Consider the following 144,179-nt stretch of genomic DNA (forward strand, 5'->3'; position numbering starts at 1 on the left):
TTAATCACAGGTCGTTGAACTTACAGTAGATATACATACACATTAATTACCACAAATAAGAAAATGTGACCTTTTTCTCTTTAGGTCTGCCTTCTTTAAGTGGCATAGTGGTCTGCCACTGTGTCCATTTGCTTGCAAGGGTCAGGGTTCCATTCTTCATCATGGCTGAGCAACGCTGTGCCGTGTCAGCAGACCACACTTTCTTATCCAGTCAGGAGCTTGATTTGAACACACCTATCTGGGATCAGTCTTCCTTACTACTTGATGGAAAAGCCACTGTATCTTCTGAAGATCTGTATAAAAAATAAGCTACAAGTGATCATTGGAGCTTAAAATATTACCCTTATCATTATGAACTTATAAAATGTACAGAAAGCAGAAGAAATAGGATGGCAAGCCTGCATGTGCCATCTGTCAGTTTCGACAATATGTATTGTATGTTTTATAAAAAATTATCTTTCTTGTAATTTCTGTGATAAAGTACATATTGTTTTAGAGAAGCTCTTTCATAACCTCAAGGTCCTAGTCTGGACCACACCTTAAAGCAATATTTTATCATTATATGTAAGGCAATCATGATACACAGAGAAAAAGGAGACACGTAAAATGTCTCTTCACAGAGAAGCAGGAAATGATTTCCTCTTTATTAATGTGTGTGTGTGTGTGTGTGTGTGTGCTGTGTTTCACTGCAAAAGGCCTCTACTTAACTTTTGGGAAGTTGTGGTGCCAGAAATCTCTTTGATACACAATCTTATGTCCATCATATTTCAAATATATTCATGGAGTTTTCTCTTTTCTCCCTTGATATTTTCACCCCAGAGTGGATGCTTGCATGCAGTAGAGGGAGGGAGGGGTATTTCAAGCCACTTGTCCCTTTTTTTAAAAAATAAAATTTATTTATTTATTTAAAAGAGTTAGAGAGGGACACACAGACACGCATGCATGCACACGCGCGTGCGCACACACACACACACATGTCTGTCATCCACTGATTCTTCCCAAAGTGGCTGCAACAGTCAGGGCTGAGCCAACCCAAAGCCACGAGCCTGGAACTTCTTTGTCTCCCACCTCAGTTCAATGAGCCAGGCGGCACTTGGGCCACCTTCTCCTGCTTTTCCAGGCACATGAGCGGGGAGCTGGATCAGAAGTGGAGCGGCCAGGATTCTAACCAGCACCCATATGGGATGCCGATGTGGCTGGTAGTGGCGTAATCTACTTTGTCACAATGCCAGCCCCAGCTTCACTCTTTATGCTAAAATAATTCCAGATGAATCAGAGATGTGAATGACATAAAAACTGAAACTAAAAAAGCACTAGATGATAACTTGGGAAAATTTCTAAAAAGGAGTCTTATAATAGAGAAGGCACTTTTAACTATGACTCAAGTCCTGAATCTGTGAAACCTTCCAACTGGATCACATGTCCATGTTCAGTTGCAAAGGTAGCAGGGGAAAGCTGAGTTGGCAAGGGGAGAAGAGGGAGGATTGTGAGTAAGCAACTCATAGGACCTGCTATAATCTCGGTGTCCACTCCTTACAGAATTCCTCCCTCTTGTCATGCCATTGCTTCATTTCATCTTCTAATATTTCGTTATAATTAGGTAAGTAAAGATGAGTGTTAATATGTCAAAGAAAGTACTCAGAAATTATCACGTGTGTTACTATGGAATATGGCATACAAAGCTTTTAGAAATACATAACTTTCTTTTTCTGAAAATTTCTTTATTTGAAAAGCAGAGTTATAGATAGAGGTAAGAATACAAGACAGAGAGTTCTTCTATTCATTTGTTCATTCCCTAGATGGCTACAACAGCCAGGGCCAGGTCAGGCCAAAGGCAATAGCCATTAACCCCATCTAAGTTTCCCAGTTGGATGGCAGGGGCTCAAGCAATTAGGACATCATCTACTGCTTTTCCAGGGACACTTGCCAAGCGTGGGATCAGAACTGGACAGACTGGGACTGGAACCAGAGTCACAGGCAATGGCTTAACCCTCTGTGCTGTAACACCAGCCCCAGGTACTGTTGTTATAACATGGAAATGGACTAGTCCTATGCAATTATAGGAAACATATTTATGTAGCCTAAATAAAAATGAATAAAATTTAATATATCAACTTACAAAAAATAAATTTGAAAAGAAAACAATTGCTATGAGGGATAGCAAATTATTTTTCATTGAAATTAATCATGGAATTTTATTCCTTTAATATTCAGAACTTTTTTTTCACACTAAATGGATCATATAATGTGAAGATTTTCATACCTATAAAATCTAAAGCAAATAAATACAACAACATACTCTTTCAACAGTTATTTAATTAGGTGAGTCCATTCCTGTGGTCTAATGATTGGTTTGTTGAGCAAAAAAAAGCCAAATAGATTTATATAGTCTAAGAATGAAGATTATGTAAGCAGTGTATTATACATTACTTCAGTCAGAACGTTCAGGAAATCAGAACATCAATACGTAATGCATTGATGAAACTTGAAGCCAAAATCATCTTGCACTTTGGTTAATGCCAAGTCTTAAATGAGTGATTACTTCAATTGAGGGAAGCACAATTTTAAACAAGTCAGGCTGTGTGCATAAGTTGTATATTTTTAGCTGACTAGGAAAATGTCATGGCATTTTTCAAACTCATATTTATTTTGATTTTTCATCCAAAATACTTAATATAGTTCAAGCATTTCTTTTTTTTACTAATTTGATTTTTATTATATTTTTGACAATCTTTACATAGTAAATTAGGGAAAAGAGGTTCAAGGGCTATAGGGAAGGGGTAAGACTATTATGTCCACATTGTTTCCTTCATGTATCTGAGGTAAAGGGGGATATTGAGGGAGAAGCCCCACCCAGTTTCCAACCCACCCCAAGTCCCGGATGTGGGGCATGCTCTGAGATCCTTGCTCAAGTGGTTTTAATAGTTCATTAGTTATGAATTGCTGCCAGTCTCGCCACTCCAAGCACGATGAGGTCGTTGAAGAATCCACTGATTGACATAGTCCATCACAGAGTCTCCATTTGCCTAGTATTTCGCAGCCAACATATAGCTGAGGTGGTTGATTGACTTGTTCTGTCTTCTGTCTTCTTTTGGTTAGGGTTCTGAGTCTGGCAGTTCAAGCATTTCTAAAGTGCACAGAAACTTGATGAATATCCTTGTTACCAACTAAGACTTAGAAATTAAAAGGAAAGCTTGCCCTTTTCTTGCCTGGCTCTCTTCAGCTGGCACTGCCGGGGCGGGCAGCTAGCCTGCCAGTGTTCCTCAGAATGCCTGGGTCCTACAGGGAAGTGCTGGGCTTGACTCCTGCTTCCAGCTCTGGCTCTCAATTCCAGCCCCCTGTGAGTATAAGCCCTGGGAAGCAATGGTGAAGGTTAGATGTGTTCCTGCTGCCCACACGGGGAGAACGGGAGGAGTTTCCAGCCCCTGACTTTAGCCTCAACCCAGCCCCAGCCCTTGAGGGCGTTTGGGGAATAACACCAGTAAATGAGAGTTCTCTCTGTTTTTCTGTCTCTCTGCCTCTCAGATAAGTATTTTTTAATTAGTGAAGGGTACTACAATAATATATGAAACTTATCTTAGTGGTTACTGAATTTTACATGATAGTGTATTGAATGTTACCATTTCATAAAGTGGATGACATTCTCTCAACCAGACTTTTCTCCATACTAAGTATAATTTGTTGAGCTCCTATATTTTTCCACTATTTCCTTATTTCAAAGCCTCATAAACACCTTATAAAGGTACATATTACACCTGCCAGCTGCACCTCTTGTGACTCATATTTGGCTATAGTGTATGTCTTCTGCAACTTATCCTCTCGGAATTGTTCTCTGCTGTGATAGCAGGGAATTAATGAATCCAAAAGAAGCCTTTGCCAAAGATACAAGGGAGAGTAAGCATGTCTGGCCAGCTCCCTCCTCATATGGGACAACTGTTACAGGGTCTTCCAGAGTGTCACCCCACCCGCAGCCCAGTGTAATGACACACCCTCTTGGCTTCCTGCCCTTCCCTGTTCCACTTCCTCTTTCTAAAATCAGAGCTTAGTAGGATCACCTCCCAAGTAAACACCTTGCAAATCTTCCTCCAACAAAACCCAGCTGAGGCCAATAGTTAGTGCTACCCATGCGTATAACAGATAGGGAAACTGAGACTTAGGTTAAGTAACTTGGTTTCAGAATTAGAAAGGGCAGAGGTGGCCCCGGAGCAGTAGCCTAGTGGCTGAAGTCCTCACCTTGCACACGCCGGAATCCCATATGGTTGCTGGTTTGTGTCCCGGTGGCCCCACTTTCCATCCAACTCCCTGCCTTTTGCCTGGGAAAGCAGTCGAAGACAGCCCAAAGCCTTGGGACCCTGAACCTGCGTGAAGGACCTGGAAGAAGTTCCTGGCTTCTGGCTTCAGATCGGCGCAGCTCCGGCCATTGCGGTCACTTGGGGAGTGCATCAGTGGACAGAAGATCTTCCTCTGTGTCTGTTCTACTCTCTGTATATCTGACTTTCCAATAAAAATAAAATAAATATATTTTTTTAAAAGGGCAGAGGTGAGATTCAGTCTGTCTGGCAGAGTGTGCCAGATTTGGGGCTCATTTACTGGCACTACATTATTACACGTTACACTTGTGTACTCAGCAGACTGTTAGGTGCCTACAAAACCAAGGCACGTTGTTATTAGTTATTGTCTCCCAAATACACCTTAGTATTAAATGTTACATCCATTTATGCGGCTACTTAAATATCTGCCTCTTTTTGTATCACTGAGACCAAAGACCATGCCTATTTGGGCTCACCGTGTTTTCTCTGGCTTTTTATAAACAGGTATGGGAATGGAGTAGCGGAAACTAGGTAGAGAGAGGCACAGAGGGGAATGACCGGCATTGAAGCAGCGACGGGGTGCTTGAGTCATGGGAATGCTGCAATGCCGGAAGGAGATAATAGCATGGCCCCATACTTCAGCCGAGACCACAGGTGTGTGGGTTCCCAGGAGCTGCTTCTGGATCCCGAACAATGAAAGATGTTACAGTTCTCTGTGGCACTAGACATTTCTATTGTGAAGCAGTTCTCTTGCCTCACTTCCCCATGGAACCTGATATTAAAGCTTCATAACCTGAGGTGAATTGGCTTCATCGTTAGGACTCAAAAGGCTTACAGGTCTGTCAATAACAGATAATAGGCAGACTTCCTCAGCTACAAATACAAACAATACACACACACAAAAAAAACACTCCTAAAACAGACATGAGGGCTTTTTTTTAAAGTATTTGTTTATTGGAAAGGCAGAGTTACAGAGGAACAAAGAGAAGACAGATCCTCCGACTGCTGGTTTCCTCCTACAGGGCTGCAGTGACTGCTCTGGCCAGGCCAAGCTTGCAGCCTCGGCCTTGAATCTCCATCTGGATCTTCCTCAGGGTTGGCAGGGGCCAAGCACGTGGCCCATCTGCTGCTTTCTCAGACACGTTAGCAGGGAGCTGGATTAGAAGTGGAGCAGCCGGGCAATGACGGCAGCTCCTATGGGATGCCGCATCACATGCTAGTTTCTGATGTACCGCAAGTTCAGCCGCAGGCATGACTTTTGTGTCACTTTTTTTTTTAAAGTAACTGTATTTATTTTTAAATGCTCGTTATGTAGGTGAGAGGATTGTAAACCCATTCAGGTGTTTGGGCAGGATTGGAAGGGAAGGCCGGTAAGGCAGGTAAGGGAAAAGACTCTGCCTTCCTTGCTGTGACCATGAGGAACCAGGAGAAGCGGATAATATTGTGCTGTTCCTCGCTGCCAGATCACTTCAGTATCGGGACAGAGATGGTGCCCTGATCGTCCCGGGCACCCTGATTCGGGGAACAATGTCCTGAGGGGGTCCCTTGAGCAGTCTGGGATTGTTCTAAGCTGGTGTTGGCTTTGTTGCATCAGGTATGAGATACCGCTTCCCACACTGGCCAGCTGTCTATGTCTGTTCTGGTATGTCCATAGTCCTAGACACTCGCTGGAGAGTTTCGCCTGTTATTCTTTCCGTCTTTTGGTGAGGCACTCAAGGTCCTCTGTTGCATTAGAGAGGCCAGCTGCCCTGACTTTCATGTACATCCTGTTACGTTGTCCTTGCTTAGATGGAGTCAGCAATGAAGGTGGCCCAGTCTTAGAACATGTGTTTTGAGACCAGACTGGGCTTCCGTGTGGTGTTCCCTGAGATTGGGGGTTAGGTGGAATAGACTACCAGGCTGACTCCTAAGAACCCCAACGCTGGAGTGTGCCAGCCTGGCCTGCCCCTAGACCCAGCCTTGTATGTGCCATAGGTATTGCAACGTGGCCCAGCCCACCCCCAGACCCAGCCTCATGTGTGTGCCATAGGTACTGCAGCCTGGCCCTGCCCACCCCATACCCAACCCTAATTTGTACCGGCAGCTGCTATACCCTAGTTGGAAGACCTGTGAAGACCGTTTCAGACCCACCCCTAAAACAGACTCTCAAGTGTGCCATTGAAGTGCACCACTTTTAATGAGAACATTTTATCAAATCATTTCTTCAAAAATTCTGTTGTGGTGGTCATGATAATTTTTCCTGTATCTTTCCCATTGGGTTGCCAATTATTTTATGTCCAGTGCATGCTCACCTTGGCTTCACTGATATTTCTAGTTCAAAATACTTTTTCAATAAGGTGCAGACAAGGAAAATATTTAAAATCAAGCAAGAATCTAATGGTCTTGGAAAATGATTTGTTTTGGTCAGCTGTGGAACTGAGTAAAAATCTGTTACTGAGAAATGGTGAGCCACACCATGAACACTGGGGAAACTTCTTAACCATTGGTGCTAAGCAGCCTTAATCTGTCATAGAAAAGAGAAATTAAGTATAAAGTGGCTTAAGTATAATAACATTCCAAGTACTTATTTTTGATGGCAGTAAGGTCTTCATCACAGAGGTCCTCAAAGCCTGTCCCAGAAAGTGCAGCCGCTCTCCTGTCCCTCCCTTCTCCTGGGATGCCAGTGGCCTCATTGCAAGCACCAGTGGCACTCCAACCAAGGACTTTCTTCTGCCATGAAGATGACAGCAGCCTGGAGGATTCTGTGCTGCCTCCCAGCATTCCCTGGTGGGACTGAGCCCCAGTAGTTTATATCAATAATTCGCTTTTTAACACACCCAGCATTAGCTTCTTTCTCTTCTCTGCTCTCTTACTAAATGTTTCTGGCACTGCTGTCCAAAATAAACCACTGAAGAGTCATGTCCTCTTCTCAAATAAACTAAGACGAGGGGACTATGAGTGGACATTTGGTACAACAGGTAAAACTCCACTTGTGACACCCATACCCCACATCTGAGTACCTGGGTTCGAGTCTTGGCTCTGCCTCTAATTCTGGTTTCTTGATAAGTGCACCCTGGGAGGAAATAGATGTCTCTGTCACCCTTGTGGGAGACCTGGGTGGAGTTCCTGGTTTTGACTTCAGCTTGGTTCGGGTTCTGTTGTGGGTATTTTGGGGATGTACCAGCAAACGGAAGTTCTGTATCTCTCTGCCTTTCAAATAAAATAGTCAAATCAATTAAAAATTTCTTCAAGTCTCAAAAATAAAGAAAGATGTATGGGCTGTGCATTCATGTCCTTTAAAAATAAATCCATGGTAAATAAAAAATAAGGATGTGATAAATGGCAAACATTTCATAAAACTAAATTTACGTAATTCAAAGGATTTTCCTTTTTTTTTTTCTGAAATGATTTCTTGTCGCTTTTCTCTTCTTCCTCTCTGCCTGCTTGCCTTAAAATGCCCTTTCCTTTTATCAAATACAGTGGCAGGAAAAGATAGCTAACGGAAACAAAAAAACCTCCACACTTCACAAAATTGGAAAATTCACAACAATCCATAGTGTCTCAATTTTTCTTGAAGATTCAGAAAGTTCATAGAATTCATAAATCCGGAAACTCTTGCCACATATTTCCATAGGAGTACTACATGTTCTATTTTGTTTTTGAGAAATGAATGAATAGAAAGTTGAGAAAAAGTTTTGCTAATAGGCAAAGTTGAAAAATTTTCAAAGCAGCATGTGAATCAAGAAATAATTATAGTTGGAAATATCTTAGAAACTTATTTTTAGTTTAGTAAAGTTACATCACTCAGTGCTTTTGAAGTATATAAAGCTCATACCTTGCTTATCTATAATTAAGTCAAGACTCTTCTTAACTCTTTCATTGCATAGTCATTTTAAGGGTCATTAAAAAGCATCATGTATTCAATGTACTTCCTGAATGTGGAGGTGAAGAGGTTACAGGACACTCTCAGATAAAGCAAGGAACATCTGAGTTAGGAACTTTGCAGAACCCTTGAGGTGAAAAGGCCCCAATTCAGTAGGATTTTGGCCTGTGTTTTAAGTGGTATTTAAAATGTTGCTGACTTATGCAAAGAAGGGAGTGTAATAGTGAAGGAACTATGAACTAGGGTCCTACCCTCCCTGACTCACCACTTCCCCTGGCCTGAAACCATTCTACTTCCTTTTCTGCTTTATTTCTACCATGGGGCATATTATGTAATGGAACCAAGGCATATGAATGGAAATGGATGAATGATCCTGTGTAGAACAAAATAATTGGCCCCAGCATTATGGTACAGCTGGTGAAGCTGTCAGCTCTGACGACAGCATCCCATTTGGGTGCCAGTTCATGTTCTGGTTGCTCCATTTCGGATCAAGTTTCTTGCGAATGGCCTGGGAGAGCAGTGGGAGGGTCCAAAATGCTCGGGCCCCCTGTCATCCATACAGGTTATGCAGATGAAGCTGCCAGCTGAGAGTTTCGGCCTGGCCCAGTACTGGCCATTGAAGCCATCTGGGGAGTAAACCAGTCATGAGAAAATCTTGGTCTCTCCCTTCCTGCAATTTTTGACTTTCAAATCAGTCACTCTTTAAAAAGATGATAAAGCAAAGACAAAGTACAGAAATAATGAAAGAGAAGTTTTCCAATAAAGGATAAGGAACAATCTGCAAAATGAAGACAAAAAGATAAACTAAAGAAAAAGAAGACATTTTTCTTCTCCTTAATCGGTCAAGAGAAAGGGTATTAGATCTAACCCTTGAAAGCCTATTTAACCCTATGTAAGTTTAAATGTTCCAATGAGCTCCTGGTGATTTCCTTTGAAGTCTGTTTTACAACCACAGAGCGCATACTCCTCTTTAGTTTCTTCATGGTGTTTATAATTTTTATAAATCTTATTTAATTTTTATACCGCATACTGTAATCCCTACGGATCTGCTTACTTTTTAACCAAAATATTTCCTTGAACCTGCATCTCCTTGGTGTTATCTTCTCCAAAGATCTTCCAAATAAGGAGATTTGCACTCTGGAGGCTTTGAAGATGAGGTCAGCTAAATACAGTGGGGAGATGAGGTCTCCAAGGCGAGGCTTCCTTCCATGATGGCAGGGTCAACGAAGCCTTTTGACACGAATTAGACAAACTTGGATGCCAATTTGCAGAGCTGAGTAGTACATATTAGGACAGAATTGGAATTCTTGAAATATGGCTATCAACGCTTAACCACTTCATGTTTGGGCCTACCATCATGCCCTGTTCATCTATATGCTGGAAGCCCTTAGAAGCTCCTTAAAACTGTGTTCATAGTTATGTTACTGCATCAGAATTTCCATCCCACCCACATGAGGGAGCAACTTGCAGATGATTTTGGATGCACTACATTCAATTTGAGTAGCCAATGAAATCAGGATGAAAAAGTTCATTTTCTTAAATGTTCAGTTTCTTTTCACCCACACTTTTTGTTCCGCATTCCTTATGATTTAAGTCTTCATTAAATACTGCCTTTGAATATCTTAAGTTCTGGCTTAAAAATTATAGATATAAGTGATTGTTTTGTTGAAGTTATTTTGAATTTTCCTTTTTTTTCTGGTATTTTCTTACTTTTTGGCATCTCTCTGTTGAACATTATCTGTGAATTTAGTCAGAATTGTTTATTTCTTTTGGTTATGTATCAACACTAACTCCTGTAGATGCCTCTAAGTAGATATGTTATAGTTTGTTTCACTAAATTGTAATTCACTCTCTAATTCCTTAAGAATTAGAGACTTCAATAAATGTATTTAGAGCAGGAAATTCAGGAGCTTGAATTCATGGAAACATGGAAGTAAAAACTGATGAAAAAATAATAGCAAAAAAGACAGCACGGGACTATAAATGAAAGGATGGTAAATCAAGGTAGGTGGGAAAAAAGGGAAAACAGAAATAAAAGAAGTGGAAATAGCAATCCTTTTTGGAAGGGAAAGGTTATTAAAGGCTCATTTGAGAATATGGAAATACACAATAGCAAACAATCAAAGTCTGACTATAATGCTACAATGCGGACATACAAAATATCTGAAAATATCTCATAAAAATACACAATAGTATCTTTGGATGAAAAAGTGTCAGCTTTGAGCTGACTGTAAACGAGGTAAAAGATACTGGCATTATTCAGATTATACAGTAGGTGCTTACTAGCAGTTTGTGAAGGGTACAGATCTGCTTAAGGCAGTGTGCTGAGGCAGTGGGGGAGGCAGTGGGGGAGACTGCAGGCTGCATGAACGGTCTTCAAAAATGTTCATGGAAAAAAAAGGTATACATGGATTGCAAATATTTTTGCCCTAAATAACTTATCTTTAATCCTCTCTTCCTTGAACTTTTTCAAGAACTTTTCTCTGCAAGTTTTGCAGATCTATACTCCAAAGTCTAACTAGAAAATACCAATGTATAATTTATGTTAGGCTTCTTTAAATGCTGGGCTTTAAGTGCAGAAGAATTTCCACTAAGGGAGGCAATTCTGTAATTAGAGCGAGCCTGACCAGGGTGCTCAGGTAAAATGCTGGTGTGTGCGCTTTTGGAGTTGAGCAATGAACACAGAGCTGGTGGTGATCTATCTGCCTGCAGGGCTGACGATGGTGCCTGGGGCAGGAGTGCCGGAGGACTGGGATGCTAACCTACCATAGGTTTTCAAGTGCAGGCTATGTGAGGAGATGGGGAGGGGATGTTTCTGGAGTTTACACATTAGTGTGCAGACTAAGTACACTGATGGGCTAGTCTAACTCTGAGGGACTAAGTCTAAAAGCGAAAGGAGAGCTCTTATCAGGTGATGCAAGAAAGAGGTAGACCGCCATTGAGTACTGCTGACCTATCTCGTTCTTTCTCATTCCTGGCCTCCTTTCCAGAATGGAGCAGTTGAGAAATCCAGTACCTGCATCTCTTAAACAGCGATCTAAGGAATAACAATGACATGCAACCTCTCTTTCAGAAGCTTCTTAAGGTATTGTATATCTCCTTTATGATTAACATTCTGTGGTACATTGCTTTTTAAAAAAATAAGTGTTTTTTAAAAAGATTTTATTTTTATTGGAAAGCCATGTTTACAGAGAGGAGAGGCAGAAAGATCTTCTATCCGCTGGTTGACTTCTTAAATGGCCACAGCGGCCAAAGCTGAGCTGACCTAAGACAGGAGCCAGGGTCTCCCATGCGGGTGCAGGGTCCCAAGGCTTTGGGCCGTCCTCGACTGCTGTCCCAGGCCACAAGCAGGGAGCTGGATGGGGAGTGGAGCTGCCGGGATTAGAACCATCGCACTCATGGGATCCTGGCACTAGCAAGGCGAGGATGAGCTAATGCAGCCATCGTGCCAGGCCTAGTATATTGGTTCTTAAGTGAACAATCCCTGGAGGGCCTCTTAAAATGGATTGCTGCAGTTTCTGAATCAGAAGGTATGGGGAGGCTATTTCTAACCAGTCTCTAGGATCCTGCTGGCTCTGCCTGCACTCTGAGCTCTCCAGCCTGTGACTGCTCTACTCTGCCAGTGGTACGTTGTCTCTTTTCCTTGAGTTTCTGTCACACAGCTCCTTGTCTTCCCAAATGTGCTTCCTCAGTGTTTGGTCATCCTTAGAAAATACTGATATGGAAGAACAATATTCAATAATACTGGTGAGATCCACTGCTCTGCAGAGAATTTAAATTCTGAGAGCAGCTTTTGAATCTGAAAGGGAAAAGCTACCAATACATTAATTTCAGACAATGAGAGTAATTCCTCCATGCTTATGAATGTGTACAACTGACCTGTGACATTTGCAGGCTCCACATCTGAGAAACCAACCAATGCTGGGAGAAAAATACTTTAAAAATTACAAATAGTTTGCAAACCTTTGCTTTTATTTCCACAGCAATACTGCCCAGCATCTATTTACATAAACTTACAAGGAATTCACAGAGGAGTTGCCCTACACCGTTTTTTTTTTAAGATTTTTGAGTATTTCAGTATTGAAGGAGGTCCCAGAATCAGAGTGTGGTAGTTTATCTATTTTTTTTTTTAAACAACCACAAAAAACCCGTCTCTTCGGATGTTTCAAGGGTATGCTTCGTCTGACTTTTTTTGAAATACCCTCGGTTTTGGGCCTGCTGAGGGGGCTCGACAGCGGTGGATCGCGGCCAGGTGAGGACACAGGTGCAGCGGGCAGCGGCCTCCCCACACCTCTTCACCGAGTACACCTGTGATGGCACCGGTGCAGGTGGTGCAAACCAGCCGGCCCAATCGCGATCCTTCCCTTCCCTGCGTCTTCCTGAGCTCCAGAACCCGGCCTTTATAAATACTTTTTGCCCGCGTGGAAGCCACACACATCTCCGGGCCACCGCCGGGACGCTCGCAGCAGCAGCCTCCGGCCGACCCCCGCACCGTCGGGTCTCCGGCCTCAGGGAGTTAAGGACTGGGTGGACGCCTCCCTTCCCTGTCCGAGCCTCTCCGGGCTGCACGCGCGCCGGCAGGGAGCCCCACGAGGCCGCCGGCCGGCCGGCCGCGCTCGGGCCGTGCGGGCGGCTCCTTCCCTCCGCCGCTCTTCCCTTTCCTCCCGCTCCGCCCCGCCCCGCGCCGCCGCGCCTGCGCAGCCCCGCCGCCCTTCCTCTGCCGGCCGCTCCTCCCCGGCCCCGCCCGCCTTTCTCTCCCTCCCCCCGCCGACCCCCGCCCCCGGCCCCGCAGCTCCCCGCTCCCCTCTCTGGCTCGGGTTTCACCGAGGGCTGCAGGTAGTGAGCCGCCCCGTCGTGTCCCCGCCCCTGCTGCCCACCCCTCCCGGCTCCGGGCGCCGGGGAGGATGAAGCGGCAGCCGCGGCTCGGTCGCAGGCAGCGGCCCCGGCGGCGGTGGCTGCGGCGGGGGCGGCCGGAACTCGGGTGGTGAAGGAGCGGCGGCGGCTGAGGGAGCGGCAGCCGCCCCGGCCGCTTCCCCCTGGGCTTCCCTTCCTCTTGGGCGCAGCCAGGAAGTTTTCCGCTTGTGTGCCTGTGTGAGCGCGCGCGTGTGAGTGTGTGTGTGTGTGTGTGAGGTGAGGCCAGGGCCGGCGTTGGTGCCGGCGTCGGGCTCTTTTTGCCCACTCGGCGCTCCGTAACGCCAGGCGCCTCCCGAGCCGGGGCTGTGGCCCGAGGAGGGGGCGCGGCGGCGGGCTCCGTCCTTTTGTTGTTGTTTCCTCCGCCTGGGGAGCTCGAGGGGGGACGCGCCTGGGTGGGGCGGCTCGGAGCCCGGGCCTGCTGGCCCCCGGGGCTCCCGGGCGGGCTGGGAGGGCTGAGCGGAGCGGGCTTCAACATGATGGCCGCCGAGGCCGGCAGTGAGGAGGGCGGCCCCGCGGTGGCTGCGGGAGCCGGAGGCGGCGCGGCGGCGGGCTCCGCTGCCTTCCCGGTGGTGTGTCGGGTGAAGATCCCGGTGGCCGCCGCCGCCGCCCCCTATCCCGGGCCGGTGGAGGCCGGCGTGGCCGCTCTGGGGTCGGGCTTCTTAGGCGCCGGGGCTGTGGGGGGAGCGGGGCTGACAGGGGGAGGCGCCGCTGCGGGGCCGGCCGCCGCGGGAGAAATGGCCTTCGGCAAGGGGACCCCCGCACCCCCTGCCGCCGAGACCCTCGGGCCGGGCGGCGGCTTCCCTCCGCTGCCGCCGCCGCCGCCGCCGCCTCAGCTGCCCCCTCTGGGCGCGGGTCTGGGCACCGTGGACGAAGGTGACTCTCTGGATGGACCAGAATACGAGGAGGAAGAGGTGGCCATCCCGCTGACCGCTCCTCCGACGAACCAGTAAGTCAGCTGGCTGTGTGCGGTTTGCGGGGCCCGGGGAGGAACGCAGCTGTGATTTGTTGTGTAAAGTTGCGAGGTTTCGTTGGGGTGTTGCACGCCGACTGCTCTCGGTCCCCAAGGGCGTGCTCTCCCGGGCGTCTCCGTGGGTTTAGTGCCCCTTCTGGAAAGCTGTAAAGTTGTTCTGATGGGACCCCGGGGCTGAGGTGTGTCCAGTGAGAACCGGATATGGGTCTGTCCCCACTAGATTGCCCCGAGCTCGGAGCTGACCCCGGCAGGCGCGGTGGACGTGAACTTGTGTGTGTTCCCCGACGAGCTGGCAGTGTGTTGGTGTAACCCGTTGGTCGGGATGCCGTGTTTTTGTTGGCGCTGACTAACCCAGCTCTGGCCCTGCGAAAGCAGGTGATGGCGCTTGGTGTGTGGCTCGCCCAGGACAACGTGGGTCGGGGAGCCGGACCGGAGGCGCAGGGGTCCCACGTGTGCTGCAGGGCTGCCGTCCCTGCGGCCCTGGGGCTTGATTGCTGTAATTGGCACTGCTAATGCGCTTGGATCACTTAAAAATTTCAGCAGTATTTTGCCTCAGAGTTTCTGTTGGTGGCGAGTACAGTGTTCTGTTTGGAAATGTTAACATCCAGAATATACAGGAGAAATGACTTTTTAAATATAACCTAGTGTCTCTTTCCTAAATTTGTATTTATAATGGCTGGCTGGCCTTGAGTGGAAGAAATGTTGGAATGGGAAGGGAATGTAGTAGGCAGAACCCCCTCCCCCATTTCGCGCACCAGTCTTTAATGATTAGGATTTCAACAACCTTGGTGAATGTCAGGAAAAAAAGGTTTGGTGGTTACATGGGTAGTGTGGACGGCTCGAGGGTTTTTGTTTTATTGCTTTGCTTTTGGATATGCTTCTGTAGAAGATTTAGGAAAGACTGGAAAACGAATGAGGACAAGATTCTGTATTACACTTTTTTTTTTACTTTATGCTGCATTTTTGATACTTAAGGTGGGAAAGCAGGGTCCTGTAGGCGTGTTGTATTCCTTTTGTATTATTCAGGGTTCAGTTATTCACTTCATGCCTTTGTCTTGTTCACTTTCTGGGGAATGTTCAAAGTTCTGCTTTTATAGTACTACTTTGACACCTTCCAGTCTTTAGGGGAGAAATGACAGATATCAGTGGCCATTGCTACTACTGCGGAGATGATAATAAACAGATTTCTAATATTTTTTTTAATCCTGAAAGGATCCAGTCTTACAACAGAATTGATTTAGGAAACGTGGTTCAAAACCCGTTGGTATTTAGAACAATTTTAGCTTACATTTAAAACTGAGTGGAAAGTACAGAGTGCTCTTGTTAAATGTAGGAAAATACAGGTTGAGGAGAATTATGCATCATTTTATGTATTTAGAAGTAAAAATGTTGTAAAAGTGCTCTGCACTGTTTTAACAGTTTTCCACTTTTTATTTGAGACGTCAGCCCAGAGCTGGGAGGCAATATAGTAGTGGTCCAGGGTGCAAATTCTGTACTTAGATGACGTTTGGATTGAATTCCTGACGCTTGGCTACTTTCAGGCTGTGTGATCCTGGAACTGTCAGTTTTCCCATCTGTAAAACAGGAATTTAGCTAGTGCTGCTTCCCACAGGTAGTTTTTAAGGCTTAATGAACCTTGGACATACTCAGCACAGTAACCAACCGGGAGTGAATGTTTAATAAGTAGGCCCTCCTCCAGGTGTTAGCAATGATATTGTCAAATTGCCTACTAATTGTTGATGTAGGACTTCCCTACCTGTAGCTTTTTGAAGAGAATGCTTTGAACACCACAGTAAGCCAACCATGATTTTTTTTAAAAAAACATTTTTTGGGGTTTATTTGTTTGCGAGGCAGAATTAGAAAGGGGGAAGGTGAGAGCAGTTGTCTCTGCACTGGTTCACTCCCCGGATTGTCTCGGTGACCAGGCCTGGGCTGCCCCAGAGCCAGGGGCCTGGGCCCCAGTCCGAGTCTTCCACATGGGTGGCCTTGGGGGCTCTTAGCTTTTCCAAGTGCATTAGCAGGGAGCTTGATCGAAAGTGGTACAGCCAGGACATGAATCAGGCTTAATCCAGGATGCCATAACGCTGTTGTGGCACAGCTGTGGTTAATTGTATTTTTAATTTTCAATTCTTGAGGACTTCCAGCAGTAGGTTAAGACATTTTAAAGGAAAAATTCAAGTGTTTACTATAAACTTGAATGAAAAAACCTTGATAATTTGCTTAAATTACAGCCTATCATCTGTAAAAGCAGGGATGGGAAACGTTTTGGATTTTTATAGCAACATTTGCGGGGCTGTACAAAGTTAGCAGCCTAAAAATCGTTTGCTTTAGATTGTCTGACTCTGTAGTCCCACCTGTCAGCGCCTTGTGGCAGTGCCGGGTTAAATAATCTGGCAGGGCTTATATGGCCAGTAGACCTTAAAGTGCCCCATGCGCCAGAGGTTTCCCACACTTGCTGTAGAGAAAAAAACGTCCTTGGACTACATTAGTGTCTGTCTAGCAGTTACTGGTCACCTTAGGTCATAGGGTTGAGTCCACAAGTCGTTTGTTAGATTCCCTGATCAGGGAGTTGAGCCTTGTTAGCAGCCCAGGCTGGACGGCTATGATGACAGGTGGGTGTGATGACAGTGCCCAGGGAGGGAGGTCGGAGTGAGCGCATTGACAGTGTTAGCATTAAGGATTTTGTGTCTGATTTTCTTTGAGTGGAGAATCCTCGGTTCCATGTTTATTGCTGAATATGTTCTTCAGTTTGGTGAAGACTTAGTTTCTATAATTTTAGCTGCTTAGTTGGGTATTTTTCTTTTTGCAAGATTTGAGAGAAATTTCTCACATTTTCTTCCTATTGTGAGAGCTTTTGTATTTAAAACTAAGAAATGCAGTGTTTCTGAAGAGGCTTAGACTCTGCTGGCCACTGAGACGCGTGCTGAAGGAGCCGCTTTCAGGGTCCTTGTTTTTGTTTTCTCCAGATGGGTTAGGGGAAGTAGTGTTGTACCCAGTATACCTTTCATTATATGGAGAGAGTTTTAACTGTTAGTCTGTGGAAGCGGAAGTCCTTGGTAAGAATCCAACCAGAAGAGGTAGATGGCTTGCCCTTATGGTGTGTGGAACATTTAGTTGTGGCTGGCGGCTGTCACTGAGACTACATTGCTAGAATAGAGTAGTGGTTGCCCCTTTCAGGCCCCTGGCTGTTAGGTTTGCTGCAGTCTCTGCCAGGCCCTCCTTACCTCCCCTAGTAGTTGTCTGGCACCTGGGGCAGTTCTTAACCTGGAGCTAACAGGCTTCTCAAGCCTGAAACTTTAAGGAAAACAACAAAGTAAGAAATTGATAGTATTATTATATTTTACTGTCTTTACAAAAATAAAATTGTCAAATAATTACTAAAAAAGGACATGTAGTATTCATTAACTTTGTCACCACGTTTGCATTCTGACCATGGGTGAGTTTTTGTTTCTTACTAAAAAGGGGAATAAGAGTGACTGCTGACCAGGGCTTGGATGTGCCTGGTAGGTGCTTCAATGGTTACCAGGAGTTAGGTGTCCCCTTTCTTAGTGCCTCTTCCTGGGCGGTTCAGGTCTAGTAGGCAGCTCAGTAAGTGAATTAATGTGATTGCAGTTAGATGAAGGTAAATATCATGGGGTTAAGTGAAGGAGTCGGAGGAGTAGCAGGTGTCCTTTTCTTACTGCTAAATATGTCTTCTGAGTAAGTTGTTTTTTGTTTTAATTTCCTTTGCTTAATGATTGCACCAGGTCCAAAGGAATTACTAGTTTAGTGAATATAAACTTTTTGTCCTTAGTGAGGAGTCCTTTCTGCAGACTCTTCGCTGTTGAGCTGTGGTCTGGAGGGAGATGGAAGGCAGTGCCTGAAGCACCGCTGAAGGCTGGAGCTGGTCCGGGTGGTTGGTGAGCTAAGCTGGAGAATGCAGGCAGATGTTACTGCCAGAGACATGGAGGAGGAGGACAGTCTTGAGTCAGGAAGAAAGGGCAAATAAAGAACGGGCCTTTCTGGTTGGTTTGCTCCTGTTTCTTTGCTACCCCAAACTACCTTTGAGAGCAAAAAGCTTATAGTGATAACAGTAGTTTATTGGTTGCTTACTACCTAATAAGAACATTCTGATTGCTTTCCATATATTGTTTTGTACCTTTTGCTGTTAATAAAATACTCCACAACTTAATTGCTAAAGCAACAGCATCCATTTATTTAATCTTGATTGTAAAATTCAGGGCTGAGTGGAGACTGCTCTGTGTATCGTTGGTTGGCTGTAACATCCAACGTGGCTTTTATGGATGTGTGTGTGTACACATATGTGTGTGCACATATGCATGACTATGTGTATTTGAAGGTCAGGTATGGAGAAAGACCTTCCATCCACTGGCTCACTCCCCAGATGGCTGCGACAATGGACTGAGCCAGGTGGAAGCCAGAAGCCAGGCCACCCATGTAAGTGGCAGAGGCCCAAATTGGGCCATCTTTTGCTGCTTTCAGAAGTGGAACAGCTGAAACAAACTGTTGCCCATGTGGGGTGCCAGTGTTGCAGGTGGCAGCTTTTCTTGCTGTGCCACCATAGCACCCCCAGGGTAGCTCCTTAGATCTCTGCCTCAACTGGGCTGCCTGGAGCAGCTATGGGTAGCTGGGCATTTCTCCGTGCCCTCTCCTTGCTGTGTTCTCTCTGTGTAAAGAAGCTTGGAGTTCTTCAGCAATGGGGTTCAGGAGGGAACCGTTCAAGGCTAGCCACTGTGCTCCTCATTCTTGCTTATGTTTTGAGGCTAGTGCTGGTCCCATGATCCAGTACTGATATCGGGAAACTCTAAAATGGCGTATGTGTTGGGAGGTGAGCGTTCTTGAGGTGCCAAAGTAGTGTGTCACATATTGCCCACTTACCTACGAGTCCAGAAAATACTGAAACATTGTGGTGAGGGGTGGGGTGCGAGGAAGGGTAGGTTTGTATAAGTTCTTTCCGTAGGTCCAACGGGATAAAATGCCTCTCATTAAATGCTTTAAATATCATGCAGCAGCTGCTGTTGTTGGTTACCATTATCTTAATTGTGAACCAGAAATATTTGAATATGAGTGTTGGTTATGGCGCATTGCTTGAATGTGTAGGCATTAGTGATGTATAAATTTGAAATTGCAGTGCATTTCAGTTTGGAGTTAGATTATGCTGAATCTAACACTAGTTTTAATCTAATTTTTGTACCTGGTAAACTGGTATCAGGTACACTTTTTTCTGCAGAACGGAACGGTGTGTGATTTTGGGTACTCTGATTACATGAGTTACAGTGACCATTGTAAGGGTCAGCAGTTAAGTCAGCAGTTGGAAGGCGAGTATCATTAGTGGAAACAAGACAGTAAAACCAGTCTGCAGATATGTTTTATTGCTAAGTTCAAGTTCAGAGGATAACCATGGAAGAGTTGGAAGAATGGGAGTAAATGAAAGGATGGTGTTAACACTTGATGTCAAATCCTCTTTTTTGAGTTCTAAAGAGGCATTTTTTTCTACAGATTTTGTAGCATTGATATTGAAGATTTTAGTCATAAGATGAAATACAATTCTAGTTTTAAAGAGAATCTCTGAGTGCCCAAGGACAGTTGTAGTATGGGAATAGATCCAATTCTCATGAATTTTCAGATGTGTTTAGGTTGTACAATATTTGCAGCACACTTTATATGTATAAAGAGGTATTATACGCATTTTTGTTACTGAAGAAATGCAGTTGCAATTCTATAAGTTGAATATTCCTTATCTGCAGTGCTTGGGAACACAGTGTCTCAGATGTTGCAGTGTTTGCATAGACTTCACTGATTGTTCATCCCTGACCCAGCAACCCGTTCTGTGCTTCCTTTGTCCTGCCCCTTTGCTGGATATAAAAGACAACCTCCCCTGGCCCTGACATGGTGGCCTAGCAGCTAAAGTCCTTACCTTGAACGCACCGGGATCCCATATGGGCTCTGGTTCTAATCCCAGCGGCCCCACTTCCCATCCAGCTCCCTGCTTGTGCCCTGGGAAAACAGTTGAGGATGGCCCCAAAGCCTTGGGACCCTGCAGCTGCGTGGGAGACCCGAAAGAGCTCCTGGCTCCTGGCTTCGGATAGGCACAGAACTGGCCGTTGCGGCCACTTGGGGAGTGAATCATCGGATGGAAGATCTTCCTCTCTGTCCTCTGTATCTCTGACTTTCCAATAAAAATAAATAGATCTTTAAAAAAATTCTTTGCTGTTTGGTTCAAGCTAAACCGAAGACCTAGAGATCCTCCCGAACTGTCAAGTCCTTTTTATAACGTGCTAGACTGGGTTTACATTTAAGAACTTTATGTTAAATATTAAAACCATAATCCCTCTTTTATCTTTATCTAAATATTGATCTCTTAATTTTTAAATTAAAACATTTCTTAAGGGGCTTGGCGCAGTGACCTAGTGGCTAAAGTCCTTGCCTTGAACGCCCCAGGATCCCACATGGGCCCCGGTTTTAATCGCGGCAGCTCTGCTTACCATCCAGCTCCCTGCCTGTGGCCTGGGAAAGCAGTTGAGGATGGCCCAAAGCCTTGGGACCCTGCACCTGCGGGAAAGACCTGGAGGAAGTTCCTGGTTCCTGGCTTTGGATTGGCGTAGCACCGGCACAGAGCGTGCAAGACGAGGACTTTAGCTGCTAGGCTACGATGTCAGGACCTTCCAGAACAGTTTTGTCAGATTTCTTGTATGGCACTTTTGTAACTGGGTTTCCCTACCTCTAGCCTTGCATTTTTCTTTAACTCTTGGACAGTCGCTAGTTTGAGAGTTTGTCATGTACAAAGGTTGTACAAATGCTGTCAGTCTGTTTAGCTTGGTCAGAAACGCTTAGATAATTCCCTTAGCATTCTAAGTTGCATGTGTCAGTACATGGTTCCTTTTCATTGCTGAGTAATAGTCCTCAGCAGGAAGATCCACAGCCATTGCTATAAGCATTTCTGTGTATATTCTTATGAACACAAATTTTCTGTCAGAAGACCAAGAGTATTGGTAACAGTTACAAGTTTATTCTTGCAAGAAATAGCCAGTGTATTTTCTAGAATGGCTGTATCTGTTTACATTCCCTCCCTGCAATGTACTGAGTGGTTCCGGTTCTCTGTACCCTCACTAGGATTTGGTGTCATTATTAAAAAAATAGCCTTTGTGATAGATAGAGTAAATCAGTCTGGTTTTGATACACTTTCCTAAAAGAGCCTATGAAATTGAAAAGCTGTCTGTGTTAATTTGCTGTTTGTATCTCCTGATGGAGAGCAAGAAGGAGAACCTGCATGGAAGGTTTGATTGTTTACCGCCTTAAAGTTTAATTTGAGAAGCAGAGGGAGAAAACTCTTGCATGAGCAGGCACCTCATCCACTTACTCGCTGCGCAGAAGTCCACAGTGGCCAAAGCTGGGCCGGCTGCAGTGCAGAGCTAAGAATTCAGTCCAGTCCCCCTCACGTTTGGCAGAGACCCAGCCACGTGGGGCATCGCCTGCTGCCTGCTAGAGGTTTTTATGAACAGGAAATGGAATTGGAGGTTTCAGCATTTAAACCGAGGCTGTCTCTTATGGGATGCAGGTATCTTAATTGCTTGCTAAGCAATCTGCCCCTCAATTGAGTTTTAAGTTAGCTGCTAAATCATGGGTTTAGTGGAAACTCATAATCACTGGGTTAAACACTGGTTGAGAAATTGGACCCTCATTCTTACAGACGTTTTACTGCCATTTTCTCCTACTTGAGGAAAAATTAATCCAGGGACCAATGCCATGGTGTACAGGTTAAGCCTCTGCATATGATGCCAGCATCCCAAATGGGTACTGGTTTGAGTCCGGACTACTCCACTCAGTCCAGCTGCCCGCTCATGTACCTGGGTAGCAACAGAAAATGATCTAATTTCTTGGACCCTTACGCACATATGGCAGACCTAGGTGAAGCTTCTGGCTTCCCAACCTACCCAACTTCTGCCATTGTTGCCATTTGGTGAGTGAAACGGTTGATGTAAGATTCTCTGATTTCTCTGTGAATCTGCCTTTCCAGTAAAAATAAACAAATCTTTATTTTCATTTTTAATTTTTATTCTAAAGGCAGGGTTGCATAGAAGGAGAAATAGAGATCTTTCCACCTGTGGTTCACTCCCAAACAACCTTGGCCAGGAGCTGGGAGCTTCTTCTGGGTCTCCACATGTGTGCAAGGACCAGACGACGTGCGCCATCAGCTGCTGCTTTCCCAGGCCATAAGCAGGGTGCTGGGTTGGAAGTGGCTGTAAGGGAAACTGGTGTTACAGGTGGAGGCTTTGCTGTACCATGCTGCTGCCCCAATAAAGAAATCTTAAAAAGTTTAGTCCATACATATAGAGTGGAATGTTACTGTATGTAATTCTTGGGGCACTATATTGTTTGTTGGTGCCAAATAAAAAAATTTTGAGGTTTTGTTAATTCTTCATAATCATGAGAATTCACTATCAATGCAATTAAAGAGCTGTGTGATTTGTTTTTATGTTTGCCTTTTAGTCTTTGCCTACATTTGATTACTTTCTCATGAGTTTGGAAGAAAGAAGCAGAAACCTCATACTGATTTGAAATTCCATCCTCCAGAAAGTAGAATAACTGAATTTCTCTTTTGTGATTATTGGAAACAGGATTTTTGTATCATGAAGCCACTTTGGAAAATAGTAACATAAGTGAATGGGAAATACTAATCTTTCTTTCTGCTGTCTCGTGTCTCATTTTATTTAGGAAAGATGCTGATTGTTGAATAAACACTGCACTGTTCTTTCATGTTGCTGTGTCGTTTTCTGTCTCTGTGGATTGTGTTCTGTGAGGAATGCCCTTCCTACCCTGGTTGCTTAAAGTACACTCATTCATTCTTCTGAACACAGCTGAAACCCTAGTGCGGAGTGGTGTTTTAAAAGACAAATGGAGGTGTCTTCTCGGTGACTGTCGTGTCGTCAGACAAGCTTGTAAGGAAGTGTTTTCTTAAGCAGTTAAGCCAGAATGTCTCAATTAAATAAACGTATGATGGATTACAGAAACTTGTGGTTAGTAAGACCTGACGGTAACCTGCTGGGTGGCACTGACACTTAAATGACACGAGTTGTGGCAGAAGGTATAAGATGTGTTCTCAGAAAATGGAGTCTTGGTAAGGGTGTTTGGTAAAATGATTGAGTTCAATTAATATTTTTTAGTCCAAGGATAAAACCTGCTTGTGTCTGGCACAGTTGTATAAATGTTTGTATAATACGAGAGTTTCTTGGGCCTGGCACAGTGGCCTAGCGGCTAAAGTCCTCACCTTGAACGCACTGGGATCCCATGTGGGCGCCAGTTCTAATCCCGGTAGCTCCACTTCCCATCCAGCTCCCTGCGTGTGGCCTGGGAAAGCAGTCGAGGGTGGCCCCCAAAGCCTTGGGACCCTGCACCCACGTGGGAGACCTGGAAGAGCTCCTGGCTCCTGGCTCCAGATTGGCTCAGCTCTGGCCATTGGGGCCACTTGGGGAGTGAATCAGCAGACAGATTTTCCTCTCTCTCTCCTCCTCTCTGTATATCAGACTTTGTGATAAAAAAAATCTTTAAAAAAATATGAGAGTTTTCTCTATACCTTTGTCCAGATTGTGTGCATAAGCAGATTCCCTCACAAGTTTTTATGCTGAAAAATTTGAAATCTGCAGAATTGGTGTAATATCATGCCAGGTAACAATGTGTTTTACTTTTAAATTTGCCTTTTTAAACTTTATCCCTTTCTCTTTATACACATGTATACTCTTTTTGCCAAAATCTTTGAATGTTAGATGCAGACCTTTTTTTTTTTTTTTTTTTTTTTTTTAAGATTTAGTATATATAGAGGAGAGACGGGAAGATCTTCCATCTGCTAGTCCTCAAATTTTTTCAGCAGCCAGGGCTGGCCTAGGCTAAAGCCAGAAGCTCAGAACTCAACTCCTGTCTCCTGCAGTTGCACCTGAGCTCTCATCCGCCTCCTTGGTGCCCAGGACTGGGAAGCAGGCACTCTGATCTAAGGGGGAGTCCTAAGTGAGGAACAGCAGCAAAAGCGGGCACATGATCTCCGTTGTCCTGTTGATGGCGCACATAGATTTAAACTTGTGTAAGCAGAGTCCCACTAGATCTTGCTTGTTGAAAGCTACCTTTCTCTTGTTAATAGTAAGTTCCCAGTTTTAGTATACATTGGTTTTTTTTGTCTGATTCGTTTGTCGCCTCCTTGTAAGGATGTAGGTGTGATTTGGTTTTCCTATTTGTCATTCCATGCAGTTTAAAGTGGGCATTCTCTGGTACACAGCCTTGTGATTAGTTTGCCGTCTCTCAGTTGGTTCATGGTTGAGGGTCAAGTGGGTGGTGATACGTACAGGCGTGTTTTCTGGTTGATAAATTGTCCTCGTGGTCCTGTGTTACTCAGTTGGGAGCTTTGTTTGAGTGATCTACAACCTTAGGTCCAGTTCTGCCTGATAAACTGGGTTGCACTCCATGCAGCAGTTATCCTGTCTGTTGCTTACCTAACGAAGTCTCTTTATAGCTAGAAAGGTAATTGCCTTATTCTGGACAAAATGCTTCTGCCTAGCAACTTATTTTTCTTCTTTTCTGTGTTGAGATTTTCAAAGCAGAGAGGGCAATTGTAGTATTAGGAAATTAGAAATTAAGAAAATTTAAAAAGGCATTGTATTTAATGGTTAAAATGGTGTGTAACTGACATGCAGCTTCAGTACAACAGTACACACTTCTAGTTAGACTTAGTTTATTTTCCCCAGTTGTTTTTGTTTACTTTTTATTTATTTTTTTAGTGACTAAATTTTTTAGAACAGTGTTAGGTTCACAGAAAAGGTTAAGAGGAAGAATTCCCTGTATGGCTGTCCGTTCAACCTCTCAAAAAATTGACATTGAGTGTAGTGATACCTTTGTTGAAATTGATGAATCTGCTTTGGTATATCATTGTCTTCCTAAGTTTATAGTTTACCTTGGAGTTTATGTATTTTCTTTGAAAGATGTGTTTGGAAGTCGGGGCTACAGTGAAAGAGATCTTTCATCTTTTGGTTCATCCCCATGTGGCTACAAGGGCCTGGGTGATGCCGGGAACTTCGTTTGAGGCGGCAGGGGCCTAAACACTTGGCACGTTGTCCACTGCTTTCTCAGGCCGTTGGCAACACTAGCAGGAGCTGAATGGGAAGTGGAGCAGCTGGGAAGTAGACTGGCCCCTGTGTGGGATGTTTGTATCACAGGCATTGGCTTTAGCTGTTACACAATGATGTGGTCCTCAAGGTTTATTCTTGCTGTTAGTTTTTTGTGGATTTGGGCAAATGTACAGTGACACGTTTTCCCCACTGTAATGTCATACAGAATAGTTCCACTGCCCTAAAACTCCTCTACTCTGCCTTTTCATCCTTTTTTCCCCTGTGACCCCTGGCAACCAGTGATCTTTTTATTATCTGTATAGATTTGCCCTTTACAGAATGTCAAAGGTGTATGTGGCCTTTTTGAATCACATTCTTTTGCTGAATAGTATACATTTAAGATTCTTCCATGTCTTTTAATGGCTTGCTAGCGCATTTCTTTTTAACTCTGAATTATACTCCATTGTGTAAGTGCATCATAATTTGTTTTATTGTTAAAGAATATTTTGGCTGCTTTCACATTTTGAAAGAAAAGTAAAAATGTTCAGGGTTTTGTATGGAGGTGTTTTTTTTTTTTTTTTTGAGAGGCCGTTAGAGACAGACAGACAGATTAGACCCTCTGGCTCACTCTTCCACTGGCCTCAACAGCCAGGGCTGGGCCAGGCTGACGCCAGCAACCAGAAGTTTCAACCAGGTCTGCTACTTGGATTCAGAAATACGGGCACTTGGACCATCGTCTGCTACTTTCTCAGGCACTTTAGCAGGGAGTTGGAATGAAAGATGAACAGCCAAGATTCAAACTGGTGCCCATAGGTAGAGCTGGCACTGCGGGTACTGACAGTGCAGGCTCTTCTGGTTTTAATTCAAATGGGTACATACAAAGGAGCTTGATTGCTGGATAGTAGAATACATTCATTTTGAAAGAGGCCACCAAAGCTTACAAGGTGGGTGAGCCATTTGGCTTCTCAGGAGCAGGGATTGTTCCTTTTGCTCAACATCATCTGCAGCGTTTTATGTGTTCAGTTTTTTTGATTTTTATCCATTTTGGTAGTTGTATCTTGGTGTTCAGTTTGTTTTATTTTGCATTTTCTAATATCTATAATAGTGAATGTTCTGTGCTTATTTACCATCTGTATCTACTTTGCCAAAATTTCTGTTCAGGTCTTTCCATCTTTTTAATCAGGTTGTTTGCTTTCTTATTGCCAAGAAGAGTTCTTCGTGTAGTTTGTGTAACTGCGAGTTATGTGGTTTTTTTGCATATATTTTCTCCCAGTCAGGCTTGTCTTTTTATTCTGATAGTCTTTTGCAAAGTAGAAATTTTTAATTTTGACAGTCTGGTTTATCTGTGTGTGCTCTTCATGTAAGAAGTGACTGCCATACCACGGTCATTTATTTATCCTTTTATCTTCTAGAAGTTGTATAGTTTTGAATTTTACTATTAGACTCATTTTACAGTAAAATTTGTGAAAGTTACAAGGTGTTTCTAGATTTTTTGCATGCAGGTATCCATTTGTTTAGCATCATTGATTCTAAAATATTATTCCACTGAATTGCATTTGTTCCTTTGTCAAAGATGAGCTGACTGTATTTATTTTGATCTATTTCTAGATTATCTGTCCCATTGATTGTATTTTGCTTTGCCAGTCGCACATTGTTTTGGTTACTGTGGTAGTGTAGTAAGTCTTGAGGTTTAGTATTGTCAATTCTCTGATCTTGTTCTTCAATATTGTGTTGTCTAGGACAGGCCTTTCCCAGTCCATATAAATTTTAGAATTAGTTTGTTAATATCCACAAAATTAGCTTGCTGTGGTGTGGACTGTGGTATTGTGTTGAGACTGTACATCACATTGGGAGTAGCTGACATATTGACAGATCTGGGTATATAATGATCATGAAATAATCTCAATTCTTTGATTTCTTTCATTATTTTGTTTTCGTCATATAGATCTTCGTATATAAATGTGTATATATACACATATCTGCGTATACACACACATTGTTTTGTACTTAAACATTTCATACTTTGGGGTGTTATAGTTGGTACTGTGTTTTTTTAATTTCAAGTTGTACTTTTTTTCTGGTATATATAGAAACCATTGAGTTTTTTGTTTTGGAACTTTGCTGTTATCTATTATCATTTGTTAGTTCCATGAAGTGGGTTGTTTTTCTTTGCCTTTTAGGTTTTTAACATAGACAGTTGTTTTATTTTGAGAATAAAGACACTGTTACTCTCCCTTCCTGGTCAGTGTTTCTTTTAGAAATTAGAGCATGATGTTGAAAACAGTAGTGAGCAGGTATTCTTGCCTTGTTCCCCTTTTATTTGGTAGCAAGATGTTCCTAGATGTTTTCTTATCAATCTAAAGAAATCCCTCTCCATTCGTAGTTTACTATGTTAGTCATCAGTGAACAAAAGCGTTTGTCTAATGGTTCTTCTGTGTCTGTCGATACAGCATGTGACTTAATCTGTAGCCTGTTCTTCGGGCTGGTAGATGTTAATTGGCTTTTTAAATGTTGAGCCAGCCTGGATAAGTCCCACTTGATTGTTGTATGTAATTCTCTTTATGCTTTCTTAAATTTGACTTGCTAGTATTGATTTGCATTTTGTTGCAGTGTTTTTGACTGGTTTTGGTGTTGAGAAGTTCTGGCTTAATGGAACCAAAAGGTGTCCTCTGTTTCTGTCTCCTGAAAGAAGTCTGAGAGCATTAATGATGTTTCTTCCTTTTTGAACGTCTTGGGAGCTGGTGTTTTCTGATGGGGGGTAATTACTGACTGAATTTAAAACCTAACTATTCAGATGGACTGTTTCTTGTGTGAGTTTGACAGAGTAAGCCTTTCATGGATTTGGCCCCTTTCATCTAGGTTATGAAATTTGTGACTATAAAGTAACTGATAATATTTATTATCCTGTTAGTGGCATGGGATTATTAAATGGTACACCCTCTGTTACTGATCTTCACAAGTGAGTGAGTGGCTTTTGGTTTGGTTAAATGTCTCTGTTATCCTGTATTCAATTTTATTCATTGCTGATATAATTTGTATTTCTCTTGTTTACTTTGAATTTCATTTGCTCTTATTTTTTTTAGTCCTAAGGTTAAGTTTAAGTTACTGGTTTTGCAACTTCTTTTTTCTTTTTTTTTTTAAAGATTTATTTATTTTATTACAAAGTCAGATATACAGAGAGGAGGAGAGACAGAGAGGAAGATCTTCCATCTGATGATTCACTCCCCAAGTGAGCCGCAACGGCCGGTGCTGCGCCGATCTGAAGCCGGGAACCTGGAACCTCTTCCAGGTCTCCCATGCGGGTGCAGGGTCCCAATGCATTGGGCCGTCCTCAACTGCTTTCCCAGGCTACAAGCAGGGAGCTGGATGGGAAGTGGAGCTACCGGGATTAGAACCGGCGCCCATATGGGATCCCAGGGCGTTCAAGGTGAGGTCTTTAGCCGCTAGGCCACGCCGCCGGGCCCTTGGAACTTCCTTTTTCTAATGTGTGATTCAACTATAAACTCTAAGTCCTTTTTGCTGTACCCTCCAAATGTTCATTTGTATTTTCATTTTAGTTTAGCTCAGGAATTTTTAAATTACTTTAGGGATTTCCTCTTTATCCTCTGTGATATTCAGAGGTTTTTTTGTATAGTTTTCATTTATTTTGGGATTTTTCAGCTGTCTTTTTTCCCGATCACTAGTGTAAATCCATTGTGTTCTGATAGCAGATGTCAAGATGTGTATTACAGTCCAGAATGTGGTCTGTGTTGGTGAGTATTCTGTGTGGTCTTGGAGTGTGCAGTCTGCTGTTGTTGAATGTGATAGTGTGTAGGTCCATGGCATGCAGTTGAGGGATAGTGCTGTTGAGCTCAGCTGTAGCCTTAACAACTTTCTGCCTGCTGGACTAGTCTGTTTCTGGTAGAGGCATGTTCAAGTCTCAACTGCAGTTGTGCAGTAATTCATGTCTTCATGTTAGTCTGTAAGTCATGTACTCTGCTGTTGCAATCATACACATTTTGTATTTTCCTGGAATACTGACTCCTTTATCGTTATGTAGAACCTCTTCTTTATTCCTGACAGGTTTCCTTGCTCTGATGTCTTGTCTGCAATTCAGACATTTGCCCTGGAGTTTGGTTAGTGTCAACATAATTTCCCCCCATTCCTTTACTTGCACTCTGTATTTGTTTTCGTATTTAAAATAGGTTTCTTGTTCGCATACTGTGGCTTTGCTTTTTGGCACACTATGTGGACTGTTAACCTTTAAGTGATTAATGGTAGATGACTATCATCTTTGTAACTGTTTTGCTTTGTTACCATTTTTTTTTTTGTGTGAAAAACTTGTCTTCCACAATTTTTCTGCTGTTTAATTTTAGTTGAGCATTTATGGCTCCATTTTTTTCCTTTTTAGCATATCAGTACTTTTTAAAAAGATGCATTTATTTTTATTGGAAAGCCAGATGTAGAGAGGAGGAGAGACAAACATCTTCCATCTGCTGGTTCACTCTCCATGTGGCCACAAGGGCTGGAGCTGAGCCAATCTGAAAGCAGGTGCTGCTTTTTTTTTTTTTTAAAGATTTATTTATATGGAAAGTCAGATTATACAGAGAGGAGGAGAGACAGAGAGGAAGATCTTTCATCCGATGATTCACTCCCCAAGTGGCCGCCATGGCCAGTGCTGCCCCGATCCAAAGCCAGGAGCCAGGAACTTCTTCCAGGTCTCCCACACGGGTGCAGGGTCCCAAGGCCTTGGGCCGTCCTTGACTGCTTTCCCAGGGCACAAGCAGGGAGCTGGATGGGAAGTGGGGCTGGGCCCCGCACAATAGCGTAACGGTCAAGGTCCTTGCCTTTAACAGGCCGGGATCCCATATGGGAGCAGGTGCTGCTTCTAGTCTCTTAAGCGAGTGCAGGGTCCCAAGGCTTTGAGCTGTCCTCTGCCTTCCCAGGCCATAAGCAGGGATGGGAAGTGGAGCAGCTGGGTCATGAACTGGGATTCTGGTGCTTCCGGGTAGAGGATTAGCCAATTGAACCATAGCATCAGACTCAACACATCAATAACAAAAACAAATAAATAAATAAATAGTGTTTATTTTGAAATTTGTAATGAATGCTTACAATTTATCAATGTTTCTTTTCAAGTAAACTGTGATGCCTGACATGTAGTATAGGAACTTCATAGTCACAGCATTGTTCCTGATTTCTTGCTCCTGTCCTTTGTATCATTGTCGCCTTTCTGTCCAGGTGCATGTAAGGTGTAAGAACACAGATTGCATACATTGTTGCTGTTCTGAACAAGCTGTTACCTATTGTATCAATTTAAAAAAAAGAAATGGCTTTTATTTTGTCTTCAGTTATTCATTCTTCTGTGTTCTTTCTAACCTATATCATTTTCCTTCTCTGATGGATTACTTCTGAAATTTTGCAAAACATTATCTACTGACAGCTAGTGTCTTTGCTTTTATTTTGTTCCGAGAGTGTATTTCTCCTACACATTTGAAGGGTAGTTTCACAGGGAACACCATTTTAGTTTGGTGAGGTTTCCACCTCAGCATTTTTGTGGTGCTTAAATGGTTTCTGAGAAGCTATGTGGAATATTCAATCTGTGGTCTTCCATAAGTAGTTAACATGTGTTTTGTATCAGGTTTTATTGAGGATTCTCTTGTTCTGTTTTTAATTTTAAGAAATTTATTCTTTATACCTTTGAAAGCCAAGAGTGAGTGAGAAAGGGAGAAACACAGAAATCTTCCATCCGTTGTTTCATTTTCCAAATGCTGTAGCAGCTGCGGGGGTTGGCCCAGGTCAGAGCTGGGAGTATATGGAGTGTGCGTCTTCCTCATGGATGACAGGCCCCGTGGGCCTTGGCCATCACCTGCCTCCAGATGGACATGAGCCGGACTGGGATTGAAGTGCAGTGTGACCCCGGGCACTTCATGGGGTGTGGGGATCCCAAGCAACATCCTACTTGCTTTGCCGAACATCAGCCCCATGACTTTCTCATCTTTGGTTTCTGAAGTTGGAATAGGATATGTCTTTTTTTTTTTTTTTTTTCATTTTTTAAGATTTATTTATTTTTATTACAAAGTCAGATATACCGAGAGGAGAGACAGAGAGGAAGATCTTCCGTCCGATGATTCACTCCCCAAGTGAGCACAATGGCTGGTGCTGTGCTGATCTGAAGCCAGGATCCAGGAACTTCTTCCAAGTCCTCCCACACAGGTACAGGGTCCCAAGGCTTTGGGCTGTCCTCGACTGCTTTCCCAGGCCACAAGCAGGGAGCTGGATGGGAAGTGGAGCTGCTGGGATGAGAACCGGCGCCCATATGGGATCCAGGGGCGTTCAAGGGGAGGTCTTTAGCCGCTAGGCCACGCTGCCGGGCCCGGAATAGGATATGTCTTAATTGTTTTTTGGCACTTTTCTTGTTTTAACATCTTGGACCTATGACTTTGTGTCTGACATGAATTTGATAGAATTCTTAATCATTACTATATTAAGTACTTTTGTTCTGTTTTTATTATGTAAATTCTGCTTTTGTAGTTTCACATTTCCTGAATGTTCTATTCATTTCTTTTTTCAGTCTCTTTTTAAATTAATTTTAAGCTTTGGAGATAGTTTCTGTCATGGTTATCTCTGTCATGTGGTTATCTATGTCATGGTTATCTATGGTGAGTCCATTCTGGTAATGAACTTATCAAGGTACTCTTAATTTCCATTACAGTGCTTATTTTTAGCATTTTATTTTCCTTGGAAGTGTCATATCTCTGCCTGCATTATCCATATATTTTCATTAAAATGTTTAGTTGGGCCAGCACCTGTGGCATAGTGGGTCAAGCTGTGCCCTCAGGGTCATCATCTTGTATGGATGCTGGTTTGAGTCCCAGCTGCTTTACTTAAGATGCAGCTCCCTGCTGTTGTGCCTGGGAAAGTGACAGAGGATGGCCCAATTGCTTACACACCTGTGGGAGACCTGCAAGAAGCTCCTGGCTTCAGACTGGCCCAGCTCGGACTTGGAGACTCGTATTTTCTCTCTCTTTCTCTCCACCCTCTCTTCTCCCTCTATTCCGATCTCCTTTTTAATGTAACTAACGCTGCCTTTCAAATAAACGTTAAGCAAATCTGTACTTTTAAAAAACATTCAGTGTATTAATCGTGATTTTAAAACTCCCTAGGGTAATTCCCAGATCTCTGCTATATGTGTTTGTGATGTTTGCCCTTAGTCTTCTAACGGAATTTTTTTGCTGAAAACTAGACACAGTGTCCTGGGAAAAAACACATGCTGTGAGCAGGCTGTTGGTAATGCGGAGGTCAGGGAAGTGTCCTGGTAGGTGTCTGGCTGGGTCTGTCGCCTCAAGGACACTGAACTGAAGCAGTGCTGCTTGGTGCCCTCACCATGCCTTTCCTCCTTAGGTGACTATAAGGGGTTGGAATCACCTTTTCCTCTTCCTCCAGCTGGATTAGGCTCTGATAAATTAATTTCTGCTGAAGGCAGACCTAGGTAAGAGGATCAGAATGATGTGAAGTTTCAGAGTTGTTTCTTTTGCCTTCCCTCCCCACAGGAAATTTTTGGGTATTTGTTGTGGGGGAGTGGTGGAGTTGGTAGTCACGTCAGGAGCCAACTGTAAATGGGTTCTGCTCAGTGTTTTAGCTCCTAGGTCTGTCCCTCATGAGTCTCCAACATTTTCTCAGTCTGAGCTCTCCTGCGTCACTTGTTCCCGGGAGCTTTCTCTTGTGGGTTTCTGCCCTGATGAGTTCGGATTTTTCCGCATCTGCTAGTCCTTTTGTTGTAGGGAGTACTGGTTTGACCTGTGGTTTCTCTGAAAGCTCGAAGAAGAGTTAACTTTTAATTTTGTTCAGCTTTTGTTTGTTAGGATAGATCAGTGACTTCCAATTGCCTTATATACCAGAAGGGCATTGGAAATGGCTTAGAACAGATTTCATCTTTTAAGTTATAAAGGAGTTGAAAGATTGGTTTGTGGAAATTTGAGGCTGACCCTTTTAAGGGAATAGCGAGCACACTAAAGGGAGCAGTTTGTCCAAAATAACAAAGATGCCATTTGGTAGAGGATTTTTTTAGATATCTTTTAAAATGTCAGTGAGCTTATGTTTCTTGCTTTAATTGTAGTGTTTAAAAAAAGTGATGCTTAATTTGCAACACTTGCTGATCTGAATCAAAAATCTAAATTAACACAGAAAATTTACCAGAAGAAAGCAGTTTTGGACAATTGCAAGCCAGTTACTAGGGGTCAGCTTTTTTATAAACATGTGAAGGCATTTCCTAAACAGTGAACGGTATTTTTCAGTTGGAGGAGTTGGTGTTCTTTGGCCTCTTTGCTAGTTGAGTGATTGGGGAATGTCTGCATTCTGTGTTCTTAAATGCCGAGTGCAACATTAGTACAGGAGTTCTGAGTCTAATATCTTAACAACTTTTTTGTTTACTTTGGCTAAACCGAAGTGTTCAGTGCATCCTCTGCAGGATGTGTTTTGGAAAACATAATAGAAGCAGGTAGATTTTTGTCTACCTGGTGCTTAGAGTGCAAGTACTCATAGTCCACAAGGCGAACCTGTAGTTGAGGCTTTGGAAAACTTGACTTTGTGGTTTTGATGCTGTTAGTGAATCATTATGCTGGAAACGTAGCTTACATTTCTTCTGATTCAGTATTTCCTTTTGTGAAGTAACGTTAACATCTTTCCTTTTAAAATCCACTGTGATGCTGAAGTTTTATAATTATAAAAAATGGTTTTGACTCAAGTACTTACGTAAATGTCTGTGATCAAAAGTTCACAGAAAATTCATGTTAAGGAAAAGCTGCATGAATCAAATGTTGCCTGAGACAAGCCTGTCCTTTAATTTTGTTTTCTGTTAATATTTTCAAGACCTTCATATATGAGGTTTGTAAATGGTTATTTAAGATTTGTGTATATTTAGAGTATACAGATGCTCACAGTGAAGCAGTTATTACAGTCAAGAAAGTTAACAAATCCATCATCTCACATAATAACCTTTTGTGTGCATGTAGCAGGTGAGAATGCCGAAATATTTCAGAATGTTTCATGCATTTTTGTACACGGGCAGTTTGACAGTCGCATTCTGATGGTCAGTGATAATGATGTCACAGGAATCGGGAACCTATTTAAAAGTTGAAAAAGTAAATGATTCAAGAGTATTAGTATATTAATGGGTTAACGTTACTTAGAGTGCCTAGAAGTTATGCTGTTGTCTTGTAATTTTTTTTTATAGTTGACACATAATAGTATGTGGCCAGGAAACGATGACCAATCAAATAAGAAATACATAATTCAGTGTTGCTTATTACAATTTAGAAGGATAGGAGGAAACTTCCCTAGTTGGGAAGCTGTCTATGCAGAAATATGATAGAAACAGAAAAATCTTAGATAAAATTATGAATGATTTGTTCTAAGATTATAAAATCTTTTTTAGAGATAATGCCTGTAATAATCAGAGTTGAAAAAACTTAATACAAACTAAGATACTCAGATTTTTTTTGACACTGGATAAGTTTAAAATATGAACATGAATGTTTAAATAATTAATGAATAGAGAAAGCAAAAAATAGTGACCAATCGTGATATGGAAATGTGTATGTCATAGAGGTAGAAGCATGGATGCCTGTCACAGCTCTCACCTCAGTGGGCATGAAGTCTTAGAGAAAACAGACAAGATGAGACAGGGCTGGGGTCTGGTTCCATCACACTGACTCAGCAGCTGGAACTGCCCATAGTCTTAGGCTTTGGAACTGATGGTATGTGAATTTGCAGAAATTACCATAGTCTTGGCTTATACAAATATTTGGCAGTGATGTAGTAAATGAGGAGGTGGCTAACAGGTAAACAGAAGAAGTCTAGTGAAGATGTAACTTTGCCTAGAAGTTACTTGCTTATACACAAATATTTATCTACACAACATTGTTATGTGTGCATGCAGTATATATGCAAGAATATTCCAAAATGTGGAAATTGGAATAAGACAAAAATGGAAAACAAACTTGATTTCTCAATAATTCTGTTAAGTTCAAGATACTTTGAAAGTGATGGTAGCAGGCTTTAGCTCATCTCTAGAGAAATGAGGGCCTTGGAGATTTAATTGTGTTGATTCAGTGTTACTTGCTCTTCCTGTGTTACATACCTGTTTCTGGCTACTGATTCCGGTTTCCTACAGATGCAGGTCCTGGAAGGCAGCAGTGATAGCTAAGGCAGTTGGGTCTTGCCACCTACATGGACTGAGTACCTGATACGTGGCTTTGATCGCAAGTAAGGGCTGTTGTCATTTTGGGGGTGAATGAGGATGGACTCTTTGTCTCTGCTTAACGAAAGAAAAAATCATCCAAATAAATGAACATTTGGTTAAAAAATAGAAATACTGAAGAAAAATAGATTCCCTTTAAAAGTGTGTGTGTGTGTGTGTGTTTGTGTTTAAGCATAGGAAATAAAAAGTAAGAAGGTGGGGACATGGTCCCTGTGTGTTTTCTTTAGGTCCTAAATTATGAAGGTGTGTGTGTTTGCATCTGTTAGCCGTTTGGATAATCTGTTCCATAGAGTGGATCTTGATGTCTATTGCTGAGTTTTCAAATGGCTTGTTTTAATATTGATTTCTGAATGTTTTAAACCTGCAAGTGAGCCTTTTGATGGATGTGTTTCTTACAGAAGTCTTCAGTCTATGTATTGGTTGGTTTTTTACTTCTTGAGCAGAAATCCTTAGTTTTATTATAACAGGTTTTAGAGGCTGGTGGTTTTTTTGGGTTGCATTTAAGAAACCTTTGCTTAAAAAAAAAATGTGTTCTGTACCTTAAATGTCGACAAATATCTTGTTAGTTACAAGCCAGTCTAGATTATCCTAAAATCTGCCAAGATCAGGAAAATTATACTTCAACACAACAAATGGCTAAATACTGAAATGAAATAGACATGAGACAGCTGAATGGTACCTTATAGCCATTTTAAGGTATATAGCAGCCAGTCCTGTATATAAACTAAAATTGAAATGTCAATGAACTAATCATAGGTTGTGGCTAGGACTTGTTTTTTTTTTTTTTTTTTTTTTTTTTTTTTTTTTTTTTTTTTTTTTTTAACATACTGGTTACTCAAAACCATGTCAATTCCATAATATTGCAAATTGCTGTTGATGTTATATTGGGACTCTTAACTAACTGGGATGATATTCTACCAGCTCTAACTTCGGACCAGAAATGGTCTCCCCAAGAAACTGTTCAACCCATCTGGACAATAAGTAGCTGGACTCTATGCTTGGTATATGTTTGCAAGGAAAGAATCTTGATTGAATTTGAACTGTAATACTGCATCAAGGTGGAGGAATCAACCAGGGGGGAGGAGTGGGGGGATTCCCAGAGCCTACGAAACTGTCACATAATGCAAAATAATTAATAAAAAAAAATAAAAAACCCTTTGCTTACCCTAAGTATATAATATTTGTGGGTTTTTTTTTGGTGGAGTGTTATTGTTTACTCTTTCACTTTTAGATGTAATTTAGATATGAAGTCTAGTTGTGTGTGTGGTGCAGGGTAGAGGTCAGGATTCATTTCTTCAAAATAAGGATTTCAGAGCTGGTGCAATGTCTCCGCAGACTAATCCGCCCTGAGCACGTGCACTTCATGGTTGCAGGTGTTTGTCCCAGCTGCTCTGCTTCCACCCAGCTCCCTGCTTAGGACTGGGGAAACCAGGGAGGACAGCCCCAGACTTTGAGATCCTGCACCTGCATTGGAGAAGATGCCCCTGGCTTCAGACTTCAGATTGGCTGAATGTTAGCTGTTGCAGCCATTTGGGGAGTGAACCAGCAGATGGAAAATCTGTTTCATTCCTTTTCTTTGTAAAATCTGCCTTTCCAACAAAAATAAGTAAATCTTCAATAAAGTAAAAATGAGGGTAACCTGTTGACCAATTTTCATCTACTGGGAAATTATTTTTTTCACCCTGACCACTGCCATAAAATCAGTGGTAATATATTTGTGAATCTGTTACATTAAGTTATGTTCTAGTGATTTATGTACTCATTTTTACAATTTTTGATAATAAAATAATTATTCATTTGTGAAAGGTGCAGGGCAGGAATCACTGTGCAGCCCTTGCAGGTGGAGGGTTAACGAGTTGAGCCGTTGCGCTGTTCCAGTGTCCAGGATTTTTATTGGGAATGTGTTATTTAGGGCTGAAGTAACTGCGTAGCTTACTTTTTAAGGCCTTTTTAAACCCCTGGATTCAAACTGATAGTGTGCGGACCAAGGCCTTCACCATGAATCATATTGTTGGCATAAAATGTGGTAGGGTGCAGGGCCCCTAGTAATCAGGAGTACTCCATTTAGATAGCATATCTCAAGGGCCTGAGGTTCACCCTTAGAAGTTGCACAAGAGTCAGACCCCCCCTTGCACCCCCCCTTTTTTTTGCAATATCCTTAAGATTAACCATAAGTTAATCTTTTCATATATAGTGTTGATATTAAGATGTGATATTTTGAAATTGTAACTGAAATGTGTTAACATCCAGTTTTAGATCTGCATTGGTTAGTGAAACTATTTCTCAAATGACCATTGCATGATGCTGTGAAATGTGAATGAATGATAGCCTAGTATATTTCAATGGAACTCTGTGTAACCTTTTTATTTTATTTTTTTTAAAAAGATTTATTCATTTTATTACAGCCAGATATACAGAGAGGAGGAGAGACAGAGAGGAAGATCTTCCGTCCGATGATTCACTCCCCAAGTGAGCCGCAATGGGCCGGTGTGCGCCGATCTGAAGCCGGGAACCTGGAATCTCCTCCGGGTCTCCCACGCAGGTGCAGTGTCCCAATGCATTGGGCTGTCCTCAACTGCTTTCCCAGGCCACAAGCAGGGAGCTGGGTGGGAAGTGGAGCTGCCGGGATTAGAACCGGCGCCCATATGGGATCCCGGGGCTTTCAAGGCGAGGACTTCAGCTGCTAGGCCACGCCGCCGGGCCCCTGTAACCTTTTTAGGATGGTTATTTCCTGCCTGCCTGCCTGCCTGCCTACCTGCTTAATATTTACTTGAATGGCAAAGTGAGAGATGTTAAGTCCGCTAGCTCAGTCCCCACTCCTCAAAGAGCCACACTAGCCAAGGCTGAGCCAGGAGGAGCTTGTAGTTTCATCCTGGTTTCCAACATGGGTTCAGGAGCCCAAGTACCTGGGGGCATTTTCTGATGCTTTCCCGGGCATATTAGCAGTAAGTTGTGTCTGAAATGGAATAGCTAGGACACGAATTTGTGCCCATATGGGATGCTAGTGTTGCAGGCAGAGACTTTATCTGTTTGGAAAATTGGCCCCCACTGATTCTGCATGAATCTGTATTCTCTAAAATGAGTGTAAGTATATAAAGATAATTTTCAAATGCTATGCAGCAAATAGTATGCAGGAAATTGATTTTTTAAAAACCTGTTTTCTATTAAATTAGAAACTGTCGTTACACAAAGGTATAAAGTAGTGCTGTTCTTACAAGTGAAACTGTTTTACATAAAATTGTTACCTATATTAATAACTCCATTATGATATTTTAGAATTAGTAAATATTTTATATTTTTTAAAAGATTTATTTTTCTTTGAAAAATTTGCAAAGAGAGAGGGAGAGAAAGAAGGTCTTTTCTTCTCCTGGTTTACTTCCCAAGTGACTGCAGCTGCCCTCCAGCTGCTTTCACAGGCCATAGGCATTGAAAGAGAGGCAGCTGGGATACGAACCGGCAGTTCTGTAAGGAGGAGGATTAGTCTGCTGTCACTGTGCTGGCACCAATGAACATTTTATTTTGAATTGTACAGTGTGCAACCATTGAAATAACTGGAATGTTTAAGAGGACACTCATATGTCTGACCTGGTTTTTCTGAGAACACCATTGTTAGCAGGTCATTTTATGCTTAGGGTTTGAGATATAAAAGTTATTTTGGGCCAAGAGGTTTTGAAGCTGATATCCTAGAGCAGGTTAGAGTTTGGCTGTTCCTGGAGGCATAGGCATTCCCTGGAGGAAAGGGTGGTGAATGATCCCTGCAGTGGACTGAGGGCTGTGGAGGCACCTTACGTGGGAGAAGGCCCGATCTCGTGAGACAGATGGGTTCCAGGAAGGGATTATTATTTTTGTGTAGACATGAATGTCTCGCTTCCCACTTAGCATGCCAGCTGTTTTCACGGAATTGTGCCAAATGTTGACTAAAGAATTGTGAAGGTTTTGTAAGTATCTCTAGTATCCTTGGGTATCTTTAATTTCTCTTGCAAATGTAAGGAATCAGGAGTTTGGTAGATTATGATAAGAGGATTAATGGTATGGCACCCAAGCTAAACACTAAGAATGAGGTGGATTTCTGTAGATAAAAGGATGGTCATAAGGTGATTCAGAGTGAAGGGAAGGCATGAACAAAGGAATGAAAGTACTTGCTTCCTCGCTGAGAAAGCAGTGGTGCAGTGGAGACTGGCAGGTTTGATAAAGATTCTTGATTGAATGCATGCCAGCAATTTGAATTGTAATCTACAAGCATCTTCCGGTTCTCTCCACAAATGGCTACAAGTGGCACCCTGGCCAGGACTGAAGCTATGAGCTGGGAATCCCCTCCAGACTTGCCGTGTGGGTGGCAGGATCCTAGCTAGTGGAGCTAGTGCTGCTGTCTTCCAGGCTTTGCACTAGCAGGGAGTTGGAGGTAGGAGATGAAGTGGGACGTACTTACATGCTTGGGTGTGGGGTGCTGGTGCTAAACAGACTGCTCAGCCAGATACCCCCATTTCAATTGTTTTTTGATTTGTGCTTCAGTCACAAACTAAAACTATGATCTTACAGATATTATAGTTCTAATATTATGATGCACAGATGTATAAGGACATCGAAGACAGTGAAACTGGAAGACAGTGCAAGAATTACTTTAGGACATGATGAGAAAGGATATTAACAGTGGAAAGTGGAAAGATGGATAAAGGATCATTGGAGGTGAAATTGTAAAGGGTATTTTAACTGGATAGAACACAGACAGGATGGAAAAGTGAGTGCTGGGATGGTTCTACTCATACCTCATGTTAATTGATTTTGTACTCTTATTTATTTTTTTATTCTTTTATATTTTTTTATTCATTGATTTATTACATTGTATTATGTGATACAGTTCCGTTGGAACTGGGAATCACCCCACCCCTCTCCTCACCCTCCCCCCATGTGGAATATTCCACCTTGTTGCATATCCTCTGATCAAGTACTGTTGAAATTCCCTCTTTGCAAGCATAAACTAAACATAGAGTCCAACATCTTATAGTCCAGTCTAGTTCCTCAGCTTCTTGGGGAGACCCTGTCCGGTCCGAGGGCAGAACCATCAGATTATCAACCCGATCAATTAAAGGCTCCAACATACCCTCAGCAACAATTAACTTCGTTGTGTAATTAATAGTTATAGTATTGAGTAACCAATATGTTAAAAACAGTTGCGATTTCTTAACCATCTTCTGTGATCACCTCATTGTCAATTCAGTTTTAGTTTATACACAACATATAATATACATAAAATAACATGTTTTACATAACATCATATCCTCTTAAATTAACGCAAACATGTGGTATCTGACCTTTTGGGATTGGCTCATTTCCCTTAGCATTATGGTTTCCAGTTTGGCCCATTTGGCCACAAAGAACTGCATTTTGTTTTTTTTAATAGCTGAGTAGTATTCCATGGAGTAGATGAACCATAGCTTTCCTATCCAGTCCTCTGCTGATGGGCATTTTGGTTGCTTCCATGTTTTTGCAATTACTGATTGTGCTGCTATGAGCATAGGGGTGCATGTTGGCTTCTCATAAAACAGGTGTTTTGGGTATATTCCTAGGAGTGCTATTGCTGGATTATACGGTATGTCGATTTTGAGTTGTTTGAATGTTTTCCATACTGATTTCCATAGAGGCCGTACCAACCTGCAGCCCCACCAGCAGTGGAGTAGGGTTCCCGGTTTTGTACTCTTGAGAGCTGGTTCTTATAGCTTTTGTTACTGAATTATTTTACTGCCAAGTGCGTATTAAAAACAGGATAAAATAGAGGTTAACAAAGAGGCTGAGCGAAGAACAATAGTATCTTTTGAGTTGTTGAGATGTCCAGACAGGTCTAGCAGCTGTTAGAAATGCAGTTCTACTATTAAAATCAGTCGAGCGTTGTGAATGATTTACCTGATACATAATCTTCATTGGGATAGTGGAGAAGTATGACATATATATAACCTAGATTATGTAACTGGTGCTCCTCTTTCTGTTTTGGCCATCTTAAACAATACCTTTTTGAATACTCTACCCACTGTTTAAAAATTTTTATGACATTTTCATGGAAAAGCAGATCAGATTTTGGGAGGGAAGGACAGACAGAAAGGTAGCAAATAGCTTATTCTGATTGCTAAGGAAACAACAAACTCAGTTAAATCTGACAGGAAAGCATTTGTCTCTTCGCGTCTGTCTTCCTGACATTCTTCACTTCTCAGCTTGCAGCACTCCATGTGTCAGAAGTGCTGGCAGCTTTTGCACACGCGGTGGGAATTCAGACATCTGCATGGCCCTTGCTCTGTCCGTCTTACTCCCTTGTCCGCTGCATCTCTGTTGAGCTTCCTGCACAGAAGTTCTCGTCTTGTGCTACTGTAAAGCTTTCTCTGTTCATCTGTAGATTCTATTTTTTTTTTCCTATAGGAAAGGAACTTTGGCAGTTAAAACTATTCTGTAGTGACAGAGTCCGAGTTTGTGGGAAAAGTTAACTGAAGGTGCAGTTGAATACCAAATATTTGAGCTACTTTTAGTTGTACTTTCATTGCTGGTTTGTGGGTGTTTTGTGCCTGTCTTTTAGATTTATAATATATAGTCTGTGACTGCTCTTCCTTAGTATAATAACATACTAGCTTAACTTGCATTTCCTTCCTCGTTTACTGGCCTTGATTACTACTTGATTGAGAGAGTTGAGTACGTGAGTCTATATTTTCAAGTTCACGGATCACTTTGCTTATTTGTGAGTTTGTGGGATTAGACTAAGTATTTGAAGTTCCTTCTTGCGCAGGAATTTCTTAAAACCATTTTCTCTAATTTTTATCTTGAAACAGTGGTGTATTGTTACATCATGTCAAGATTGTATAGTCTGTCTCTATTTGTTTTCTCCTTAATTTCATTTATTTATTTAGAAGGTAGGGAGCCTACGAGACCAATGATGTGTATGTGAGAGAGAAAGCAAACACATTGCTCCTAATTCACAGATTCGCTCTCCCAGTGCCTAGCAGGTCTGGAGCTGGTGTGTCTCAAATCTGGGAGCCAGGAACTCACTCCAAGGCTCTCGGGCACATGGCAGGTACTGAGTTAGCCAGGAGCCTCATTAGCAGGAGGTTAGAGTTTGGAACCAGGGCAGCAAATCTGGGATGAAGGCATCTTAACCATGGGGCTCAATGCTGGCTTGCAGGTATTTATCTGTTTGTCCCATATCCTACTACTTTCTATTACCAGATTGAGTTGTTTGATAAGCTTTGTTCACTGGATCATAATCTTTCAGCTTGTGGTATCTAATATTATAGTGTTTTTTACCATGTAGTTTGGTAATGCTTGACATGTATATTGTTGAAGGTGGATTAAATATTAAGTTTATCTTTAATCTTCAGATTTAGTGGCTCAAAGATACATCAAAATAGAGGTTAATAAATATTTTTTGTTACATTAAGTAGGTATTGAATTAGTGTACCTTCCAAAGAGATAATTAACCACTGTTCTTCCCTGACCTGCCCCACATACCACCCCCCCCCCCTTTTTCTTTTCCTTAAAAGCACAAGCTTGCTTCAGGTAGTTTATAGTTAGGTGGAAGTAATACATCGGACCAGGTGACCACAAGTCATTTCATGCACCTAGCGTAGTGGCACTGTAATGGTCAAAGTTCTCAAAGTCCAGCTGTTTGGAGGATTGAGAGCACACAGATGGGAGAGATTGATGCTAGGCTCTAGGGACTGATGCTAGTGTACTGCTAGTAAGTATTCTGCTTTCTCTGTTTTCTTCTTTTCCTTTCTGCACATTTTTGGAGAGGTGTGGTTATTATTGTTTTTCCCTATCCTTCACTTTTTGTTTTCTAAGCGGATGGGTATTATTGAAAGCAGCACAAAAGGTGGCAGTGGCCAGGGCAGGTCCAGACCAAGCTAGGAGCTTAGGACTGCATCCCAGAGCTCCCGCGTGGGTGACAGGAGCCGGTGCATTGGGACCTCTCACTGCTGCCTTCCTAAGGTGTGTTAGCAGGGGGCGGAATAGGAAGTAGGGCAGCCAGGACTTGAACTGATTCGTCTTGCAAGTAACAACTTTAACCTTCTGTGTGCTAACACTGGTCTTACTGGAGTCTACTCTTAACCATTGGGCAGCCTATGTAGCGTCCTTGGTTTGTTTGCTTAAGAAGTTTGGAAATACTATTTAAATTACTTTGCAGTTGAGACAGATTTTACTCCCTATTTTGCAAGTGATAGTAATGACTTACACACTGTAGGCTTTGCATTGGGGAAAAACCAATGCCTTAATTAAGACTCCTAATTTTCAAACTTTTATTGTTTACTTCAAATTATCAGGTAAATCACAGTATCAAGAATATTTTCAGGGACCTGAATTGTGATGTTGCAGGTAAAGCCATGTTCTGTAATACCAGCCTTCCTATGGGCACCAGTTTGTGTTTAGACTGCTCCATTTCCAATCCACACCCCAGATTACAATGTGGGAAAAAGCAGCAGAAGATGACCCAAGTGCTTGGACCCCTGCCACCCACACAGGAAACTTGGATGTGACTCCCAGCTTTAGCCACCATGGTGGCCTGTTCTCATCTGAGAAGTGAACCAATGGGTGGAAGAGAACTCTCACTTCCTCCTACCCCATGTCTGCCTCCTTCTCTGTTACTTTCATGGAAATATTTCTTTAAAACTTTCTAAGAGATTGGGACTAGTGCTGTAACAAAGTGGGTAAAGCCACCACCTATGGCACCAGCATACCCTGTGGGCTCCAGCTCAAGTCCCAACTGCTCTACTTTAAATCCTGCTAATGTTGCTGAGAAAGCAGCAGAGGATTGCCCAAGTGCGTGGACCCTGCCACCAATTGGCGAGACCCAGATGAAGATCTAGCTTTGGCTTCCAGCTGGCCTAGCTCTAGCCGTTGTGAGCCAGTGACTAACTCTGGGAAATGAACCAGCAGATGGCCCCTACCTTATATGTTCTTTCTGTAACTCTGCCTTTCAAATAAATCTTTTAAAAAGATTTCAAAGATGATTTTCAAAGCTACTGTTGGAGTAGAAAAAACCCTTTAATTAAACAGATATGCCACTGAATATTCACTTCAAAACTTGGACATCGGGAAAAGCTCAATTATATATGTAGTGTGTGTATAAAGAAAATATATATACACAAACATGTATATACATATATATGACTGTAGGTTGATTATTGGATCTATTAGTAGTAGTTTATAATTATGTTTGAAACTTAAGAGCTTTTGTCTTGAAAAGGGCAGAATTGTTACTATTCAGGAAATTAAGTTTTTTAGAATAATGTCTGCTGTTGATTATCATTTTTAGTATACTAAAACCTCACAAAAATACTTAAATGTGGAAACTGAAATCCACAAATCAGTACATATTTTATATTTTAATGAAGGTCAGGTATGTATCATAAAATCTTTGTATAATGCTTCCTATACCTTTCTGTGTATCATCTTACGGTGACCTTGTAAAATGGAGATTAAAGCCTGCCATTGCGCTTAAGCAACATAGATTTTAATAAATGTCCTACAAAAATAGGAACTTGGTAAAATGCTCCTTAAATTTGTTTTGATTATATGTATGTTGCACTGCATTGATAATAAAAAATTTTCATGTTTCATCTAGTGGTATCAGAATTTCACCCCCCAAAATGGAAACTCGTAACCTTGAATTTCAAAATTTTAATGGCAAATGCCAGTAAGTTTTAGTTCTTTAAGGATCTTTACTGGTATCCAACTTTTCCTTTCAGATAAAACAAAAAACACAAAGGCAAGTTAAATTTATGTGGTGTTTATCTCAAAGATCATGGTTCATTTAACTAAGACAGGATTTCAGAGGAATACAATATTGAATATTCTTTCTGTTCTACTCCTGATACTAATGATTTTGCTGTTAGGTTGTAATGAAACTCCGGGATTAGGTTTTTATTATTTTATTTTCAGTCTTATGTACAGACTTCTGAGTAGGCCTATTTTTAGAAGGAAGCTAAACATAATTCAAGATTATACTTTTGTTTCTGATAAAGGCTTATTCTTTCTCTCCTTTATTTTAACCTAGCCTACAGAAACGGTTGTATACGTATGGTAGTACTACCACTGGCTTACTGTGTAACATTTGTCACTGTAATAATTCCTCTGAAGCTTCAAATTGAAGTATCAAAACACATAAATAAATTCAAACACTTTGTGGATTTGTCATCCTCCTATGACATGTTCAGTCTAATATGCTTTTGTTTTGATCAGTGCTTATGACTCTTAAAGGCATAATTTAGTAACAGAATAAAATGTTTTCTTATAGGTTCCATGTGACCTATTAGGTCAAGTCTTGATTGAATCATGCATTTCCATTTGCCCATGCTACTGTTATTTTTTTCTTTAAGGATCTATTTATTTTTATTGGAAAGGTAGAATTACAGCAAGAGAAAGACAGATCTTCCATGTGCTGGTTTACTCCGCAAATGTCCAAGAAGACCAGAGTTGGCATGTCTGCAGCCAGAAACCAGGAGGTCCTTCTGGATCTTCCACATGGGAGCAGGTGCCCAAGCAGTTGGATCAGCCTCTATTGCTTCTCCAGGCCCCAAGAAGGGAACTGGGTCAGAAGTGGAGCAGCCTAGACTCAAACAATGCCTTTTTGGGATGCCGGCACTGTAGGTGGAGACTTAACCTACTGTGCCACTGTACTAGCCCCAATTCTGTTATTTGTAAATAAGGCTTTAATTGCAGTGTTTGTGCTTTTGGACAGTCCTAGAAGTAGAAATGGATGAAGTTCATATATAAGGTGATTGGACCAAGGCTTATGTAACAGATTTAAAATTGAACAGACTGAGAAATAGTTAAAAAAGAGTTAAAATTATAATTGATTTGGAGTAAAATCTGATAACTTATGTTACATGTATAGTTTGTTTTTCAGCTACTTCTGATTATATATTTTTGAGTCAACATAGTTCATTTTATGGTTGCTGTTTTAATTCTAATATTTTCTCTTTTTCCCCTAGGTGGTATCATGGAAAACTTGATAGAACCATGGCAGAAGAGCGCCTGAGGCAGGCAGGGAAGTCTGGCAGCTACCTTATAAGAGAGAGCGATCGGAGGCCAGGCTCCTTTGTACTTTCTTTTCTTAGCCAGACCAACGTTGTTAATCATTTTAGGTAAGTCTTTAGTCCTTATTGAAGGCTGTACATACAGCTGTTTGAATGTAGTATTCAGAAAGATACCTGCTTTCAACAAAAGCGAATGATCCAGTGATACCAGACAATGGAGAAACCTGTCCTCAGGTAGGGATTTACAGTGATGTAGAGTGATTTCTGTTGAACATTTTTAATTTAAAAGCATTACTATTAGTGCTGCTTAACCTGAAAATCCTCATACTTTTAAATTGTAAAAAAAAAAACGTATAAATAAGCTTGAGTATTAAAGTGGAAATTAAAGTGTGAACTCTTAGATGGCAGAGGAGGAAATACTGCTTGAAAATCAAGGTCTGAACCTTTAATTCTTAGCTTCACTGTTCTGGAATTTTGCAGTAACTTTAAAGGGACATGTTGATACCACAGTCTGTATGTAAATAGCTTTACATTTCTTACATCCTTTTTCATATTTATGGGAGAAATAAAAAAAAGTGCCTATATTAACTGACCAAGGGTTTGTGTACCCTTGACTTTTAGATTTTAAAATGAGTTTTAAAAATACATTAGATATTTTAAGATATGTGAGCTACTTTTAGTAAGAGTTTTAAAACTAGCTATGTAATTCAGTCTCATATAGAGATGAGAAGTAAGGCTAGATTTCCAAGAATTGGTTGAATTACATATAGGTTTGTGGGTCTCATGTTAAATGTATACACAATTTAGTATTCGTATCTGTGATTGTTACGTCACATTATGTTCATGTGTTTTAAAAGAAATAAATATTACCCATTGTGAATACGTTAATGCTATTTTAATATAGGAATATTGGTAAAAGGAAAAGAATATGAAAATTGTGAATCTATAATTTGTGAAATTTAGTTTTCTGCTGGCTGTAACAATTTATATGGTGATTTGAGATTTTTTTCTGATCCACTTAGGATTATTGCTATGTGTGGAGATTATTACATCGGTGGAAGGCGTTTTTCTTCATTGTCAGATCTAATAGGTTATTACAGTCATGTTTCTTGTTTACTTAAAGGAGAAAAATTACTTTATCCAGTTGCACCACCAGAGGCAAGTAAAAAATGGATAAAATGTTGAAAACTTTTTTTCAATTATGGGTTTTAGTTTCTTTGGAGAAGTGTGACATTAAGTTCTGGTTGTAATGTTACTTTGAACAAAACTGACTTCTTTGAAATAGAGAAGGCAATTTTTCGGTCATTTTATATTTAAGCAAGCAGATTTTTTTTAAAAAAAGTAATACTGTATGGTGATGACTTAGCAAATATTTTTCATGTTTGAGGAATAATAACTGATTTCATATCCTGAAGAGAGATTTCCTATCCCTGAAGATGCTGCAAATATGGGCTTTGTATTTCCTACATTGGTTTATTTAAGCCACAGTGGTCATTCCTATTACCTGATAAAAACACTGATAATACTTTAAAAGAGTTTCTGTTAGTGGAAGAATGGACTTTTCTAAGCCGTTGCTATTGAGAGGCTCGGTAGAAATTAGTCTGAATGATTCTGTAGGGTTATGAAGCACTGACTTTACTCTTCTGTGGACCTACTTTTGACATGACAAAGAAAGATCTAATATTTTTTTTCAATTGATTCTAGCCAGTGGAAGATAGAAGGCGTGTGCGAGCCATTCTACCTTATACAAAAGTACCAGACACTGATGAAATAAGGTATTTTGTAGTATATTCTCATGTATAAGCATTGAAATTGGCATTGAAGAAGCTGCGCTTTGAAGTTGTTTTGATCTTTGAGTAGGAGAATTTTGAAATTTCAGGAAATAGACTCAAGTGAGGTTAATACTGGATCTGCTTTGCCTGCAGTGCTGGGTTGGTTTGTTCAGGCTGTAGATATGGTCTGTAGGAGAAACGGGTTAGCTTTCTTCCCACTGTCTCAGGCAAGAGGAGTCTTCTTGGGCTGCAGCTATAAATGATACTGAGAGAATAATTTGCCTTCTCTGACGTAACAGGTGAATCATTTTAAATGTTAAGAACATCAAGAAATTATAGAACATGATGGTTTGTTGTTTGTGTGGTGTACACTTTGATTTCTCATGTAAATGAGAAGTTCTCATTGTTTTTGTAAGCCGTTTACTGCAAAGGAACTGTCTTAATCTTAAAATGAGAAGGTAGCTTCTGATTAAATTACTCATTCTGAGTTGCTCTTTGAAATTGGTGACAATATTCAAAATGTAGTAAAAATTTTTACACTGAAAATCTCTGGAAATGTTTTTTTTTAAAATCAAATTAGATATTTAATCCTCAAATAGGAATTATATTTACCTATAGTCCTAAAATTATTTCTCATTTAAATTTCATGAACTCATGTCCCATCATTTAAGTTGGAAATTCCAATAAAAGAAAGGAGAAAATATATCTCATAACTGAGAAAATTGGTAAATTGCAATTTAGGGATAATAGATAACTTGTCAGTTCCCGGAGGGATATCGGATGGTAGTTCTTGAAGTATGATCCATGTTACCGTGAAAATTTTGTAAGATCTATTTGAGCTGATTCTTGCATGAAGGGCCTTGAAAACGCTCCGACACAACATGCATTGTCTTCTCTCCCTTTTACTCATTCACCCACCAGCAGCCCACAGTGACCAAGCCTGGCTGGAACAGAGCTAGAAGTCTCGACTCACAGTTCCATTCTCTTAAGTGGGTGGCAGGAGCCTAGAGCCATTGCTTGCTACCTCTTAGGATCTGTTTGGTGGGGCACACAAGCGATTAACTGAACCCAGAAGCTCTGAGGTGGGAGGGATATCTTAACTCAGGTTTAACCCCCCCCCCCATCCAACTTTCTTCTTTTTAATTCGCTGTTTTCATGAACACTTTGAAGTTCCCTTAGGATTATCCAGAGATGCATTATGAGGACCCGATTCCCGTAACTTGGTACATGGAGAAGCCCTGTGATCTGCTTTCTGCGAGCTGGAGACTCAGGAAAGCCGGGGTCTAACTTAGTCCAGGGCAGAGGCTTCATACTCGGGGAAGTGATGGTGTAATATCCCAGCTCATCCAGGGAGGCAAAGAAAAGAGGCACGTTCTGCCTTCCAAATGTGTCCCATTCAGGCCCTCACTGGACTGGGCGATGCCCCGCCATACTGAGGGCAGGATAATGTATAGGTAGTTCACTGACTCGAATGCTGTGTTCACTATGCTCTTCATAGACAAACGTGGAAGTATTTATTCTGGGTGCTCTGTGACTGAGTTGGTTTGACATGTGAAGTTAACCATCATACTCCTTGGCATCAAAATTATTTCTAAGACACCATTTGCATTTTCCACTGTGATTTAAAAAAATTATTTATTCAGAGAAGGAGAGACAGAAAGATTTTACATCTGCTGGTTCACTCCCTAAGTGGCCACAATGACTGGAGCTGAGCTGATCTGCAGCCAGGAGGCAGGAACTCCTAATGGGTCTCCAACATGGTCATGGGATCCCAAGGATTTTGGCCATCCTCTGCTTTTCCAAGCCAGAAGTAGAGAGCTGGATGGGAAGTAAAGTAGCCAGGACATGAACTGGTCAGTGCCCATATGAGATCTCAGAACTTGCTGGAGGGAGATTGAGCAAATTGAGGCATTGCGCTGGCTCTCCACTGTGATGTTTACAGTAATGATACAAAGGGTAAAACTACCGGCCCTTCGACAGAAATCAAGCCAGTGGTTGGCACTGAAGTGCACAGTGTTCTTCACTGCTCCAGGCTTGTAGTCGGTCAAGAGCAGTTGCACATCAAGTGTTCTTGGTGACAGCCTGTGGTGCAGTGGGTTAAGCCACCACTTAGGACAGCTGGAGCTCCTAATTAGAACACTGGTTAATTCTTCTCATTCATTAATAATGCAACTGCTCACTCATGTGCCTGGAAAAGCAGTGGAAGGTGGCTCAAGTACTTAGCACTCCTGCTTCACATGCGGGAGACCTGGATGGATTTCCTGGCTTCAGCTTGGCTCACCTCCGTTCAGTTTGGGGAATGCACCACAGGATGGAGGATAACTCTGTCACCTTCTATCTTTGCCTTCCTGTGTGTCACTCTGCCTTTCAAATAAGTGAAGTTCCTGGTGAGGCAGAGAAAATATTTTACTAAATTTCAACTTCTAGCTACACATTTTTAATACTACGTTTGATGAAATAGGAAGTATACTTTTGTATAACAAAATTCACTGTCTTACGGAAAAGAGTGAGTTGAAACTGTTACTTTTTGCACACTGTTTTTACTTGAGAGAGTGACTGACAGGCAAACTATGGTTATTCAGACTCCAGTTTTGACATCTTTTGCAAATAAGAACAAAATGAGAATTTTATGTCAAGAAAATAACTGACAGTGTTGTTACCATTGACAAAATGTGAGTTTTTGAGCAAAATTTCAAGTTCAGGAAACCTTATATCAGGCATCAAGAATTTGACAACTCCCCAGCAGTGCCTTTCTGGTACAGTCAATTGTGATATTAAAGAATGAGATGTTTTGATGGTGTTTAATTTGTTAACTGTAAGATCCGCATAGCTCAGTGAGCCAGGGTTTTCTGAATGACTAGAGTAGGGTGCTTAAAATTATATGGAAGAAATCCAGAGTATAAGATAGCCTAATTGATGTCATTGTAATGCATACAAAATGTTCATTGATAGCAAAGCTGTAGAGAGCTCGTTACAACTGAATTTTAAGATAAAATACTGCTTGTGTTAGTGTAATATAGAATATTTATATTTGGTATGATATCATGGAATATCTAATTGAAAAGGTTATTTAGATACTTATTCTTGTCCTGCCAACATATTTGTGTGAAGCCACATTTTCTTCATATACTTTAAGAAAAATTTTATAGTAATAGATGGAATTCTGAAACATACGAGAGTCAGTTTTCAAGATCTGCAAAAACGTAATGTTACTGAATTAGTAAATGCTGTTAGTACTCACGTTCTTCATGTAAGAAGATACATAAAAAGAGATGAGTAAATAATTAAAACTTTTGAATTCTGATGTGAATGAGTATCAGCACATGTATGATATAGATAAAAGCCATTTAGGATATCAGTGTTTCAGAATATAGATGAGTCCTAAGATTCAGAAAAAACAATTAGAACTGAGGACTTAATAAGATGGGAATTTAAATAATTAGAATGTGTAAATTTTGATACTATGAATTTATATAATGACTTTAAGAAATTTCGTATAAGAAATATTTTTAAGGTAAAAATATCTGGAAATTAATGATATTTAACAAAATACTTTAACTTCTTTTGGGAAATATAAAGTAGTATAAATGAATCTTACAGTTGGTGTTGGAACTGGTGATGTTTTTCTTTTAATTTTTTGGTTTTGCATCATAAAATGTTGGTATAGCAATAATGGAGCTTAAATATGACTCACTAAAATTATATCATTACATGTCTGTCTCAGTTCTTGTTCATATACTCTGTTTTACATGTAATAGTTGTTTTAATGTGCTTTTTATGTGGTTTTCGAGAGGAATAATTTAATCTTGTTAAGGAATAATGTCTGCTGCCATTCAGTTAGTGATACAGTGGCCACCATTCAGAAAACTAGTATACCAAGAGAGTGTGTTACTTTGTGATCATTCCACTGTACAGGGAAGTTGTGTGTGTGAGTTTTGTTTTCTCAGATTTGTTGAAGAAACAGTGAAACTTCAGAGCTGGCATAAAGAAAACACAGCTTTAAGGATGTGAGGAGAGATTTACTTAATAGCAATTTCTGAATATTAAAACAGAAAAATTGCTAAAGGAATATGACAGTATGTCTGTAGGTACATAGCATCCTACAAATCTTGAAACATTACATGTTTAGTAGCATTCTTTCAAGACTGAAATGAAAGATTTACGGAATTCCGGATGATTCTATATTGAGGACATATGTGAACAACTTGTTCTTAGGATGATGAGGATATTGAAAACACATAGGTTGCAACAGGAAGACTAAGTTGTGCATGCATGCTATATTCTAAAATTGAAAAATGCACATCTTTTAGTAATACATTACTTGATGCCACATTCAGAGAAAGAATTTCAAACGCAGAGAGAGGTGATTGAGTGAATGACCTAAACCCTAATCGGTGATATGAAGAAGGCTGATTTGACATAAGGATCTATATGCTAAAAGTAATTGTGCTACCTAAAATAGACTTTGTCTAAGTTAACTCTTGTATAAAGTGTAATGTGTTCATTGTATTTATTTTCTTTTATATTTTATATATAATGCATATATGAAAGGTTAATACCATTGAAAGCTAGATGCTTCATTTCCATTTTCTTGGAGTTGTACCACAAAGCCTACTGCTTACCTGTCAGTCAATCAAATTAGTTTACACAAATTCTAATTTGAATCCAATGATGAAGATTATCCAACTAATTTCATGTATGAATGTATCAATTCAGATTATTGTCTTTAAAATTTTATATGTATGTGAAATGCCAAAAGGAGGACAGTAATTTGCCTGTAATTTCTTCATGTTTTTCCAGTATTGCAATGATTCTGTTTGTGGTAAATGACTATGCAGAATTCTGTATTTAAAGTTATTAATTTTAATAATTTCATAATTGCTGTTTTTAGTTTCTTAAAAGGAGATATGTTCATTGTTCATAATGAATTAGAAGATGGATGGATGTGGGTAACAAATCTAAGAACAGATGAGCAAGGACTTATTGTTGAAGACTTAGTTGAAGAAGTGGTAAGTTTTGTTCTTTTCAACTTGGGATCCTAAATATTTTGTAAGAATTTGAACAACTTCATAATTGTGGAAACTATGAATAATTCCTTTTTAAGGACTTTGTAAGAAATTTTTCATTGATATGTTTACTTTCAGTAATTACTGCTTATTTGTAAATAAAATAGCCAAGCCAACTTGTTATAATATGTAAGTGCCAGTTTTCAGAAAGTTTTCTTGAATTTCTGTGGATTACAAATTTGTCTGTAGTGTTTATTAACCTCTTAGTCTTACTCATCAGTGAAATTACTTCAGATTTCAGCATATATTTGGTTTTAGGGTTTTTTTGTTGCTTAATATTTATTTATATTACTTGAATGAGTTAATAGGGAACGAGAGATACCTTTCATCCACTGGTTCACTACTCAAATAGTCCAAAGCCAGGAGCTTTGAGTCTTCGATGTGGGTGTGGGTGTCCAAAGCCTTGGACCATCCTCTGCTGCTTTCCCAAGCCATTAGCAGGGAGCTGGATCAGAAATAGAATATCTGAGATTCGAACTAGTATATATGGGATGTTGGCACTGCAAGGTGAAGACTGGCCTTGATAAGCCACTGCACAAGCCTCCAGGTTCTTACCTTCCAAATGTATAGTTTTCTAGCAACCTTGGAAAATTAGTTTATCATCCTCATTATCGCACACTGTTCAATCTTTTTAACTCCTCCTTTTGTTGCCATTACATACTTTATTATTAATCATCACATTGTACAAATGATCACATATGTGTATTTTTAAATAATGTCAACATTTTAGCAATATTTATGCATCAAAGATAGGGTTTGGTACTACCAGGATATGCCAAACATTACAATTTTGAAATTCTTTCCTCAGATTTGTCTAGCATGAGGGATGGCTTTTTGTTCTTTTGTAATTCTCAAAGGTACTCTTTTTAAATTAAAATATGGATTGGTAACATTTTGAAACCCATGCTCTGATTTTCTCTAGAAAGAAGGCAGCAGAGAATATTTGTGTGTGTGTGTGTGTGTGTGTGTGTGTGTGTGTGTATTTCAAATTATCGGCCTATTGTGGCAATCAGATCCTGTGCAGAAGAAAAACATACTGAGGAAAGCCAGGAGGGGCTAAGGAAATGATGTGATATATTCCACACTCAGTCACATAGTGGAAGAGTTGGGGTTAATACTCCTAATTGCTGGATTAATAGTCTGCACCTAATAGTGGGAGAGATACTTGCTACATATAGGTGAGAAGTATTGAAGCTAAGACAGCTTATTGCCGCTGTTGATTTTCCCACAGATACTGTCTTTTAAAAAATATTTTATTTAAAAAGGGAGTTCAGGGAATACAGTTAAAACTTCAATGTTTTGTTTTCATCTCGCTACACCATCCTCTTCCAGATCCTGATTACTTAGAGGAAATTATAGTATAGTTAAACTACCCTTGATCTCTTAGAATTCTAGATCAGATATAATAAGATAAGCTGTAATAAGGGTAATTGAACAGTGCCTAGTGTTGGCAGAAAAATATTAATTAACAGCCCAGTCTAGGATAAGGAGACATGAAAAACAGTGTGGGTTAAGAGCTCAGTATAAATGAGCAGTGTGGGATGGCTGCTAAAATGAGTAGGACCCTCCCTGGATTACTGGTGAGAGTGTCAGGTCAGTGCTGAACCCGTTTTGTTCCAGTTTAGAGTGATTTTTGAAAATGGGATTCATTAAAACATGTCAATTTCTTGTAGGTTGAAAAGTCATTTGGATCTTACCTAGATTGTGAATATATTCCAAGCATTGTGTTAATGGTTGGATTTAAGTTTCCCCTATTGAATTTAGATTACTGTTCTTTAAGAGCCTTTATGCTTTTATAAATTTCAGAAAATGTTTCAGGGCGGATTTTTTGTTTTTGATTTGTGAGTGTGTGTGTGTGTGTTTGATTTGCTGTTGTAGCCCCATTGCTTTTAATTGTGTCTGCACTAAAAAATAGGCATTCGTTAGATGTTGTTGAGGGCATCGTGCCTCTTTGACTATTTTCCATCTTCCTTTTTAATGCCTGCCATGTAAAATTTGGTTCCTTTTTAAGTGACTCAGCTGAGCTGTCACACCTTTATAGAGGTTTTATGTCTGTAGATTCTCTTGGGGCTAACTTGTGTCATATGTTCTTATAACACTTTGTGAAGTCTGTATTTTGCAACATGTGAAATTCTTGTATAACAAATATGTGAATTTCTTTGGACTTGAAAGGGAAATGACAGAACAGGAGCAGAGAAACAGACAGAAATCTTCCATCTGCCGGTTCACTCCCCAGATTACTACAGTAGCCATGTCTGGGCTGAGCTGAAGCTGGGAACCAAGAACTTATAGGTCTACCATGTGCTGTCAGGGGCCCAAGCAGTTGGCCCATTCTTAGCTGCCTTTCTAGGCACTGGAGCAGAACCAGGAGTGCAAGCAGAGCTGCCCGCATTTAAACCAGCAGTTTGGTGTGTGGTGGCAACTTCTCATGCTGCAGCTTAACCCAGCACACTTCAGTGGTAGCCTTCTATTCAGTTCAGAGGTGTTTTATTTATTTATTTTTTTAATGCTACCTTGGATATGGTAGGTATTTTGTGACTGCTTTTAATTTGGTTAGATATTTAAATGAGGACAAAATTGAGAGAATCAAATACATGTGTAGTTAACTGTTTTCCTATTCTTTCCTTCACTGTGTGTTCAGTGGAAATTCGGCACCAGGTGTTATGTTAGGACAGCAAATAACTCAGTGAAGTGTGTACTCAGCATTGTCCCATGCTTGTAATGATTGTTTGTGGTGGTGAATGTTAACCAAGAATGACTAAGACCTTAAGATGGTTATAGCCACTTTCTGGTACACACGAATATATCTCAAAAATGGAAATATAAAAAAAAGGATATTAAAAAAGGATGCCTTTTCTATACTTCTGTTTTTTTTTTTTGTTTGTTTGTTTTTTTTAATTTTATTTTAAATTCATTAATTACATTGTATTATGTGACACAGTTTCATAGGTACTCTATACTTCTGTTTTTAGGAGTTCCACATATCTGGGGAGATTGCATTTCAGATGGTTGAGGTTTCTGTAGCATGTAGCAAGAAGTGACTAGAAAGGAGAACAGACTACAGTGGTAGGGAATGTGGAGAAGCCTGTCGCTGGCTCTGTGTGACCTGTAGATACGGACAGATAGTTGGGGACATCAGACAAGCAATGTTTGTTTTGGTAAGGGACTTTGGTTGCAGAATGAGGACTTTGTTGATAACAAGGAGATATTAGAAGTTTAGTTTAAAAAATTTGTTTTAATTGTGTTTTATCAAAATGCAGGCAAAGCTTCAATGGTGAACCCAGGCTGGAGTTGGAGTGGGGCTGGGACAGAGAGGTCAGCTCTACTGTCTGTAACAGTTCAGCAAAAAGGGCAGGGGATCTGAGGGAGCAAAGGCAGCAGGTGAAGGGAAGAGTAAGGGAGAGTTAGGGAAACATGTCTGAGACAGCATCTTTCCTTGCATAAAGATAAATATTAAGGACAATGTGGTCGGAAATACATTTTTAAGTTTTAGTAAAAGGAGATAAATAGTTAATTGTATAATATACTGTCTTAATGTTTTCCCTTTAGGGTCGGGAAGAAGATCCACATGAAGGCAAAATGTAAGTTTGTGTTAATTTTAAAGGAAAAAATGTAGTAAACCTACGGATTACAAAGCTAAATGTTTTTTCAACTGACAATTCTTTTTATTTGGTTCAGAGAAGATCTAAATATTTTCTTAGGGACTTTGATGAAGCCTTAGTTCAGGTTTTTGTCAACTGTCATGTCATTTACATTTATAGCAATGCCACAATCATTTTTTAAAATGATTTTTTAATTTTTAAAAATAAAGATTTTTTAATTTCCTTGAAAGACAGAGTTAGAAAAAGAGACAGAGACGTAGAGGTCTTCCATCCAGTGTCTCAGTCTCCAGATGGCTGAGACAACCACGGTTGGTCAGGCCAAAACCAGGAGCCTGGAATGTCGCTTGGGTCTCCCATGGGGTACAAGGCCCCACTTGGGCACCCTAGCAGGGAGCTGCATCCGGGGCTCCAGCCAGCACCTATATAGGATGCAGATGCCACGTGCTGGCCCTAACTCCTTAGTTTAAGAAGACAAAGTATAAAGTATGTTACTAGTTTAATAGGTACTGCTTCAAACAAAAAATGAAGAACACTGTCCTTTTCCTGGAGTTTGTCAGATTGGTTATAGACCCATGCTCATCACTCAGTCTACTCTCAGGTTTTCATAGAGAATGCATAAGCCTCATGATTTCATTTGAGAAGATGTCTTCCTATATGGTATAGGAAATTATGTTTTGAGAGCAATATGAAAAAATGATCACTTTCCAAGGAAGTGGGCTTACCTTCACTTACCTTTAACTGTACTCTACCCCCCCACACCTATCAACTGAAAAATGAAAAAGAGCCAACTATGAAGCAAATCAGGATCGAAAATTGTTGCCATTTTTACTCATAATTGCTATGAAAGTTGCAGTTTGTATTCATTCCTAGTGTTTTACAATTTGTTGCAACTGAGTATGTTTACTAATTATAACAAGCTACAGCTATCGGGTAACTTGATCAGTTATATTTTCAGTTTGGATTTGTTGCTTAGTTTTGATCTTAAGGTAACAGCAAAACAGCTTTTGATTGCTATTTGTATTAATTTGCTCTTTTTAAGATGGTTCCACGGCAAGATTTCCAAACAAGAAGCTTATAATTTACTAATGACAGGTACTTACTTTTACTTTTTCTAATGTCTTCATTTTAAAGAATAAAAAAGTTAAACATTTATCATGTGCTGTTTTGCCTTTGCTCTTCAGTTAATGTTCATGGATATTTTAATGTCTTACAGAGTTCTCAGAAGTTAGTGGTGTTTTAGATTATAGTTGAAACAAACCTGTGTTCTAAAACAAAGGGGTGCTGCCTTGGCTACCCTTGTCCCCTTTGTCTCTCGTTTCTTCTGCATGTTTGTGCGCGTTTTCTGTCTGTGTTCCTCACTGCTCACATGCCCACAGTACAGCACCGTGCAATGCGTTTCTTTCGTGTTAGTATATGTAGTGGGAATCACTGCATACCTGCAGGTAGAAAGTTTCATTTGTTCTCTTTAATAGTGATAAACATTCCAACTGAACTAACCTACTAGCGCCTCGTGGAGGTATATTGTGTCATTTTTATCCTTTCTCCAGTTAACTCTAGCAAACTAACATTCTCAAATTTGTCTTTGTGAACTGGCGGAATTATATAATTGGATGTTACTTAAAATGTATTAATTTCCATGTTTGCCAAAATTTGTGGTTATAGAGAAAAGCAAAGTGAAAATTGGCTGCTGTTGTATGTTACTTGAAACAAAAAGCCATTCTAAAAGTTATATATTCTAACTAAATATTTGGGCTGATTTAAGCACCAGATAGTTTTTTAGTTAACTGCTATCTTATAAAGGTTTGAGCCAAATTTAACTTGTAATGTGGAGCTCAAGACTCTTAGTTTTTAAAAGATGACCATTGTTTAAAAATTTCTCTATTCAGTTAAAAAAATTCTGATGGTGACCAGCCAGGGTGAGATGTGCATGGTTGTCTCAGAGCAGAGGGCACTGTGCTTTAAAATAGTACTTCACTCTTCCACAAGACTGGAAGTGGTTTTTTAAGTGCTTAATTTTACTAAGCTATGTTAAATAGTTATAAAAGCTAGAACATGGTAATTCAGTATGGTAGTAGCAGAGACCAATTGGTAAACCAGAAATACAGCTTTGGAAATGGGAACAAAGTGTGTATTTTAGTGACTCTGTTGAATTTTGGAAATTAGTTTAATTTTGAAACTTGTTGCTTTGAGTAGCTGAATCATGCACTCTTGCTGTAAAGTTGAAGGGGGCTATCCTTCATTTTTTCCATTACTTTTCTTTTGATCACAAGCCATTTTGAGAATCTACTAGTAGGTTTTTTTTTTCTTCCCTAAAAAATACACATAAGTACTTTTTATAGATAATTTTAGGTATAATTCCTGTTTTCCATTATAGAAGAAATATGGTTTGATCTATCAGCTTAGAAACAGATTCATTTTAGTCTAATTAACTTAAAATTTTTACAGCTTTTCTTTCCACTGTGTTTTCAGCTTTGAAGGTTGTTGTTGTTTTTTAAATTATTATTATTGAAATTGTATATATACATATATAGAGAGAAGGAGGGACAAAGAGAAAGGTCTGTCTGCTGTTTCACTCCCCATGTGGCAACAATGGCTGGAGCTGAGCCAATCCAGAGATCAGGAGCTTCTTCTGGGGCCTCCTACATGGGTGCAGAGTCCCAAGGCTTTAGGCCGTCCTCAGCTGCTTTCCCAGGCCTCAAGCAGGGAACTGGATGGGAAGTGGGACAGTTGGGACACAAACTGGCACCCCTGTATGGGATCCTGACTCATGCAAAACAAGGATGTAGCCACTAGGCTGTTGTGCTGGGCCCTGAATGTTGGATTTAAGGAGGATTTTTTTTTTTATTAGCAATGAAGTTGATAGCAAATACACTGGCTAGATGCTTGACACAGTTAATAATTTACATCTGTTTTTCTTTGTGTTCATTATGGGTTTGTAAAAATCATGTAAGTCCTGTTATTTCTGTTACTAAGATTTGAACAACAGTATTTCATTGTTAAGTCAACTGGCAGTTAAAAATATCAGATACTTTTTATTGGAAAGAAGAGGAGAGACAGAGAGGAAGATCTTCCATCCTCTGATTTACTCCCTAGTGGTCTCAACGACTGGAGCTGAGCCAGTCTGAAGCCAGGAGCCTGTAGCTGCTTCTGTGTCTCCCATGTGGGTGCAGGGTCCCCAGGCTTTGGGTTTTGCTTGACTGCTTTCCCAGGCCACAAGCAGGAAGCTGGATGGGAAGTGGGGCAGCCGGGACATGAACCAGCGCGCAAGTAGGATCCTGATGGTGCATGCAAGGCGAGGACTTTGGCCAAGAGGCTACTGCACTGGACCCTGAAATACTTCTTAATGTGAAAATGTTTGTTTATGATAATTTGCTCCTGCACTTCTTTATAGGATTGGGGCTGTTGAGTGAAATACAGTACATGAACACTAATTGATAATTCTACAAATATCTTAGTCCACCTTTGTAAACTTTATGATATTTTTCTTTTAGTCATTACTTTAAACTTAACTGAAAACACTGATAAAGTAATAGGTCTGTCCTAAACAAAACTGATTTTAATTTTTAGAATCTTACTAAGGAACTTACTAGCAGAATAAAACAGTTTTAGCAACATATGCTAGCCACAGTGTTTATTCTTCCTAATTTATGACCAGTATAGACGTTGTTGAGCAGAATTAATTGCTGTAAAATTTCTGCTTTGCATGTTTATGTCATTAAGCTGGTAAGACAGATAAACAAAATGGGTACTTGCAAATCGTAAAGCAGAAAATACAGATCTTAGAAGACAAAAAGCTGTTGGTGAAAATTTCCATGTTTATGACTGTACGTACTGTTTTATTACACTGTTTAACTCCCTTTCTTTTTAACTTTATAATTAGGAAATAAAACTAACAGCTTAATTTTTACAGTTGGCCAAGTCTGCAGTTTTCTTGTGAGGCCCTCAGATAATACTCCTGGTGATTATTCACTGTATTTTCGGACCAATGAAAACATTCAGCGATTTAAAATATGCCCAACACCAAACAATCAGTTTATGATGGGAGGTCGATATTACAACAGGTAAATCAAGAGAAATGTTTAGTTACCTTTTGTCAAATAATTGAGTTGTTTGGTACCATATTACATTGGATTTACATCTATATTGAAAGTTCCTAGCTTCTTAAAAATGTAACATTTAATATAATTAATGATAGCCATGCCTATGAATCTGCTAGTGACAAACATCAAAGTTTATGTGATTTTAGAAATTGTATATGCTAATTAAACACATTTTAATAAAATGACTTTAACCATGGTTCCAAAACTTTGATCTTCAGCGTTCTTAAAATGTATTGTATGTGAAATAATAGTAAACTTTTTTTTTTTAAGGAAGATTAAATTTTGTTAATCTGATGGTGTCAAAATGGCCTTTTTTAGTTCTTCTGGAAACATAGACTCCCGCTTAATGAACATTAATGAACATTAATGTTAGTAATGTTAGTTAGTAATGTTAGTTCAGTAGTAGTTGCCAGGAAAGATATACTTTTGTGATTAAGTTATTAGATACATATATGGAAAATAAGATTATTCAATATATCTAATGCTGCCATTCTTTGTTGTCATATCCCATTTCCTCCTGCTCCTCCACCTTCCCTCCTCCCTGCTTTCACCTGGTGTCCTGTCTTTTCCTACTTAAGTGCATCTGATACAACAAAATGTAAAAATGTTCCGATAACAGTCATTAGTTTACCTGAATTTTGCTTGGTAAATAAATGTGATTTTCTTTTTTGCTTCTTCATCTCAGTATCTCAGAAATGCTCTTGTGCCAAAAGGAAAAAAAAAGGGTAGACTGCCAATAATTTTTACAGTTTGATGACTCTATATTCTTGTAAAATAAGGTGACTCACATATTCACCTTTTCTATTTATGTTCACATTATTTGCCTTAAAAAAACTTGATGATCTTGGTAACAGGATTTATGTATTTTTAAATATTGCAGTTTTGTAAGATTATGTCAATCTAGTAATTTTTATTTTAACAGTATTGGGGACATCATAGATCATTACCGAAAAGAACAGATTGTTGAAGGGTATTATCTAAAGGATCCTGTACCAATGCAGGTCAGTGTTTTGTTGTTTGGCTTTTTTCACAATTAAAAATCTTTAGTTTTAAAATCCACTTTGATGGTTGCTATGTTTACTCATGTAATTAGAATTGAATAAAAATTAAAGCTTCAGATTATTCGGGTTATTTCAGAATAATAATTGTAAGAGAATCTCTTAGTGTTTGTATATGTTGATTCTAGATAATTAGCAGTCTTTGGTGGCATTTTGAGAATAAACAGTATTGCCAAGTTGCACTAAGTCAAGGAATGAGTTTGCTGGAGGCAAAATTGGAAGCAACAGGGATAAATCACAGCCAAGCTTATCTAGGTAAGCTTGGTAAGTAAAGAAAAAAACAATTATAGATGAGGATTAGGGCCAAAAGGATTTTAAACTGTTTTGTTTTTCCCTTGAGTTGCCTATAGTAGTGTGATCGAGAGTTTGATCATGCGTGCATCCTCTGAGTAAAGTTTGGCAAAAAGATGAGTGACCGTGGGCTGCGGGTGGAGGGTTAGGGAGATGGATGGCCGCACTCTCGCATGAAGAGATTCTGGAGAGAACACGAAGTGAATGCAATCCAGATTGGAAGAAGAAAGATTGTAGAATGCGAGAGCTTAATGCCTGGGGTGGCTGGCCTTTGTTTCCTTTTCATTAAGTTGTCAGAGAGCAGGTGCAGCAGGAATTAGAGAAAGGGGATTCAAGGCTGTTCCCATGTAGGAAATGAAGGTGTTGATATTTCAGGTGTATAGGGAGTCATCCAAGAGGTTTTTGGTACCCAGTTAAAGTTGTATGATGATGTCTTTAGTGTCTCTAGTTTTTCAATTTTTTTGTCCTCTTTACAAGTTTTTTTTTTTTTTTTTTTTTTGGTTATATGTATAGTCTGTTGCAGTGACTGAAGGCAAAATCATTCTGAAACTGAACATGAATTCAAGAATCATCACAATTCTTTCACATTTTTAAGTATCCTAATTTCCTCATGCTTTTTTAGTAGAACGTAAGGCATGTGAACAGAGGTTTTGCTTCCTTTGGGCTGTTTTCTCCCCGTACTTGAAACAGTACCTGCCATTAAGTCTTCAGTAAATGTTAAGTGAATGAATAACTGCTCTCCAGCAGAACGTACCTACCATATCCTGCCTGTATTGTGTTACATTGCAGTGTGAACTTTTCTTTTTGTCAGTCTCTCAGTTAAAATCCTCAGTTAAAAATTCTCAGTTAAAATCCATCCCAACTTTCACTTTCTGGTTGACAACTTCTTAATAACTAGTCGACACAGATCAGCCATTTTTGTTGGTAGTTCTGGTCTGTAAAACACAGTAAAAGCAACAATATAAGGTAGTATTCACTTTCTAGAAGGTTTTTTTTTTTAATCAGGAGTCAGAAGAGCCTTTACCTCCATGCAGATTGTAAACCACTGTTACATTCCTAATTCAATGGCTGTTTGAGTTAGTGAAGGTTTTGTTTCCTAAGTTCGTTAATATTTTCAACAAACTAATTTGAGAATTTTCTTATCCTGAATTTCTGCTTGTAATTTTACAATTTAGTTTTTGTAGTTACAGAAATCAATTGCATGTTTGTAACGTTTTAGTTTTATGTAAAGAGGACAAATCCCATGTTTTGTGTTTGCATCTCCTTCACATGTTCCCATCCTTCTCCCCCCTTTTAATTTTGTAATACACTTTCCGTTTACTTTAGAATCAGAAGTGTCATCTTCCACTAAATAAAGAATTCAACAAGTATAAAGGGAAGAACTATTACTCAGGAGTATAGACTATGGCTATAAACAGAAGTTTCCAAATATCAGTTTAATTCATGTAATGTTAGTTTTTCTTATACACTGTTAGACACAACAGATCAGAGAAAACATAGTTGTCTTTTGGAACTAATTTATTTCACTAATGGCAGTTGCGTGCATTTTGTTGTTAAAGACAACAGAAGAGTTTCATTCTTCAAAGTGGTGTTCCATCATGCTTATATACCACACTTTCTTTACCCAGTAGTAAGCTGATGGCATCTGGGTTGATTCCTTATCTTATCTATAGAGGATTGAGATTGGGTAGATTCCCAAGCATAGGATGACTTCTAGGTCATGGTAGATAAATTTTTAGGTTTCTGGTAGTACTACTTTGTTCCCATAATAGTGTATTAGAGTGCTCCTTGTTTCAATTCTTAACATTTGTTATTGTTTGATTTTTGGATGATAGTCCAAAAATCACTCACAGACACACACATACACATAGAGGTGTGTCTGTGTGCTGGTTCACTCCCCAGATGCTGGAAACAGCAGAATTGGGCCAGGCTGGAGCCAGGAACCTGGAATTCCATCTAGGTGTTCCATGTGATCCACTGTCTGGAATTCCATCTAGGTGTTCCGTGTGATCCACTGTCTGGAATTCCATCTAGGTGTTCCGTGTGATCCACTGTCTGGAATTCCATCTAGGTGTTCCGTGTGATCCACTGTCTGGAATTCCATCTAGGTGTTCCGTGTGATCCACTGTCTGGAATTCCATCTAGGTGTTCCATGTGATCCACTGTCTGGAATGCTGCCTTCCAGGGTGTACATTAGCAAGATGCATGGCGTCACTCCCAAGTATGGAGTGACGGCATGCCTAGTGACATCCTATCCTCTATGCTACATGCCTATCCTTGAAATGAACTATTAAGTGTTATAAGGTCACATTGAGAATGACTTCAAATACTTAGTGTACCTCAGTCTTGTGTTTCATAGCTGAATCAATTTCAGAATGTTGCCCTTTGCAAATGTGCCTTAAAATGCATTGAATACCTAAAAATTACAACTAATACTAATTATAAAACCATTTGTTTATTGCACAGAAACTGTCACAGAAGTTTAGAGAGTTAAAAACACTTACTGTTCTTCAGTAGCATTCCACTCTGTTCTATTAGAGAAGAGACGAGCTGATTGTCTAGCAAAATAACATCAGTCCTGTGAGGTGACTTGAGTGTCCTCAGAATCCCAAAGAGCAGAGTCCCAGCAGTGTCGGCTCACCACTTCACAGTAATATTCGAGAAAACCTGTAGACAGCAAGGAGTCTCTGCAGACCACACCCCTCACAATAGAAACAGCTCACATTTTTTTGTGCTATAAATTATGCACTTTAAAAGTACAGTAATTTTTTTTTTCCTCAGCTTGATGAGGTTGATGTTAGGACTGTTACCGTTTGGGAGAAAGAGCAAGGTAGTGGAGTAAATGCCTCTAGGCATGGAGTAATCCCTGACTGGACTGCTCTTTTCTTTATTCCCCCACCTTCTCACCTCCTACTCTCACTTCAAATTGCATCTGGAACTTTAAGTCCCTCTCCTTCAGAATATATCTGCATATCGGGAGTGTGAGTGAAGCTGACTCATTTCTATGCTGCTTCAATTTGCCCCTTAGACCTGACAATAAGAGGGTTCCCTTTGAAATGAGTCAAATCATGTCCTTGTTGAACATTGGAAGATCTTCCAGATTTCATTCAGAGGAAAATGGAGTCTTTACAGTGGCAGTCATGTTAGTTATAGGAACTCTATGTGCTATTCTCCTCACTAAGCTTTTTCCATTTGCTTCCATGCTATTATTTGAGAAATGTGCCGGGTTCTTTTCTTCTTCAGCATCTTTGCTATGTTTGTTAGGTTGGCTCAACATGATTTGCTCCTGGTGATCTGTTTATCTGTCTTCAAGTTTTTGTTATTTTGTTCACAAGTTAAATTCACAGTGAAAGTTAACTCTAGACACCTTATCTAAGACTGCAACATTCTGTTCCTTGAAAGGGGCTTAACCACCTTAGAACATTCAGTAGAATTTATTTACTTCATCATTTCATTCCCTGGCATGAATATGGGCGTACTTCTCAAAGTCTAGGCAATCTGGACTTAAAAGATAAGCTTTTGTTGGTTTGTAAGTATTTAAAATCTATACATGATGTTACATTAGGTTTTCCATGAACTTTTTGAAGAGCTCTTGTGTGAGTTCCATGAGGATCTGATTTGTTAACTGATGAATCGCAAGAACTAGAACAGAGCCTGGCAATCAGAAAACATTTAATGATTAAATTTATTAAATGGAGTTTTTGTAGCCATAGTTTATAGTGAAGTTGGGCTTTACGGGCCTAAATACCTACCTCACTGGGAAAACTGCTTCAGCCTCTCACTAGATGGCCTAATTGCCTTGGAGAGGCATTGTTAAAAACCGAGGCCTCCCCATTCAGAACTGGTGTTGAGGACAGGGAAGTTAAGGAATGTAGAAAAGAAATGTTCCCCACTATCTCACAACGATTTACCAACACTTGGAAAGTAAAGATAGCTTCTTATGTATATTTTCTAATACATTGGAACATTTGAGTGTTTAAGGTCAGCATAACAGTTCTGCCTTAATTTTATTTTTTAAAGAGCTCTACATGTTGTCTTGAAACATTTAAAATACTGGTTTTGTAATCTATCTTAAGGAACAGACTACAAACATGTTCCATTCTACAATTGGTACTATCTACCATCTTTGAAAAAGATGTATGATTAACAAGTTTGCATTGTCAGCATCTGGATCCAATCCAGTGGCTTTTAATTTTTTTATCCTCTTAGGTCATTTTACATATAACTTACAGAAAAATAAAGAACTAACCCCAAAACAACTTCATCAGAAAATGTAATCAGAATTTATATAGCAAGTTTTGTTTCCCATTTTCCGGTACAGTCTTACGTCCGTGAGATGCTCGTATCTGGGAACTCTCCTCAGATAAATGCTGCCTGTAGGTTTTAGTCATTTCTCTCATGCCTGTGCGTACTCAGGTTTTTCTTGCTTGTTATCAAAATACAATTCCAAATTTAAGTCACTACTGGATTCTGGGTTGTGAGTCTGTCCTTGTATTATTAGAATGCAGTACTTTGGAAAACTCCAAGGACTCATGATTTTGTTGGAGAATATAGTCTTCCTGAGTCCATAAGCATCAACTGTTTTTGCTTAGATTTGTAGAATTCTATTATTATGGTCAATTTTGTGAATTTTTAAAAGATCTTCATTCTGCATTCCTTCAGTCAACTTTTATAACAAGCACAATGAACTTATGTCTAGATACAAATCATATGAAGTAAATTTCAATCTAGCTCCCCTAAATTTAAGGAATGGTGATTTATGAATGGCCAACTTATTGAGATTGCTATCTACCTGTATTTCTCTTGGAAATAGTATGGTTCACTCAGTGATTGTTGAATTTAGAGATTGAGTACATCACCAGCTGAAGTATTACAGCCTGAGATTTTGCTTGTGAAAATCAGTTTTTCCATCACAATAGACTCTAGAGTGCTGTTCTTTTTTCCATTTGTCTTCTGCTTTTTCTGGTAATTGTCGAACATCTTCCTCAGTATTTTCACCAGTGTCAGCATAAAAGCAAGAGTTTAATTCTCAACTGTTTATGAAAGCTAATACAACAAAGATGGCTTTTTATTTTTTTCTAAGGTGCGGCATATTTGGTAACAGTAAAAATGTAAAGTAGTGATGCAGTAGAGATAATTTATTCATTGTGGAATTACATGTCAGGCCAGGAGTTGGCAAAATTTTTCTGTAAAGTGCTAGATAGTAAAAGTTCTATGTTGTGTGGCCCTTTCAGTCACCTTCTCAACTATTGAATTTTGCCTGTGTAGTTGAAAGCAACCCAGACAATATGTAAAGAAAACTTTATGTACAAAACAGGTAGTAGGCTGGACTAAGTCATAAAATGTAATCCTTGTACATACTGAGAACTCAAACTAAAAAACCAAGATTAAATGCAGTGGATCCTGAAAATAAAATTATAGGTTGATTCTAGGAAGGCCCTCTTTATAGTTTTTCTGACATTTTCCGTTGTTGTTAAAGATTTATTTTTATTTGAAAGGCAAACTTAAAGGAGATAGAAGGAGAACAGAGAGAAGGTTCTCCATCTGATGGTTCACTCCCCAAATGGTCACCAGTGTTCCAAGGAGTTGGGTTTTCCTCCGTTGCTTTCCTAAGGCCAGAAACAGAGCTCGATCAGAAGTGGAGGAGCTAGGATATAGACTAATACTCTGTGGGATGCTGGTGCCACGGGTGGAGGATTAGTGTGCTACTCCACTGTGTGGGCCCCTGACATCTTTTTTCTGAAGGATTTAGCTACTAATGTTAGCTCTGTTACAACATAAGTATGTATTACTTTTTAAGATTTTTTTTTTTTTTGGAGTGTGAGATTTACAGAGAGAAGAGACAGAGAAGAAAAATATCGGCTAGTTCACTCCCTAGGTGTTAACAACGGCCAGAGCTGAGCTGACCTGACCTGAAGCCAGGAGTCAGGAGCTTATTCCCAATATCCCACGCGGGTGCAGGGTGCCAAGGCTTTGGGTCATCTTTGACTGCTTTCCCAGGGAGGTAGATGGGAAGCTGGGCTGCTGGAACACGAACCAGTACCCATAAGGTATCCTAACACATGCTAGGTGAGGACTTTAGCCACTAGGCTACTGTGCCTTTTTTTTTTCAAAGATTTTTAATTGAAAAGACAGATTTACAGAGACAAAGATAAAGATCTGCCATTCACTGGTTTACTCCCCAAATGGCATAAACAGCTGGAGTGGAAACCATCTGAATTTAGGAGTCTCTTCCAGGTCTCCCATGTCGGTGCAGGGGCTCAGACAGAGCCATGCTTTACTGCTGTCCCAGGCCATTAGCAAGGAAATTGATGGGTCATGAACCGGTTCAAAGTAGGATGCTGGCACATGCAGGTGGAGGGTTCAGCCATTTAAAATAAACATTTTCAAAGTGAAGCAATGAAAGACAGGACCTTTGGGAGAGTAGAGTTAGAGACACAGCACTCAAAAACTTCACCCATGACATACGTATAAAAAGATTGTAACATCATATTTGAATGGCTGGTTATAACACACAGTAAATACCCTTGATGAGCTGTTAGGCCTCTCTGTTGGTGTTTTGAGTCTTTCTACATGTCTCAGTCCAGCTGGGTGCATTTTTTATGTTCACTGTTTCCAGTTAAGATAGGACAGACTTATTTTTTTATAAAGATTTTATTTATTTTTATTGGAAAGGCGGATATACATAGAGGAGGAGAGGCAGAGAGGAAGATCTTCCATCCAATGATTCACTCCCCAAGTGAGCACAATGGCCGGTGCTACGCCGATCCAATGCCAGGAACCTGGAACCTCCTCCAGGTCTCCCACACGGGTGCAGGAACCCAGGGCTTTGGGCCGTCCTCGCTGCTTTCCCAGGCCACAAAAGCAGGGAGCTGGATGGGAAGTGGAGCTGCCGGGATTAGAACCGGCGCCCATATGGGATCCCGGGGCGTTCAGGGTGAGGACTTTAGCCGCTAGGCCACAGTGCCGGGCCCCAGACTTACGTTTTTAAAATTAAATTAGTTGCGGTAAAATATACCAAAGCAAATTTTAGAATACATGGCATGTTCTAGAGAAATTGGTTAAGAAAATCTTTGAGAAGATATTTGAAAGTAAACACTTAAAAATTTGTTGTTGTATGTCTAGATTTAGTATTGCATATATTCTATGTGGTCTTTAGCCAGCAAATTTTTAAATTGATAATTTTCCTTAATACTGAAGATTTATTTCAAAAGAGTAATTTATTCTAAAATCAGGATCTTGAAGATTTTATCATAATGAAATCTTAGACCTTTGCTACATTTCCATCAAGAATTCAAAAAATAATTGTAATATTTTTGGAAATTCAGGATCAAGAGCAAGTACTCAACGATTCAGTTGATGGCAAGGAAATCTATAACACAATTCGTCGTAAAACGAAAGATGCCTTTTATAAAAATATTGTTAAGAAGGGTTACCTTCTGAAAAAGGGTGAGTAAACCTTAAAGATCAGAATTCAGTTTAATTCTTTTCCTAATGGTCTAGTTGATAGAGAGGCATTGTTAATATTAAGCAGGAAGCTTAACTGTGATATGCAACGAGTTGTATTAACATGGCTTAATAGTAGCTGACAAGTTTTTAGAGCTTATGTCTTCATATTCAGTATCCACATTAAGTCCTCCCTTCCAGCAGAATTTTAGGAGAGGAAGCTTGCCGGCCGGCAGGTGTGCTCTGGAACTTGGAGGGTCTCCCATGCTGGGTGGATTGATTGATTGCCTTCCCTCCCTGTGCTGCCCCGCACCCTACAAGCAATCAGCACCTTCATGGTGTTGAAGTTTTCATAGATTTTCTTGAATTTGACATGTTAGAAAGTTGAGTGGGTGTTGATTAGAATAATTTTTTCCTTGAAGACTTGAATGATTCCAAGATGAAAATTTGAAGATTTTGATTATAGTGAAATCTCTGATAAAGGTATCATTAATTATGTTGGGACTCCTTAAAGCAGTAAAATGCATTTTTCTACAAATGTTTTCATCACACAATATTTGGCACATTGATTAAGCTTGGGAAATAAAAACTGAAGAACATACTTTTTTGGTCAATAGTTTTTATGATTCTAACATATACTCACAGCTTACTGCTTGGTTAAAAGAAAACTTTTTTTTTTAAACAGGCAAAGGAAAACGTTGGAAAAATTTATATTTTATTTTAGAGGGCAGTGATGCCCAACTTATTTATTTTGAAAGTGAAAAGCGAGCTACAAAACCAAAAGGATTAATAGACCTCAGTGTATGTTCGGTCTATGTTGTTCATGATAGTCTCTTCGGAAGGTAAGAAATTCATTCTTTTTCTTTGAATTTTTAAAACAAAAATAATGTTCAGATCATTTCAGCTGATGGTGGATCAATTTAGAGAAACCTAAAATCATCTTCTAGAAATTTCAGATCTAAACGTAATTTTTGTGCATTAAATTCTTTGCTGAACTGTAAAGTCTGAGAATGCCATGTCCCGTGGTGACCAGAGCCTGTCTCACCGTTCCCTCCCTGTCCTCATTGGGTTTTACTTCTGAGTCTTTCCACCTTTTGCTAATTCCATCACATTCTCCTGTTATGGCATTAGGCACACCGAGTTACACTATAAGCCCTATGGAGCATGTTCCCAAGAAACTCGACTTTCGAAAGCAATGATAATATGAAGACGAGAATATTTCAAATTTGAAGTACACATTTTTATCTTAAATTGAGTTTAGTCCTGAAAGTCCTAAGACAAAGTCACATTTTTGGCTCAGGCGTTCTTTACCTTTTACCATTGGTGCTGTCAGCAGACCACTTGTATTCAGACACACTCTCATGTTCAGTGATGATGACTAAAACACAAAGCACTGTTTTTAAAATTGTTACTCTTTTCCACGTTTTTATACATATAGCAATTCCCTGTCCTCTTCTCCATCCTCCCTCGCCATTGTCTCCCCCATATGAATTACTGCAGTAGCATAGCCCCTCATGAACAGTTCACAAATCCAACATTCTGCTGTTGAAGTGTACCATGGCATTGTAAGTATAGGCAATGGTAGAAAGTCTGGTATCTGATTGTCAAAATATATTTAACAGTTTGAGAGTCTCCCTTTTATGTGGGAGTAGAGAGATATACTGCTGTGTATCTTTGCTCTGCTACGCTACTCTCCATTATACAGCATATGCATGAGAATAGAAGTATATATTTGTTTACCAAACACTTTTCAAAGTGTTGTCATGCTGTGAGGTGGCATTTCTACTAGACAAGTCCAGGTGTTAGCCTGTTGTTGATTCCTGGATAATAGCAGGAGGACAGACAGTACTAGAGAGAACAGCATGAGTATTCGTCGTCAGAACTTTTGAACATCTGTGTCTACACTACGGAGTTACCTCTGAGCTAGACTCAAATGGTAGCTTACGTCGCTAGCTGAGGAATCACATTATCCTGATGAATTGAGGCCATTTTGGTGGCCAGCCCTGTAGCTGGAACTGCTCTCACAGTGAGCCCACTGTAATCTCAGGTGACATGAGTGTTGGACAGCAGCACTCCTCAGCGCGATAGACAGTTAAATAGTAAGAGGGAAAATAGATGTCCCTGCATGTTCATGTAAGATTGGTTCCAGGACCCCCAGTGTACACTGAAATTTGGGGATATTTGACTTAACTTTGTATATAAAGTGCACAAATCCTCCTGCATACTTAAGTCATCTGTGTATCACTTAAAGTACCTAATAAAATATATGGTTTTTTAAAAATTTCATTTCTCTTGAGAGATAAATGGGAGAAATCTGTCTTCTGCTATTTCACTTCCCAAATGGCCACAGTGGCTTAGGACAGAAAGTAGGGGAGAAGCCAAGAGATGGGTATTGAATCAAGTCTCTCCTGAGTGCATGGATGAGCTCCCGCTCTGAGCTGTCGTCACTGTGTCGGTCTCCATCAGCAGGTGGCTAGAGGCCAGCGTTGGCACCAGGTGCCAGCACAAGCATTGCTCTGTGGGATGCAATGCTGGGGTCCTAGCCTGTGTCTTAAGTCTGTGCTTAGCACCATTGGAATTATTTTTAAAATATTTTTCACAGAAAAGGTAAGAATTCACACAGATGGTAGGCCCATGGATAATTGGAGGCTGAATGTAATATGAAAAAGTGGCCCTTAAAATGAGTCTTGGAAGAGGGGTGTGAATATATCTGTATAGTTGATCAGAGCTTCCCAGGTAGTGTGCCCTGTTTGTAGGTGTCCCTTGAGATACTGGTTCTTCTAAAATGCTTCAGAATTGCAACCCTTACTTAACATTATAAAATATATTTGCAAGGCTGGTTGGGAAGACAGCACATCTTTAAAAAGATATGTTACTATCTAATATTGAATTTGTGTGCCAAATTGTTTATAGTGCTTTACCACTGTCAGGTCATTACATTTGTGACAAGCACATATGGAGGGGGAATATTACATCTGCATTTTAATAAATTAGGATAAAGGGTAATTATGGAAAAATAAGTGGAAAATTACTATTAAGAAAATGAAAACAACCACAATCTTAGATGATAACTTATATTTTGTAGTCAGGGTATTTCTAGTTTTCTTCCAAGGCAATGCAAAAAAAGTGTAGATTAGTGTATTTTGCCTCAATTTCATTTGTAATTTCTCTATAATATCTTTTTAAATCAATATGTGCAATGCTTTGTAAAACTTACACTTTGATACAGTGGTAAGGTTTCAATAGTGCAGGCATGAAATTTTCTAGAGCAGATGCAGCTAACAGCTTAAATGTGACATCATGCAACAGAAAGGGTTTTCACTAAAAATTAGGATAATTTTACGTAAATTGTGTATCATTGTTTTAAAGATTAGGGTAAGTGTTTTGATATTTTTTGATAAGCTCCTTTATAACTGTCTTGTTATTTTATAGGCCAAACTGTTTTCAGATAGTGGTTCAGCACTTTAGTGAAGAACATTACATATTTTACTTTGCAGGAGAAACTCCAGAACAAGCTGAGGTAAGATAAACATTTTCTGAACTACTGTAAACCCATGTTTTATAGCTGGAATAGAAAATTGTATTGAAAATAGAGGTAAAAGGTTGCCTGAAAACTTTGAGAACTTTTTTGTATAAAACAAGAAATGCAGAAACAGACTGAAGATTGTTAGGAACAAAACCTCCATTTTAAACAGCCTTTAAATCTTCTGTGAGGTGGAGTTTGCACGTTTGAAATCCTGTGGACAGAACCTTAGTAGATACTCTCAGTACAGGCTAAAGGTGAGTTAGGGTTGTGAAAAATCATTGTCATTTTTCAGTGGTTGAATCTCATGCTTGAAAATTACAGCTCTCAGTCATCAAGAGGAAAAATATCTTAGGAATTTTGTATAAATTCTGTCCTCCGCCCCTCCCCTAACCCTTCTGTACTTGTAACAGCCCTTTAAAGCAAAAGGATGTAGTTCCCTTCGAACATGTAAGTTTTGATTTAGTGATTCCTCTGCCATTATCAGTTGATCTGTGTGCAATTCATAACTTACATTAAGTAATTCTGTGAATGAAACATTTTAAAAATTTTCTTTGAATCATAATTTTGTAGTTCTTATATTTTGTGCAAAATGGATACATTTCTGCTTCTACTCAGAATGTTCTTGAAAGTGATTAAGAGGTGCAAGGAAGTGACTGTTGCAAAAAACGTAATTTCCAAATCCTTGATCCTCAGGCAGGTGCTGTTAAGATTCTGCATCTTAATACTGGCCTCATGAATAAGCCACTGTATTATTGGGCTCAAAATTCAGTGTCATATCTCAGGTTTCTATAAAGCATCTCAGATATTTCACACATAATACACGCAGCGCTTTGTTTTGTAGAAACTTGTTTTTTTCCCTCATTTCTAGAGAAGGCAGGCTTGTAACACTCTGGACCAGAATATTGTTTTAAACGTTAGGAAAAAAATAGAAATTTTAAGCTTCAGTCTCCTTTTATTTTACACTGTTACTTATGTCCAAATAAGAATATCTCACTTCACTTACCTTCATGACATCTCAGTGTTTTTACTAGTCTGACTCAGGATATCTTCTGATTTCTACTTCCTTTTGGTTTTACTGGCATTTCCAATTTACATTAATTTTTGGTGTGCTTTCTCTTCAGTTTCTATAAGCTATGCTAATTTAATCTGCTGTGCTACAAGAACAGTTCAGATTTATAGAAACATCCAAGAAATTAGAGGTGTAATTATAAAGCAGTAGTATGGAACCTTCCAGAAACCTGTACGACAAAGTTATTATTAGATTTTTTTTAAAGGCTGAATTGCTTGCTTGCTTCTCCAGAGCACTAGATACTTATACAGCTAGAGTGTTAGGCTGACATTATGTCTTAAATCCTAGGTTTTAGCATTCTTACCTCTCTCTTGCCTGTCTTCAACTCAGACATCACATTACCAGTTGGTTTTGTGGTCTGCCCTGTACTCTGCTCACGAAGTGTTCAGGTTACGCTCCACTGCAGTCGGCCCTAAGCGCTGGAACTTCAGCTAGTGGGTGGCGTCTCCACCCAGAGTGGTGCTTGGTACAGTTTCTCCATCTTCATTTAGCAGCTAATTAGTGGCTAGTCACTGAGATCCTTACTCGTCCAAGGAACTTTTTAAATCATTTTCACTGTTACTTTATGCAGCACAATAAAACATGTATTCCCAAAAAAAGAAAATGATAGTCTAGGCAAGGAACAAAACTATTGATTTGGAGAAAGACAAACTGATTGCAAACCTGATATATTTTTTAATACCACGTTGTTTTTTGTAGGACTGGATGAAAGGTCTGCAGGCATTTTGCAATTTACGGAAAAGTAGTCCAGGAGCATCTAATAAACGTCTCCGTCAGGTGAAACTTCACTTTCTTTAATGTTTTTATTGTCACACTATATGCTATCACTTCTTTGAGCTATTTTGAACAACATTTCTGGAAAAAATGTTATCTTCTCAGACATTGTAAAGTCAGAGAATTTGTTACACTTTCTTGCTTTTCGTGTATAATACCAGCTTTTGAATAACTACGGAGCACTATTGTTCCTCCACTTAATATCAAGCCCAAAATAGCAGAAAAATATTCTGTGGGCATTTACTTCGTAACTTTTATGGTGCCTGTATCAAACAGAGCTAAAGGTACTTTTTGGAAAGGTCATCGGATTTATATAGTACTAATCGCAATGAACTTTTGGGCGGTTTGCTTCTGTGTTAAGTTAGTCTGAAACCTACTATGACTTTTACATCATAGTGAATCTTAGTGGGCAACTACCATGCCCCATACTTTGATTGTGTGAAGTTAGAACTAGACTTTCTTTTTTCTTTCTGTAGGTATATGAGGACGACTTCATAACCTTATTTCTTGGCTTATTTTTCTATTTGTAATAACCACTAGATTATTAGAATCAGGCAGATTTCAACATTTGTGCAGTTTTGAGAAAAGCATAGTGTAGTATGGTGTATTTCTGTTGACCAAAGTGACTCGAGCGTCATCCAGCAGCATTTCTAATTGGAGACTATGAGATGGTGTTCACTGGGAGTGGACAATGGTTAAAATTTAACTAGTCCCTGTAGCCAAAAACCTGGCCCTTCCTTCCAAGGATTTAATTATGCATGTAGACACCAAGTATGCTTGCACCTGTCACCTCCCAGTGTTCTGTGCCAGATGCTCTCTGCACAGTGCACGTGTTTCAATCTGCTGAGTAGAGGGCAGAATCTAGGTTTAAATTAAATTTTTTTTGAAATGTATATAGCAATAAAATCTTTCAGATAAATAGTATCTGATACAGGATTCTAAGTAGTGGTAGTTTTTTTCACTGAAGAAATCTCAGCTTCATTTCTTACTGTTTTATGATAGAAAAGGTATGTTTCATTGTCTAGAAGAACACAAAAGGAGTAACTTGCAAAATAGAATTGCCTGTTTTAAATGAGAATTTTGTTACATGATCTCATTCTAAGTCACAAAAAGGGAAAATGTAATCAAAACTCTGGATTTTCTGAAAAGGGTAAAGCAAGTTGTTATTTGGAGGTTTTATTTTACAGTGATAGCTTTTGAATTCTGCATACTTCTTGATATCTGGAGAAACAATTTTTGTGTTTGTGTGTATGTGGTTTATTTATTTATTTTCTCTTTAGGTCAGCAGTCTTGTTTTACATATCGAAGAGGCCCATAAACTCCCAGTAAAACACTTTACTAATCCATATTGTAACATCTATCTGAATAGCGTGCAAGTAGCAAAAACTCATGCGAGGGAAGGACAAAACCCAGTGTGGTCAGAGGAGTTTGTGTTTGAGTAAGTCTTTTCATCACGTTGCGTTCTTTCCTGGCTCTTTCTGTCTGCACTGTTAGGACCAAGGTGTCACGTCTAGGTGTTTTCATTACACATAATTTGTCTTCAGTTACATGTTTACCTTTCTTAGTAATCCATGCCCTTTGTTTTTCACCTAGTTACTAGCATGGGTTAGCATTGCTTAAAAGCCCAAAATACATTTTCGAATGCACATGCACAATGTGTTTATACTAGGGTTTCCAGACTTGAATAAATGATTAGTAGTTCACAGGTTTAAAGCTGATGGTAAAGGTGTGTAACTTGCTTGTCTGTATTTGTTTATTTTACCAAATAAAATTTAAAAAGATATGGTGAATCTAGTTTTAAAGCCAGTACATTTTTTAAAAAAAATTAATTTTTATTGGAAACGGGGATATACATAGAGGAGGAGAGGCAGAGGAAGATCTTCTGTCCGGTGATTCACTCCCTAAGTGACCACAACGGCTGAAACTGAGCCAATCCGAAGCCAGGAGCCAGGAGCTCTTCTGGGTCTCCCATGCGGGTGCAGGGTCCCAAGGCTTTGGGCTGTCTTTGACTCCATTCCCAGACTACAAGCAGGGAGCTGGATGGGAAGCGGGGCTGCCAGGATTAGAACTAGCACCCATAAGGAATCCTGGCACGTGCAGGGTGAGGATTTTAACCACAATACTATCGTGCCGGGCCCAAGCCAGCACACTTTTTTCCCAGCATTAACAGGGGACTTAATTGATACCAGAACTATTAAGTAATACATCAAGTAACTTAATGCCAGAACATTTTGTTAATTCTTGTTCTTTCTTCTTTCTTTAGTGATCTTCCTCCTGACATCAATAGGTTTGAAATAACTCTTAGTAATAAAACAAAGAAAAGCAAAGACCCTGATATATGTAAGTTGACATAAAAATAAATAAAAGAGGCATGTTTTAATAGAGTTCCAAAGTTTGTAAGGAAATATAGTCTTACCATAGCAATAAAAAAAAAAGAATACAAGCACTATAATTTGAGAGTTTCTTTCTATACTTTTAAAAACAACCGACTGTCTACCCTCCCTTCCGCAGTCATAGAAAACAGCAAGAAAATAGCATTGGTCATTTTTGTATAGGGCGCCTCTCCGTCCCTTCTTTCTGCTTCTTGGAGTTTTGCTAGGTGCCTGTTTTGGAGTGTAAATAAAAGGTGATCTATTGAACACATTCCTTAAACCACAGTGGGCTGTGGATTCCCTACAGTAGTCCAGCGCGCCCAGTGAAGTTCTTGCTGTCGGCAGCACACCTCTCCCACTCCGCCGCTCACAGCAGGCTCAGCTAGGTTAATGCCTTCTTAACACACATACACTGAGACCAAAGCTGGGTTTTTTTTTTCTCCATAAATGTTTAATCTGAATTTTCTGAGCTATTTAAATGCTTAACATTGTTTGTTATTTTCTGATAAAATGCAAACCTCCAACTAATGACAAGGGAAGGGCATACCCTCTGCTTAGAGTGTCTTTTTGTCCCCTCTTATTTTCTTAGCCATATTTCCAAGTCCTACAAATCTGCTCATTTGGAATGGATTTCTAAGCATCTAGGATGAACTAGGTATTATTACTCTCTATTCCAAAGGCATTCACCACTGCAGAACTGAGCACCCTGTACGTAACTTCGGTATTGCCTAAGCTGGTGACAGGCCGACAGAAGTCATTCATCACCTCTGTAATCTCATGGCCCTGTCACACAGTGCATGTTTAGTCAAGGAAGTTAGCAGATCCTCTAAAAAGTATTCAGTACCACAGAGAAGACTACGAAACTCGGGAAGTTTTACTGATGTGACTAACTAGTGCTATCTTTTTAGACAGTGATCATTTGTTTTTCTTTCAAAGTATTTATGCGTTGCCAGTTAAGCCGGTTACAGAAAGGGCATGCCACCGATGAATGGTTTTTGCTCAGTTCCCATATACCATTAAAGGGTATTGAACCAGGATCTCTGCGTGTTCGAGCACGATATTCTATGGAAAAAATCATGCCAGAAGAAGAATACAGTGAATTTAAGGAGGTATTAAGCATTTATTGTTCATTTAATAATTTTTAGTAGGTTTTTAAAATGTAAAATTATGGGGGAGAATTTTTAACAGAAATAAGAGTTAACAAGATCCATTACATTAAATGCTGTAATTGTAAAGCTTATTGGCATACTATTAGGGGAAAAATTGCAACGAGATAATTTTGGTCTTAAGGGAATAGAGATATGTACCCTTCAAGCTAATTGTATTTGTTTTCAACACAGAGAGATAGAGACAGGAATCTTCCATTTATTCATTTACTTCCCCAAACCCATGTTAGGGCTGGGCCTGGCCAAAGCCGAGAGCTGGAGACTCCATGTGGGGCTTCCGTGTGAGCCACCAGCTGCTGCCTCCCTGGGTGCACATCAACAGGAAACTGGAGTGCAAGGGGAGGAGTCAGGACAGAGCCAGGCGTTCTAGAAGGCATACAGGCATCCCAGCGAGTGACCTGATTGCCGTGATCAAATGTATGCCCGTATTTAAAAATATTCCTAAATATTAAAATTATGAAAGGACATACTTTTTGTTTTAGTGAGACTGCTTAATGCTAGAAGTACTTTATTTAAATCATCTTCTGACGTCATTTCCAGCTTATACTGCAGAAGGAGCTTCATGCCGTCTATGCGTTATCACACGTGTGTGGACAGGACCGAACACTGCTGGCTAGCATCTTACTGAAAATTTTTCTTCATGAAAAGCTTGAATCATTGTTGCTATGTACACTAAACGACAGAGAAATAAGCATGGAAGGTACAGTATTGATGTGTTAGTGTGATACTTTTATTAAAAATTGAGTGTAATATACTCCTACATCAAATATGCATGAATTCTGTCTTTGAATTCATTGAAGTGAAATCATAGTGCAAAATTAGTTCTAAATGAATTGACTAGCTGTGTTTCAGGCCATTCAGTTTATTTGCTTTGGGATTTTACTTTCAGAAATTTAAAAATTACATTTAGGGTTATGTCTGAATTAGGTGGCCTGATGTTTCTAGTATAGGTTTTAATCATGGCAGATTAGCATTAAAAGCCATAAAAGGCTGATTTCTCTGTCCAGATTAGTAGCCCATGCAGCTTAATTATTAAGAATAGCTGTGTGTACCATATTCTTGTATTTGCTTTTTAGTTTATTTTTTACGTAGTGGTTACTGCCAGCTGTTTTATTTCTGGCTTCTGACAGGTTCTAGGATGCTGGACGTACAGTAGTTTTAATAGCTTTTTCCAGGACTTGGGTGCAAGGGCTCATGAACTTGAGCCATCCTCTACGGGCTTCCCAGGCCATTGGTAGGAACCTGCATCAGAAGTGAGTGGCTAGAACATGAACTGGTGCCCTTGTGGGATGCTGGGACTCAGCCAGCTGAGGAGTAGACTGCTGAGCCACTGGGCTGGCCCCAGCTGGTTTAATTTTATCACTGACTGTTCTTGACAAGTCATATAACCATTCAAGCCTTCAATTTTTCATATGAACTGAGTATCTACATACAACTCTATAGGAAATGCAAGATGTCGTCATAACCAGTTACTTAAGTGCCGTATGTAAAAAAGTACATTGGTATGACTGTTGAAGAAAATGACTATTACCAATTTGTTCACATCAGTGTAGCCCTTTACAAATGACTGAATATAAATATTTGTATAGATGAGGCCACCACCCTGTTTCGAGCCACGACACTTGCAAGCACCTTGATGGAACAATATATGAAAGCCACCGCTACACAGTTTGTTCATCATGCTTTGAAAGATTCCATTTTAAAAATAATGGAAAGCAAACAGTCTTGTGAGGTGAGAATTTCGTTTTTTAAACATTTCTGGAAAGAGTGTATTTTAATGTGCAAACTTCATGTATCTAATTATGGCTTAAGGAAAGTAGCAACTCCACTGGTTCATCAGGACAGAGCATCATGAGCCTAATGAAGGGCGGCCTAGAGATGTGCCCGTTTCTCCGGAGTCTGGCTTTCGGAAGTAGGCTAGGGCCTTCATGGCCACACTCCTACTGGCCGAGGGTCATAGAAAAGCTTCAAGAAAGGTTTCTGATTCTGTCACTTTTTGATACTTTCATTACTTAATGAAGTCTCATCTAGTGAAGTCCTTTCACTTACATCACTTTCCCCTCAAACAGAATTGAGAAATCACTGCTTGTGACTTGGAATGAATGGTCAAAACCCATTTGGAAGGAGTTTTACATAGTAAATTATTCATACAAAGAAAAAATAGTGATATAAATTGAGAACTGGAAATAGAACCTTGAACTGCAACTGCCTGCTTGCCTTGACTCGTTGTACTGTTGCTGCCAACATGCATTTATGCTGATTTATTCCTTCTTAGTTAAGTCCATCAAAGTTAGAAAAGAATGAAGATGTGAACACTAATTTAGCGCATCTATTGAACATACTTTCAGAGCTTGTGGAGAAAATATTCATGGCTTCAGAAATACTTCCACCGTAAGTGGTAAAATTTTCTTTGACAAATTATATTTTGGAAAATCCCTGTTTCTCTAGAAAATGTGAAAGCTTTCTATTAGCCTGGTGTTATACCCTGGACAGTCATTTTTAACATCTGTACATGGTGAGTTACCTTGAAAGTAGTAAATGTGGCTTATTCAGCAGCTTGGGGAGTGAATAACATTTTGTTTGGAGGAGTTCGAGTATGTGTGCACTCTGTATTTGAATTTTCTTCAGAATGTATACCACGCTGTCACTCAGCAGGCTTGACGGCCTCCACTGTAGTGAAGACTCGAGATGTCAGAATCATGTCATTCGCAGCCTGTCAGTCCATCTGTATCTTCTAATAGCTATCATACTTTCCATTAACACAGAAGTTGAACAAAATGGTTAAATCTTCCCCAAATTGTTGAGACATTTGAGTTTTCCTTAGTTCTCACTAAATAATCTCTCCTTACTTTAAAAGTGACCAATTGGGTTGAAATGTGATATTCATGTAAGTTAAGCTTTGGCTGCCATGAGGTCAAAGTTTATCTGCTTTCCTTTTTTTGATGACTGTGTTATTTTGGCAGGACACTGAGATATATTTATGGGTGTTTACAGAAATCTGTTCAGCACAAGTGGCCTACAAACACCACCATGAGGACGAGAGTTGTTAGGTAAGGCTCATCAGCCCATCTGTTCTATCACTGCATGTTACATTGATCACCAAATACAATTCAGTGCCTTGTTCTTTAGCTTACAAAAATATTGAAGTGTTGCTGAGTATTTTCTATTGAGATGGCTCTAAAAGTTTTTTCAAAGTATGAGAGTTACTATAGCACGTTATAAAAACCTGAACACTTGTAAGTACCTGTTTTGAGTTTTTCTTAATGTTTTAATGAGCACACAGGATTGCGCTGGTGCTGGGGAGGAACAGTCCTGTGTCACCCACTCACTGGCCTGTAACGGTCTGTTACTGTGGCTAATCTCCCCACAGAGCCTCTCGTTCTGAAACTGTCTGTTCATTGTATAAGCATGAGGACGAAAGGCTTTGGTAACTCATGGGGCTTGAGTGTTATGGCCTAAGGAGACTTTGTTATCATTTATTGTAACTTATTTTTCCAATGAGGAAGCAAATCTGGAGAGGTTCCTTTGCCTAAGGTTGTATGTCAGTGGCTTAAGCAAAACAGGAGCAAAGCTTTGCATTAGGCTTTTGTTAAGCATACCCCAACCAATTCAAGAAACTGAAAGCATACTGATAAAGTATTGGAGAATATATTTTTCTAATTAGACATTAATATATACATTGCCAGTTGTATTTATGTGAAAAAATTAAAAAGGAAACCACTGAAGGAACTAAACCGTGAATCTAGAAAATGTGTTAATCTTTCCAACCTACCCTTTGTCAGGAAGTTTCTAGAACTCTGCAGGCTAAAGTCTCCTTGGTTAATTATGATACAAATATTTCAGAATTGTAGGTAATTTTTTCATAATTGGAACAGAAATAACTGTGCTCAAATATTGTCAGAATATCTGTTTAGGTGCCAGAACACTTTCAAAACTTGCAAATAAAACTGCAAAAGTCCTCATAATTTAAGAGTTAATAGTTATGAACGAAAACGCTGTGTGAAAATTCAACAGTTTGATAATTTAATTCCTACAAACTGGCACATTTTCTAAAGCAAATGCTGAGAATTTGGGTTATCTGAGCAGAGGCCACCAGTTACTTAAGTCTCCAAAAGGAATTTTATGGACTATTTTAGAATGGTGTTTTACATGGAGTATCTAAGACGTTAATTATTAATGAGTTCTTTAGAGGAAAATTACATGATTTATGACTTAGAAAATGAGACAATAGGCATTTGAAACTTCTCTGTTATGTAGCTGGGAATCTGAAAGTTTCTAAGGACACTTAGTGATGAGCCTGCCTGGAATAAACACAAGGCAAGAGAGGAAATACCCCTGACGGATTGAGCATCTGTCAGAGTCGCTGCAACATTGCAAACTTGGAAAAAAAGTAACATGAAAAGCAGTGATATATGTTCTTAAAGTAGGATCCTTTGGCTTGCTAAAGTTTGTGTATAGGTTTCTCTGTAAGAATCCAAATTAAAAGTTGTATGTTCTGTATGAAAAATTCACCTCTAATGTAACGTGTAAGTAGTTTTCTTCAAAAACAAAAACCAACCATTTTACTTCCCATCTAGTGGTTTTGTGTTTCTGCGGCTTATCTGTCCTGCCATCCTGAATCCTCGGATGTTTAATATCATCTCAGGTAATCTTTCAGGTTTTGATAAATACTGAAGTTTGACGCCTTAAGGGTACAATTTGGCTTTCAGATTTGGAAACTTTGTGTGTGCTTAGCCTGTGTTCAGCTGCTCGAGCTGGAGTTTCTAAAATCAATAGAATTCCCTACAGGTGCAAGAGCACCTTGTCTCTACTTAACAAAGTAGCCTGGCTGCTCCTAGTGGATATTAAAGAGGTCATCTTCCCAGTAAACCTGATTTGGTATGGTTACCTTGAATATAATAAGGAACTATCACTTATAGCAACTGGAACTGTTTATTATTTAAAGTTTAAGACCTTAGAACCAGGAATACCACCTATATAAGATTACTATGTTTTATCTTAATTGAATTTCAGAGTTGCAATTTAGTAGCCACAAAACGTTGCATTTCTGTCCTGTGAAAAGTGTTTCAGTTGGACTAAACAGTTACTGCAAATTGCTAATTGGAACAGGTTGGAATTAAGCTTTGTGAGTTGTACTGAAAGGAAAAACTGGAGTTTATTAACAGTGAAGTGTTGCAATAATAAGTTTTTAAAGAACCCTTTTCATATAAAAATTACCAATAAATTAGTTACTTTTTGATAGCTCAGATTTGAATTATGTAGGAGATTGTAAGTCCTGAATTGCTAACAGCATTGAACTGCTAAATATATAACGATGCGCAGTGTCTCTGGAGTCAGTAGGTATACTTGCCTCTTACAGATTCGCCGTCTCCCATTGCTGCAAGAACACTGACGTTAGTGGCAAAGTCCGTGCAGAATTTAGCAAATCTTGTGGAATTTGGAGCTAAGGTAAAAACATCCTAAAATATTTGTACAACAATGTATATCTCACAAAGATTACCTTTGTTTTAATGTTTGGATTTTCCATTTTTGGTGCCTGGAACTTTGAAATAGGATACCAGTAAGCAAGAATTTAAGTGTACATTTATTTTACTGTAAACATTAAATTGAAATAATCAGGATCAGTCACTGATCAGATTACCAAAAATTCTGTGGCCAGCAACTGTGACCTCTTCATCTCTCCTTTTAAGAGAGCGAGCCACAGGAAGTGATTTGTTTTCCTAAAGTGCTTTCTATCTCATTATTCAGATCCCCCGTACAGGTGACATACTCACCAAGAGATAAATACACAGAGAATTATCTGTTAAGGCAGTCCATTTCTTGCTGATTTTGCCATAATCATACTTGTAAATTTGTTCATCTATTGACTTGCTCATCCCATTCAGTGAAGGCGTGCTGGCATAGAAAATGTGGCCACAGTGTTTTAAAATACTCGCATTGAACAACTGTTGCTACATAATTGTTTTACTCTGACTGTTCACTCACTTGGACATTACCCTATAATAGCTGTCCTAATTATTTCGCAGGTTGAGTAAAACTATCTGATGATTAAGCATGTATTGTAAGCCCCAAATCCAGAGACTAGTATTAATTCTTACAGAATCCTGAGGTATATTACTTTCTCATTACTGTATTACTCGTAGACGTTCATGTCTATTTTTTGGACCTGCCTACTGAGACCCTTTTTTCTTTAAGGGTCCTAGTATTCCTATTTTTGTATTCTGCATCTTCCTACTGGTCCTATTTTGTAGCTTTTTTTTTTTTTTTTTTTTTTAGTGAGCTTAGGATTCCTAGCTAATGAACAGCTTACCGTTGTGATTTGCCTGTAGAGTTCATCTGAATAGTGAAGCAGGTTATGAACGTGTTTTCCTGTTAAGGTCCTTATTACAATAGATTCATTCCTTCTAACCTTTGTTGTATTCTAACCATTTGTGTTGGTGATACCTCTTTCTTTATTGTGATTATTAAATGTGTAAGTATAAGATTTGTGTTTGGATCCAGGATTTCCCATTCTTTCAATAGAAAGAACCCAGTTCCTCAGGGTCGCTGTCTGTTCAGAGAATAACTGCCAGCGCATTGATTAGATTAGCTCTGCCCACAGGCTGCTGATGGACGCTAGATTTACACTTGGTAATGTTGTATTTGCTTAGAGATCCATGTTTCTATGCAGTATTTTTCTTCTAGGAGCCATACATGGAAGGTGTCAATCCCTTCATCAAAAGCAACAAGCACCGAATGATCATGTTTTTAGATGAACTTGGGGTATGTATATAATTGTCAAACACCTTTAGATCTAGTCAGACTTTTTACCCACATCTGGAAAAAGTTTTTCCCTACCTTTCTGAACAACAACATTTGTTTGCTTGCACTTGTAACCAATTAGTATACTAAATGGTTTATGCAACAGTGTGGCTTTTAGACTAATGTCACCTTTTGTTTCTGCTTGGGTCTTGCATTTCTTACCTAGTTCTGTTGGCAGCTGTAATGTAGCTGTTTCATCTGAGATTTGAAACATAAATGATTCACATTTCTGCAGAGGCTGTGGTTTCCCTAAAATAGATGAATTTGGTGTTAGGCTTCAGTACGAATGTCTGCGCCCCATTTGGGCATTTACAAGTAATAAAACTGACAAGACTAAGAATAGGGAATACGTTCTCACTTTTAAGACCTTTTGTTTGCAACAAAAATATCAGCAGTCTAGTAGATAAACCAGCGAAGTAGCACAGATGTAAACTGAACCACGTGACAGTGAAGATCGGGCCAGAATTAACTAGCCACAGTCGGCCTTGCACTAAGGTCGGCACTCGGGTGCAGTGCGTTACGCCGAGGCTTGAGCAGTTACTGTAAATCTTCCAGCTGCACATGTGCCGGAAGCTGGCCAGAGTGTTGGGGCCGTGCCACCCACATGGTGACACAGGTGGAGTTCCTAGATGCCAACCTGAGCTTAGCTCCAACTGTTACAACCTTTTGGAGAGTAACCAAATGAATGGATGGCTTAATCCCTTGAAGTGAGTTTGTACCTGAGGTCGCAACTACTGACATTAAAAGCATCTCAAAGTATTACATAGTTCCATATTTATAACAAAATTTAGGAATATAGAGCATAAATCTGAATTACTACCAAATAGTGAAGCTCTTTTTACTTTTTTTTTTTTTCCAATGAAAAAGACGTTCAGCTAATGACTGGCTAAAAGCTGGAAAAATATTTGGTGGCATCTTAAGCCACCTTCGCATTGTTTTCAGATTCAAGACAGGATGTCTTGGATGTAGCCATTACCTCATGTGCTTGCAGGCCATCATGCTGCTGGCTTCCCCTTCAGCCTCACCCCTTTAATACTCCAAGCTGCAGAGGTGACAGCCAGCTTTCAAGGCCCTAAGCCTGACAAAGTCCTGTTTTATTCTGCTGCCTCCTAACCCTGTTTTCTCAGAGTTACAGACCCTTACCAACACCACAGTATCTTTTCTGCCTAATTACATTTCTATTATACAAAATTCAAGGTTTTTGCAGGTCTTAATGTATGTAACTGTTGTAACGATTACGGGCAGAGTAAGGACTGGCATTATTGGTAATCCACACCTGTTAAAGTAACTTTATCAACCTTACCCCACAATGCTTAGGCGGGGGGTTTGTTTCCCCATCAGGTTCTCACTGCCTTTTGATAATTCTGTTTCTACTTTCATGCTAAACACAGTGCTCTTCATGCATTTTAAGATTGTATGGGTTATTAAAGAAACTAAGTGCAGTCTTATGATTCCCTTTTAAGAATGTACCGGAACTTCCAGACACTACAGAGCATTCCAGAACTGACCTGTCCCGTGATCTAGCGGCCTTGCATGAGATTTGTGTGGCTCACTCAGATGAACTGCGAACACTCAGCAACGAACGTGGCGTGCAGCAGGTATGGTTTGACCAGCCTGTATTAACAATTATGCTTCATTAACACAGCTGCACTCCAGTCACCATGTAAGAATGTTAATCATACAAAAAATCTTGGCAGACAAAGATGCACTTTAGGCACTACAGATCTTAATCAGGAACCTAAAATGTTAGCTGTATGATAGTGGTATTTCAATGCACGTGTTAAATTGGCAAGGGAATTACCTTTTTTCTTGTTGGCTATACATTGTCTCTCCCCCTCATGCACACAGTGCTTGTCAAAATCACTATGAAACATGTGAGAATTGTTGGGCAAGTTTGATAGGTTATTCCAAACTCTGTATCTAGACATTCTGGAATCTAATCTAGGAGTATACTTAAATACTGCATACTGTCATCGTATTAGCTGCCATTTGACAAAGCTACTGTACAACAGCAGCGAAACTGCTCTGTAGCCCCATACTGTATTCTGACAGGATGTTACCCTAGAGATTTTTATGGCCAAAAAGATAAATATTTTGTTCTCAATTTTTTCATGTTTGGCTTTCTAGCATGTGCTGAAAAAGCTCCTGGCTATAACAGAACTCCTTCAACAGAAACAAAACCAGTATACAAAAACCAATGATATCAGGTAGCAGCCTTCACACCGTGTTCCTCTGCATGGATTCAGCATGCCCATTCACATCAGTATGACGTCTCCTTTGCTCTTGCCAAAAAATAGCACACCTTTCCACATTCCAGTGATGTGTGAACTATGCAAACAGAACTCAAGACACTGGTGAGGGTGCCAGCAACTCGGTCAGCTGTCTGTGCAGGGAGTGTAGACTTGTTCCACATGGAATCTGTGTTTACTAGCCTCTGAGCCTTGGTGTGCAGACGACCTTTCAGGAAACAAGATGCTAGGACTACCGTGAACTTTGAAAATTTATTTTCAATACATCAAATTGCCAAAGTTCTGCTGTCTCTTGGAGAAAGAACTGTGGACTCAGCTGACCAGATGAAGCCTTTGCGGGGACAAGTGAGGATAACTGGATCGCAGACTGTCCATCCAGATTAGGAACAGGACCATTTGACTGTTCAATGACTATTTGTATTTACAGTTTCCAGACTTTGTCATTATAATAGGAACAATCTTTGCTGTATACTTTTTTAAAATACTGTGCTATTTCTCTTGCTGAAACTGTTGAAAGAAAATATATAAGAATGGATCTATTTCATCAGCTTTATTTTTTAAACATACCACATATTTTGTTGGAATTGTCAAATGCTTTTGTTAAATGTTTACAACCGTAAATAATTTGAATTCAATAAATATTATTGGTCATTGTACTGATCAATGCATATTATCCATTCAACCACTTTACAGGTTACCTATTTTTATGCAAGGAAAGATCAGCACCTCCAGTGCTTTTTGTTGAAAGCTTTGTTACCCCTAATAATGCAGACCACCTCACTAAACTGCAGGTATCTGCATATTTAGTCTTTCTGTACAGTTTTATTTGCTTCTGTATGAAGTGCTTACAAGGGCTAAGTTAAAGCCAAGGGATACCTTACATAGGTTAATTACTTCTTTCTAAATCTATAGTGAGGCCTCTCATTTTAGGACCAGGGGACTGCCATGAGAGAAGAGACCTCAGGTTAGAATTCCGTACATGTTAGGCAGCAATTTAGAACTTGCTATGAAACACACAAAGTGTGTGGCAGTGCCTTATTTGCTAGTAAGCAAAGGTGGTAAAATGTTAGGAATTCTCACTAATGTCAATATTTGATTGTATTGAATAAAATATAAGGGGAAAAGGTTATCAACTAGTAACAGAATGTGTTGAATTGTTTTTGGCCATAAAAAAATAACTTTGGATGTCACTGCCGAGCCATAATTGAAGCTATTCCAACAAACTTTTCGTTAGTATCAACTCCGTTCATCCCATCCTTTCTGCTTTTCCTGATTATAGCCTGAAAACAGCAAAAAGGCCCCAACTCTTGCGCTAACCATCCAGGTTCACTTCCACTGAGCACACTGCTGTCTTTCCACCCTATATGCCTTTTACCGCAAAACACAAACTTTAAACAACATTGTATTACATAAGGTAGATAGGAAAATTTGTCACGTACCTCCACAGGCCCTGTAGAAACTAGCTGGACACCTGACAGATCTAATTTTTGTTACTAGGGCTCAATAGGCAGTTTTCAGAAACGTGAGTGATCTGGAAGAGAAAAAGCAGAGTGTGTGAATGTCCGCTGCGCCCTCCGCAGCCCAGCAGTGCCTAACCCAGCCCGCGCTGAGGTCAACAGTTCAGCAACTTTCCCTCTGGTCTCCTGTTTTTGTCTGAGTAGTAAGACCTCTCATCCCAAATTCAAATACTCTATCCTAAATTAGTAGAAAAAGTGCATAAAACTCTGTTCAGATACCAAAATGTAATGAAAATGCTACCTACCCTCACGGGAAACGTAGGTGCTGAGTTTGTTCTCTTTCGGATAATCTAAGCAGATCCAGTCGCGTTCTTCAGAATTCCTTCAAGCTGGTTTTCCAGGAGACATCTGTATAGACATCCACTTCTGCTCCTGACTAGCATTCAGTGCTTGGTCAGCGCACGCACTGTGCTTACCGATTCTGCGGGAGTGGCACGATCATTTTCCCCTAACTGCCAGCTGGGCAATACGCCCACAGGAGTCTGTGATGCACCAAGGTCACACGGTGACAGAGGCGGTCGTGACTCAGGCAAGGAGTTGACTGCCATAGTCTGTGCTAACACCAGCTCATTTCCACTTGAATTAAATGTCTAATGATTAAACTCAAAATTCCTAGTATCACTTATTTACATGGATTTACTTACAGGTAATCTAATAAAGTATACCACTTGCTAATATCTACTAATTTACAGCAACTTAAGATTCTTAGTGAGACAGCTAGTCACAGAATTTTTTAAAAACTCACTCCGAAATGCTGGCAGTAACTGAGGACAGCAGATCAGCTGTGTGCCCTGGAAGGGCGCTGCGCTCCTCAGGACCATGCACACACCAAGGATGCCAGCGCAGAGGCCGGAGGCGCCACATTCCTCAACGTTGCTAAAATGACTTGGTTTTTCTGTGGTGCCTTTTCCCAAAAGGAAATGTGTGCTTGTTACATTTTGTATGAAATCAAGGCAAATTACTGTTGGCTAGCCTACCACAGAAACACTAAATTAGTCATGGTGGGGCAAGAATATCCAAACTTTGTATCATTCTGAGCTTATTTTATTATTTTATTTTACACATGGCTACCAAAAAGAGTAAACAATTTAAATAACTTACAAAATACTGGGTGTTCTCGCACCATACTTTTTAAATAAACAGCCGAATGCTTCCTACTTAAAGCACTGACTAATCAACTTGTAAAGGTTTAGATGGAATCTACCAGGTCGTCGTCAGTCCAGTCTTCCTGGGGGGGGGGGGAAATGTGGTAAAGTTACCATCACTGCATATCCAGTACTGCTGACCCCTTTGCCTCCCTTAGGAAAATTCTCATTACCTATGCTGATTAAAGAGAAATAAATCAGGAAAATTCGCAGTAGTTCCACCTTACAGTAGCCCTGACCCGCCCGCGTGCAATCCTCAGCCTGCCGGCAGTTTTCAAGGGGGGGGGGGGGGGGTGGGACAATCTTTGGGAATAAAATAAAGCAAAACTCTGGCACTTGTGTGTAGCCCTGCTTTCTTCTATACACACAGAAAGGATTCTCATCAACTATTAACACTTTCCAGAGAAAAATCCCTTTACTAATTAATGCACAACGTACATTAAAAAGCATGCAATAAATGAAGACTTTAAGAGGCCACACCTACAGAATGTTCGCGCGTTTAGAGCAATAAATCCCCAGAAAACAGACATACCTCCTCCTGTTTGGCTTTCTTTGCAACATAATCATCGTCTTCATAGCCTTTTCTCTTCTTCCTGGAATGAACACCAATGATGAGTAACCCAGTGCTTGGGAAGAAAAGCCAACAAGGCTCGGTGCGTCACCACGCCTGGCCTGGACAGACAGGCACAACTACCAGCAGGCGACAGGAGCCATCGGGGCAGTGCTGCTGACTCGAGGACTGTGTAGGTAGGAGACAGGGGAGAGGTCCCTGCTCCGGCTCCAGTGAGCCAATACATGAGGACTCTGTTTCTCTACCTTTCAGGCAAATTAAAAAAATAAAACATTCTGGCATTTAGCAAATGCTAATGATTAATAGGCAAAAAATGACTACATACGAGTTTAGTCTTTGTATTTCTAGTTCCTTGAATGATCAAAGAACAGTAAATTAAGAGCCGAGATGAAAGTATTTATAAATCTTGTTCTATACATGTCATTTACAATAATTGTTTTCACAAACGTAACAAATATTGACTGATTTAAAGAAAACACATTAACATAAAAGCATAAGGCCAAATATTCTCTACCAAAAAGGAAAATAACTCACATTTAAGAAGTTGAACATTTAGACTATAAAGCACTACAAATCCAGCAAAGCATGCTAGTGAATCAGTGAGGGTTCTGAGTAACCAGGACGGAGGAATTAGAAAGCACTTCAGCATCCCCGTCGGCAGCACTGGTGACACGGAATGCCGGTGAGGAGATAAAGTGAAGCACGCACGCTTTCCTTCACACTCAGAAAACGTGTGGGTCAACAATGACACACAGGCTCAGATCTCACTGGAAATCTGCTTTTGCTCACAAGGAACCTAGGTATTACAAACAGTGATTTAATGAGTTCTTATGAAAAAAGAAATAGAAATATTAAAGATTAAGAGGAACAAATAGTTTGTCCTGAAGTGATGCTAGTGTTGGTGCCTGAACACTGCAGGGCACCTGCATACAGAAACTCCCGCGGGCTGAGAGTAACTTCAAGGTTGCTGAATTTAAGATATGGCCCTATGTTTCTGTATGTCTTCTGATTTTCATTTTTCTATCTGGGAATTCATTTTTACTGCATCTTATAAAAATATATGTTAGCAATCATTTTTCAAAAGCCCTTCATAGACAGCTTGGATAATTTAATTCAGGAACATTTAGGTTGGTCCAATTACAAGAGAAAAATCTGATAGTTTCCTTAGTGATCATCAATAAAGTTTGACTATGACTAATTTCCTACTGTAGCTGAACAGTGCTTAGTCTGGTCCACTGTACTAGTTCCTCACAAGCACAAGACCTGCAATGAGACCAAAGATGAAAAGGGCAGGAGTTGAGGGATCCCCTAGGGAAATCCCGACTTCACAAAGAGGGGCCGAGCCTGCAAGTCACAGGACACATCTGTCCCAGAAGAGCCTGAGGCCATCCACAGAGTCACGTGGGTGTAGTCCTGTTACAGACAGCCCCGGGGGACAGATGCTGACTTAGCTGAGGGAGTGAGAAACCGTCACCTCTACTTACATCACTACGTTAAGTGCCAGCTCGGCTGAGTGGCAGCGCTCCAGCTTCTGTTTCAGAACGGCAACCTCCTCAGGTCTAGGTGGCTCATACTTTTTCACTAAGTTTCTCATGCCTGTATGGAGGTAACAAAGGGTTTAAGTTGAATAACTGTTGATTAATAATTTCCCAACTTATCATGGGAGAAAGGAAATGGCTTAAAATGTTCTATTTAACTGAAATTTTAGCATGATCACTTTTTTAGTTTTGAGGCTTTAAATATTTAAAAACTTCAAATGACTTAGAGAATGCGCCTTTTTTTTTTTTTAAGATTTATTCTTTTTATTACAGTCAGATATACAGAGAGGAGGAGAGACAGAGAGGAAGATCTTCCATCCGATGTTTCACTCCCCAAGTGAGCTGCAACTGGCCGGTGCGCGCCGAACCGATGCCAGGAACCAGGAACTTCTTCCGGGAACCAGGAACCTCTTCCGGGTCTCCCACATGGGTGCAGGGTCCCAATGCATTGGGCCATCCTCGACTGCTTTCCCAGGCCACAAGCAGGGAGCTGGATGGGAAGTGGAGCTGCCGGGATTAGAACCGGCGCCCATATGGGATCCCGGGGCGTTCAAGGCGAGGACTTTAGCCGCTAGGCCACGCCGCCGGGCCCGAGAATACACTTTTGCCCTTTAACCCAACCATATTCATAACCCTATCTCGCAGACGGTGGGCAGTGAGTCTATTTCTTGTTTCCAAAGCAGACTGTGAACACACTGAAAGGATTCCTTGGAGAAACGCACAGTAATGGTGAAGATTGTGCTTCTCTACATTAAACTAGCTCGCCGTAACTTTCAGCATCCTTTAGCTTATCTCGTTCCACAACTACAGTAAACCAAAGAAATATCTGAACATTTGCTAGCAGATAAGTTGGGTGCCATGGTGCAGTGGGTTAACTTGCCAGTTGGGGTGCCCACATCCCAAACAGCAATGCTGCTTCAAATCCTGGCACCTTCACTTCTTCTCCAGCTTTCCTGTGGCACGCTGGCTCCTGCCACCCCTGTGGGCGATGCAGATGGCGCCCAGGGCTCCTCAAGTTCACCTGGTCCAATCTCAGCTGCTGTAAATATTTGTGGGAGTGAAACAGTGGGTAGAAGATCTTTCTTTCTCTTTCTCCTGTTCCCTCTGCCTTTTAAGTAGATGAAAATAAACTTAGAAATGTTTTCAACAGATTCCTGAGAGGAAGGATGGAAGATTTGGGCTGATTAGCCGGTGTCCCAACTGAATAACCACATTACAGACTTTCTTTATATTGCAAACAAAGCAATGTTTTCAACAGAATCAACATCTGTAACTTAACACCTTAGGGTAATACCTGTGCTCTAAAAAATCATGAATGTCATTAAGTATTTTATGAACAGTAATTCTTTTGTATCAAAATGCCAAGCAAAATAAAGGTTCTGAAACAGTAAGATTAATAATGGTGTAAGCAGTAACAGGAATATGGCAAACTATTTTGTGTGCCCCTTCGACCTACTAAATTCTATGGTCATGTCAGTTATGGCCAAATCAAAATTAGCTTTCACAGTGAACCCCCTAGTGGTTTAACTGGAGACCTACAGCTATCGACTCAAACCACGAATCAAGGTTCAAAGATTCAAGGCACAGGATCAATGACCGCCACCAGAACCAAGAAATAACTGTCCTGAAGCACTTAACTTTCAAATATAAAACACAAAAATGTATACCTAGGTACTGTAATCCAGAATCAACCTTAAATTCACTCTTGATTCACTCATAATTTAATTACATTTTAAACTTAACAGCATAAGAATGTTTGGAAACACAACACAGGACTATTCACCCTACAGAGGACGGCCTGGCAGCCATGAGCAGGCAGAGGGGCACGGCCAGGGGCAGGATGGGAGAGGCTGGCACGTCCACCCGGGCTTCACGTCAACTTCCAAAGTTGCTCCTCAATGCCAGCCCCCAAGATAATCAACCGGGCTGGATTTGTTTCCTGTGGCAGCCATAAACACTATCCCCAAGAGGGTGGACTAAAGCACCCCGATGTAGTCCCCAACATTCCGCAGCTCACAATGTTGCACTGAGCCAGCGACAAGGAATTGGGGGTCCCTTCCTGGAGTCCCGGGGAGAACCCCAGCCCTGGGGAGGCTTTTTAAACTCTTCCCGTGTTAAGTCTCCTCTCTCTCGGGGTCCTTTTAGTCATCACTGCGGTAATCAAGACTGGATGTGCCCATCTCCACACCCTTAAGTGTTCTGCAAAAATTCCTCCAATCTGGTTGGTTTCCCATAGAGTAACATTCATGTTCTAGGCGTTAGGAGGAGCTTGTTTCTTCTGTCAGCAGGCCCCGTGGGGTTCCTGGTCCACCGGAAGCCAGCCACAGCCAGCACCACCCTCGAGGCTGACACGGCCAGCAAGTCTCCAGACCAACACTGGAGAAATGTGTGCCATCCACTAAATGGGACCAGCATGGTTATTCCCTCTAGACTGTGTCCCGTGCCTGTTCCACACACACACTTGTAGATAGGTCCCTTCCTGGGACCCCATTTTGCTTCACTGGAATCTTCCCCAATCAGGTCTCCCACCTCCTATAAATCCGCATGACCGCCGCCTCTGCGCCTGCTCTCTGCTCCCCACAAATACATTCAGGGTCTTTCCTGCTTCCAGGATACAGCGAGTGAGAGGAAACAAAAATACTAGCATGTTAAAGAGAATACCAAAATGGTATTTAAGAAATTCATTTGGAAAAATGTTGTTTTACTTACTTTTCATTATATCCAGTAACTGGGACAAGCAAGTTCTGTTTTCTCTCAGCATCAGACTCTCTGATAAGTAACTGATCAAGAAAGGAATGGTTTTATTATTTTGAAAACACACAGCATACTGAGAAAATATGACAATGGATATTATTTTTCTCTGTTTATTTCAGTGGCAATTCTAAAATGAATTCACTTTCAAAAGTATATGAAATCCATTGAAGTATACTCTATAACCTTTTCAATGTTAAGGACCCAAGCTTACATTACAAGATATTTACTGTTTAGAGTCAAATTATTTAAATTTTCTAAGTTTTCACAGGAATAGCAGTTTAACACCAGTAACAGGCAATACTATAATGTGTTTCCATTAAAATCCTTTCAGTGCAACCTCGTGTTAGAGGAGGAGAGGCGGAGCCCAGCGCCCGGAGGGTTTCCTCTGCCTTCCCTAACAAGGCGCCTGGCTCCCCTGCACGGCCTGGGCTATCAGGCATTAGGACTCACAACCACCATCTCAGGTTGTACTTATCATGTCCTACCTGCAGCAAGTCCAAACCAAAGGTATTAATATTTTTTCATCAGTGTGTCATAAAGCTCACTATCTGTGTTTCTCAAAACACTGACAGGGGTATAAAATTCTGCATTTAAATTTTTAGATATCTGGAAGTTTATGTGCCCCAACTTCACTGACACATGCCCAAGTGAGCAGATTATACAACATAAATGCAAAATGATTTTTTTCTCCTTGGTTTCTATGTTTATAACTATTTAACCCAGAATTTTGCTGCAATTTTGTTACACTTTTAAGCTATCCAGATTATCTAAATTTTATTACAGTTTTGATAAGTTTGATATTTTATCTTTAAGGAGAATCAATTTTGGATATTCAAACCAGTAAACACCTTCACAACTAAGATTTTTTGAATCTAAAAGTAAACTACCTTTTCCTTTTCTCCTTAGATTTCTGTCATTTTCACTTGTTTATCTTTGCATTTACTTTGTTTAAATTTGAAAGAAAGAAAATTCAGAGAGGGAGAGGAGGGGGTAGGAGACAGAGACAGAGAGGAACTGATTTTCCAGCCATGTGTACGCCCTCAAGGCCCAGATACACTGGCAGGCAGTGGATGGGAGCAGGTGAGCGGGGACCCGCACAAGGCGGCGGCCTAACCTACACTGCCACAGCGTGCGCCTCATCTATCTTGTTCCTTTTTTATTTTTAAGGCAAAACAACAAGTTTTGTTTCTAAGAACTGGCTGACCACAGTCTTACCTTTGTTAAATCTTCTGAGTTAGCAACTCAGTAATGATTTAGTTTTAATATTTCAGTTTTCAAAAAAAAATCAACAAGCAAGATTATCAAAAGATGGGCCCGGCGGCGTGGCCTAGTGGCTAAAGTCCTCGCCTTGAACGCCCCGGGATCCCATATGGGCGCCGGTTCTAATCCCGGCAGCTCCACTTCCCATCCAGCTCCCTGCTTGTGGCCTGGGAAGGCAGTCGAGGACGGCCCAATGCATTGGGACACTGCACCCGCGTGGGAGACCCGGAAGAGGTTCCTGGTCCCGGCATCGGATCGGCGCGTACCGGCCCGTTGCGGCTCACTTGGGGAGTGAAACATCGGATGGAAGATCTTCCTCTCTGTCTCTCCTCCTCTCTGTATATCCGGCTTTCCAATAATAATAATAAAATCTTAAAAAAAAAAAAAAAAGATTATCAAAAGATGACAAAGTTCAAACCCTCAAGAACAACAAAGTAACAACAATAAAACATCTTCCGGATAATAACTGGCCACATTTCCAAAAGGTTTTCCTTTTTTGAAATCAGTAGTCAATGCAAACACAATACTCCTACACCCCAAAAGCCAGCTGCAAAGGAAAAACTAGGAAGCATTTCTCTAGAGGAAGGAAAAAAAAGCCTAGACACCTTATAGTCTGAGAATGCCACAAAAGTCTATTTACTTTGCAATTAGCCCAAATTACAATTTTGTGTTGGTAGTATTATAACTCAAGTTCTAAGAAGAAATCAACCCAAATATGCTTCCTGTCACTGTAATTACACAACTGAAACTCTCCTGCAAGACAATGTGCATCTACACCACACACCAAAACAGACCTCCCGCCATCAGCCCACCTGCTCCCCCAGGAAGCGAGGCTCCACACCGCAGCCTGAGATCCTTCATGCGGCTAGCTTACCAGACAAGGACAGGAATTTTACATCCTGGTCATTCCGAGAGAAGGCAAAGTGCACAGAGACAAGGGGCACAGAGCTCCAACCTGCTGGTGACAACGACCCGGCCGGCGGGAGCCCCTCAGGTCTCCCCAGAGGGCTGCCTCTCAGCAGGGCACTAGCAGCAAGAAGATGCCACAGCTGGGCATCCAAGGAGAGTACCTGGGCATGCCACAAGCCTAACCTGCACCCTGCGCACTGGGCCAACCACCCGCACCTGTTCATTCTGCAACTCAGCCCAGCTGCAACAGTACAAACAGTACACTCAATAGTTGCTTGACAAATAAATGGAAGTATAAATCACTTCAGAACTAAGCATATATTTTTATAAAATTAGTGAGCTGTATTGGTGAAGAACTACACCAGAAATAAAATACAAGTGCCCATTCCCTCATCTGAGATGCAGACATGAGGCGACATTAATAATTGTCTTAGAAAAGCAACCTGCTACATCTATTCCAAAATGTGAACTGTTACTGCCCCTGCAGTCGCCAACAAGGAAACATATCAATATTCCTATTAACTGTAATAAAAATTAAACATCTGTTCCTATCTACTATCACTTTACACATTTTGAAATTATGGAGAAAAGAATTACAAACCTACAAAACAGTTTGAGTTTAGAAAATTTTATCCCTCTTATATTTAGCCATATCTAGTAATGAAATCAAACAGAGGTTCAATGGTCACAAATGCAAAAATTCAATAAAGAAAGAAAAATATTGGTTTTATTTGCTGTAAGCCTGTGCTTCAGTTCTGTATGGGTAACAGTACTACGGGCAAATTAATATTTGATCCATACAAAGATACTGTTCTAAGGATTAAGTGAATTTAAGGACTTGGTTCTTTGTGAACACCTATGTATTAACTGTATTATTTTATGGCTCCATTGCATGCAATTCCGTTGGACAGTCCCTGAAGCATTATTCATTCAACACATCTTTGCTGAATATCATGTGTCAGACACTCTAAGCAGGGAACAATTACTGTAAGGCAAACAGCTGCTCAGCAGTTCAGCAAACTTTCCAACATACACTTTGCCAAGAGGAACTATTCTACATTAATCCTATGTATCCCCTTGCCCAGTAGCATTTGCTTTTTTTAGTAATTTCAGCCAAGCTGGTAGTTGAGTAGAAGCTCCAGGGACCACTACCCTGCACACACAGTGCTTAGTGCTAGGTATACCCAAGTCCCCTCCTCCAGAGCCAGTGACACACTCTGGACTCGCTCCAGGATCAGGCAGGGATCTGTGCTACAGGGAGACTTGCTGCGGCAGGCAGCACCCAAGCTCTTGTGGGCCAGCAGGTCCCTGAGGACTGTGGGCCCCGGGTGTGACACACCCAGTGCTGGTTGGCCTGAGTCGCTGCTGCCTCGATCCCTCCCCCTCCAACCCTATCACACAGAATTACAGGGCTTCTTCAGATCTTAGGACAGCCTGACAGAATCCACCCCTGAGCACATTCCAAGGTTCCTGCCCCAGGCCAGCGCCTGCAAACGAAGGCTCTGGCAGAGTCTTTGGTCCAGACTGAGCATGCTCACAGCAGGCCACTGGGCTCCTTAACGCAGCCACAGCAATTGCCTGCAAGCACCACATCTCCTCCGCAGGTGCTGCTCCTGTCCCAGCTGCTCCACTTCCTATCCAGCTCCCTGCCTGTGACCTGGGACAGCAGTGGAGGATGTCCAGGTCCTTGAGACTGTGCACTCACACGGAGACCCAGAAGAAGCTCCTAGCTTCTGACAGGTTCAGCTCCAGCCATGGGGCCTTTTGACAAGTCAACCAGCAGATGGAAGATCTTTCCCTTTGCTTTTCTCTACAAATCTGCCTTTCCAATTAAAATAAGTAAATCTTTACCAAACACAAAAACCAGAGACCACCACACCCAACCTGGGTGACTCCAACTCTCACCCCACTCCTGAGCACAGACCACACATGCTGCCTACACCTTCTTCCCACATCTACTCATGAAAGAGCAGTCATCCTACAAAGCCTCACCCCAAAGACAAGTTCAGAAATGAAAGCTCTAAGAGGAATACGTGGTGCTAGCAGAAATGACCAAAAATAAGCAGACACACACAAGAAACATATTATGAATAAGGGAGACAATATGACTCCCTCAAATGAAAACACCACGTTAGAATGTAAAGGCAGATTGATGAGATGCCTGAATGCAAAAATGAAAGATTACTCAAAAACAAGAAACAGATGCAGGAATTCAAGACATGAAAAGTTCTTCCATGAGACAGGAAATTGAAAAGAAATCAAACTCAATCATTACAAATAAAGAATATGCCTTAAAAATGGAGAAGAAAGTCTTTATGACAGAGCTGGTGAGGCAGAAGACAATTCTTGGGAAAATTCTCAGGCCAAAAAAAAAAAAAATGAGTAAAACCAAAAGAAGTGTCCAACAATTACATGATATCAAGCAACAAATGTGCATCTTAAGAGTTCCTGAAGGCATGGGAAGAGAGATTGGATCAGAAAGCCTATTCAGTGATATCGTAACTGAAAACTTCTTAACAAAGGGAAAAGAAAAGGGGGTGTCCAACTACAGGAATCACAGAACTGGGACAGGCATGAGCACAAACTAGCTTCACCATGGCACATTAGACCCAGCTTTCCACAGTTGCAGTACACAAAGAAAAGTTGCTAAAATGTCACATGAGAAGAGAAGGATTATCTTTGCAGGCTCTGCAGTCACAGCTGACTTCTCATCAGAAACCCTCCAGGCTAGGAGAGAACAGATACACACAGCCCAGGTCCCAGAAGTAACTGCCAAACAGAGGACTATATCCAGCGAGGATCTCAATTTCATATGAAGGCAAAATAAAAATCTTACAAACATACATTGAAAGAATTGGCCACGATCCACCCAGCCCTTCAAATGGTGCTTAAGGATGTATTACTACACACAAACAGAAAATGGCAATCACCATCATCAATGAGATGGTAGAAAATCTCAGAAAAGGCAAAAGGAAACCCAAAGCAAATAATGGTATTATATATGAAAAAACAGGACTAAGTCATTTGGTTTCAACAATATGCAAATGATGTGAACTTTCCAAAAGACATGGACCATCTGAAAGGATGACAGAATATGACTCAGCTGTTTGCTGCCTACAAGAAACACACCTCAACAGCAAAGACACACACAGGTTCAAAGAGAATGGATGATAAAGGATATTGGTATGAAAGCAGAAAGCAAAACCAAGCAAGTGCAGCCACTCTAACAGCAGACAAAATACACTGTACCACTATTAAATCAACTATTAAGAGATGAAGAAATAACCACATAATGATCAAGGGATTCGTTAAAAAAGAAGTAAACACTGTGAATGTATATGCATCCAACACAAGACAATCAGGTTATTTAAAACTGTGGCTAATGCATCTAAACAGAGAAATGGATTCCAATACAATAATGAGTGATTTCAACAGCCCTCTTTTATCAATAAACAGACTGCTAGAAACAGAATTAACAAAGAAACAACTGACCAAATACATACTATGGGTCAAGTGAACTTGGTATCCCCAGGACATTCAATCCCCCAGATGCAGATACACCTTCTTGTCTCAGTTCACGGAACCTACTGAAAGACAATCCTCAGCACATTAAAAAATAACTGAGATAATACCATGTATCTTTTTAACCATCATGGAATGGAGTTGATAATCAGCAAGTCAACTCCAGAGCGCATGCAAACACAGAGACTGAAAAACACTACTGAATGAATAGTGGGTCACAGAAGAATCTCAAGGGAAACAACAAATTCCTGGAAACAAATAAGGATGCAAGCACGAACTACCAGCACCTATAGGACACGGGCCGGGCGAGGTCCCCGCAGTCACTGCCTGCATCCAGGCAGCGGGAAGGCAGCAAGTGGGCAGTACACCTATAGGACACGGGCCGGGCGAGGTCCCTGCAGTCACTGCCTGCATCCAGGCAGCGGGAAGGCAGCAAGTGGGCAGTACACCTATAGGACACGGGCCGGGCGAGGTCCCCGCAGTCACTGCCTGCATCCAGGCAGCGGGAAGGCAGCAAGTGGGCAGTGCACCTATAGGATACGGGCCGGGCGAGGTCCCCGCAATCACTGCCTGCATCCAGGCAGCGGGAAGGCAGCAAGTGGGCAGTACACCTATAGGATACGGGCCGGGCGAGGTCCCCGCAGTCACTGCCTGCATCCAGGCAGCGGGAAGGCAGCAAGTGGGCAGTGCGCCTATAGGACACAGGCCGGGCGAGGTCCCCGCAGTCACTGCCTGCATCCAGGCAGCGGGAAGGCAGCAAGTGGGCAGTACACCTATAGGATACGGGCCGGGCGAGGTCCCCGCAGTCACTGCCTGCATCCAGGCAGCGGGAAGGCAGCAAGTGGGCAGTGCGCCTATAGGACACAGGCCGGGCGAGGTCCCCGCAGTCACTGCCTGCATCCAGGCAGCGGGAAGGCAGCAAGTGGGCAGTACGCCTATAGGATATGGGCCGGGCGAGGTCCCCGCAGTCACTGCCTGCATCCAGGCAGCGGGAAGGCAGCAAGTGGGCAGTACGCCTATAGGATATGGGCCGGGCGAGGTCCCCGCAGTCACTGCCTGCATCCAGGCAGCGGGAAGGCAGCAAGTGGGCAGTACGCCTAAAGGAGCTGAAACAGCAGCAAACCGGACCCAAAGGTAGAAGAATGAAAATCAGAATAAAACAATTTTTTTTGAAACAAACAAAAAAAAGGACACATAAGATCAGTGAGTTGAAGAGCTGCTTAAAACAAAATGATACATTAGCCCAAACAACCAAAGGAAAGAAAAAGAGGCAGAAGAACCGAATCAGTAAATCCGAGCTGAAAAGGCAAACAATAGACACCACAAATAAAGAAGCTTCAGGAACTACTATGAACAGCTACACACCAACAAACCGGAAGAAATGGATTTCTCCACATAGACCCTCTACCTAAATTATGAGGACACAGAAACCCTAAACAGACCAATAACTAGGACACCAAATCAGTCATAAAGAGCCTTCAAAGCAAGCAAGCAAAAACACAAACCCAGGGCTGAGTGGCTTCACTGCTGAATCCTACCACATTTTCAAGACCTAATTCCAAGTCTTTAAAAACTGTTTTTAGCATTTCTGAAAGTGAGGGAATGCTCCCAAACCTTCAGTGAAGCCAGCATCACCATAATTCCAAAACCAGAAAGATACAAGAGAGAATTATGCTGTCCCTGATTAACAGAGATACAAAAATCCTCACCAAAATGCTACCTAACTGAACCCGACGATCAGATGGGGCTTCCCCTGCACCCAGTGGGAATTTATCCCTTAAATGCAGGGATGATGGTTCAGCACACACAATCAAGAATATGATACATTAATAAGCTAAAAAGTGAAAACATTACCTCAGTAAACACAGAGAAACCATCTGATAAAATCCAACATCCTTAAGCAGACTGGGTACAGAAGCAGCATTCCTCAACAGCCAAGGCACTATATGAAAATCCCACAACATCGTGTCGAGTGAGGAAAGGCTGGAGGCATTTCCACCAAGATCCAGAACGGTGAGGATGGCCACCCTCACCGCTGCTATTCAATAAAGCCCAGGGGATTCTAACCGGCCATTAGACCACCAGAGAGACATCAGAGGGACACACATGGGAAAGGAGAAAGGCAAGCTAGCTCTCCTTGCACGTTCTAGTACCCTCTAAAAAGAGGAACCAAAGGACTCTAAGAAACCACTGAAATTCCTGAGAGCTTGGCAAAGTTGCAGGGTATAAAGTCAACCCACAACATACCTCTTGCATGCACAAATCTCACAGCTGAGAAAGAACCTGACATATCAGTCTCTCATGATAGTTACAAAAATTTTAAATACCCTGGAATAGCTGTAACCAAGGCTGTGAGGAATTTCTATGGTCAAAATTACAAAACATGAAAAAACAGAATACGACCCCAAAACACGGAAAACCTGCCATGATCATGGATTGACAGATCATCAAAATGTTCATATAAGTGACAGCAATTTACAGATTCAATATTATCCCAATTAAAACACCTATTCTCAGATTTAGAAAAAGTGTTGCCAAAATTCATATGGAAACAAGAGACCTCGAACAACTACAGCAACCTTAAAACAACAAAAACGAAGCCAGAAGCATCACAATGCCAAATGTCAAGACACACTACGGGTCAGGTGTAATCAAAACAGCCCAGTACTGGCACAAAACCAGATCTGAAGGCCAATGGAACGTAACAGAAATCCCAGAATGAACACACAGCTACCGCCAGCTAATTCGGCAAGAAAATCTAACCAATCCTGAAGGACAATGCTGGACAAATTGGATCCACACACAGTGTGACACAAGACCCCCACCTACACCTTTTACAAAACCAACTCTAAAAGGATTAAGAATCAGGTAGATGACCCGGAACAAATTACTTGAGGAAAATACCAGAGTAATTCTACAAGACATAGACATAGGCAAAGGTTCCTTGGAAACAACCTCAAAAGCACCGGTAATTAAAACAAAAATAACAAATGTCTTTTTGTCAAAGATTATTTGGCTGTACCTGCTTGGGTTCCCTTCTGGTGTTTCTATTCTGCTCCAATGATCTTCCTCTCTATCTTTGTGTCAGTACTACGCTGTTTTGATAACCACTGCCCTATAGTATGTCCAGAGGTCCGGAACTGTGATTCCCCCTGCTAACTTCCTGTTCTTCAGGATGGTTCTAGCTATCCATGGTTTTTTGTGTTTCCAGATGAACCTTTGGATCATTGTTTCCAGTTCCATGAAGAATGTTTTGGGCAATTTGATTGGGATTGCGTTGAATGTATATATTGCTTTTGGTAGTATAGACATTTTAATGATATTGATTTTACCTATCCAGGAGCATGGGATGTTACTCCATCTTTTGAGGTCTTGTTCAATTTCTTTTTTAAGTAGTTTGTAGTTTTCTTCAAATAAGTCTCCTACATTTTTGGTTAGATTTATTCCCAGATATTTCATACTTTTCTCTGTTATTTTGAATGGTATCTTGCTGGTTAAATCTTTTTCCATCTTGGGGCTGTTCGCATACACTATGGCTGTTGATTTTTGTTCATTAATTTTGTACCCTGCCACTCTACCAAACTCTCGTACAAGTTCTAGCAGTCTCTGTATTGAGTCTCTTGGCTCTTCTACATAAAGAATCATATCATCTGCATATAGTGAGAGCTTGACTTCTTCGTTTCCCATTTGGATTCCTCTGATTTCTTTTTCTTGTCTTATGGCCTCAGCGAGTACCTCTAGGACTATGTTGAATAGTAGTGGAGAAAGTGGACATCCCTGTCTTGTTCCAGATCTCAGTGGGAAGGGTTCCAGTTTTTCTCCATTCAGTATGATGCTGGCGTTGGGTTTTTCATATATGGCTTTAATTATGTTGTGGATTTTTCCATCTATGCCTACCTTGGTTAGGGTTTTTAGTAGGAAGTGGTGTTGGATTTTGTCGAAAGCTTTTTCTGCATCTATTGATACTATCATGTGATTCTTGTTTTTCAGTTTTTGGATGTGGTGTATCACATTTATGGATTTCCGAATGTTGAACCATCCCTGCGTTCCAGGGGATGAATCCTACTTGATCTGGATGAATGATCTGTCTGATATGTTTTTGAATTCTGTTGGCTAGGATTTTGTTGAGAATCTTAGCATCAATGTTCATCAAAGAGATAGGTCTGTAGTTTTCCTTCTCTGTTAGTTCTCTGTCTGGTTTTGGGATTAAGGTAATGTTGGCTTCATAGAATGAGTTTGGAAGGGTTGCCTCTTTTTCTATTGTTTTGAAGAGTTTGTAGAGGATTGGGGTCAATTCTGTTCGGAATGTTTTGTAGAATTCTGTAGTGAAGCCATCTGGGCCTGGGCTTTTCTTTGTTGACAAACGACAATCCAGGCAAATGGGAAGGTCTGTTCAATAAATGCTGTTGGGACAACTGGTTAATAGCCTGCAGAAACAAAAAGATAGACCAACATCTCTCACCATACACTAAGATCAGATCTAAATGGATAACAGATCTAAACCTACATCCAGAAACCTTCAAACTTTTGGAAGAAAATGTTGGAAACACACTGCAACACTTAGGGGTAGGCCCTCACTTCCTAAAAAGCAGTAGAAATCAAGACCAAAATAAACAATTGGGACCTCATCAAACTAAGAAGCTTCTGTACAGCTAGAGAAACAATCAACAAAGTAAAAAGGCAACCCACAGAATGGGAGAAGATCTTTGCACACGACATAGGTGATAGAGGGCTAATCTCCAGAATATACAAAGAGCTACAAAACAACCAAAATGTCAAAACAAACAAGCCACTCAAGAAATGGGCACGGGAAACGGGCAAACACTTCACAAAGGAACAAACCCAAATGGCAAATAAACATATGAAAAAATGCTCAAGTTCCCTGGCAATAAGGGAAATCCAAATTAAAACATCAATGAGGTACCACCTAACGCCAGTAAGACTGGCCCACATGAATAAAAGCACCAACAACACTTGTTGGCGAGGTTGCGGGGAAAAGGGATCCCTACTCCACTGCTGGTGGGGCTGCAGGCTGGTACAGCCTCTATGGAAATCAGTATGGAGAATATTCAAACAACTCAAATTCAACATACCGTATGATCCAGCAATAGCACTCCTAGGAATATATCCAGAACAATTGTTTGAGAAACCAACATGCACTCCTATGCTCACAGCAGTACAATCAGTAATCGCAAAAACATGGAAACAACCAAAATGCCCATCAACAGAGGATTGGATAAGAAAGCTATGGTTCATCTACTCCATGGAATACTACTCAGCTATTAAAAAAAACAAAATGCAGTTCTTTGTGGCCAAATGGGCCAAACTGGAAACCATAATGCTAAGGGAAATGAGCCAATCCCAAAAGGTTAAATACCACATGTTTGCCTTAATTTAAGATGATATGATGTTATGTATAACATGTTATGTTATGAATGTTATATGTTGTGTATAAACTAAAATTGAAATGTAAGTGAGGTGGTCACAGAAGGTGGCTAGGAACTCGCATTTACTTTTAACATATTGGTTACTCATTACTATGTCAATTAATTCCATAATGATGTAAATTGTTGCAGATGGTATGTTGGAGCTTTCAATTGACTGGGATGATACTCTGCTGGCTCTGTCGTCAGACCAGAGAGGGTATACCTAAGAAGCCGTTGAACTTGACTGGACAATAAGATGCTGGACTCTATGTTTGGTATACGCTTGCAATGGGGGAATCTCAACTGAACTTGAGCTGTGGTTATGCAACAAGGTGGAGGAATCCACCATGGTGGGAGGGTTTGGGGAGGGGTGGGGAGAACCCAAGTACCTATGTAACTGTGTCACATAATACAATGTAATTAATGAAGTAAAAATAATAAATAATTTTTAAAAAGTAACAAATGTCATACATCAAATTAAGAAGCTTCTGCAAAGTGAAAAGGCACCCAACAGAAAGAGAGTATCTGCAAACTCTAAAACAGAGGGTTAATATCCATGATCCATAATGAGTTCAAGAAATTCAACAGCCACAAAACACACGGTCCATTTAAGAAATGGGCACAGGACATGAACAGTCATTTCTTAGAGGATGAAATTCAAATGGCCAACAGATACATGAAAAAATGCTCAGGTTTACTAGCCATAAGAGAAATGCATTTTAAACCACAATGAGGTTTCACCTTACCCCACACAGAACTGCTATCATCCAAAAATCAAATAACAATAAATACTGGCAAGGATGTCGGGGAAGGTACTCAAATCCAATGCTGGTGGAAATGTAAACTAATGCAGTCAGTGAGAAACACCGATTCCTGAGATTTTGGAGACAGAACCTCCACGTGTCTATGTTAACATGAGGGTCCAGATAACCCTATCGGGCTGACTTCATTTCCATTGGGCAAATTCCCAGCAGCGCGATTCACAGTCAACCCAGATGCCCATCAACAGATGAGTGGATCAACAATGTGGTACATGCGCACTATGGAATACTACTCAATCATATAAAAATGAAACTGTCTTCTGCAACTAAATGGATGCAACTGGAAATCATTATGTTTAGTAAAGTCAGTTCCAAAAACACAATATCCTATGTTTTCAGGAATGTGGTAACTAACTCACAGAATACAAACCAACCTGATCTAGAGGTACGAGAGTGACACTCAGATTATATAAGGAACACTTAGGTTTTTAAATTTTCTGTTTTTTTTTTTTTCTATTCTTTGTTACCATTAATTTCTATTTACCATTGGTTGACACTGTCATTTAATGGAAATTTTAAACATGTGGAATAATAAATATATAGAATAATATCTATTAGAAAGTTACAGTAATCAAATTAGCATGCTACTGGTGAAAAACAGAAGTACAGACCAAAGGAAAGGAATCTAACCCTAAGAGTAAACCTACAAACAACTGGAGCTTGTTTTAAAAGGATGGTCTTTTTACAAATGGTGCTGGTTAACAAATTTTTTACCTGGAGATCAGAATAAGTCTCATGCTATTGCTAAAATCAAGTTATAGGAACAAATGACTGAATCCCTTCTGGTAGCTTTCAGGAGAGGTTGTTTTTTCTTTTTACACATTCTAGCATCTGCTAAGCATGTTTGGCACAGTGCTCCACTCTTCCATTTTCCAAGCTAGCAATGTGGGCTGGTCCCCCTTGCGCTCCCACAGCTCTGAATGTTCACCTCTTCTGCATGTACAGGACCTTGTGATGACAATGGGCCCATAAGGAAAATCCAGGAATACTGTCCTAAATTAGGATCAACTAGTTAGCAACCTTAATTCTACCCGATACCTTAATTCTCCTTTGCCACTTAATATGACTTGAAGATTTTGGAAATTCAGATGTGCACAGGTTTTGACAGGCCATAATTCTACCAACCAGACTGTCACACACAATCATTTGTCCAAGAACTTCCAGATCACTTCACTGGAGAACAGTGTGAGAAATCGAGATCTGGGCAAGAGGAATGCATATTATTTCTAGGCTGCAGTTCCCTTTAGGCTTTCCCAATAAAGCAAGAAGTGTGAGTGTGTGTGTACAACTGCATTCCTAATATTTCTGTGTCTTCACCTATAATATCATGAGGATCTAGCACTTTCTGGGAGTCCAGCTTTAGGTACTATCAACTCTCTGCATGGTCCCCTTAATCCAGTCAACTTTCTTTCAAGGCCAGCTTTATCAAGGGACTATCCCTATAAACAATAAGTGCTATTTCACTCAACAACAATGTGTTCACACTTTAGGAAAACAAAAAACAACATAAAAAACAAAAACATTTAATGTTATACAGCTCTGTCAGCTTCTACATTAGGCATTCAACTTGACCGCCCAGAATTCCCTATTTTAAAAACTGTCTTCTCTCCATTCCATTCCTATTATTTATTAGTTCAGACAGTTTTATGGTACCCAAAATGTAACAAACTAATATACATCTTTGCTTTTCTAAATATTTTGTTCTCTTGATATTACATACTGAGTTCCACTTATCACCAAGAATCTAATTCCAACCATCAGTAAACAATGCAAACCAACATGAATCTGATTCATTTAAACTCTAACACTTGGGAAAGCTGAATATTTCCATATGCTGAAGAACGTAATGGAAAGCCTGCCTCTTACCATATGCAAAAATCAAGTCAATATGAATTAAAGACCTATACATACCTGAAACTTTCAGACTATTAGTGTAAAACACCACAGACCATTAGGCAAGGGTTTTTACAGATCTGACCCCAAAAGCACAGGAAATATACAAATGGGATTTTAGCAAACCAAAGAGCTTTTGCAAGACAAACAAAAATTATTTACAAGCCATACAACTGACAAGGAGCTAATCCAAGCTATACCAAACACTAAAAAACCCAAAGAAAAAAAATACAATTACAAAATGGGTAACAGTTTTAAACAGATGTTTCTCAAAGGAAAACATACAAATGGCCAACAGATATATCAAAAACATACTCAATCATTCACCAGAGAAACACAAATAGAAACCACAACGAGACAGCCAGTTAGATCAGCTGTTACCAAGGACAAAGGGTAGCAGGTGCTGGCAAGGGTGTGGAGAAAAGGGAACTGCGGATGGGAACGTAAATCAATACAGCTATTGTGGGAAACAGGACAAAGGCTCCAAAACAACTAACACAGTACCACCACATTACCCAACAATCCCAGTTCTGGGAATATATCCAAGGGAAACAAACTTCAGCTATTACAGATACAGTTGCAGCCCCACATTTACTGCAGGACTATTACAACAGCCAGGAAATGGAATCAATTTGAATGTCCAGCCACTGATGAATGGGTTAAAAAGATGACACAGATACCCAATGGAATACTACGCAGCCCCCAAAAGGAATGAACTTTTAATTTGCAACAACATGAAGGAAGTGGAGGTCATTATGTCAAAGTAAAATGAACCAAAAACATGTGTCTAAAAACAGGTGATCTCACAGAAGAAATACAATTGTGGTTTCCAGACGCTGGGGAGACTGGGGAGGAGGAAGTGGGAAATGCCAATTTATGGCACTACACTGTCACCACCTACAGAGAAGGGAGAACTTCTTGGATTCTACTGCACAGTAGGAAGAGAATTTTTACCATGTAAATACTATTTTTTTTTTTTTTCAGTTCTTTTTACTCTGGCCTGTGGGAGGATGCATTTTTTCTCTATTAAAGAAACAGAATCACAATACAGGATTTTTAGATTTTCCCACTACAAAGAAATGTTAAACGTGTGAAAGGATATAATATGTTTGCCCCGAGTGGACACTGCACAGAAGCTCCATGAATATACACAAGTTTTATGTGCTAAGTTTTTCACATTAAAACAATTTCATTTTCTTAAAAACTGAGAATGCACGACCTGACCCAAGTTAAAACACAAATGAGTACCTTTCCATGGTGATTCCAGCCCGGGAGGCACTGGACAAGATGGCAGTCAGGGCGATCTGGGACGGCGTGTACAGGAGGTATGCGTCCGTCAGGGCGATCCTGTTAAGGAAGTCGTCAGCTGTTTTCCTCAGCATTTCCGGATTCTCCACCATGGGGTAGCGAGTCTGGAAACAGAATTCTCAAATATTACCATATCTGGGAATTTAGTGGATTGACAAACGGTCAACACTGCTTACATTAACCAGGAAGCGCTTACCACAGAACACTTTCATAAATGTCAACTCCCCTTGTTACGTACCACCAGGAAAAGATCTTACAATGAGTCTGTAAACATGATCACAATGTAGCAAAACTGCAATCATTAAGTTATGAATGCTTAGTTAACAATCTGTCCTCTTCAATGTTATCCTTTAACTCATGACTTCCAAATTTTTTCTGAACACAGACCACAGCAAAAATAAGCACTTGAGGGTAACCTAAGTGAAGTTCCTGGCATGTGACACTACACTCTGGTCACATGACCCCGTCTCCAGGCACCTCTCCACCGGAGAAGGGCAAGACAGGAACTCAGGTAATATGAGGCATTCCCAGGCGACAGCTCAGTCAGGTGTGAGGTCACACTCGGAACCGCAGTCCCACCTCACTTTTTCAAGAAAATCCTATGGAAAAGTTTACTTTTGCAAAGAGGTAAATGGAAAGGAATCTTGGTTTGATTAAACAAACTTCACAACCAACTCTGCAGTTACATTCTCCCCCAAGGCTTACCCTCTGACTTGACAAATTCACACACTCTGAACGCAAAGGCCCTTTGCCGAGCCCCTGCTGTTCTTTCACATTGGTTCCCTTCTCTTCGGGAGTCACCCCGTCAGTTTTCCCTCTCCCAGGGCCTCCTGGCCTCACTTTCTCACTGAATTTTCTGCCCCGAGATGCTGCCAACACTTCACCCAGGCAACCCCCTTACTTCAGAAAAAGCCACACGACGTTACCGATCTTCTAACACTGCCAAATGACCATACTGTTTTACAAAATGTGGACTTCCAAGTCTCCGCGACTACGGGAAGCGTCTCTACCGTCTCCACCTCTCTCACAAAGAAAAACATGACTTCCTGCCATGACCAAATCCTTGGTATCCTCACCAACACTTTCAGCTTTCCCTTCCATTACAAGCAGTCACTCTTCTAAGGCCCAATCTCCAATTCCAGAGGAAACCTAAACTATACATTTTCTATTTTTTACTTGACTAGCTTCCTGCACGAGCATTTAAATATGCATTGCTCTCTTCTATCAAACAAAACCAAACCAAAAAAAATAAAAAATAAGCCTCCTTTCTCCATATTTTTAGCAGTTCCCCCATCTTCTCAACCACTTCATTTTTATTCTACATCACAGAAGTTGTTGAACCAGAAGGCCAGCTAAGGCAGTGCTTCCAAACCTCCAGAGGGGGGCGCTGCTGCCAGCACTCCCTCCAGGCCACAGAGGCAGGGGACAATCTGACCCGACCCTGGGTAAGCCTACTGTGTGTTTGCCTGTAACAATCTCAATCTCACACACACGAGGTACCACTTAGGTAGGCGTGAGTTCACCCTGCATCACAAGTGGGCAACCTTCGCTGTGCACAAATTCACATTATGTGCAATTAAGGTATCGGCAGGCTGAGCCACGAGTTTGCCATCAAGATTTATTAAGCTGTAAAGCCTACCAGGCCACCTGCTAACCCTGGACAGGCTCTTTGCTCCGATCTCACAGCACCGTCTCTGCAGCCTGGACTCTACCCGCCACTGAGCGGCAGCCCTTTGTGCCTGTCGCCCGGGATCCCTAGGCTAGGGCTGTGAACTCAGGAGCACCAAGCTTTCCTGAAGGGACCATCTGGCCAGGGAGGTCTCTCTGCCCAGGACGCTCCAGGACGCCTTCCCCAAACGTCCCTCCTTGCTCTGCATTTCACTGTGAACAACTCTGACCCGTTTCCTCAGACCACCCAGCTTCTCAGGCCCAAACACCTTAGGTCGCCCTTGATTTACTTACAGGTGTGATGCTTACTTGTATTTTGATGCTTACTAATTCACAAAGCATTAAAAAATAGAAGTCAGTTAGCAACCTCTTAAGATAAAAATCAAAATTTCTAACGATCCTTTAAATCAACCAGCCCAGATCTGTGATAGGATAATTCACACTATGGGAGTAACCTTGACTGCTTAAAAGCATACTACGGTGGCTGAGTCAGAATTTGCAGGTCACTTTATCAGAAACTCTGCAAAGCCCATTCAGAACTCAGAATTAGCAAGTTCTCCAGGTAATTCTGACGTTCTGAGTGTGAAATCCAGAGGTCCAGGTAAGAGTCACGCACTGCATCCACAATCCAACATTACAGGCCATCAACTTGGATTTGGGGCCTGATGCGGTAGCCTAATGGCTAAAGTTCTCGTCTTGCATGCACTGGGACCCCCATATGAGCACCAGTTCGTGCTGTTCCAATTCCCATTCAGCTCTCTACTTGTGGCCTGGGAAAGCAGCCGAGGACAGCCCAAAGCCTTGGGACCCTGCACCCGTGTGGGAGACCAGGAGGAGCGCCTGGTTCCTAATGAATTCAGCTTTGGTCATTAGTCACGTGGGGAGTGAACCAGCAGATAGCAGATCTCTTTCTGTTAAGCCTGACTTAACAGAAAATGAAAATGAATAAATCTTAAAAAAAAAAAAAAAAAAAAAAAAGTGTGGCCTTGGCATTGGGGAGTGAGTCGGAGAGCAAAGGGGCACATTTTGAGAGTTCACTTTCCACCAGGACGCTTACCTTTAGGTCAATGAGGAAGCCCTCAAATGGCCTGTAAGGATTGTGGACAATAAGGTGGAAATTCAGCTGCTGTATAAGCAGCAGCTCGTATTCCAGAATCTGCTCCAGCGCCTTCTCCTGCCCGAGAGGACTCTCCCGCAGGTTTCCCACAAACTGGGCACTGGATACGTTGAATTCATCCACTTTGCAGGCCAAGAACACACAAGTGAGCCTAAAGGGAAGAAAGCAAGGAGGACACGAGGGTGAGTAGCGAGACATGGACTTACAGCAGGAAGTATCTAAATATTTTATATCTAAAAGCACTTTCTAAAACAGCATGACACTCATGAACAACCACTGTAGACACAGCAGGAAGTTTTTAAAAACCAGTTCAAAACTTTCATCTGTTAGGAAACATCAAACAAACGATAAAATGAAGCTCAAAGACCAGTACATTCCACAGCACTGAATCTCGGCCCAAGGGCAGTCCCACAGGTCCAGTTCCCCCTCTCCACATGGTGGAGCAAAACCATCGGGGGAACGCGTGCTCTGCACTGAGGCGTGCACACACACTGCACCACAGGCAGACAAGGGCAGGTCCTCAGAAACCCGGGGAAGGCTCTCAGTGAGATGTCTCCAAGGGAAGAGAGGGGGTCCTGATTAGGTGGGGGCCCAGCAAACTCACCTGGCCCCTGTCTGAGGTTTACAGTGGGAAACTAGGAAGAAAGCTACTAGAAAATCCATATCGGAGGTAAAAATTGGAGCCTAATCCTGACTGGTGGGAATAAGGACACACGAGCAGGGACAGTGACTGACGGCAAGTCGTGTGATGACACGCTGCATGTCCAGTTACAAGCACAGGTTCGGCAGAGCCGAGACACTCAGACCTTCGCTCCCGAGAGCAATGCAGCCATACGATCTGTGAAGTCGGTGAGTGTGGTAGGGCCAGCACACCTGACCTCAGAGAAGCTGGGAGAGTGAAGGTGGCACTAACAAGAAACAGCGAGTCTGAGAAAAAGGCATCCGAACTCGGGCAGGATCAAGTGTGGATGTCGTCAGTCCGACAGGAGTCACATGTAAACAAGGATCTCAAGTTCTGAGCAGAATAAAGAATCAGATCCAAACAGAAGGCTAGCTCTCTCACTCATACACCCCCCCCCCCCCCCCCAAACAGCATTAAAGTCTTTAATGAGAGAATTAAACTCAACTCACATAATTGTCCGGGGATGATATTCCATTACTGAGTTATTAAGATAAAAACGCTTGAAATACATACAAGCTGTACCCTGGGGTTAAAAAAAACAAACTACATATTATGATACTATTCACACATATGCCGCATGTTTCTTTAAAAAAGTTCATTGTACAAATACCCGAACTTGTCGATTCTTTAATCAGAACAACCTGTGATGAACTGTGACAGCACCAGAGCCCAACAGCCTGGTCGCTGCTCCTTCCTGGTGCCTTACAGCAAGCTTCCCCGTGGCCACTGGATTTCAAATGCACTTGTTTATATTTATACTTCAAACTAACAAAATTTTCCTAAATCAGAAAAAAATGCAAATGTACCGATCTTGTACAAATGTATGAACAGAATGACCATGCCTGTGGTAATGTTTTCTCCATAAACGCACTTGAGCTGTGTCCCCTAACCCTGAGCACTGCCGTCAAGCCACGGATATGCACCTCCCGTGCAGTGAATGCTAGCTCCGTGCCCATCACAGGACTATCACCCTGGCCCAACCCTCCCCGCAGCCTGGCTAGCCATCACCTCGCCAGAGCTGAGAACCGAGTACTCACACGGCAAACTGACCAAGCTCACGTCATCCAAGAATGGACAGTGCCGGATTCACCACGACCAGTCCATACTCGCAACCAGTAAACTATTTAGTAACAGTGAACTACCCGTTTATTTCACGATGAAAAAAATCATTTTAGTTGAAAACAAAATCTAGTTTTGTCACTTATACAAGATTCAGTCATAAATACACGTGCTATATAAATTCTACAAAGTTGTTCACTCAGGGACTTCAGAGTTTCATCCAAAAAGATCGCTTAAAGCAACTACTTCGTTTGTAGTTTTCTTACAACAAAATGGAACCCAACGTGGAGACAGAATGAAATCAAGTTTACCTAAAATCCTCGATCGTGGCTCTCCTTGACGAAGGTCTAGTAAACTAACACTGTAAACACCTTTATCCCTAACTGCCTCGATACACTTCAACCCTCTTCAACTAGAGTTATTCTCTAGTGGGACATGAAATCACTCAGTATAACTTTGAAACTTAAGAATTTCGCATTTGATCTTCACAACAAATGAGTAACAAGCAAGTACAACTCATTTCCATTTCCACATCCCCTCTACTTCTACTCTGGTTTTTCTCCTTTATCTTTCAGCCTTTTTAAAGGTAAGGTTTATGTACTTACTGTAAACAGTTACAGAGAAAAAAGACAGGGCAAAGAGATCCATCTTCCACCTGCTGCGGCTACCGGGGCCAGGGCCGGGCCAGGGCTGCGCTAGGCGGGAGGAGCTGCACCGGGGCTCTCCTGCGGGTGCCGGGGCCCCAAAGCACTGGGGCCTTCTGTTGCTTTTCCCCAGCTCTCAGCAATGCACGGGCAGCAGCCTGCACTCCCAGCCACCACCATACAGGATGCTGGTGCCGCAGGCGGCAGTTTTATCCACTAAGCCAGCATCAACCTTTATCTCTCAGCTTTGAAATTTCAGCTATCTATTTCTCTTTATCCTTGTAGATTATCAGCAAAAGTGGGGTCCTCAAAATGACACCTGACACAACCATTAGATAACTTTTAAAGCCAAGGCCAAGTCTCCAGTGTTTCTACGCATCAATTTTTTCAAAAAATCTTACAGGAGCCAGCATTGTGGCACAGTGGGTTAAGCCTTGGCTTGCAAGCTGCCATCCCGTTTAGGAATACCAGCCAGCTCCTCGCGTCTCTGCTTTCCATCCGGCTTCCTGCTAACGCGCCTGGTAAAGTAGCTGAGGATGGCCCAATTATTTGGGACTCTGCCGCCCATGTGGGAGACTCGGGTAGAGTTCCCAGCTCCCGACTCCAGCCCAAGGGAACCAATGCATGAAGATCTCGTCCTCGCTTTCAATTAAATGGAGCTTTACAGAAAATCTTGTGCATGGCCTTCAGCTGGGGACTGATTACAGCTGATGTTTCACACCTGTACTGCGCCGAGGCCGCATTGGCCGGCGTCCCCGCTCCAACGCCACTGCTCACTACAAAAGAACCGGAAGCAGTTTTTTAAATCTTTCTGTGAAATAAGCCATCACAGCACATCTTAAGACCTTTCGATTATGAAATGTGAGTGGGAACAGCACAAACTAAACAAATACAATCAAGGCAAAATTGTTGAGAGTATTCAGAGCTTAGCTACGAATTTAGAAAAGTTGAGATTTTCAAAGTCAGTAACAGGACATTAAACTCCAGCACACCAGAACTTACCACAACAGACCTTGGCATGGCTGGCTTAAACACAGAGCAGAATTCCAATAACCTTTTCTCATAGTATTTGCAGAGTGTTATTTCTTCAGGAGGTTCAAGAAAGATTGGATCATTTGGAAGAACCTTTGGATCGAAATTACAACACAGGTTCAGTGAACTAAACACCTGTTAAAGCCTTCTCTGCCACAAAAAACACAAAACAAACCAAGGAAAAGCCTCTTCTGCCAAAACGAAACTTAGTTTATGTTAGTTATTTAAGAAGTTGGGAGTTCTTGGAGTTCTTACGTTATTACACGCAGCTAATTCCTGCAGCCTAGCTCTTTTACCTTGAGCCGAAAACATCAGACACAACCAGGCATTTTAGGAGGGTTATTCCAGCAGGACCGCGGTGGGGGAAGAGCAGTGAGGCAAGGGGAACATGGAGGCACTTCCAGCGGGCCAGGAACAGGACTGAGGTGGCGGTAAGGCAGCGAGGGGAAGGACAGATAGAGGTACCTGGGGATCTTTATGTTCAGGTGAGCCCGCAAGGCGCAGGGGGGCAGCACTGGGAGGCAGTGAAGGCAGGTGCCAGGGGATTGGTGCCTGCAGGTGAATGCCTGAGGATAACTGGCAAGCGGGCTTGGAGTTGGGGGATGCGATTCTCAGGTGATGCCGGATTATCTGATTGATGAACAGGTGGAATGACTCCGGGTCCAGGGTGGCAGGGTCTCCATGACGATCTATAAATTGCTCCCTACAGTTTATACCTCCAACAAAAGCAAATATTCTAGGCCTCATTTTCTCTTTAGACTTGTTCATCATAAAGTAAACAGCTTCAAGAAAATGTAAAGCGGTGACTGCGATTACTCAAAATCCCAGCCGCACTGCGTGAAGGTAGAAATGACTACGCGACTGTATGCATATGCTCACAGCACCGGTGTCATTATTTTTAAGAAAAAAAATAAACACACACAGTTTTAACGGCTGTACAATTTCCAACATCTCAGGTGGTCAGCCACGTTAACACAACTGAGACAGCAAGCAGTTGCCAGGTTTTAGCAATTCACGTTCAGCGGTAGACGTTAATAGAGCTGCGAACGCCATGATAGGAGACAGACCTGGGTTAGGAGGAACCCTTGTGAAAGCCTAGCGTCCCTACAACAACAGGTGGTGGAGTTATCGGAGACTGAACGCGGCTGGGGCCGGTCAACGACCACAGGGTTTTGGCTATCCCTGGCAAAGAGACAGGTCTGGCCAAAGGTCTCCTGTCGGTCTCCCTCGTCCGATCCACTCAACCTCCAACTCGCCGGAGGGGTTTCCTTAGAGACCCGAAGCCCGATAAAGTTCATTTCCCCGTTGAAATCTTCGCCACGACTCGCATCTCCAAGTCCCTGGTAGGCCGTGGGGCACACACACCCCGCTCCGGGCGCGTTCCCGGCAACCTGCGCCACGACCCCCTTGCACCTGCGGCCCCCGGGGTGCCCGCTCGCCCTTTCCCCGCCGCGAGCCCCACGCACCTGTCCCGCACTCCCTGCCCCCCGGGCTGCCCCTGCGAGCCCCTCGCCCTCGGGGGCGGGGACGCCGCTGTCCGCCTCCGGGCATGGCCGGGGAAGGTCGCCCGTTCGCCCGCGCCGCGGAGCCGGAGGCTGTGGCCGCCGCCCGCGCTCGGGACGCCTCACCTTGCCGTTCGCCACCACTTTGCACTTGAACTTGCGGTTGGCGTCGGCCCGGAGGCGGGCCAGCTGCTCCTCGCTGGCGAAGGTCCAGTGCCGCCTCTGGCTGCTGTTGTGGTACATGGCGAGAAGCACCACACGCGCTCCCGTGGACCCCGACTCCGCGGACGCGGCGGCGCGCGGGATGACGTCACGGTCACGTGCCGACGGCCTCGGCCCGCCTGCGACGCCGGTGGGCGGAACCACGGGCCGGCCCGCCCCCGCGCTCCGGGATCCGGGGACTCGGGGTGTCCGAAGGGGGCGGGCTTGAGGGCCTGCGAGGACTGACGTACCCGGAAGTGGGGTGAGGGCGTCCGGGGTGTCGCTGTGTGAGGAAAAGATGGCGTTGGGGAATAAGGCTTGGGCTCGGCTGAGGGACCCGTGTTCGGGGAGGGAGGTGGAGACGGGCGGAAGCAGAAGCAATCCCAGGGCTGGGGCTTGAGGACATCGCTGTCGGCTTTCTCGGAGAACTAAACGAGGTGGAAAAACAAGAGCAGGGGATGGGAGACCCCTCCCAGTCCTGTCTCGAAAGGGCCTCCTCTGTTCCCTCCCTGCTGCCTTCTGTCCAGCTTCAAGGGCACGGTGGCCCTAGGGTTTCCCTGAGAATTCCACCGTTGTTATCAACTCTATGGAGTCTCAGTTCGTGTATTATTAAGACTGTCAAAATTGTATTTGAAATTCCAAAATGCACCCTTAGTTCTAGAAGCCTTTACTGGCTTTTGATACTCGTTGCCTTAAGGGATACCTAATGCTCCTGTGTATCCAGCACCCAGGAAAAACATTCATCGCCCTGAAAAAAAAATCAGATGAGGTTGATGAGGCACAAACTCAAGATCTTGAAAAACCCACAGGTATAAAAGCAGGTGTCCATATGACAGCTCCGCTCTCTGTGAAACTGTTTTACAAACTTGAGAAAGGGAGAGCTTTCTCTTCCTTTCAGTGCAGTGTGGATGGGGTTTGCTGCGGTTGTTAGAATTCCTCGGATTTATGCCGTGTGTAGTTGATCACTTTGGAGAGCCACACGCGTCTTGAACATGCGTCCCTAATCTAGACCAGCGCATTGTGGGAAAACAAAGACAGGGGACGAACATGTGACATGGCAGCTTTGAGTCCAGTGGACTACAGCTAGGAGGCGTTGGTCGCTGGGACAGAAGAATTCACAAGGAAGAAACAGACACAACAAATTGGGAGGAACAGAAATAATCCAGAGAAGTAGAGAAGGTGCATGAAATTTGAGACTTTTTCTGAAAGGTGTTTGACTACTTAGTTTTAAATAAAGGAGATTAACAATGGGCATTGGCAGAGGAGGCAGAGTGTGAGTCCCATGGGGGTTATAAGTAAAATTGCGGCAGGTCATGGTTCATTTAGCAAGATAAATATGAAAAAACGAGTGGGGCCAGCATCATAGTTTAACAGGCTTATCCACCTTCAAGAGTTGGAATCCCATAGGGCACCAGTTTGTGTCCTGGCTGCTCCACTTCCCAACCAGCTGCCTGCTTATAGCCTGGGAAAGCATTAGAGGATGGTCCAAAGTCCTGGGACCCTGTACATATAGGGGAGACCGGGAAGAAACTCCTAGCTCTTGGCTTGCATTGGCCCAGCTGCAGCTGTTGTGGCCACTTGGGGAGTGAACCAATGGATGGAAGATGCCTCTTTTGTATCTCCTTATGTTTGTAAAAATCTGACTTTCCAATGAAAATAAATAAATCTTTATAATGTTGGTGACACAGTAATGTTAGGTGCATGCATGATTCTTGTTAAATGAGCAGGCTGGATGTTGCCTTCATCATTTAGCCTGAGTGGCCTTTTCTGATTCAATCCACTGAACACCAGTTCATGTCTTTGCACTTCCCTAACTGAAAGTGGAGTGGGGACTTACAACTTGCTACAATCTATTTATGTATTCATTTTATTTATAAAAAGATTAAAGAATAGACACTTTTCAACAGTTCTGAACATGCAAATTGTTCTCCACACCCCATATCACCTTCATTAGTTTTGCCCTTTTTTAGTTTTTAGCTTAGTTTGAGCAGCAGAGAGACAGAGTCTGAGTTCCCACATGCTGGTTCATCCCCAGATGCACAGAGCCGGGGCTGGAGCAGGGCGCTGTCCAGGTCTCCCAGGTCGGTGGCTGGAATCCAAGTTCCTGAGCCATCCCACCTCCCCTGGGACCTGCATTGGTGGAAAGCTGGAGTCAGGAGCCAGGTTCAGGACTTGAAGCTGCCACTCCAATGTAGGATGTGTGCTTGTGGACATCCCAGCTGCTGAGCTAAATACGTGCTTCTCACCCACTACTTTCAAATTATAACTCACATGCGACTCAATGTCTCAGGAATGAAATGGCAATAGGGCTGTGGGGAACTTTAGAATGTCCCTGTAGTGCAGTTGTTATACTGTGCTATAGTATGTGTTCATACACAAATTCTAAATATTTTTACTGCGGCATTACCTGGGTCCCGAAGGCTACAGGTGACCCAGGTGGGCTGTTGGACACCACACACAGGCTCTGTCCTTACTTGTGGTTCCCAAATTTCCTAAGGGAGCACAGTATTAAGATTCCATTCTCCCACTTCAGAACTATCAATACAGTAAAAGTAAAGAGGTCAGTCTACTTGATCTTAGGGAAAACGGTAATAAGGAAGAACCACAAGATGAAGGCATAAACCAATAAATACATGTGTAACTTGGAAATACTTGGCGGTGTTTAAGTGACTTGATCATTTTGGTCTTTATCTCCCAAACAGAGGAAATCGCAGAGGGGTCACAAAAGCCTGCAATACTGTTGTTTAAAAGCTCACGAGAGGCCAGCACTGCGGCATAGTGTGCTAAGCCATTGCTTGAGATGCCAGCATCACATATGAGTAACAGTTCAAATCCTGGTTGCTCCACTTCAGATACAGCTCTACAAAGGAGCCTGAAAAAACAACAGGGAATGACTCGGCTCCCTGGCCCCTGCCAGTAATGTGGGAGATGTGTGAATGACACTCCAGGCTTCTCGCTTGAGCCTGGCCCAGCCCCAGCCGCTGTGGCTATGTAGGGACTGAACATATGGATGTTTCTATCTGTTTCTATCTCTCTTTCAAATAAATAAATAAATCTTTAAAAAAATAAAATACATGAAATTGTATTCCTTTATACAAAATATGTGTAGACATATTTTGATATTTTAAATATAGATTTCTAATGAATATTCAAAATTCTTTAAACCTGGGTCTGGCATGATAGCCTAGTGGCTGAATCCTTTCCTTGCATGCTCCAGAGTCCCATACGGGTGCTGGATCATGTCCAGGCTGCTCCACTTCCCATCCAGCTCCCTGCTTGTGACCTGGGAAAGCAGCAGCAGATGGCCCAAAGCCTTGGAATCTTACACCCACATGGGAGACATGGAGGAAGCTCCTGGCTCCTGACTTTGGATCAGCTCAGCTCCAGCCACTGCAGCACTTGGAGAGTGAACCAGCACATGGAAGATCTTTGTCTCTCCTTCTCTCTGTGAAAAAAAAATCTGCCTTTCCAATAAAAAATAAATAAATCTTTTTTAAAAAAATTGTGACATCTTTTGCAATTTTCTTTGGCTAGTATACCATTAGCATTGGCTGTAAAATCCTTTCCTGGTTTTACTCCCAGTTGTCTGATTACAATCAACATGAGTTAAGCAGGTACCTAAAGTATAACCCTAGTTTCTGCAGAACAGAATATTACTTAAGTAAAGGAGTAAAAGAAATACTTAAAAAGTCTCCATATGGGGGCTGGCGCAATAGCTTAGTAGGCCAAGTCTCTATCCCATATCCACTTACCCAGCTCCCAGCTTACAGCCAAGGAAAGTAGTGGAATATGACCCAGCTCCTTGGGCTGTACCTATATGCGAGACCAGGAAGAAGCTCTGGCTTCAGATCAGCTCAGCTCTGGTCATTGTGGGCATTTGGGGAATGAACCAGCAAACGGAAGACCTCTCTTTGTCTCTTTCTGTAACTCTGTCTTAAAACTAAAAGTAAATAACTCTTTTTAAAAATCTCTACATGGATATTTTTGTGTTTTAGATGTGACAACACACAAATGAACTACTTGTTTTATTTTGTATTATATTTACTTGTTTAAAGTTAAGGTGTAAAGAAGTCTTGATCACACTTTAATGAAAGGATAGGGAACATCTGGGACATGGACTATATAAGGTTGGTAATGTCATTTGGCATGGTCCTGTAAGGTAACTGCCTATAGGACTCAAAATTTAGTAATCCTTAGATAGAAGGCTAATTTTTAAGCTGTTAATTTTGTTTAGTCCATGAATAATATTATAAATATCCAGACAAAGATACTCGCTCTCTCACCATTGCTAGTCAATGCATAGCCCCGGAAGTTCTAGCCAGAGCCAGAAGGCATGGAAAAAGTATTAAAGGGACACAAATTGCAAAGGCAGATGGCAGGCGATTCCTGTTTGTGAATGACTTTATTATTTTCTATATAGAGGAACCAACAACTCTGCTAAGAGACTACTGGAATTCATGAGCTTGGTAAAGTTGTAGGTTATAAAACCAACCCACAAGCTATCTTTTGCATACACAAGCAACTCTACAGCTGAGAAATAACTTATAATATCGGTCCCATTCACAATAGCTGCAAAGAACCTCGAGCACCTTGAAATAGATTTAACCAAGAATGTGAGAGATTGCTATGATCAAAAACAGAAGACATCAAAAATGGAAAGATCTTCCACGTTCATGAATTGATAGAACTAACATCATCAAAATGTCCATACTACTGAAAACAGTCTACAGATTCAATGCGATCCCAATCAAAATACCTATGACATTCTTCTCCGATCCAGATAAAATGATGCTAAATTTATGTGGAAATCATGGATAGCACAAATAAGGTTGGAGGCATCACAATACCAGATTTTAATATGCACTGCCTGGCTGTAGTAATTCACGCAACCAGGTACTGACATGAAAACAGACATACAGATCAAGGGAACAAAATAGAAATCGCAATCGCAGAAATTAACTCACATGTCTACATCCAACTAATTGTTGAAAAGCGAATTGAAATCAATCCAAGGAGAAAGGACAGTCTCTTCCACAAATGGTGTTGGGAATATCGGATCTATCTGTGAGAAAGTATGATACAAGACCCATATCTTACACCTTATACAAAAATCAACTCTAAACCGACCAAGGATCCAAATCTATGACCTGATACCGTCAAATCAGTAGAAGCAAACATTGGGCGAGTCTGCAAGACTTAGGCACAGGCAAAGCCTTCTTGGAAAAGTCCCAGAAAGCACGGGTAGCTAAAGCAAAAATAACATCAAGCTAAGAAGCTTCTATACTGCAAAGCAACCACAAACAAATGAAGAGGCAACCAACAGAATGGGAGAAAATCCTTTCAAATTAGGCAGCTAATAGAGGAGTAATACCCAGGATATATAAATAGCTCAAGAAACTCAACATCAAAGCAAACAGTCCCATTTAAAAAATTGACAAAGGACACAAACAGGCAGCTTTCCAAGGATGGAATAAAAGTGGCCAACAGACAAGTGAAAAAAAAAATGCTCAGGAACCCTAGCCATCAGGGAACTGCAAATAAAAACCGCAATGAGATGTCACCTTACCCCTGTGAGGACGGCCATCATTCAAAATCAAGAAATAATAAACTTTGGCAATGCTGTCGGAGGAAAGTGCCTGAATCCACTGTTAGTGGGAATATTATTATCTTATTAAAGTGTGGGTTGGGTTCAGAAGGTCAGAATCAAGACTCTCCAGTCAGGTTCCTGGGTGAGCTCGATGCTTGCAGACTCCACCCCACACCCGGTTTCCCACAGTTGTTCTGCCCTCATGACTATCTGCCAGGCTTCAGCCTCCTGCCCAGTCAAGTGTCCTTTCAGTCTATCCAACTTGAATTCTGTGACTTCTGGGCATTCTGCAACTGGGAACTCTTCCTCCTCAATTGCAATTACTTGGATTCACTCTTCTGCTTTTGAAAACAATGTTCTATATTGCTTTAAAATTTACTTACTTTTTTAAACCTAAATTTATGTGAAAGGGGAGAGAGAAAGAGAAAGAGAGAGGAGAGATACAGAGTTTTCACCTGTTGGTTCACTCTCCAAATGCCCACAGTGTCAAGGGGCTGGGTAAAGACAAATCTGGGAACTAGGAACTCAACCCAGGTTTCCCACAAGGGTGGCAAGAAACTGCTACATCCCAGGGTCAGCAGAAGCAGGAAACGGGGGCCAGAAGCAGATGAAGAAGTGATCTCAGATACCTCAACATGGGACAGAGATTTTGAGCAACCAGGTCAAGCGCCCAACCCTGCTTCACTTTCCGTGTGTCTATCTTAACTCTCTTAAAAGATTTAAATTCCCTCAAAGTAAGGATCTTGTTTTCACAGGTATCTATCACCTGTGAAATCAAATAACACTCATATAGTAGAAATATTCAGAAAATATTTATCAGGTTAATTACTGTCCCAAGTGTAGAAAAGACATTTTTTTTTTAAATCAACAGTATATCATCATGGTAAAGAGGTAATAGTCTTGTCTGTTAACACATTTTTAGAACTAATTGGTGCCCCTCACTGCAACAGTTTTTCATATATTTCAGTGGTAGGAATTATGCATTTTTCAGAATAAAAATCATACTGAAGAAAAATACAAGTTTTTGGATTGACATATTAAATCAAATCAGACATTAGAATTGAAATTTAAGCTTGATTCAAACTCTGAAATGAAAAGTACACCTTAATTATGAATTGAAAAATGGCTTGTTGTGCAAATTTTCTGGAGGCTGGAAAATTAGAAATGCAATGTTAATTTTGCTAGTTTAGTTATCTCATTTTCAGAATTTTTTGAAGAGATATTGAAAAATTCAATAGTCAATCATGTATGAAAGTTTACAGACTATGAAAATGCTTTATTTTGCCATGAAGACCTGTACATTTCAGCTTTTGAAGAGAATTATAGTTTATTTTGTTCCCTTCTAATCAATTTTAAATTTCTACTTGAATTATTTCAGCATATTAAAAGAAAGAGAGCGGTATGATTTTTAATATTCTTTCAAAGAATGCTACAAATAGATATGAAAGGTAATTATTACTATTGGATGTTTCAAAGGTACTTGAAACACTACTTTTCATTTAGTCCAAATATCTGTCGCTATTTCACTAGTCAATACATTCTGGACTTACAGATGTAAAGAAACCCCTTTTCATAAAGGTTGTGCCCAGGGAAAATTATTTCAAAATTGTGTATGTAAAGCATTCTATTGGGTTTGAATAAAGTATTTATAATCTAAATGTTTTCAGTCATCAATGTGTATTTTTCTTGAAATTAACACATTATTTTCGGCTTTGGGATTGATTTCTACAGTATTGTGTAACTGCAATCAGGATCAGAAGGAAAAACAGCAGCCGGCGAGGTGCGTCACCATTTGTCCACACGGTGGAGCCATGTGGTTAGAACCTGGAGACACGGGTTTCATTATCCTCATTGTTTTGAAATAATCCATGGTAAATCTAGCCAACCAAATTTCTCCTTCTTGCAGGTAGTTTATCATGGTACTATTAATGTCATTCCGTTTTATCCCTCATGTGAGCAGAGTGCAGTCTGTTCATTGGGGTTTGTGTTCTGTAGTGTTGGTTCTCCTGATCTGCATTTTCAAATCAACTGAGCTGCTGCCGGCCTTACCTGGAACTAATTAGGCAGGCATCTTTCCTGGTTGGCATCTGAGCACCGACATATTGATGAACTCCACAGGCGATGCTATCCTGAGAGTAAGGCGGCAATCCAAAGCCTCACTTTACCGCTCTTGATAGCTTTCTCAATGGTGAATACACTATTCCTCCAGTAAAAGTCAGTCAGCGGCTTCTCACCAGCTTCAGGTTAACTGACTTCTCTAACAGAGCAAACAAGACCTTTAACCTTCATCATTGCCTTTCTGAAAGTAACGTCACCACCTCCCACCTCCACCATTCACAGATACCCAGCCTACAGGATTTTCATATCTCCAGACTTGTGCTAAGATTCCTAAAAGTAATGCCATGGACATGAATCAATGTTTCTGGGATGACGAAATGACTAACGTAAAATGGTGTCATCTTCTACAGGCGTGGAACTTTGCTTCTGTCCAGCCACTTACAAGTGTTTGCTTACCTGTTGCTGCCTCAGTGTTCAGACTATGCCATCAGATCAACCAAGAAATGCTTATTCTACAGAAAACCCTGTTTTCCGGCAACTTACTCCACTCAAGGGTAGTATCTGAAGTTTCCTTAGGCATAGCTATCTCTATAATGTACATCTTTTCACCCTAAATTATTTGTTCTTTATATAATTCGTTTTATTTATTTGAAAGGCAGAGTGACAGAGGGAGGGAGGATAGGAAACATGCGCGCGCGCGCACACACACACAGAGATGGAGAATTTCCTATCCACTAGTGAACTCCCCAAAGTGTGGCGATGGCTGGAGTTAGGCCATGTTGAAGCCAGGAGCCAAGAACTCTGTGTCACATCAGATGCAGGGACCCTGGCACTTGGGCCATCTCTGATTGTTTTCCCAGGTGCATTATCAGGGACCTGGATCACAAGCAGGACAGATGAGGCTCAAACTAGGCTACTCCACAATGCAGGCTCCTCAACCTCAAGTTCTTAACTCTGAACTTCTGTTGTTTAAGTCAGCACAAAATTCTTGCAGGTGGCTCTGCTGTAGATGTCAGCTTTACATGAGTGGATCCTTGTCATTACTGACGAGTCATTTGGAAGGTTTGCTCTTACAGTAGTGCCTACTACAAATGCCATGAAGCTAAAGGAATTAGAATTTTTAGGCTGGATGTCCTTGAAGGGTGCCCAGTATGATTGATCCTGGGTCATCTCCTTTAGAAATGGTCAGCACAGTTTCCAGGGCCACAAAGCTGGTAGGAGTCCATGAATATGCTTTAGCATCTTTTAAATGAGAAGCAATGATCAAAGAAAGTATTTTGCTATAAAATAATCACATTCATATTTATTGCCAACACTGAAATAAAATTTAATCTAACTAGTTTTTAATCTTATATTTTATAATTATCTTACCATTTTAATGTTTTTTTATTAGAAAGGCAGATTTATACAGAGAAAGAGAGACAGAAAGAAATATCTTCTGTCCGTTAGTTCACTCCCCAAGTAGCCACAGTGGTTGGAGCTCAGCCAATCTGAAGCCAGGAACCATGAGCCTTTCCAAGCCTCACACATGGGTGCAGGGTCCTAAGGCTTTAGATCATCCTCTACTGCTTTCCCAGGCCACAAACAGGGTGCTGGATAAGAAGCAGGGCCGCCAGGACATGAACCAGTGACCATATGGGATCCCAGCAATGCAAGTCAAGTATTTAGTCACTAAGTTATCACACCAGGCCCTTATTACTTTTATCCATGAATACAAAAACGCCTTGTCTAGGGAAGTCATGAGATCTTCACTTTCAGAAAAGCTAGAGAGGAACCTTCCAGCTCAAAAATGTCTCCTCACATGTGGCTGTAAGGTGACAAAATGCTGACAGAAGCTGTGCTAGAACGCTGGGGTTTATCTTCAGAGCCAGCAATATGTATCCCAAGGTACTCCTTATCCCCTGTCGCAAAACCTCCCTATGGAAAGTAGAGTTATTTGCTGGTGCTCCTATGCCAAACTCTGGAATCGAATCATCACTTCAACCCCATTTTTCACTGTGGCAGGTGGATTTTTAATCCCTGAGTGAGTCACTTGCTTGTGAAAGCTCCTGTTCTTGAACAAATACGTGCAATATCAAACAAGAAATTTGTGCCTTTCTAATGTAAATTCAAATATGCTGCTGAATCAATTAGCAAGAATTCCTGAGATATTGAATAGACATAATTTTTTATTAAGGATGAATAATAAATAAACCCTGCTGCTTTTATTGGCATTACAAGGGAATCTCTTTTTGGTAGGAATACTTTGCAGCTGATGGTCCTTGATAACTACAGTATGGTTAGAATACATTTTGTGGCTATTTTTCTAATCTCTGCACCATGCTCATAAGTAGTAGGAGGTTCTCACACATGTGAATTTAGCCCTTCTACATGCCATGCAATTTGCTCACTAGATTAGCAATTCTGCTTTGCTTGTCAAAATGAAATCAATGATATTGATATGATCAGTTCACAATTCTAAAAGTTACCCAGACTCATCACTGTTTAATCTGCTGATGTTTCCTTCATTAATTTGCCTGGCATGTTCTCTTTCTTCTAAAAACAACACCCTTCCTTTATTAATGGTTTCTAATTACCATCCACTATGCCACGGGGATCAGGCCAAGGAGTGGGCACTTGACAGCTGTCGTGTCAAACTCCTTCCCAAGAACTTAAGTTAGAGGAAAGAGCCCTTTTCTCCAGTGGGGACGGGAGGACATAATCCACACTTGGACAGTGGCAGCAGTTCAGCCATGGTCTGAGGATTCCGAGCAGATAGAGGTGAAAGAAGAGATGACACCATTTAGTACTTCCTTCTACCCCAATGCTCAACCTGACCGGTTTAGTGCCTCTATGGCCACTTACAGAAGCTAATTAATAGCAGAGGATGGACACACTCAGTAGTCTGGTACACAGAACAACACCGTGCAGGGTTTCTCATAAAAGTGTGGTGTTACCTGTTGATTTCAAGGCAAAATTAAATAGAAATGCAAGGTGCTTAGAGCAGATGCGTATAACCAAACCCGCGGAGCTGCTGGGGACATAGTGTGGAGCCTGACGAAGGGACAGGTGACTGCCCCAGTGGTCAGCAGCCAAGGGTAGTTGGGATAAAGCACATGCTGTGGTGTAGAACAAAGGTGGCCCTGTGACCAGAACAGCAATGAATCAGAGCCAATGCAGCAGCCCTTACGTAGAGATCAAGCCCACTGTTTAGCTGTGGATTCTTTGCAGCCCAGAGTCCAGAATCTCTTTTCTAGAGATTACGGCGTGTACCAATATCTCTGCTGATTGATGACATTCTGAGAGCCCAATCTGGTGTGATACTTAAAAAAAATGTGGTGGTGACCATTGGGCATTACCAAACCATTAGGCTGGCCTTCTGGAATGAGTCAGCCACGGGACAAGCACATCTGCAGGAGTCCTAAGGATTATCAAGCATTGGGCATTGGGTTGAACTTGTGCCCTGGGGAGAGGAAGCAGCTTCACGTAAATGCCCAGATGGGATTCTGGCATGTACAAGGCGAGGATTTAGCCATTGAACCATCATACCAGGCCCCACAGGTGGAATTTACCTATCATGGATACATTATTCTACCAAGCCACTATACCCATTTGTAATTTTGTCAGAGTTCACTGGGGTCATGTCCAATTTTAATTTTTAAAATTTGCTCTTTACATGAAGCTGAAAGGTACATGAAGACCACATAGATAGCTGCCTTGGACAGCTGAGGAAACCAAGGTCGTCTAAGGTTGCCTACTTGGTGGGACAGCCCCAGGGAGGGCTGGCCTCTGGTCCCCTCAGGAGGGCCTCAGCATTTTTAGTGAATACTATGTGCTCTCCCCAGGCACACCTGTCACGATGCAGACAGTATTTATTCTGAGACTTCTTCAGCGCTCACTGAGTCAAAAAGCTAACATGTCATTTTTCTTTCTTTCTTGATGTGCCTCCACTGCTTCAAGGGAATATGGTTTTAATATTCAGTAGTGAATATTAAATATGTCTATTAAACATGATATATGACAAGAAATTTATATTCTGCATTCAGAGTTACACTGTTTTCCAACATTCTGATCCAGGTGTCAATGCAGAGAACGCTGCGGTCCTCCTGCCAGTCACCTTTTAACACCCTCCAGTTCTCAGCGTCTTAGGGCTGCAATGGGAGGGTCTGCCCGCCTGTTAAGCCGAAGGCGCCCTTTCCCGTTTCTTAATCCTAAGTGAAGGACAAAAAGGTTTAGTGTCCTTTTATGGTTTGCAACTGGCAAGTAGAACGCTGGTGCACATTTTCAGCAAACAAACCAGACACTTTCAAACCAACCAACAAACAAAACCAGATACACTTTCATAGTCGGCTCACAGGATTATAGAAAGGATTTCCTGTCACCCTAGAAGGTTCCATGGAACTGACAAATTCATTCTAATAACTTAGGTGTGAATGCCAACATTATACAGTTCCCTATACCATGGGAAACAACAGAGTCCTGTGCAGACTCTTACTTTTACCCATTTCTGTGACGTGGTCCACTTGATAAGGTCATTTGATAAGGTCCATTTGTTCTTATATAAATACATTTTTCACGTTTTTATTTTTTATGATATAGTTCCCTAGGCTCAGGGAATCCTCCCCCTTTCAGTCTCTGCTCCTTCCCCTACTGATTCCCCCTACACTATGACAATAGTATAGTCCTTCAACAAGAGTCATGAGTCCACCATTCTGCCATGTAAATACATTTTAAGAGAAATGTTTCCATATGAAAGCCATTTTGTATTTTTCTTGCACTAACTTGAAATCTTGGTTTCTTGTATATTTTTATTATCTTGTGACAACCCTTGCTCATCTCCAGAGGATTATGGGAGGACTAATTTCTGAGACCAGAAAATCAAAGTTGTATACTATTTCTCTGTAGTTCCTTTTTGAGGATAAAATTTCATTTAAAAATATTTGTGTTCCACAGTATCTAACATAGTACACATGAATAAAAGACGTGGCTAGCAGTGCAAGAATTGATTGTTTCTTGTGGGATTTGAGGGGTATTGTTTGTCTTGAATCATGTTCATGAACATCAGCCCCTGGAAGATGGTTTTCTGCAACAGGTGTGTGTGGGGACAGCACAGCAAGTCGAACCTGTCACTCTGCCCACCCCCTTTTTTTTACTAATTGCATTGCATTATGTGACACAGTTTTATAGGCACTGGGATTCTCCCTACCCTCCTAAACCCTCCCTCCATGGTAGATTCCTCCACTTTGTTGCATTACCACAGTTAAAGATCAGTTGAGATTCTTTCATTGCAAGCATATACCAAGCATAGAGTCCAGCATCTTATTGTCCAGACAGATTCAACGGCTTGTTGGGCAGACCATCTCTGGTCTGAAGGTAGAGCCGGCAGAGTATCATCCCAATCAATTAAAAGCCCCGACATAACTTCAGCAACAATTTACAACATTATGGAATTAATTGACATAGTATTGAATAACCAACATGTTAAAAAAAAATGCAAGTTCTTTACCGCATCCTGTGACTCCTTCGTTGACATTTCAATTTTAGTTTATACACGATTGGGTTCTATATACCTTAAAATGGCTATAGATTACTATTCAGCTGTCTCGTGTCTATTTTCATTATAGTATTTAGCATTATATAGTGTTGAAGCATAATTTTGCTGAACTTTTTTTGTCTTTTTTTTTTCGGGTAGTCTAGACTGGCTTATAACTCTAACAAGACATATGTCAACAGTTTAGGTGCAGAACAGTTTTAGGAGGGGTGTGCAGAGAAATCCCCAATACCCTAGTGAGGAGTAACCAATCTTTGTGTCCCACCTAGTAAGGTATAAGTGAATCCACGCTGACCGTTTCCTGTCTGATTCCAAGCTTTCCTGTTATTTTTTTTTTTAATGACTTCTTCACCAAAGCCACCAGAAATAGATACAAAGCTACACCTGCAGGAGTAAGGGACTGGGGAACACTGCAAGCAATAGATGAAGAACTGTAGCTGGGCCTGTGAGACAGGGCTTTCCTAGCATCCAGCAGGAGAGGTCTCATGAGTTTTCACCTTTCCTGCAGGGCCCTTGTCAGATGTCTGGATGTCTTAGGGCTGCTCCATGTCATCCCCTATGTCTACTTTGAGAAATTCTATTCCTTTCCCACAAGGGTTAATCACACTCCATGAGCTATTTCCCTTCTTGGCAGAAGTGTATTCTCCTAAGTGAGATTTTTTAGAATAATCCCTTGGGAGTGCAAGAAGAGCAGTTCATACTTATTATTCACAGCTCAGCTCCCATAGAAATGGCTAGAATGGGAGTTTCCTTGACAATCCTGGTCTCTAAGGGTCTCCCCAAGCGTGTATGTTGCAGAAGAAATGTATAATTTTAGTGTGCAGTAAGCAGCTATTGGATCTCTGTCTCTGTCTCTCTCTGTTTCTCTCTCTCTCTCTCACACACACACACACATAGCTCTTCTCTGAGAAAATAGGTCCAGGCACAGGAAAGAGTAAATCCATAGGAAGAAGAGAAATAATTTATTTCCCTATAACTTTCCAAGTCCCCATTATGCAAAATTTGGCTCTAGTGGTATTAATTCATTTGACACTTTCGTCTTCTCTTCTTTTTTAAAATTTGGAAGCCAGAGTTAGGGAAGGAGACACAGAAAGTGAGAGACCCCCCAGCCAGTGGTATATTCCCCTGATAGCCATGACAGCAAGGGCTAGATAGGGCAAAGCCATGAACCAGCGTGTTTAGCCAGGTTTCACATGTGGGTGGCAGAAGTCCAACCATTCAGGCCATCTTCTGCCGCTTTCCTATGTGCATTAATAGGGAGCAGGATTAAAAGTGGAGCAGCTGGGACACAACCTGCTCCCATATGGGATGCTGGCATTGTAGGAGGCTGCTTAACATGCTGTGCCAGCCCCTACTTCCCTATTTCTAAACTGTATCTGTTAAGGCTATTGGTAAGGCTATAGATAATTTTTCAGATAGTTCTTCATAGCTGCTTCTTGAGGTGCAAATGACCAAATCAAAACATGGTCATTATGGCTCTCTTACAGTGTCAATCTCTTATCAGTTTTGTGGGGGCAGATGGTAACAAGAAACAAAGCATGGGGAAAGAGGTCTTATTTTCCAGCTAATGGGCATAGAAATGAGTTTCTTTGAAATAATGTTTGAAATAATAGCCAAACAACATTTGTTTTCATTTAGGAACTTTAGAGTGCGAAGTCTTAGTGCACCTGACAGTCTCAGATAAGCCCTGAAGCTCCATGATGAAGTTGACTGTGAAATTAGAACTTACTAATTCAGCAAAGGGGTAGCTCAATGATCTTTATTTTAATGAAGGATAGACTTCTGTTTAGTGATTAACTATTGAAATAATACTAAAAAAGTAATACACTGCTTGACACTGTGTAAGCCTAAAGATTGTGAATCTGCTGTACTGAAGAACATTTATTTTCCATTCTCCTTACAGCCTTCCTTTTTATAGAAATATTACTGTTTAATTTATTTAATTTATGACATGCAAAAACATGGATAAAGCCAGAACACTGACTAGCTGACAAATGTCAGGACAAAAATAGGATGTAATTATAGCTTAAGATGATGTCTAATTTTCCCATAGCAAGGAACACAAATCCCTGAGATCAGGGCCACATGAAATCTCAATTTTTATGCAACTAGGGAGACATAAAGTTCTTGTGATATTATATCATCCATTAAATCTTTTTGAAAATGTTACATAAAATATACCTAAATTTGAGATTTTCACTTTTACTTTTCTTCATGCTGGAATGAAGGTCAGACAGAAAGTTCAATTCTTTTTTTATGGAGCTATTGATTTTAGAAATTTATATTTCTGTCACTCTTGGTGTTTGGGTTAACTATGTACACATTTTATCACTGCTTTTCTGGAATGAATATATTTTGGTGTATGGAAAAACTCTGGCCCTTCCAGTGACATGTATTAGGACTACAAATAACCTTGAGCGTCTTTCACATGAAGTTATCAAATTTGAATTCTCTGATCTAGTTGTTTCCTTAATCCACGCAGATACTACTTTAAATGGCCTGGGTTTATTTGTGGTTTAGAATGGTTTGAGTTTCCAGTACAAAGTAAATCACTCACGCAGATGCAACTTACAAAAAAGGACTGAATTCAAAAATCTGGTCAAACCTCCATCCTACAGTATCTGCTAATACAGTCGATTATCACATGAGAAATGCCTATAGAAGCATGTAATCACAGTTCAAGTACTTCCTTGCTTAAAGAGTTGTCATTTTAATCCCCACAAAATTGTAAAACAACAATTCTGAAGGAGTAGAACCGTTTTAACCTGTGTCATCAAGAAGCTTCCACATTTCTCCCTGCCCATGCCACAGCCTCCACCAGGTAAAAGAGACCTCAGAGGGGTCACCTGGACACCCAAAGGAGAAGCTGACGGTTCTGACCAAGATGGCTCCAGTCAGGTCAGGCAGAATCCCTGCACTGACCGTGTTGCCCCCGAGGTGCCAGCCAGGTAGAGTTAGTAGCTGTCAGAGATGGGTCTTGGACCTAAGCAGGACTATTGCCTAATGGTTGGGTGACTTTCCCAGCCTCTGAAATGAAGCTCCTTGTTGTCGCGCCCCTCACCACGCAGAGATGATCACCTTGACTTACTTTTCTTCCATAATTGCCCATTCACTATGCACAGGTGTGCTCCTCTTAGGCCATGTCTACTGGCATGATTTATTTTGTTTTATGATGCCTTCCTTTTGGGGTTGTGAGCTGTCTAAGGAAAATTTCTTAATCATTCAATAATCTGTTTCTGAGACTGATGCCTTACACCTAGCCATGCTCCCTAAACACGTGCTGAATGGAAGCACAGCTGACAGAATTACTTCAGTACCTGTGGTGCTGTAAAGAGATTAATATTTCAGTTGCTTCTGAAGTCATGGCTTTGGCCATTTCTGACATCAATTGTTGTTTTAATATTTTAACTCAGAATTACTTTTGAAATAAAAGTGCTTAACCCCATCCAAAGTAAATCTATGTTTTTTTTGTTTTTAATGTGATCATTCCTTTTTTATAATAGTTTTAAAAACTCATAACAATTAACAAGATTTAAAACAGCTTGCCTCTTAAATTGGCTGACTCAAATCCACCTTTTTGTTGTTGTTGTTCCCAGGATACACCTATTATTCCTTTGGAGAATTTCTCTAGTATAAAGCTTAAACAATTCTTAAAAATACATAGCTCCTACACATTCTGTAGCTACAAAGTAGGTTTTATGACATACGGGCCTAGAAAACCAACAGAAATTTATAGGCCAAATGTGTCTCCTATTGTGGATACTTAAAGTTCGATTCAAGAGATACATGGCTTTGCCAACATTTTTACTGGGCCATCACATTTTTATTAGCCTCACCCACTCTTTGTAATATTACACTCGTGTTTCTCTAGTGGCGAGGAAAATCATCCAGATGTTGCCAAATCAGTTAATCAAATCATTCACTCAAACACCCACACTCATATACATGTGTGTATGTTAGTTCATGTTCAGCAGACATAATATAGGCTCTGCACTTCAAGCATATAAAGCTTCGATGTGACATATGAGTTGCAATAAGAACTTTTAATCAAGTGATTAAACATTTAGTGTAAATGTACATTTAATATAATGCAGCAATTTATAATATGCGGAGAGACAGAAATTTGGAGGACAGGATTCCATGCCAGTGCAAAACCATTAGCCAGCTGTAAACCCGAGAGAAAGCTCTAGGAACTCAGGGCTAAGGGCTGTATGCTGTTTAATTATTAGGAGCCTGCTGGAAGAACACTTTGTTTACTAGTTGGAACCCCCCAAATACTTGCACATAAACTGTCTTATTTCACACCCTCCTTCCTCACCTGCATCACCCTCAGTCTTTAAAAATCTGATGCTGTTAATAAAATTTGTCTATCGACCATCAGTCAGTAGTCCATGTGTGTGATTATTGGCTCTTTGAAACAAGTCCATTGCTGCCAGACAGTGAACAATAAAAGGTTAGCATACCTATTTTTAGCTGTGTAGATCAAGTAAGCCTTCTTGATGGAAGTGGTGTCTATGTTGAGACTTACACGATGGACGTTTGGATAGCCAACTCTGAGATAAGCCATTATGATGAAAAAATACAAACAGTGCAGCTGGTTGTGAATAGATCCATCTACTTAATTCCTTCATTTACTCATCTAATTCTGAATTAAGCAGAAAGATATTGAACATGTGGTTCCAGGTGTAGGTACCCGGTGCTCGAGAAGTCTGTAGGAATAACATGACTAAGGTCAGTGAGCACAGTCCCTGCCATCATGGAGTTACAGCAGGGTCGTGGGAAGGGAGGGTGGGAGTTGGCCTCAGAGGCTTATAGAGTAGCTTTATCTTTTTTATTAAGATGTAATTATGTATTTGAAAGGCAGAACAATGGGCTAGGGGACGTGGGGAGGGGAGAGAAAGAGAGAGATAGTGAAAGAGAAAGAAAGAAACCTGAATTGCATCCAGTAGTTTGTTCTCCAAATGCCACAAGAGCCAGGTCTCTGGCCAGGCTGAAGCCAAGAGGCAGTCATTCCACTGTGGCCTCCTACAGAGCGGTAGGCTCCCAGGCATGTGAGCCATCTTCTGTTAACTTCTCAGGCACATTAGTAGACAACTGAGTCAGAAAGAGCAGCCAGGGCTTGAGCTGCCACTCCAATACTGGACGCTGATATTGCAAGGGGCAGCTTAACCACTTAACCTGCTGTGCTCCAATTCAAGCCCCAGAAATGTTTCATCTTTATTGTAAGACTGACAAGAAACAATTGAAGGAATTTAAGCCAGGTGGTGATACAGTCAGATTCGGCTCTAGTATAGTGACTGGATTGGATGGTGATTACAGTAAATATGGTTTTGGAGGAGGTGAGCATAGAATAACATCAAAAGTTGATGAACAGCGTTGTAGGTAAGACCATTATGGAAGTGGAGATAAACAGAAAGAGGAATTTATTCACGAGGCATGACCAACATGACTTGCTGATAAATTGGATACATGAGATAAACAAGAAGAAATGTTAAGAATAACTTCCAGGTATCTCCCTTACACAATCAAATGGATACTAGTACTGTCAGCTGATAGGGAAAGCAGAACAGAAAAAATTTTAAGAGAAGACTGTGAGTTCAGTGTGGCCATATGCTACCTAAAACATCTTTGAGACATCCTGGAGATGAGTCTTATTACACACATGTACAGAATATGAGCCGCAGACCCAAGACCGACCGTTAGAGGACTCCCTCATTAGCCAGGCTCTGGTACTGTTTAGTCATTGGCTGGGTGTTTGGCAGGTAGTCTTGGCTGAGACCCTGGCGAAGCTGAAAAGGAACTACTGCTGGAGGCTGTCCCTTTAATAGCCCTTCTCACTACTGAACAGCAAGCTCTTTCTGGAAGGGAGATCTGAGCGACAAACCTTCCTGGCTGTCACATTGAGTACAGGCGTTAATGGAAGACACGCAAGTGGATGAGATGCCCTAGCAGAAAATTAAATTGAGAGTATGTTTAAAGACACACTTATTAAAGAACGATTGCATTTAGGCTAAAAGTGAAAAAAAATGTGAAAATCACGTTTGGATTCTCATGATGACAAGAGTTCTGATTGGCACAACTACGTATACCCACAGGACAATCTTCCAAATTATTCTAGGGAGTAATTGAGTCAGTTTAGACAAATAAACCTATCCTGAAAATACATCGCACTCCAAGACAAACAATAGGGGAAAAAGGAAGACAAAAGAAGAAAGTGGGAAGAAAATAATTTAGCAAGAGTACATTTCAAAAATCATGTCATAAAATCCTGTGTACTAAATGAGAAAAGTAAAAGAGGCTCTACCTTTCTATAGACCAGTGCAAGATGAAAACACAGTCAGCTTTTTGACCCACATGTCCACAAGACAAACATAAATCCTTTGTATCAGAGAAATTTCTTTTCTGTCACTTTGGAATGACCAAAGTAGTAGACAATATCTGTGTAGTTTTGTCAGTAGACACTGGAAGGCATTACATGGCTCCAATTGTTAAATTTTCCTCCAGGTTGATGGCTGCCACTCTAACTTAGCGCCTCATGCTAATTCTGTAATGGATTGCAGTGCATTTGGAGGAGAAAAAAAGAGAGTGGATACAAGTTAAATAATCCCCAGATAGGTTCAAATTAACTCACAAAATCTGAAGACCCTGATAGAGAAACATGACTTTGGGTATCGGGGAACTTGAAAAAGTTTACGTAAAAATTGAATTGAAAGATGTTATTTTGGCACAGATTTTTATAAGTCCATGCTTAGTATTTTTCATAATGCATTTTCCATGAATTTGTAAAAGTATCTTTTTTAAGTCTTTTGAATACTGAGGGAAATTGCTAATCTTCTTAAGGAGTAGATTTCGCTTGTAGATTCATGCAAAAAAAAAAGAAACAATTCTTGCCAGAAATACTCTGTGCCCATGCTATAGAATTTTCAGTATTGAAAAAATTCAAAGCTGAGAATCAACTGAGAATAAACAGGTCATAAAAGAAATATTTAAAATGAAAACCCTTCATCTCAATGAAATCTTCATAGCACATCTTTTTAGATGGTTTTTCTCTTTAAAATTTCCTACTTGTCAAATGCAGCAAGTTTTTGGGGTACAGCATGATATTTGAACACACGTATAGAGTGTGTACTTGTCGATTTACAGCAATTCTTTCAGTCGCTATGCTTTTCTTTATGTTTGAAGGGTTTGGCTCTGCTCTCCTGGTTCTTCATAAAAGATACAATGTGTTGTTGTGTTCTTGAATAGTAGCACCATGCCAAGGAACACTGGAGCCCAGTCCTGTGATCTAACTGTTGGTACTTGTTATCCAACTCCAACTGCTCCCCTCCGCCAATCTCTGCTTTCCAAGCCCCAGTAATCACGAAAACACCTTCTATTCCTGATTATATGTTGTTGTTTTTTTAAGTTCCTGGATAGAAAATGTGGAGTGTCTTACTTCCTGCTTTTGGCTTAACTTTACCTAATATCTGGGTACTAACAGCCATGGTCAGGGGCCACCCAGGATTATTACTTGAAAACAAAAGACAGCATAATACTTTATAAGATCACCAAGTCTCATGCGCTATGGTTTATAAAGTTACCTTTTTGGGAACCTAAAATGTAAAAAAGTGATGTAAGTATTTGTCATGATTTATTCTTATTGTGCATTAGTGTGTTTTTGGTAAGACTAAACGCTTCAGCGGGAGGGAGAATGGTTATAGAGAAGCATTTGGAATTGCAAGCCACTATACTCGGCCAGAAAACAGCTGTGTGTTTACGGAGACGTTAAAGCAGCAGAGACCCCAGTTTCCAAAGTCCCGGCCGTGTAAATAAACGGGCTTTCCACAATGCCGGGCTTTGAGCTGAATCCTCACTTGCCACCTTCCAACTCTGTAACTATGTCTTTGTGGTTTCTGGGGAGCGAGTTTTCCACTTACTGACTTTTTCACTGAAATAAACCAAGTTGTCAGTGGGTTACAGCAACTGTTTCGTACAGGGTAAGGGGAAGAGTAGGTATTCCGCAAGCCCTCTTAATGAACCTAATTAGTACTCACTTGCACTCTTGAAATATTAACAAGAAAATCATTTCTGTGACCTCGAATTAATGAGAGCCAACTGTGCAAAATCTAATTTTATAACTCAGGTGGAGTGGGTGTGTAAGTGATAGCTCACACGACAAAGACTGCACCCTCTGACTTCTGTAAAGCAATATCACCCTCATTTACTTGGAGTCCTTTCAATTGGGATGACCCAAAAGCCTTCTAGCAAGTTCTGCCCTTTTAGGACTGGATCGCACACTACTAGGTGCGCTGGGGGGTGACAGGCCAAAAAGCCAGGATGCAGTGCCACTGACTCTCTCGGCAAACCTAGACAAAGCAAAAGCAAGTCTGAGCGAGTCACTAGGAGAAAACACATTAGTCAATGTGACTGCGGTAAGTGATACCCTTGGGTCCTTGAGTTTTTTTTTTAATGCATGAGAATCAGTAATATCCAAAAGAGTCACACAGATACATGTCGACAGTGGGGTGATCCATCACACCCTCCTTGGGTGACCCCTGACCTGTGTCACTGTAAGTAGAAGGTTAGAAAGTGGAGTGTCTTTAAGCCCATCCTGGGGGTCACGTTTGGTCGCAAGATTGGCTTGCTGAAAGCAGGGGATGGGGAAGCTCCTAGAGGCCCCTGGGAGGCCAATCTAACGCGGCGTGTTAGCAGTCTGAATGCTGCATGTCGGCCAGCCATCGGCTGTGAGAAAGAAGAGAAGCAAGGCAGGCAGGCACTTGCAGGTTACACTGCCTTTGTTCAAAAAACAGAGCAGGAGGGAGGCATTAGCCTCTTGATATTCTTGTTTACCTCCTTGACATGGCAACTTGCGCAGGACAGAAGAGGCAGCTGGCTGGGCTGCGAGGAGTGGCTAACCAGACCCTAGCAGAAGCGCAAGGCGAAGCCCAGGCAGGTGCCGCTCCTGCACGCTGCCCACTTTTCTGATTCTGGACCCAGAGGCAGGCGCCTGAAGGGGCTCCAGGGTGCGGAAGAGACTTGATTGTGTTAAAATGGCAAGTTATTGCACAACTCAGCTCTAGAGACTCAGTAGTGTCAGAGACCGCCATGCTTCAAACGACAAAACCCAACGCACTCGGCAAGGGAACTGCTTTTAGATGGGCTAGGAGCGCACAGCCACTGGTTTTAGCTATTCTAGGACACAGGCCCTCTGCTATAGTACATAGTCAGGTGGGACTGAACCAATGCCTGCATGAGATAAATCTTCAACAAATCAGCTGCCTGGATAAGATCATTCATGTCTTTAGAAAATACAGGAAGGGACCTGGTGCGGTAGCCTAGAGGCTCAAGTCCAAGCCTTGCATGTGCTGGGATTCCACTGTACCCCAGTTCTAATCCTGGCAGCTCCACTTCCCATCCAGCTCCCTGCTTGTGGCCTGGGAAAGCAGTCGAGGATGGCCAGGGCCTTGGGACCCTGCACTGGCGTGAGAGACCCGGAGAGGTTCTGGCTCTTCAGATCAGCACAGCTCCAGCCATCACAGCCGCTTGGGGAGTGAATCAATGGAAGAAAGATCTTCCTCTCTGTCTTTCCTCTCTGTATATCTGATTTCCCAATAAAAATAAAATAAATCTTAGAAAAACAACAACAACACAGGAAGGTATCACGTCCCAGCTGACAGCAAAGGTGCCAGCTCCACAGGGCACTCGCCAGGTCCTGGGGTTGACTTAGGGCACACAGAGGAAGAACAACCACTGGTCGCAGGGGTGGGAGGAGTCGGAAGGGGAGGGCATCTCCTGCAGGCTCACCTGCTGAAGGTACCAGCTGAGGTCTGCAGCAGCTATGGGAGAACATCACGGACAAGCGAAAAACCCAAACCCACCACCAACTCTCATTCTTAGTCCCTGAGAGTCCATGTCTGAAAAGACAGAGGGGCTAGTCAGGATTCCCACGGCAGATGCTGCCTCGTGTCCACTTCCGATTGCATATGATACTGTTGTCTTTGAACCTGATCTCCTATCAAGCTGTACCCATCAGTATTCCTGTTTGGTATCAAGCATCCTTTGGGCTGTCGTTCTCTCGGTCCAGGGAGAAACGTTTCCTACTGTTTGGTCAGTCTTGTAGTTAAATTGGTTGTATTGTGGTCTGTTGGGGCTGCAGCTGTTAAGTATTGTCAACGGGCTCCAGAAAAACACTGTTTATCCTTTGCCACACTGTCTTGGGTGTTCAATTGAATTTGACACATCTTTACGAGTGCACCAAGTAAATGCCAGAAAAACAGACCCAAACCAAGGAAGCAGTATTTGATGTCTTATGCAGAGATGCAGTAGAACTGTACTTCTAACCACATTCATTCAGATTAGTTATTCTGTATTATCGGGTTCCGAGGCTTTGCTTGTTTTGTAGAACCAGTTTGGGTTTTGAATGAGTTGTGAAGATGTAGCGAACAGAATCAATATCAAACTGCTAAGAATGGCTGCTTTGGCGGCCTGGGGACTTTGATCAGTACTTGCCAACTTCCTTTGTATTCCGTTGTGAAGCTCTTGGTTGACCAGCCTCTGTTCTATGCCTCAGCCTGGCGGGGAGGAGTGGTCTCAGTCCTGCTTAGCTTGGTTCTCAGAATCTACTCCTGAAACCCCCTGGAGCTGTCATCATGCCAGATGACTCCGCCTCTCCGATAGGCCACAGTCCTCCATTTTTGACCCAGCACACCCTGGGAAGCTGCTTTGCCAAGTCCTGTGCTGTCTAGGCCTGACACACTGCTTCTTCTTCTGCAGTCACCAGTAAGACTTGGAAATTGGTGTTTTTGTGTACTTGTATGTGTGAATGCAGTGCCATGTACACACTAGCACAGGGCAGGGAGCAGTTCTTAGGGCGTTGGTGCTGATTTTCATTTCCCAGGGGGATTATCTGAGCGAGGGATGCTGTGTGCAGCAGGACAATGCCCCTGGTTCTGTCCCTTTGGCTTTCTCGTCTCGTGCCATGCTGTGATGTCGTCCTCCTTCAGAAGACATGATAGCAGACAGTGGGATGGACAGGCTGAACACAAGGATTAGAAGGAAGTGGTTTCCCTGGCAACAATAACCATGTAAGGGGAGCCACACTACTTATCTACTGCTCATGTCTCTTGCCCTCTGGTTTAAATAACACAGATGGAGAATCTGAATGCTAAGTGTCTGATTTGGAATCATTTCTAGTGGATGGATTACAGCAAACAAGCATGGTTTAAAAAGAATTTGGGAATCTGAAGAGTGTGCAATATACTTTTGATGCTGGGAGGCACCTCCAAAACCATCTCTCGCCCATTATCTGTGTGTCATTGCTTTTGTACCTTTCATTAGGTGCTGCAGCAAAGTTGTGCCTTCTTTCAAAGACAGAACCAGCAAAGAACTTGTAACCTCCAGAGTTCTAATAAAAATGATAAGACCAAACTCCCATTATATCTTAGCCACACAAAAAATGATTCCTTCTCTACCAGTGGCTCAAAACAATCTGTAGATGAAGGGACTCATGTCCCTCTAATTTAATTTTGCTATTTTAGTTCTTTTTCATTATTTCCCTTCAAAGACTCTCAGCTAGGCCCCTCTGAAATTCTCGCTTGTTCTATGGGTGTCTGACCACGGTGTGTTCTATGACTGCAGTGACTCTCAGACACTGATGGCTGCGAGGGGTGTGGCCTCAGAGTTTGGCTCCCCATATTGCTGCTAGCACTTCACAGTGTTTCTCTGCTTTTAGCACCACACAGCCAGGCCTGGTGGCCCAAGGGAAAAGATTACCATGAGATCCAAAAACAACTATTGATGGAACAAAATGTCTCAGGGGTAGACGATTGCAGGTAAGGGGTGGCACAATGGTTCAATGGCTAAATCCTCACCTTGCAGATGCCAGGATCTCATGTGGGCCCCAGTTCATGTTCAGGCTGTTCCACTTCCCATCCAGCTCCCAGCTTGTGGCTTGGGAAAGCAGTAGAGGATGGCCCAAAGCCTTGGGACCCTGCACTCGCATGGGAGACCTGAAAGAAGCTCCTGGCTCCTGGTTTAAGACCTGCTCAGCTCCAGCCATTGTGGCCACTTAGGGAGTGAATTAATGGACGGAATATCTTCCTCTCTGTTTTTCCCCCTCTCTGTGTATCTGCCTTTCCAATAAAAAATAAATACATCTTTTAAAAAACTAAATAAGTCTTTAAAAAATTTTCTAGTGACCGGTAGTAGAGAAACAAGCGGCACACTTTGCTAGCTCTGTTCATATCATGAAACCTTGGAAAACTTCTCTGCTGGTGTACCATATCAAGACATGGGCTCAGCATAGTAGACTCAGATTCGCCTTGAGCAGCAAGCGCCCTGTCACTTCTTTTACAATCACTGTTTTTGGAATGTGCAGGTAGGCTGCATGGATTCAGAGTGACAAAGCTGAGAAAAAGGTGAGTTTTCACAAGGAGGTTTCAATCGAGCGTCCTTGTTTACAGAGAGATTCTTGCCCTCGCTCAATGACATTACAGAGAAGAGAAAGAGGACAGAAGTCCATGAGCGATTTCTCTCTGCAAGCTGGAAGAGGCATGCGAAGTTCTCTTTCTCCTAACTTCCTGTACTACTCAGCAGTCACTTTCAGAAAGACTGATTAGCAAGAATTGCTACTACATCTTTACAGATGGCTGTGGATGAAGGTATTCTAATTACAAAAATATCTGGAACAAATAAGGAATGATTATGTGTGCTCACAAACTCACTTACAGGCTTTCAACTGTCTATAAAAAGCTTGAAACTC

General features: G+C 41.2%; 2 protein-coding genes across 3 annotated transcripts; one reads left to right on the top strand and one right to left on the bottom strand.

The window, feature by feature from the left end:
* The first annotated feature begins 12,925 nt into the window (after window positions 1-12,925).
* RASA1 (RAS p21 protein activator 1) lies at window positions 12,926-88,360 on the top strand. The gene is made up of 25 exons (XM_058656403.1): window positions 12,926-14,032; window positions 46,360-46,512; window positions 47,427-47,566; window positions 48,113-48,179; window positions 53,068-53,185; window positions 56,792-56,823; window positions 57,884-57,936; window positions 60,755-60,905; window positions 61,867-61,945; window positions 69,622-69,742; window positions 70,425-70,581; window positions 73,172-73,259; window positions 75,034-75,111; window positions 76,389-76,546; window positions 77,372-77,448; window positions 78,417-78,589; window positions 79,187-79,346; window positions 80,236-80,378; window positions 80,922-81,037; window positions 81,610-81,696; window positions 83,224-83,291; window positions 84,006-84,094; window positions 85,331-85,408; window positions 86,911-87,045; window positions 87,575-88,360. Exons 1-25 carry the CDS (start codon window positions 13,560-13,562, stop codon window positions 87,656-87,658), a joined length of 3,078 nt encoding a protein of 1,025 aa, XP_058512386.1. The 5' UTR covers window positions 12,926-13,559; the 3' UTR covers window positions 87,659-88,360.
* A 1,764-nt stretch (window positions 88,361-90,124) lies between these two features.
* CCNH (cyclin H) lies at window positions 90,125-118,382 on the bottom strand. Of its 2 annotated transcripts, none has more exons than XM_058656349.1 (9): window positions 118,191-118,382; window positions 116,533-116,655; window positions 114,277-114,350; window positions 113,086-113,296; window positions 110,301-110,464; window positions 95,177-95,247; window positions 92,414-92,525; window positions 90,891-90,951; window positions 90,125-90,437 (listed from the first exon to the last, which is right to left on the bottom strand). In XM_058656349.1, exons 1-9 carry the CDS (start codon window positions 118,305-118,307, stop codon window positions 90,414-90,416), a joined length of 957 nt encoding a protein of 318 aa, XP_058512332.1. In that variant the 5' UTR covers window positions 118,308-118,382; the 3' UTR covers window positions 90,125-90,413. The 2 variants fall into 2 exon arrangements, with proteins under 2 accessions (XP_058512332.1, XP_004586272.2); XM_004586215.3 differs by having other exon boundaries at window positions 90,128-90,441.
* Between the last annotated feature and the right edge of the window lie 25,797 nt (window positions 118,383-144,179).

The sequence above is a fragment of the Ochotona princeps genome, chromosome 28, assembly GCF_030435755.1.
Source record: "Ochotona princeps isolate mOchPri1 chromosome 28, mOchPri1.hap1, whole genome shotgun sequence".
Lineage (NCBI taxonomy): Eukaryota > Metazoa > Chordata > Mammalia > Lagomorpha > Ochotonidae > Ochotona > Ochotona princeps.

What these genes read in the sequence shown, in the direction of transcription:
- CCNH (XM_004586215.3), bottom strand. Translation starts at nt 118,307, where the DNA reads ATGTACCACAACAGCAGCCAGAGGCGGCACTGGACCTTCGCCAGCGAG. An exon ending in CTGGCACTTAACGTAGTGAT is followed by an intron (nt 90,952 to 92,413) that starts GTAAGTAGAGGT and finishes TGTTCATTCCAG; the next exon opens with GAAGAAGAGAAAAGGCTATG. An exon ending in AGAAAGCCAAACAGGAGGAG is followed by an intron (nt 90,442 to 90,890) that starts GTATGTCTGTTT and finishes CCCCCCCCCCAG; the next exon opens with GAAGACTGGACTGACGACGA.
- RASA1 (XM_058656403.1), top strand. Translation starts at nt 13,560, where the DNA reads ATGATGGCCGCCGAGGCCGGCAGTGAGGAGGGCGGCCCCGCGGTGGCT. An exon ending in GGAGGTCGATATTACAACAG is followed by an intron (nt 60,906 to 61,866) that starts GTAAATCAAGAG and finishes TTATTTTAACAG; the next exon opens with TATTGGGGACATCATAGATC. An exon ending in ATGAGGACGAGAGTTGTTAG is followed by an intron (nt 81,697 to 83,223) that starts GTAAGGCTCATC and finishes CTTCCCATCTAG; the next exon opens with TGGTTTTGTGTTTCTGCGGC.